The sequence below is a fragment of the Dermacentor variabilis genome, chromosome 5, assembly GCF_050947875.1.
Source record: "Dermacentor variabilis isolate Ectoservices chromosome 5, ASM5094787v1, whole genome shotgun sequence".
Lineage (NCBI taxonomy): Eukaryota > Metazoa > Arthropoda > Arachnida > Ixodida > Ixodidae > Dermacentor > Dermacentor variabilis.
The window spans coordinates 38,405,815-38,549,993 of NC_134572.1; the positions used below are offsets into that span (position 1 = coordinate 38,405,815).

Below are 144,179 nucleotides of genomic sequence, written 5' to 3' on the forward strand. Positions count from 1 at the left end.
GAACCGATGTCCGCACTCATCAAACCACCGCTCAAGCGGCAGTGTAACGTCGCTGGCGCTACAGCGCCCCTGGGGCAAAGCGGTGGCGTGGAAAACCAACGGCAACGAGGCATGGCCTCCGAGATCATCCGCAAAAGACAAGCAAACTTGTAATCTTGGAGGCCATGAACAAAGTAACATTGCTGGCGCTTACAACGCCGCCAGAGCAAAGCGGCGATCTGTCACACCATAAACCACGTGGTGTGTGTTTCTATGTGTATGTTCGTCGTCTCCTCCTTTTGAAGAAGAGGCGAAGAAGAGGCAGCTGCCGAGTCAGTTTCAAGCCCTATAACTCTAGCTGAGGTTGTAGGGTACATTGGAAAGTTCATTGTGTCTCAACAGCAAGCTGTGCCAGAACAAGTGTACAAAAACATTGACTCTTTGGAAAGTTTTGCTATTTCCTGTGCTTTAAAAGTACAAGTGCAGAAGAAGGTTACAGATTTTTTTAAGTGATAAAGGCAGCATTATAACTGTTATAAACCTTGTACTTGTTGATATGTACAAATTCCATTTCACACATTTCTAACACTATGGATGCCATGTCTCTTCCTCCATGAATTGCACTTCAAACTTTTAACTCTGTATGCCATGCCTTATGTTGGTGTAGTGACTATTCAGTTTAGTGAACTTTCAGTTAAGTGAACTATTTCCTTCGGCCCCTTGAAGTTCACTCAAGTGAGAGTTCACTGTATTAGCTTTTTGCGCACAAGAAACACAGGGTCAGTGTAGACAGACGTACACGAAGCGCTCACTCCCAACAATCATTTATTTTCGCAAGCGTCGCGCACACCTATATCGGAGACAGACAACCAGCTTGTGCAAGCGCACTTGTCCAATTTGAGAAATCAGGAGATGCATGAAGCACGAAATATATGAAAATAACAAATGATGATAGAACCATTCTTTGTCTGCTGTCTCACTGGACACATCATGGATTACCAACAAGCCCAGTCTCACATGTTGCTTTAAGGTACGTATATCTAAGTGGAAATGACGCCTCACTGAAAAAAGAAGTAAAAACTGAAGCAAGGAAACTTTTTCGGAAACGTAACCTCAACGAACTTGTTCGTGAAATGAAAATTATAAGAGATGGTATCCGTGAAAAGCTCTTTTCAGTGAAAAACAAAAAGCCAGGGTGGCCGTTATGCATTATTGTGCCAGAATTACCTACACGACAACAGTCGTTAGGCTTCTAAATTCACCAAAAGTTGGATTGGCGCTCTTTGGCCATTATTGGCCCCTGCACCATAAAACCCCACAATCATCGAAGTTACTGGGTATTAATGATGCGTTTTTGACAAAGAATTCAGAAGTGATAAATAATCTGATAAATCAGTCAGGCAATCACTTAGATGCGTTCTCGATAGACGTAAAATATCTGTATCATTCTTTACCACAATTAATCGGCTCTTAGCATGAGAGGACGCATTCATGTTTACAATGAACTGAAGATTACGAATACACATAGGTAGCAGGTTTTCTCGAGCTGCTATCTTTTTATTTGGAAGCCATGTTTTCTGAATGGAATGGGAACATTATTTCTTCTTCAAAAAAGGACTTTGTATTGGTTCTTCTATTATGGCTATATTAAGTTACCTGTATATTGCCCATGATAAAAGAAAATTGGAAATCCAGCTAGAGAATCCAAATGTTCGAAATAGTTTTTCCGGTCACCAGTGAATGGTGTCGCCTGGTGGTGGAATCTGAACTACTCGGAAGATGGCTGCTGTGGTACCTCCAACTTAAGGCACCTGAAAACGCGCCCTCTCCCGCACACCAAATTTTAAATAGCCGAACTTCACATACAGTCTATATTTGCGAGCCACATGCAATGCAAATAACCATTCTGAGAATAATTCTGCTGGCCATCGCAGCACCTTTGCATTTGTCCCTTTCTTGTACAGCTTTGCCTCTATGGTTATAGTACTAACTGTATGATTAGAAACACTAGGATATTACATTATTAAAGTGTACTATAATATATTCTAGTGCGCACTGCGCATGATCTTGGCGGCCGGTTTCTTGCCCGACGAAGCAGCTCAATCCAGCACTGCTGACTTTTAATTGAAATGCCGCTTTGAAATACAATCAGTAGTGACACAGTTAATTTTTTTAATATATAACAGACGTCTTCGCCCCGCCAACAATGAAGGTAGGTTGGAAATAGTGGTACTGTGGAACCGCTAAAACACAGCATATGAACACAGTGCTCCATCTGTGTATTTCTTCGTCTGGTGTCCCGTCTTGTTGCACGTAACCGTTTTCTTTTTTTCACTTCGGGTTCGACACCCTGATTTTAACATTACAACCCTGCCTACACCTGTGACAGCACACAGTGGCGCTTTGTTAGTGATTTGTATCACCAAAGTACATACAAACCCCTGCTTTGATAGCTGGCGTCCTGTCTGTCGACATAAGTGATCACCTATCAATAATCTGCTTTTATTGCGATAGCAATTATATGGATACTCCAGGCGCATTTCTGCCATCGGCGTCGCCGTGAGGTTCCGTATGAGTGAAAGCTTATGATGGTTAGCCGGTGAACGCGGTTCAATCTCGCGTGCGCGAGCGAAGAACGTGGCCCGGATGCGTGCCCTGTCCTGTGGCGCGCTAGCCAGAGGAATCAGGCAAGGGAGGAGGGGGCGTTCTTCACCGGCAGCTGCTAGGGTGCGTCGATGTCCTATTCGCCCGCCGCTCCATACAGAGTGGAGACAACCGCGGCGTCTACTACGGCGTTGGCCACGCGAATCGCGGACGCTGCAGTAGATGCCTTTAGGCAGTTTCACATGGCGCAATTGGGGTGAAAAAAATTGTTCTGCCGCGCACGTCGCAGAGCAATTTTTGCTGACAGCTTTCACATGCGTTTGCGGCAGCGCGATTTCCGTCGCAGCGATGCGCAAGGTTGCCCCCTGCTCACGAAGTATCCGTGCTTGCATCGTTAAATAATAACAACATAGAAACTAGTCAAATATTCGAATTTTCCTATTCGGTAATAGCATAGTAAACCGTTTTTTAACGTTTAAAAGCGTTGAGACTTTACGGTAGCTTGCAGATACGGTGAGTGAGGCGCTGCACAAGTATGAGCGTGCGGCTTGTGCGGCGTCGGTGGGGTGGTTCCGTTTAGTACACTCTAATTTCGTTGTTACTATGGAAGCTACAACTTTTCTTCCTGGATGAGTATTTGATTTTGTAGAAGAACAAGCAACTATTGGGTGAGCACGTATAAGCAGCTGGCGCAATTCGTAGCGATGAAGAGGTTGACGACGGTGGCGATCAAGTGGGTACGTGCGTTATGTTGAAGCGGCGTCCTTCTCTCGACCTGGATATCGTGCAGCTTCTCCTTTTAAACGAATTGTGTAAGCGGAAGAAAAAAATGTTTATGAACCTCCTAAGCCGCAAGCTTGTGGGTATACGCCCTATTAAGACATTGCTAAAACTGGCGCACGACATTGCTCCACAGAGCTGCCAACGCGCGGTAAAACAGGAGAGCGCCTATTTTGACAGCGATTTGTTTCGTCACACATTGCCCCTCCCACATCGCGCCGATCGCTGCGATTCAGCGACGGCGCGACGAACTTGTTGGAATTGAAGGAAAGCTGAAAGCTTTTCCAGAAAAAATGAGTGAACAGCAGTACGCCGTGGTTTTCAACCCTCTGAATTCGAATATCGCATCGAAATTGAGCGAAAGAAAGCGCAAACATATTTTATTTCGACGAAAAGCGCAGCAGCAGACACGCCCAGCTCTCGCGCCTCGTTTCCGCCTGTGATTGGTCGGGCGCCTCGTGACGTCAACAATGGTGTTCGTTCGGACCGACTGCTGCCGCTACACACGAAGCACGGTGCAAGGTAGTTTGATGGTGTTTTGCTGAGACGGTCATGGAAAATATCGAGAGTTTGCGTTTCTCTGAGGAGTTCGGCTTTAAGTCCAAACTCCAAGAGAGCGATTTTGCGCGCGACGGTGACGGGTGACGGCTTCGAGCGACAAAACAGGCAGTCGCTTGAACAGATCGCTCGGTGTTGTCGATCACTTGTAAGGGGTTTATACTTTACTCCCTACATGTACGAGCCGATTGCGAAGAGCCGGCCTCTCCAAGAAGCAAAAAATGCTGGTGCAAGCACTGCTTTCCACGCGAACGAAGGCGAAGTGTTAGCATCTCCTTGTGTTAGAAATGTGCTTTGGCGAGTATGTTTTTCGCTAAGCTGCATTCAGCGTTCCAGTGAGTACGTTTCCGGGCAAACAACTGTAGTGTTATGTTCCTGCATGCCTCCTCGTAGAACGTGAGCGGTGATGCGATCTTCAGCATTTGTGCGCTGCCCCAAAGCTGTCGGCAATCTACACAGACGGTTTAAACGCGGGAAAAGTTTACCGGCTGTTGTAGCACGAGAAGTATAGAACCTTCATCAGCGCGCCAGCCGCACGCTACTCGTAACCGGCGAATTCCGTCGGCTACGTGAGATGGTCGGTTTCTCTATGTGTGCGAGAGAAGGGGGAGCGCAGCGTCCTGGCATGAGCAGGCTTTCCAACACATGCAAACTTTACGCTTGCACTGCGTTATGGTAGCTGCATGCGGGCTGTTTCACAACACACGTGCGAATAGAAAATTCGCGGCGCTTGGCGATGAAACCTGCGTCAAGGGTGGGAGATAAACATGCACCTTCTGTTCAGCGTGGAACATTTTTTTAGGAGAACCCCAAAGCACGCATTATTGATAAACTTCGGTAGTAGTCGTCACGGAAGTGGTTAGAGCACAACACTGTTGTTCTTGAGCGCTTGAAGTTGTTTCCCTTCACAGTAGCCTCCCACTTAGCTGAAAGCTTCTTGTCTTGCAGGAACTAATGGAACATGGGAACATCGTCGCGGCCGCTGGTGTTTGTGCAAGCGTAGGCTGCACAAAACGCCGGCATGATCGGCCTACAAGTTCAATTGATGCTGCGCACGTCAACTACCACTCCTATATACACACAAACAAAGGAATGTAGGGTCGAGCGAAGCAGATTAGGACGGCACGTACGCAGAAATGAGCCCGGTCAGGCACGGTCGCGAAGACTGCGAAGGAACGGAACACCAGTGCTGACGTCACTACGCTTTGGTTTCCGGTCTCCGCTCGCATCGTCAGCGTCAGCAGCAGCGCGCGGCGCTCGACGGGGGGCGGAGCTACAGCGCAATATTAACCGACGATTGCGCGCTCCTAAGTGAAAAATCCCCCCCAAAATTTTACCTTCATGGTTTATAAGGTTCCCGCATCCGTATATGAGCGTCTTATTGAATTCGACAGACTCTTAAGCTTCCCTCTACCTGGAATCCAGTCGTGGAGAGCCCACGACGTCGTGGCGGTCGCTGAGCTACGGAATTCTCTGTGTCACTGACTGAAAATCGCGCCATGTGAAACAGTCGTTTGGCGGAAGCCGGACACATTGCCGGCGCTCGTGTCTTGAAAGCGATCTGCGATGTGGCCAAAGTGCGCGCCCACGTGGGCCGCATCTTCAAAGTGATCTGCTATGTTTGTAAAGTGCGTGTAGTGTCAATAGCTTCGTATGCGCTGTGCTTTCGACGTTTCGTTCGCGTTGAAGCGAGGGATGCATGAAGGTAAATTCGCTTGCTGCTGCCGCGATTCCTCACTCCAGCGTTTTCACAGTTTCCGCTGTCATCGAGCGAGATGTGTTCATGTTTGCCTGTGCGCGCGTGACACCGTGCTGGTTAATTTTGTTAAAACGCGTTGGCGGGCTAATTGGTTTGAATCCATGATAAAATGTGTGAGTCCGAGTGACCAAGGACGTAGAAAGGAGCAAACACACAAAGACAGCGCTGTCTCTGTGTGCTTGTTTCTTTCTACGTCCTCGTTGAGTCATACTTACACATATCATCATCGTTAATTTAGTTAGTAAGCGAATGTTTAACAGTTTATACTGCCGATAATACTACTATCCTTACTTCGTACAGTTATCTGCTAATTTGCTATCGCAATCGGTGCTTCGCCTTTCGGGCGGAACTGCGTTGTTAAGCGTAATGCGCTCGAATATTCTAATTGTCTCCTTTACAGAACTGCTCTAGCACACTTTCGCTGTCTTATCAGTAAACTCAATTGCTAACTCCGTAGAGAGGGACCGTAGAGAGGTGTAAGTGTCCTCGTTGAGTCACACTTACACATACCATCATTGTTAATTTAGTTAGTAAGCGAATGTTTAACAGTTTATACTGCCGATAATACTACTATCCTTACTTCGTACAGTTTGCTAATTTGCTATCGCAATCGGTGCTTCGCCTTTCGGGCGGAACTGCGTTGTTAAGCGTAATGCGCTCGAACATTCTAATTGTCTCCTTTACAGAACTGATCTAGCACACTTTCGCTGTCTTATCAGTAAACTCAATTGCTAACTCCGTAGAGAGGGACCGTAGAGAGGTGTAAGTGTCCTCGTTGAGTCACACTTACACATACCATCATTGTTAATTTAGTTAGTAAGCGAATGTTTAACAGTTTATACTGCCGATAATACTACTATCCTTACTTCGCACAGTTATCTGCTAATTTGCAATCGCAATCGGTGCTTCGCCTTTCGGGCGGAACTGCGTTGTTAAGCGTAATGCGCTCGAACATTCTAATTGTCTCCTTTACATAACTGCTCTAGCACACTTTCGCTGTCTTATCAGTAAATTCAATTGCTCAACTGAACTCCGTAGAGAGGGACCGAAATAAGGCATATAATTCATTTGTTTGGTAAACCGGTTGCTTGCTACGATAAGGCATTCCCACAACGCAGTGGCACGAGAAGACATAAGAAAATAAGAAAGCCGTGGATATAAACGCTGTACTTTTCAAGAATATTGAAAAGAATAATAAATGAACCATACTTTTTTTAGAATGCAAAATTATGTTCAACTAGCTTAATTTAAGAAATATCGTAACCTAGTTAATTCAGAACTAAAAAAAAAGCGAAAGAAACCACACAAAAATATTCTCGCAGATTTACACGAATCCAAAGAAAATTTGGTAGGAAGTTAGGAACCCGACTTGAAAGAATGATCTCTGAGACTCTCCGAGAATATCTTCTCTTTAAATGACACCCTTGGGGAAGTTCACTTCGTTCAATTATGCTTAATGTTGCAGCAATTCCACTATCGGAGACCAAGATAACATTTAATATATGGATACTAAAACATCCTGTCCCAAATGCTTTAGTACTTTTTCTGACAACATCTGGTGAAGTAGAAAAGGTGATCGCTGTCTTTAAGAGCAATACTGCTTCGAGATGCGAGACTATATATTACATTTCCTATAAAATATGTATCTATCATTTCAAAAGTCTTAGCCCAAATTATCAATAGAATGTATTGATCTAATTTTTCCAAAGAAACTTAAAATTGCCAGAGTTTCCCCAGTCCACAAAGGCGGTGCTCACCACACTGTGGACAATTTCAGACAAGTGTCGATCTTACCACTTAGGAAACTTTTATCGCGATAGAATTATATGGACACTTCCGGGCGCATTTCCGCTGTCGTCGTTGCCGTGACGTTCCGTCTAAAGTGCAAGTGCGATAACATCGTGGCAGCGCCCCGTCTGCTTTGGATGCGAGTGAAAACGTGCGAGGGTGAGCCGAGGATGGCGGCTCGATCTCGCGCGCGCAAGGAAACGCACCATCTTCCATCGCGCGCAAGGCACAGCTGCAGGGGAGAGGCGTTCTACGGTTCTACTCAGGAGGCGGCTGCGTATGGCCACGCTTAGCGTGGCCTCCCGGGCTCTATCTTGAAAGCGATCTGCGGTTGGTACAGAGTCTAGGTGCGCCGACGGCTTTTGGTTTCGTTTGCGCCATGTTCTCGCCGCTTTGCGTTGAAGCCAGAGGCCGCAGGAAAGTTACTTCGCTTGCTGCTGCCGCTCTTCACGCCATCGTTTTGATAACGAGTGTCCGCGCTCATCGAGTGAGATGTGTTTATGTTTGCCTGTGACACCGTTAACAGACTTAGATGGGCATGCTGGTTGGCTTGATGAAGCACGGTTAAATCGCCGCGTATAGGAACGGGACAAAGCCTGTGTGTTTTTCTTTTCCGCAGTAAAGCTCAGTTGAAGTTCAGCGATTGTCCTCCGTGCACTCTTTCTTTGTACCGTCCTTACACGCGCCGATTTAAGCATGTTTCGTCAAGCATGACACCACGCTTGTTAACTTAGTTAGCGACAGGGTTATACGGTCGATAAGCCAACTATCCTTACTTCGTATTAATCATTTGCTATCGCAATCGATGTTTCGCCTTATCGGGCGAAACTGCGACTTTTTGCAACTGTTATATAAATACAATATTAGAAGATCTTGTGAGGACGTATGATATTATTAGTCAGGCGCGATATATGGCTTTCAAAAATATGTCGTGAACATGCACTTCCAAATGTCAAACATAAGATATTACAAAACACTGAGGACATGAGTAAAGCATTTGATAGTGTGAACTATGGTATGCTCCTGTATAAACTCTACGACTGTGGCATACGTGGAACGCCATTGGAGCTAATGAAAGGTTACTTGACTGACTTGTACGAGTTTCATTTAGTCAGTTCACCTTGTCACTCCTTAAAGCATAGGTCGGTGTTCTGCAGGATTTCATACTTGGTTCCTTATTAACCTCCATACAAACGACCTACCAAGCATTTCTTCCTCACCTGACATAATCATGTATGCAGACGACACAACTCTTCACGAACGCTTCCCTACAATACACCAATAAAGAAATTGAGCGCCTAAATCTACTGTCTTACTGGTTGTATACATAAACATCTGCAATTAGATGTTAATAATACAAAGCATATATTATTCAGACTGCCAAACAAGCAATGACATAGTAATGCAACTTTTATTTCAGAGGAAGTGCCTATAACAAGTAAGAACACTAAAATTCTCGGGGGTCTGGTTCCAAGATAACCTCTCTTGAGACGCTCATCTCATAAGCTAACCATTGATCTTAGTAAAGCAGTACGCTGTATGCATAAAATGTGTGGTCATGTTCCATTATGGCTAAAGAAAGCAAGTACTTCACTCTAAGGGGAACAGCGATTGTAAGAAAAAAAGACAGAAGCTTGTGCTTATACAGAAAAGGGTAATCTACATATTCGAAAAGTATCATGGTAGGCTGCAAGATCTGATATACAACCTCTTCAATAAGCACTCATTGCTCCAAGCCAGCCAGATATATCATTATAAATTACTTTTACATAAAAAAAAGCAATAGGCGTCATATCTTGAGCAAATCTTCTTCACCATTACTCTAACCAATATGCAAACAAATGAGGATACCACTTAGCCACAAAAATGGACGTCGAGACCTGAACTATCAAATACTTCGACTAGTAAATATTGTTCAGCAGGAAATTCATCTTTATGCACATCAATTTCAGCACTACATAAAAGCTTTTTTGTTTAAATCATGACATTTCCTTAAAGTAAATATGCTTCTTGTGCTGTAGCCTTGGTAAAAAAAAAAAAAAGCTATTTGGGTTTTGTAGTTTTTGTTGCATTCCAAATTTGCCAGATATGTTATTCATGTGTATGATTCTTATTGTGCAACATGCCTGAAAAAAGTATGTCATGAAATGTGCTTACAATGCATGTCAACATACCTTTATCAAGTGTAAAATGTACTTGTATGCCGGACGTCAACAAGAGCAAGAGCATCTGTCAGGCCACATGGCAGACAAAATTGCATGTTGGAGCAGCCTGGAGCAGACTAAATTGCAGCTTGGAGAAATTTGTAGCAGGCCAATCTGAATTTTGGTAGAATAATAGAATATGAAATAAGGCAGCACACTTCGAAACCACAACGAAACAAAATAAATCAACACGAGCGCTGCGCTGCGGCTGTCTTAAGCAACGTCTTAAGCTGAATTTTGAAGATTACCCTGATACTGCAACCGTCTAGTACATGCGAATATCGATAACAGTGCCTGTAGATCTTTCATTTGTGGTAGCAATCACAAAAATCATGCATTCTGCATCAGTGTTTCCGAAACTTCGAAAAGTAGCCCAAGACATTTTTTATAAATTAAATTTTCTTTAATGCCTCGACAGCGTGGGTAAAGTTCCTGGAAATGCGCTTCACCAACAGACCGTGGAGAAGCGAGTAATGAACTACGGTGGTTTACTATTGTGATAGGAAATATATGGACAGACTACGCGCATTCCTGCCGTCGTCGTCGCAGTGGTATTCTGTAATAAGTCGAAGGATGATAACATCGTTGCCCCGTGCCGTATGCTGTACGTGCGAGGGCGAGCCGAAGATGGCGGCTCAATCTCGCGCGCGCAAGAACGCGAGAAAGCGCGCCGTCTTCCGCCGCACACAACGCACCGGGGGAAGGGGAGTTCTACTCCGCCGGCTGTTGCGTATGGCGCGGCCGCACGGACCTTTCTTGAAAGCGATCTGCGGTGGGGACGGTGCATGCGTCGAGTTATGACAGCTTCGCGTGCGAAGTGTTTTCGTCGCTTAGTTCGCACTGAAGCAAGACGCAGCACGAAGGTCACTTCGATCGCTGCGGCTGTCGCGCTTCCGTACTCCAACGTTTTGACAGCCAGTGCGCGCGAAGATCGAGTGAAATGTGCTCACGTTTGCTTGCGCACGCGTCATACCATGTTTGTTAATCTAGTAAGCGAATGTTTATACGGCCGATAAAACTACTATCCTTACTTTGTATATCTGTCTAATAATTTGCTATCGCAATCGATGCTCCGCCTTTCGGGCGAAACTGCGACATTTTTTTTTTGGAAAGCCATTTCTACGCAATAGTCCAGGGCGATTCCAAATCACCCAATGCTTAACTTTCTGGTATAACGTAAAACTATTTCAATGTTTTATTTGAAATCCGCCACTACCGTAGTGGTAGGAGAAAATGGCGCAGGCCTCACCCATATGAGCGTAAAAATTTATTGGAATAGTAGAGAGTTTTAGTATAGCGTAAAGCAGCAAACGCAAAGAGTTAGCGTTAGCGTTAGCGTTGCGTGCACCACACTGCGCATGCGCTATACGTAAACGCTGCTGGAGCTGTTACGTACGTACGCTATTTTCGAGATTTAGCGGTGAACGCTAACGCACGCAAGGGGAGCCTTACGTACGGCAAGATGGCGGCGCCAGTCGAAGTGAGAGCAGCCCGCTTCGGATCTATCGAGTCGTCTGCCGGCACTGCTAGACTCATTCGTTCCCCACTAATGCTCGTGATTGCTTTAGATTTGTGTGATGATGCTTCGACAGTGGCGCACAGGTGACAAATGGGCGTTGTTTACGATATACGTTCTCGATTAGCGGCGCAGTAGGCTTAACGAGAGGGTTTGCTCATAGAGTTAGTAGAACAACTCTATGGGTTTGCTAAATGTGTTTGCTGTATCCGCCTCGAGATGGCGCCCAAGTGTGTTTCGCTCGTTCGCTTGGCGTAAAGCCGCATGTCAAGCCGATGCATGTCACGTTTTCCGTGGCAAAACACAGTAGTGCGGTCGGTGCTGTGATCACAATGCGTGTGCGTTTTATCCACGACGACGATATGAACCTCCTGACGGAGGTTTTCGCCTTGAACCCATTCGGGCGGACGTCAAGATGGGCGCCCGTTGCAAAAAAGTGGAAAGAAGTGGGAAATCCGCTTTCTGGAAGCGAAATTGCCGGCGAAACGTCCCCTCCGGAATAGCTTCGATGTTGAGTGGATCTTGAGGACACGTAGAACCTGCGCGGTCGCTCTCGTTCCCGAAGCATGAGGGCGTCTATGTCATCCCAACGTAAAAAGGACACGTAATATGGGTCCCACAGAACACTCGATCGCGGCATGCCAAGAATAATCGGTGTGTTTCGCGACTTTCGACAAAACAACACTCCAACCAAACACCTACATGCGTAATTAACGCAGCGACTGTAGCTTTCGATAAGCTTGACTTAGGGACACACTTGCGTATTCGGCATTGGATAAGCTCGACATTTCGTGTGGATTCGGCTTTCCAGTACTTTGTGTTTTTACATCTAGATTGCGCTGTATTTGCTTGCGTTAACGTTAGCGCTTTTCTTCGTTCCGCTATTCTAAAACACTACTTTGTGCCGCACAGTGCAGCCTTTCTTTGCGTTAGCGTTGCGTCGCACGCTAACGCTAACGCAAGCGTTTTACGCTATACTAAAACTCTCTAGTTTTACGCTATACCGGCTTTTGGACAGCGACGCCCGCCCGCTGAACCCGCGCCTCCCTAAATCTAGTTCGCTCGCAGCGACCTCAGTCTACTTTTTGTTGTTTTGCACCTCAGCTCGACCAGCCTCAACCGTATTCTCATCATCATCATCAGCCTGGTTACGCCCACTGCAGGGCAAAGGCCTCTCCCATACTTCTCCAACAACCCCGGTCATGTACTATTTGTGGCCATGCCGTCCCTGCAAACTTCTTAATCTCATCCGCCCACCTCACTTTCTGCCGCCCCCTGCTACGCTTCCCTTCCCTTGGGATCCAGTCCGTAACCCTTAATGACCATCGGTTATCTTCCCTCCTCCTTACATGTCCTGCCCATGCCCATTTCTTTTTCTTGATTTCAACTAAGATGTCATTAACTCGCGTTTGTTCCCTCACCCAATCTGCTCTTTTCTTATCCCTTAACGTTACACCTATCTTTCTTCTTTCCATAGCTCGTTGCGTCGTCCTCGATTTGAGTAGAACCCTTTTCGTAAGCCTCCAGGTTTCTGCCCCGTAGGTGAGTACTGGTAAGACGCAGCTATTATACACTTTTCTCTTGAGGGATAATGGCAACCTGCTGTTCATGATCTGAGAATGCCTGCCAAACGCACCCCATTCTTATTCTTCTGATTATTTCCGTGTCATGATCCGGATGCGCCGTCACTACCTGCCCTAAGTAGATGTATTCCCTTACGACTTCCAGTGCCTCGCTGCCTATTGTAAATTGCTGTTCTCTTCCGAGACTGTTAAACATTACTTTAGTTTTCTGCAGATTAATTTTTAGACCCACTCTTCTGCTTTGCCTCTCCAGGTCAGTGAGCATGCATTGCAATTGGGTCCCCTGAGTTACTAAGCAAGGCAATATCATCAGCGAATCGCAAGTTACTAAGGTATTCTCCATTAACTTTTATGCCCAATTCTTCCCAATGCAGGTCTCTGAATACCTCCTGTAAACACGCATTGGAGAGATCGTATGTCCCTGCCTGACGCCTTTCTTTATTGGGATTTTGTTGCTTTCTTTATGGAGGACTCCGGTGGCTGTGGAGCCGCTATAGATATCTTTCAGTATTTTTACATACGGCTCGTCTACACCCTGATCCCGCAATGCCTCCATGACTGCTGAGGTTTCAACAGAATCAAACGCTTTCTCGTAATCAATGAAAGCTATATATAAGGGTTGGTTATATTCCGCACATTTCTCTATCACCTGATTGATAGTGTGAATATGATCTGTTGTTGAGTAGCCTTTACGGAATCCTGCCTGGTCCTTTGCTTGACTGAAGTCTAAGGTGTTCCTGATTCTATTTGCGATTACCTTAGTAAATAGTTTGTAGGCGACGGACAGTAAGCTGATCGGTCTATAATTTTTCAAGTCTTTGGCTTCCCCTTTCTTATGGATTAGGATTATGTTAGCGTTCTTCCAAGATTCCGGTACGCTCGAGGTCATGAGGCATTGCGTATACAGGGTGGCCAGTTTCTCTAGAACAATGTGCCCCCCATCCTTCAACAAATCTGCTGTTACCTGATCCTCCCCAGCTGCCTTCCCCCTTTGCATATCTCCCAAGGCTTTCTTTACTTCCTCCGGCGTTACCTTTGGGATTTCGAATTCCTCTAGACTATTTTCTCTATTATCGTCATGGGTGCCACTGGTACTGTATAAATCTCTATAGAACTCCTCAGCCACTTGAACTATCTCATCCATATTAGTAATGATATTGCCGGCTTTGTCTCTTAACGCATACATCTGATTCCTGCCTATTCCTAGTGTCTTCTTCACTGTTTTTAGGCTTCCTCCGTTCCTGAGAGCATGTTCAATTCTATCCATATTATACTTCCTTATGTCAGCTGTCTTACGCTTGTTGATTAACTTCGAAAATTCTGCCAGTTCTATTCTAGCTGTAGGGTTAGAGGCTTTCATACATTGGCGTTTCTTGATCAGATCTTTCGTCTCCTGCGATAGTTTACTGGTATCCTGCCTAACAGAGTTACCACCGACTTCCATTGCACACTTCTTAATGATGCCCACAAGATTGTCGTTCATTGCTTCAACACTAAGGTCCTCTTCCTGAGTTAAAGCCGAATACCTGTTCTGTAGCTTGATCTGGAATTCCTCTATTTTCCCTCTTACCGCTAACTCATTGAACGGCTTCTTATGTACCAGTTTCTTCCGTTCCCTCCTCAGGTCTAGGCTAATTCGAGTTCTTACCATCCTGTGTTCACTGCAGCGCACCTTGCCGAGCACGTCCACATCTTGTATGATGCCAGGGTTAGCGCAGAGTATGAGGTCTATTTCATTTCTAGTCTCGCCGTTCGGGATCCTCCACGTCCACTTTGGGCTATCCCGCTTGCGGAAGACAGTATTCATTACCCTCATATTATTCTGTTCCGCAAACTCTACTAACTCTCCCCTGCTATTCCTAGTGCCTATGCCATATTCCCCCACTGCCTTGTTTCCAGCCTGCTTCTTGCCTACCTTGGCATTAAAGTCGCCCATTAGTATAGTGTATTTAGTTTTCACTCTACCCTTCGCCGATTCCACGTCTTCATAGAAGCTTTCGACTTCCTGGTCATCATGACTGGATGTAGGGGCGTAGACCTGTACAATCTTCATTTTGTACCTCTTATTAAGTTTAACAACAAGACCTGCCACCCTCTCGTTAATGCTATGGAATTCCTGTATGTTACCAGCTATATTCTTATTAATCAGGAATACGACTGCTAGTTCTCTTCTCTCCGCTAAGCCCGGGTAGCACAGGACGTGCCCGCTTTTTAGCACTGTATATGCTTCTTTTGGCCTCCTAACTTCACTGAGCCCGATTATATCCCATTTACTGCCCTCTAATTCCTCCAATAGCACTGCTAGACTCGCCTCACTCGATAACGTTCTAGCGTTAAACGTTGCCAGGTTCATATTCCAATGGCGGCCTGTCCGGAGCCAGTGATTCTTAGCACCCTCTGCTGCGTCGCAGTCCTGACCGCCGCCGTGGTCAGTTGCTTCGCAGCTGCTGGGGACTGAGGGCCGGGGTTTGATTGTTGTGTTCATTTAAGAGGTTGTGGCCAAGTACTGCACCAGGGTGGCCAATCGTGCTCTGGCGAGGGAGTGCGTTACCGGTTCTGGTCACCGGGATCAGGCCACACTCCAGGCCTGTTTGTGCAATTTTAGCAACACGCGGATTTTTTTTCTTTTCATCCAGTGGAAAATTGCCGGCACCAGGATTCGAACCACGGACCTCTTGCACGCGAGGCGGGTGTTCTACCTCTACGCCACCGCTGCACCTGCACCGTATTCTCGTACACTCTTAATTCTCTAGATACAGCCGCCCTGGCCATTCCGACAGCAGCCACGACACCCGGGAGTGACCACACAGCACCGGCCACTCACTGGAAGCGCCAAAAAGTCGTGTTATGAGCGCGAACATTACGAGAAACTATGCGGGAGGCGCCGTCGCGCGATGTGCGGAATGTGAATGGCTGCACATTTTTTTCAAGAAACGAATCCGCTCGCTGTTCGCGGCTACTGCCCGTGTACACATGCCGATGCCGTTCTGGTGCAGCGTGGAACAATTTCGGTCAATTTTCCGAGTTTGTCCCGGGAATTTGCGTTTGTATCAAATTTGCACAGGAGTCCCACTCTTACAGTTCATTTTCGTATGATTCACCGAGCAAGAAACGCTGTCAAAGCAAATTATGAATAAGGCAGCGCAATGACCTTTTACAAGCCCGCTACATGGTTCAAAACTCAATTTAAGAGGGCCCTGAACCACCCCTCGGGCTTGGTGAAATAACATAGTCCGCGGGTAGCATACGCTGTTGTGAACATCTCAGCCAAGTTCTGCTGTCGTACGCGGCGCTCGCAAACGGAGCGCGAAGTCACCTTTTAAAGCGACAGCGTTAAGGAACTTGTGTCGCAGAAAAGCCGGTGTCCTCGGTGGCGTTTGCTGTGAGCGATAAATCCCGGAAGGCAATTCACAAATAAACAACTTGCAAGATGGGCTGGGTGGGAATCGAACCAGGGCCTCCGGAGCGTGAGACGGAGACGCTACCATTAAGTCACAAGTTGGATAGTTCAAAGCGCGACAAAAGTGCCTCTAGTGAATGCGGTGTTGCCTTAGAAACGTGCCGTAGAAAGTTAAACTGCGGTGTATATCGGTAATTATGAGCATGTAAATTACAGAAGTCGCACTTACACGAGTAGCGAAGTACGTTTCCACTACATTTCTTCTGCGCTCTGCGTACACGCAGAGCCATCTTGCGGCAAACACAGAAGACCCCCTCCTCTCAATGTACGGCGCTGCCCCGACACGTGGCGCACCACTCGCCCGCTTCTCCCCTCCATCTCGTTTGAGCGCATTGCGGCCGTGCGGGGGCCGGTGCGAGGATGCCCCAATAACCTTGCGTTTAATAAGTTTTCCCGCTCTTTTCCTGTCCAACTTCCAGCGTGCGTCACTCGAACCCTCGTGTTTAGGCGACGCGGCTCCTCTTTCCGTTCACAGGGCGATTCCTAGGTGCAGCGTCCGATGCGGGACGCCTCCGACGTGATCGCTGCGCCGTAACGCGTCTGGTGGGAAAGCGTCCCTTGCGATGTTTGTCGTGCTGCTGGCGAGGAGTCATGCGTCTGCGTGGTGCTCCCAAGCGAGATAAGAGGACGATCCCATCAGGCGTCAGCCCTATGAACGCGTCCGCCTTCATGGCGCGTCGTGGCCCGGCTGTCCGTGCCGATCACGACGTTTGCCTCGCGTAGATCGTTTTGAGTGGGCGGTGCGAACAGGGTGCGATAACGCTATCGCGTTCCACTCTTGAAGACGAAGCTTAAGCGTCCAATTTTTTCTCAAACACTCTCGTTTCAAAAATCCCATGATCCTCGCTCTTCTGTGTGTGCTTTATTACGCCATAAAGCACACTCCAATACGCGGCTGCTATTGGTCGCTGCGCTAGGCTACACCGCGGCCGCCGCCATGAGTCCAGTGGCTAAGCGCACTGCGGCTCTCCGAGGACGCCAGCGTTTAGCGCGGCATAGGCACCAAATCGGAAATTTGAACTGCGCGCCACGGTGACGTCTCCGCCGTAGCCTTCGCAGTGCAAGGCATTGGAGGAGGAAGGGGAGCACAGCTGAGGCCGTGTTTGATTGCCGGTAACTCCGCTTCTGCTGAACGCATTGAAGTACTTTTTGCGGCAAAGTGGTTCTGAAATAGCCTATCTTCACTTCAGATGTTTTTCTCCACTTCAATAAAAAGTGGTTCAGGGCCCCTATAAGCACATTTACACAGCGATGACTGTACAATACCTTGTTAGCCAGAGACAGTTCAAAATGATGCATCCCATTATATTAAAATATATTACACGCTGTAGGTAGAACAAGCAGACAAGAAACGGGGCAAGGAGCAATTTGTACTTTAATACACGGCATCGCATGGGCACTGTGCTCTGTAGAGCACCCATGTATAATGTGCGCTTGTGCATGCGAAGATAGGATCACAGCAATGTTGTGTGTCCTGAACATGACAAAATGCACATGAAATACGGTAGACATGACATTCAGAGTGCAGGCTGAGTGAGCACAAATCAAACATACCAGGAAAAGAAGGAATGTGCCCGAATCTGCTAAAAAATATTGAAAGGTTTTTAAGATTTTTACCTAACTCTTAAAACCATAGTGATACAGGCAAATCATTAATAATGATTTCCCTCTTTTGAAATTCAAACTTCAAATCTCCACATGATGTATGAAAACAGAAGATACAAAAATTTCCATAGCTTCATAGCAACAGTAACAAATTCATTACCACGAGATCACGAGTATGTCTACCTTCCAACAAATGTATATCTATAGTACAAGAAACAATGATATATCAGTACATTGAAATTGTAATTCAATGACATATTCATATTATACTTTTTAAAACACTGCCAACGTGAGCAAGCTAAAGTCATAAAAGAAGCAGAATGTGCCATAGGTATTTCTTTCACATCACCATAATAAAGAGCTCTGCAAGTGGAGCTGCTCGGAAGTGTTTTTATATCCCTCCTTTGTAAATACACCCTGAATATTTTTTCGCTCACACCCATGAGTTAAGCTGGCTTGTCATAACAGCATTCATGCACAATTTTGCATGATTACACTGGCAAGAATGCACCATTCCAGGATTCACCAACAGAAACAACAGAAGCACGCTATCCTGCATACATCTTGCTTGCCAAGATATACAAGCCTAAAGTTGCTGCGATATTGCTGTGATGACTGTGCCCCCGAAAACTTGCCTCAGGATATATGTACTTAAACTTCTCGTAGGGAAATGCAAACTAGTAACAATTCATTGTGGAGTGCAGCTAATTAAGGCATGCATAAAATGCAAACACACATTTAATAGTTTGCATTACAATGCATTAACTGGCAGTACAGAAAAACCTCAACATAAATTACTGTACTTCCAGACTATACAAGTTTAAATGTTGAAATTTCCTGGGGTACAGACTGACTACGGGTGCAGACTATACATGATTTTATTTCTTAAGATCGGAAGTGCACTTGAGGAAAACGAGGCCATACTGGCCCTGTAGATTTTTGCCAGGATAAATCACATAGCAAAATGAGCTCAGCAATGATCGTCGCTGTCCATGACCAATGTTTCCAACTTGTACCGGCAGCTCATGCAATGCAATTGAATGCTGCTCGAGACAGTTAAAGTAGCTAGTTTTCAATGCTTGGATTTGGGAGTGCATGCACAAAACCTCATTGCAAAATATGCAATGCATTTATATGCAACTATATATGCTCAAGAGACAGGAACAGTCATGATGCCATCAAAAACAACTTTCACGGCATAGTCTGAGCTCAGTGTAGCTGAGCATGCGCAAGAACTAAACATCCTGAAGGCAATGAAGACACTTAAGAGCCGTTCATCAAACCGAAATACTTGACTTGTGTTCTGGCTGCCCCAACAAGAGCGATTGCGATAGCCTTTTAAAGCGACTCCTATATTCAGTTAAATATTAAAATGGACATGATTTTTCACTGGTTGGTAACTTTTGGCTCACCTACCGTTTACTGGTTGAAGAAAAGCTCAAAAACCTACCTTCAGTAGAAGTTGAGCCCTGTGAACTACACAGCAGCTGTGGACTATCTAAAAAAATTTATTTTATGCCAAAATTAGCTCATACAGCCTACTGGGTGAAAACTATAGTCCAGAAAATACTGTATACGAATATAAAGATTTATCAGATATAACGAAGAAAATCTGAAACTTCGTTGCCCATGCTTTATTTCAATGTGTGCTCAATAGCTATTTCAGCATGGAAAGCTGCTTACAGGCCATTAACAGAAGGCCCTTTGCTTGCTTGTTGGAGGTATCACGTACAGTTGTCTCTTTCGCATAGAATTGACTGCACCATTTTTTTTTATTGTTAGCATGTAAGCTTATATTGGAGTATCAGATATAACAAACATACTTTTATGTCCTATACGAGTACGCTAAAGCAAGCTTCCACTGCACATGCTATATCAGTTAAGCAGCTCTCCTGGTTCTAAACAAAGGGGTACTTGTATGCTAAGTGTGAAAAGGGCGGTTCAAATCACTGTGGACCAAAGCACTGTTTTACACTCAAAGCCATATGATCCACAGCATCAAAAAAAGACATTTGTTTTTCAAAGCCCCAACCTATACTCTAAGGTTTCCAAGCAGAAGTTGTAATGATTCTTATATGCCATATGACAAGCCAACTCCATGAAGACAACAAATGCTAAGAATGCTGTGACCCGATTGTCTGGTTCAGCTGTGACAGTATCTGAACCACCACATCCTTGAGTGTTTGGGGCTTGCAGTACTCTTCGAGCCAGCTGAACACACATGCTGACAGTTCAGCAAAATTGGAAACTGATATTGACGAGTTGAACGTCTGGAACAGGGAGTCTCCAATTGCCTGGAACTGAATACAGTAAAACAGAACAGGAAATGTGAATGAGGAAGCTTGAAGCATGACAATTTCAAAGCAAAACGAAAAAGAAAGAAGGCTAAGCAGCATCTCATTTCAACCATCGAAGTAATCTCAATTCAACCATCATAGTACAGATAGCTATTATTAAAGCAGAACAATAATTCATTTTAAATGTGCACTGCCTGTGTAAATAATTTGACAAACTTGAGCGAAGTTGCAGAATCACAGCCCTATATCCCAGCGATGCTGTTAGCACAACTAATACCCCTAAAGCCCTCCACTTTCTGCATGATCCCAACAGGATAAACATGCATATGAACATGCAGTTCATTGCAGCATAAAGTTCACTCCATATCCAATGAGCTTACCAGCTGCATTATGTCTATCAACTTCATGGCTATCAGCTGTGTTCAATAGGTGCTGCACTGCAAATTGGCAAAGTTTAGCTTTACTTGGAGATGCTCAGGCAGAGCAATTGCCAGTATGCCTTTGCAAGGTTAGATCCACCCATGGCTTGCACTATCTTCCTCACTACAGGATCACTATGATAGCATGAAGAATGCTATGGCTCGAGTGCTTTTCCAAGCACTTGTGTGATCTCCAAGATGCTTTTGGTCAAGAACTTTTCTCAAGACTGAAGTCATTCTTTGCAGAAATATCATTACGGCTTCACCAACCACATTGAAAGCTTTCTGCCTTTCCTCCATGCTGTTAACGCTGGCTGGGGACACGATTTTTCCTCGTGATGCTGCTGGTTTTTATCTCACTATAGTGATCTTGATGCTTTAGGGCAAGGAAGGTCTGATTGTCTTACGTGACAATTTCAAGGCAATTCGCTGCTCAAATAAGCGTCTGCAAATTCTGCAGCACTTTGTTCAATTTATCATGGCTCCACTATTACTAAACGACCTCAAGCATGTTTATCCTAGTACACAATTTACCCCTCAAAACTGTTGAAAAACACAGTTCTTCTATGTCAGAAGCTTTGAACTCCCTGCTATGAGGCATGCCACAACAGTTTAATTCTGGTATTGCATTTTGGCTCCTTCATTATCCCTACAACTTTCAGACTCTGCCGGCAAGTTCAGGAGGGTAAATACTGTAAGTTTTGTTCGCTATCCAACAAACCCAAAGGTTCACTCACAGCCATTCTAGAGACCTTTTCAATAGTATTGCCCAGGGTGCCATTATGTAGTTCCTGGGTTGTGGTAATAGGACGTGAAACCCCGCACAAAAGCACTGCAGGCAGTGATGCGGGTGCCTTTGTAATCCTGTGCCACAGTTCAGAGAGGTTCTTTCTCTCCCTGATGAAAATGTCTATACAGCCTCAAAATGGACTCAAGCAAGCAATTGCTGAAACTACTACCCACAATGCACCTAATCCACCTCCAGATCTGTAACTTTGCCTGCACATCACCCTTGTTACATCCAATATTGCTGCCTATATTTGGCGAACTGCAAAGCTTGAACTGATGTTGAACAGCGCCAAAAAACAAGGACACAAGGAAACATACCACAGCGCTTGTCTGTGGTATATGTTTTCTCGTGTCCTTTTTTTATCGCCGTTCAACCTCAGTTCTAAATATAAGCCAACTAGCCCTCATCAAGATCTTACTAATGCAAATCTTGGTTCTCCAGATAGGTGCTTATATTGCGCCTAAATATCTGTTTCACATCTCTTGTTTAAGCTTATGAATTTACATTTCAAGTGCTTCTAGTCGCAACAGCTTCACTGATAAACTCACTGCCATAGCTTGAAAGTCCATACACACGGCAGAGCCCAGTCCTGTTCAATTCCATGTTAAATTATTCCATACAATAGCAGAAGCATGGGCAGCCAGTTGCTAATCCACAGCATATGACCAGTACAGAAGACGAGGACACAACCTTTAAGGTGCACAAAGTGAGCAGAGGAAAGAATGGCCTATGAAACTGACCCCTCAGCCATTGTCATGCATTGACATGAAACACTTCGTCACTAGTCTTTACACAAACAGAATGCATGCAGCAGCACTACGATGAACACAATGAACTATGCACTTCCGCCACTACAAACTAAAGGATCTGCAAGCTTGCAATGCTACAATATTAAATTATGGGGTTTTACACCTGGGGTTCTTTAACGTGCACCTAAATCTAAGTACACGGGTGTTTTCGCATTTCGCCCCTATCGAAATTGAGCCACCGTGGCCGGGATTCGATCCCGCGACCTCAATTCAATTCAAGTTTATTTGCATCTATACATGTACAGATGACAGGAGTACAGACAAAAAGCCAAATTAATTCGGCTTGACGGGGTCTGTACCCCCTACAAAAATGGCACTGTGCACAATAGAGAGAACACAAACATACAATAATGAATAAATGAGAAAAAAAAAAGTGAACATTAGTGAACATTGTATAACAGAAATGCATACGGGTAAAAAAAATCAACGATAGAATGCTGCAAGAAATTGTATTACAGGAAGCGAATAGTATGAAATGACACAAATAATACAGCCTTGAAATTCACATCTATAAATGATAAGTTATTGACAAGCAGAGAAAATTGGTTAAGCGTTCATGGCGTCAGTGTATACCAGAGCAAAAAGAAAAAAAAAGGAATACACAGTGAGCCTATTAAAAGGAGAGATAGGTGTCTATTGAGTTTCCAATGAGTTTAACAAAGATGGCAGTGTGTGGCGTAACATTTGTTGACCGTAGTTAGTGCGCGCTTTAGGAACGTACCATGTTTCTCTGTGACGTGTGTTGTAAATGTTAGAATTCATTGTCAATAGAGATAAATGCTCGAAAAATTTCGTGTTCTGTTTTTTCGAAGTAGTGAAACGCTTGAGTAAAATACTACGATATATGGAGGTGACCGGTTGTAAATTAAGGGCGCTAAAAAGGGGCTGCGTATGAGCGTCATATGAAGAATTGGCGATAGCGGGCACTGCTTTCTTCTGCAAGAGAATAAGTTTTGTGATGTTAGACATCGTGGTGTTTCCCCAGACTAAATGACAGTAATTCAGATGGGACAGGAAGAGAGAGTTATAAAGCAATTTTTTGACGCTCAAGGGAAGAAAAAATCGAAGTTTCGTTAGTATTCCCACAACACGAGCGATTTTGTTAGCAACTGAGTCTGTATAAAGATTCCAAAGTAAGTGTTCTTGAAGTACGACCCCGAGGCATTTAATAGATGGCACAATGTTGATAATCGAGGAACCCATTAGAAAATGGCCGTCAATGTGGACATATTTGTTTTTAGGTTGAAAAAGTACAGCCTTTCTCTTGTTTTTATTTATAGACAGGGAATTCAATGAACTCCATCGATTAAGTTCACTTAAAGCAGCGTTCGCAAGAGCCAACAGGTCCCTTGCACAACCAGATGAAAAGAACAGACTAGTGTCATCAGCGTATATGATGAATCGGGCAGTGGTGTCAATATTAATTATGTCATTTATGTAAATGTTAAATAACAAAGGTCCAAGAATGCTTCCTTGAGGTACACCAGAATGAATGGGTAAGTTATCGGAAATACAGTTATTTATTGAAATCTTTTGACACCTGAACTGCAGATAGCTTTTGATTAAGCCAAGGAAGGGGCCCCTGAAACCGTAAATTTCAAGTTTTGTTAGCAGAGTGGTGTGGTTAATTGTGTCAAAGGCCTTTGAAAAATCGATGAAAACGCCAAGTGTCACTAAATTGTGCTCGAATGCTTGTAGTATTAGTTCCTTTTGTGTTAGGTTCAGCAACCCAACAGCCCAACAGCTCAGCAGCCCAACACCATAGCCACTGAGCAACCCCAGCGGGTAATGCTACAATATTGAAGATGTTTTATAAAACACAAATTTTTGTGAGTATCTTCACTCATGTTGCATCATTGATGTCAGAAGGCCAACCCAAGAACATTGAAGCTTAATTAAGTGTGTGTGAGATTTTATACCATATGATTTGTACTTCCTACTGTGATATTCAGATTTTGTGTGACAAGCTGGAATGGGCAATCAGAACAAGAATATACAACAAATATTACTTCTATTAAAGCACCTAAACTCGAGGTCACAAATCTTGAGGAGAAATCAAATGCACAAGTTTGCTGCAAACGACTTTTCACTGCTGCTTTCAGAAGTGCATCACAGAAAGAAGCTTGCAATTTAGACACAAAGGACACTTTCATCTCTTCAAAGGACAAGACCAAGATAACGAAAATCCACACACAAAACAATTGTTATCTTAGGTTTGTGATGTTCAAAGTCCACAAATGGCCATGGTAAAAGTTAGTGAGGCTTGCATATGCCGTGCAGCTGTGCTGTGCTTGCATGATTGCCCATGCATCAAACAACACAAGAGATGCATTCAGATTTCGTACGTCAAGACACACAGCCAAGAACATGACCACATTGTAATAAGGCCAAGACCTGCTAAAAACAATAAGATGGTCATATACTGCTGTCTCTAGAGGCACCGCAAAAGTGTGCCGCCAGTTTGAGTTATATTAATAAATTTCTTTAAGCTCAGACTAAATTGCACTCCAAGTTTTCTAATATCTATTTCACACTCACCTACTTTGCAAACAGTCAGTTGTGTGAATAGCAGCACTTTTAATGTTTCAAGCTCCATAAAGTTACCTAGCTGATGTAAACTGTCTAAAACCATGAAAGAAGACAGTGAATGCCCCAAGCACGCAGTATGTACTTCTCTACTGTAGTACCACCTGCCTTTTGTGGCATGGATGAGTTTTCCATTATTGGTGGTACTGTTGCTTCACTGTCCAGCACTATGCTGCTGCTACACAGTTCAACTTCAAGTTTATTGAAGTGTTACAAATTCTTTTCGTTTTTATTTTCTTACAAAATGTATATATAATACAGAAGCATCAATTATCAGCACAAAATTTGAAACGAAGCAGTAATGCAAACTATACATATTGTCAATGTAAGCAGAGGCGTACTTATTTGCATGTTATAACAATATCCTAGAAAGGCTCAGTCGAACCAGTGCCAATATGTTTCTGATGTTTCTGTCCCGCCATGTCACCGACACGCGCGTACTTTCTCCACTTTCTCCATTCACATGTGCACCGTAACACAAAGTTGGCAAGCGTCCAGGTGGTTCTGCTGTCTATTGTGCATTTTTTGAAGTATACTAATGCGATTAGCATTCTTTGCCTGCTTCAGCCATTTTGAGCCTATCCATGTATCAATCTAGCCTGTCACGATGGCACAGGGACCTAAAGTTGTCTACCAGCTTGGGCCAGTAGGTTTGTGCTCATGGTCATGATGCCATTGTGGTTGCTCCATCGCCATCATTCCAACTTCACGATATGTCTCTCGCCATGCTGTTGTCTTCATGCCTTCTGCACCGACCCATTGGCGCAAGCTGTCCAATAGCTGGGGTCACTAAGTATGTGCTTGCGGTCACTGCATGATCATCATTACAGCTTTGTAATCTAACCGTTGGTGCGCCGTCGTGTTCACGCCACTATCGTCACGCCATCGCTGCATGCATTTATTGTCACACCGTCATTGGGATGTTGCCATAGTCGTTCCATCGTTGTCACTCTATTCATCATCTGACTCTCGTCATGTCGTCATCGTCGCACAGGCTTCGTAATGCAGTCTTCATCGTGCCACTGTCCTCCTACACTTGTCGTCACCCCATGATACTCGTACCACTGTCGTGCCATTGTCGTCATACATTTGTTGCCATACTGTTGTCGTGATGTCGTTGCAGTCGCTCCATCGTCATCAATATAATTTTGCCATCTGATTCTAGTGATGCTGTCATCGTCACGCCATTATCGTCATCATACCACCTTTGTCATTCCACTGACATCAATCCTTTGCTATTCTACAGTAATCAAGAAGTCATCACTCAAACGTCATTATGCTGCCATTGTCGTGTGACTGAAGTCATTGGGTTATCGTCAGAGAGTCAGTATCACGTACCCATTGTCATATTGTCATCATGCCAGCATGGATCTGCTATTGTCATCATTCCAGCTTTGCCATCCATTTATCGTCACGCCATCGGCCTTACACACTTGTCGTCATCCCACTGTCCTCATGTTGTCCTCACGCTGTCATTATATCATCGTCATCTCATTTTTGCCATGCCGCTGTCATACTGTTGTTCCACTGACAATTTCTTTATCATTCCATTGTTGTCATCCCACCATGCACATGGGTGACCTTGACAAGCATACAAAATAGCAAAGTGGGACGATACTGAAGTATGTCGCACATAGCCGAAGTAATGGAAGGCTCAGAATAACCACTACACAAGTTAAGTGCGACTTCAGAGATATGGTGTGTCGCTACATACCTTGAATGCTAATTGCATTACCGTCGACAGTCATCATGAGATGAGTTCTGCAGTATTTTCTTTTCTCTCTGGGTTTGCTCAGTCTGGGTTTTTGTTAGCGGCTGCGAGACATGCCTCTTCGTTATGCCATGCAGAGCATGGGTGCCTGCAGGTAGGAAGAGTGGTGCCCATACTTTCTACACTACTATGGCAGCAATTCTCGGTTCAAATATTCACGCTGTAGCGTAAGGACACCACTCTGAAATGTTTATGCCATCTGTCATATGTCTATAAAAGCCTTTCTTTTATCTCTTTTGCCATCATCATTAAGGCACACCTCCTTTCCAGTGGTGAGGGTACTCCTTTAATCGGTGCTTTCTTCAGGATGGCTCTGCCCTCTATCATATCTCTGATCTGTTGCTTCGTTTCCTTTTCTGGTCACGTTACAATAAATGAAAGCACTCCTTTCTTGAGCCTGGCCATGTGATTGCTCTGAGATGGCTATTCAGACAGCACCTTCAACCGTTGACTGGAGCGATGGCAGCTCGTTGTCCAAGGAGGAGGAAACTTCAGCCGCATCAGGTTATGGCCCTGACACTATGAAAAAGTACTGAGAACGATGGTTGTAACTGCAGTATTTTTCCTATCATTTCCTGGTTCAACTAAAGCTGACAACTACACGTGCCATTCTGGCTACCTATCTGAGGTTTCCCTCACTCTGGTTCCCTTCTGCTCCTTCTTTAACCTGTCTTTATATTTACGTCGTGAACTGAAAATAAACGCCTATTCTTCCAGCTTGTCAGCTTGCGTCTACCTCGCCTTCGTCCAGCGCAGTGTCCAACTAACAATGTAACAGTGGCGACGAGGAAAGGAAACAAAACCCTGCCAAGAACTTTCAAGCACAGGACAGCAGCTTTGATACACTATGGGGCGACGAATCGGTGATGGTGCAGCAGCAACTGCCCGACTTCGACTGCGAAACAAACAACTGGAAGGCGTATGTCATTAAGGCAGAGGCATACTTTGAGGCAACAGGTGTGATGGAGCCAGCAAAGAAACAGGCGCTTTTGGTGGCAGCTTTAATCACGCGCACCGCTCAAATATTAGCAGGAAGAGTAGCATCAAAGAAGCTGAACTGTTTGGAATACGAAAACGTCTTGAAAGTCTTGGGTAAGTTTTTTTATCCCCAAGCACTACGAGATTACAGAAAGCTTCTGCTTTTTCAACTGCTGCCAGCTTGACGGCGAGTCTGTTCAAGAATTCATTACTGAAATTTGTCGAATTGCGGACAACTGCAATTTTGGTACCATGCTCGACCGAATGCTACAGGATGGAATTGTGCGCTGTATAAGATCGAGCGCACTGCAGAAACAACTTTTGACAAAAAAAAGATCTGTCCTTGGAGGATGCTGAAACAATGGCACTGTCAGCTGAAGTTGCAGATAATGATGCTAATAAAATGGCCGCAGACACGTCAGCGGTGCTTCAAATTAAGGCGCAGTCAACCACAACGAAATAGTTATTGGCCGCATGTGGGTGTTGTGGCAGCATAAAAGAAAACAGAAATGCCTGCCGTAGGAGTAATGCTCGTTGTTATCATTGCGGCCGACGTGGTCACCTAGCATGAAAACGCAGGAGCGAAGAAAGTGCAAGGTCTTGAACTCTAGAAGGAGCCGCAAGGTCTTGAACTCTAGAAGGAGCCCAGGGAATATGCGGCTGAGTACTGGCTGTTAAGGAAGGGAACAGATGAACATGTAGAGGACAGCCTGCACATTTGGATGCTAAAATCGACATGGGAGGTAACTGTGAAGCCTCCAATGTGATGCACCTTTATATGGGGAGGTGTTGATGTACCAATGTTTATCGATACGGGTTCCCCGGTTTGCGTTGTGTCCCGACAGCTATTTGAGCAGCACAAGAACACTTGGCCTCCGCTGCAGCCTTCCCGTACGAAACTGTCATGCTGCCTGGGAAAATTGCCAGTTTTTGGAGAGTTCCTGCTGGCGGTGTCATACGACAGTGTAACTGTAGAATGCCCATTGGTGGTGCTGGATTGCCCCGGTCCGCGTTTATATGGCCGAGACCTAATTTCCATTCTGGGTGACGCAGGTTTCCCAGCCCTCAGCCTCCCAGCCAAGCCGCTGACTGCACAGCCATCTGCCATCACACAGGTCACTGCTGACGTGTTTGCCGAGTTTCCAGATGCCTTCAGCTCGGATCTAGGCCTCATCAAACAACCCGTGGCACACCTAGAGCTGAAGGAGGGAGCAACACCCAAGTTCTGTAAGGCCCGATGTATTCCTTTCGCTCTATGCGACAAGGTATCTGAAGAGCTGGATAGGCTCGTGGCCCTAGGCACCTTGTCGCCAGTGCCGCACTCAGACTGGTCCACACCCATTGTACCCGTGCTTAAGGACGACACCGTTAGGATTTGTGGCGACCTTAAAGTCACTTTGAATTCGGCATGTGAGCTGGAACAGTAGCCGTTGCAAGTAATCAGTGACATGTTTGTGTTCATAAGCGGCGGAAAACATTTCAGTGCACTGGATTTACGTGATGCATATAACCAAGTTCCTTTCGATGAGGAATCGCCCCAGATATGTGTGATTAATACACATAAAGGTATTTTCTCCTACAACAGATTACCTTTCGGTATTGCATCTGCACCAGCCATTTTTTAACGAAGGATGGAAACAGTTCTAGAAGGCTTATCAGGCGCACAAGCTTATATGGGCGATGTCTCGGTGTCTGAAAGAGCCAGAGGCGATGACGTGCTAAAAGCAGTTCTGCAGCGTTTCCGCGAGAGTGGTGTCAAACTGCATATTGACAAATGGAAATTTTGGCAAGCGTCCGTTACATATCTTGGCCATCGAATCGATCAGCAAGGCTTGCACCCGATAGAAAAGAATATCGAAGCAATCGCAGAAGCCCCTAGCCTGAAAAATGTAACTGAGCTTCATTCCTTTCTGGGCATGATTAATTTCTACTCAAAATTTTTGCCGAACATATCATCTCTGTTCGCTCCATTGTGTTGTCTTCTGGAAAAGAACAGACGGTTTTGGGGAGACAACAACCAGCAGCGTACGATTAAGCAAAACGGCGTTTGCTGCAAGCAGGGGAGCAATTCATTTCGACCCCTCACAACTGCTTAAACTAGAGTGCAATGCATCGCAAAAAGGTATCGGCGCAGTGCTGTTTCACACAAAAGGGAACGTCAACAAGCCGATCGGGTTTCATTCGAGAACACTGTCAAAAGCAGAAAAAAATTACTCACAATTTGAACGTGAAGCATTAGCCCTCGTATTTGGAGTAATAAAGTTTTGAGATTATCTTCAAGGCCGAGAAGTCATCCTGGTCACAGATCACCAGCCACTTCTGGGCCTGCTGGGACTGGATCGGCCCGCTCTGCCTCTTGCTGCTGCTCGCATACAGCGCTAGGCGCTGTATTTGGAAGGATTCTGCCACAAGCAACAGTATTCACCAGGCAAGCAGCTCCTGAGCTCCGACGCGCTTAGGTTGCCAAAAGAAACTTCGCAGCCAACCACAGAAGGGGAGCCAGCCGACTACGTTTTGGCACTTGCATGTGCCCAGGAGAGGGCAATCTCGGCAGAAGAACTGCATGCTCTAACCGCAGGCGACCCAGTACTTTCAAAGGTAGTGCAGTACACAAGAGAAGGATGGCCTCCAAGTGCTAAAGCACTAGAACGAAGCCTACTCCCCTTTTATGACCGCAAACTGGAGGCCCACTGTTTGCTATACTGTGGCCCGTTGGCCCACTGTTTGCTATACTGGAGTCATTGTTGTCAGAGTTGTCATTGGCAGAGTTGTCATTCGAGTCAATGCGCAACATAGAATGCTGCACATGTTGCACGAGACACAGCAAGGGTTATCGGCAATGAAATCAATCGCTCAGTCAGCTTTCTGGTGGCCAGGAATGGACCGCGACATAGAACAACTGTCAGCGGGCTGCACAAGTTGCATCCGAAGTCGACCAATGCGGGTATGTGCTCCGCCAGTTAACTGGCCGATCTGCCAGGAAAACTGGTTGAGAGTACATATAGATTTCATGGGGAAAATTAAAGGAAGCATGATCCTTGTTCTCGTAGATGCTCAGAGCAAATGGATTGAGGCCGTACCAGTGAAGCAGGCGACCACGCCTTCGACTCTCACTTGCCTGCGCAGCTTCGGCATTCCTCGCACTATTGTTTCAGATAATGGAACACAGTTCACTAGCCATGAATTTGCCGATAGTGCGAACAAAAACAACATAACCCACCTGCGCATGGTTCCATCCCCAGTCGAATGGCCTAGCACAGAGAGCTGTTTGCACCATTAAAGATGGTGTGAAGAATATGAGCCAGGGCAGATTTGAAGATTGTTTTTGCAGACTACTTTTCAACTACCGGAGAACACCCCTTGCCTTAGGCAAATCTCCTTCTGAACTTCTTCTTGGCTACCAAATCTGGTCTCGTCTCGACATGTTCTCCTCCTTTAGTTGCAGGAAGATCGGGAACATCGGACGACTGAACCCTGGTGCCGGATACAAATTTTTACGTCCGTAATTTCGGTAAAGGTGAAAAGTGGAAGACGGGCACAAGTGGAGCGAGGATGGTGACAGTAGAAATGCCTGAGAGCCTCGTTTGGCAACACGTTGATCAAGTTCACACAAGGAAGCACCCAACAGCTGCCCAAGGCTACAGGGAATGTGAAAGCTCATCTATCCCAAGAGCTCCGCAAGCAACTCCTGGAGCAGGGCCAAAGGCAACAGCAGAAACCCGTGAAACGTCACCACCCCAGCGTCAGTTATCACCCCAACCCCAGGATGCACCACAGCAGAGAAACGGTGAACCTACAGTGACCACGGAACTACGACGCTCAACACGAGAGTGGAGACCTGTGAAGCGTCTTCAGTATTATTGATGGAGAAATGTAACTGCAGTATTCTTCCTATAATTTCTTGGCTCAACTGAAGCCGACAACCACACATGCCGTTCTGGCTGCCTATCTGATGTTTCCCTCACCTTGGTTCCCTTTTCCTGCTTTCTTAACCTGTCTTTATATTTTATGATGTGAAATGAAAATAAATGCCCTTTCCTCCAGCTTGTCAGCTTGTGTCTACCTCGCCTTTGTCCACTGCAGTGTCTGACTAACAATGTAACATATGGCGTTTTTTAAGTCTGCTGCATGTTTTACTCCTTTTGACAGATAGCAATGTGAGGATTATACTGCACTAAGAGAGAATTAGTTATTATTTGTGTTATCTTTCCCCTCTGCATAAGCAGAAATAAATCCGTTTGTTTTATAGCGTCAGACAAAAAAAAAAAAAAACGATGCTGTGGGTACATCAGCTCTGCAAAAACCTGACGCTGAAAGGGTTAAAACTTGTTCTGTGTGTCTAAAACAGATGGAGGTGGTGTCATGCTCAGAGTCTATGAGAAAAAATAAAAAGATGTGAGAAAGGTTGCAGTGTGGTGCTAATATGGACAAATGAGATATAATGGTGAAAATAAGAAGCTAAGTTATAGTGCTAGGCATTACACAAGAACCCATTTAGGATAACTTGGGTTTAGCTCAGTTCAATGATAAGCTGAATAGTCCAGACGATTCACTTCCTCTGATTCGGTGCACTTAACCTTTAACATTTATGCCTTCAGGTAGCATGTGTAGGTGTATTGACCAGTCGCCTTCACGCAAAAAGATCACGTTCTCGTGATGCCTGCGGCAAAAAGGACGTTCCATGTCCGCCGCCAAGTGGTGGCACTGGCTAACACTCCCAGGATTCTATTAGGAAACATAAATACCCAAGAAAGTGGATGGGGAAACGGCGCTGCAGTAATTCAATTGGTAGAGCATTGCACGCGAAATGCAAAGGTTGTGGGTTCGGTCCCCACCTGCGGCAAGTTGTTTTTTCATCCACTTTCATTTCCATTAATTCATCGTTTCTTTATTTCATTTATTAAGCACAAGTAATTTCCCCTATGTTGTCCTTGGTGTCAGTGTTTGTTGGCTTCTTATGGTATGACTAATAAAAAAATCGGGCCCCTCGGTTAATCCCCTTCCTTCTCGTTTGTAATGCCTAATGCATCATATACAGTTAAATTTCAATTTATAACTAATTTCAGTATAGTGAAATTCTAGATATAACTTTGTATTTACATGTTTTATGCTCCTTGTTTATAGAACACCATGTTTGTATTTACATGTTTTATGCTCCTTGTCCATAGAACACCATGTATTTTTAACTTAAATATAAGTAAGTGTGCCATACACAACTTCAATATGAAGAGATATTACTGCCACTGCTGAGGAATACCGAGGCCATTATTTAGAACTGCCGCAGGTGAAGATGGCCAAATGGTTTAATTACATGTGGTTTCTTGCGAATGCACCTTTGAAATTGCACGCCGCATGACAGAAGAATGGTATTGGGCCTATAAAGAATTTAAAAATAATAATGTCCCACTGCGTGTGAAGTTAGCGGCCACTGAAACTGAGCAATGTCTTCGCTGGTGGTGGCGAATTCAGCTGGGAATGGCCTCCCAAACCTCATGGCATGTTCCGCCTATTTACCGAGGTCATAACTGGAGAATGTGGTGCCAGCACAGCATATTATACATTCATATTGATGAATTTTATGCTCTGTATAGTTATGTGTTCTGAGCGTGAGCAGCACGAGCACTCGATTCGGTGTTTTTGTTGTGGCCAATTATCCCTGCCTCGTGTGGCAATAACAGTGTGGCAATAATACAAGTAACAGTACTAGTACTAAATGCCCCTCTCGCTGTCATGTTCCATTTTAAAGTCCAAGTGCGATAAGATGCTATCGGTCCATGCACATGCTATGTTGTGGGTGCAAGGGAAAGCATGCGTGAGTGAGCTGATAAGGATTGTGCCTTGATGAGAACTGCCTTCCTGTGCTTGCAAGAAAAGGGGGGGGGGGAGGCGTAAGGGGAGGATGCTAAAAAAAAAAAGGACTTTCCATGACCAACAGGTGGTTTTGACACTGCATTGGTTGGACTGTGCGGAGAGCAACTCACTGATAGCATCATGCCACTGCGGGCGACACTATCAGCAGCAATGGCAGAGTGAGTACAAAAACTTCGCAGGCTGAGAGGGTCTTGAATAGATGATATATGAAACTGCAGTTTCGATTGCAGACCCAAATTCAACAAATTAATTTTTCTCATTGAAATTCCTTCTCTCCAATTGCCTGATAATTTGGAAATTCGTGAGGCTCGTTTTGTGTAAAACGATCTGTTGGTGACTGTACCCTAATTGCATAAAAGGTCAAATTACAATACAGGAAAATTCCGACATAATGAAGTAAAGTGCCAATTTTACCGACTTTGTTTCATGGAGGTTTATGTGTAGTCTGCTACACCGATTTTTATACCTAAAGTTCCGACTCAACATGGAAACTTAATGCATACTCTATAGTTGCATTTTTTATACGCTGGAGCAAGTTCTCCCCTCAGTTGTGGACAGTTCAGCAAACCAAATACTAATTAATTACAGGGGTAGGCTACATTTCCGATAAGATGTAAATGTTTCTGAGGTCTTGTATTGATTGCACAGAAGTGTAGCGTAAAAGAAAATCGAGCATAATTTAGGCAACACAAAGCCCTTACAATAAATATCGAAGTGGAGAGCCTACTCTTCAAAGTTAAAATTAAAAATCAGACTATATTAAAAAGCCATGAAACAGGTAAATTGCATAATGTTCTTACATACCACTTGAAACTTGACTTCATCACTGATATGATTGTTGTTTTGACCGGGTTGACTTTGGTGAACTTTGACGATTTGCTCATAGTTACTGTGGATGGAAAAAAAAAAAGATTTAACTGAAACATCCCCAATGGTAAAACCCCAGCAACACTTTTCACAGTGACAACCTTAAATGAGAATCTTACACTTTCATAATCTGCAGAGCAACAACTTCTTTCCTTAGGGCTGTAAGTTCTTCTTCATGCTTTTTTTTCTGTTGTAGCAGAAACGTGATGTAATCTATGGCTGCAGAAAAAGAAAGGTACAACTGTGTGAGAAAAGATTCATGAATATGACACATCTGCACAGAGGTGCTGCCTTAGCCATCAATATGGAGGGTGAACTTTAGCCTAAGAAGACACCAAAGTAATAGCATTAAACATACACTAGAGGCAAGTAGGGAGGCAGGCTAAGGAAATTAATGTTTAAGGTATTTACAGAATCACTTTTACCCTACTATTATCCCTCACCCTACTATTTTCTGATTTCAAAACACAGTCAAATTAAGAATGCAGGCCGAATGAATGGAGGCCAACTGCACCGACCGAGCAACTACACTTCAATGAGGACCTATGGACACTTACATTTCTGAAGCACTGTCGCCTTGCTCATCTTGAATGAGTTTGTGCTGTCTTGTTGGCATGTGGGCACGAGCATCTGTAGGTCATCGTAACCCTTTTTGATGGCATCCCTACGTTTCTGCTCAGCCTGTGTGTGGGCTTCCCTCCTGCGTTCCTTGTAGCTAATGGTGGACTTGTGGTCACTGTCCTCGTCATCTGCACAGACGGGAGACCTTACATGATCAGCTGCCACTAAACTTGCACCGCGTCACCAAAACAGATTCTATTGAAAAAAGTGCCATCTCATGAAGCTATACAGTCTAAGGGAAGCTGTAATTTTTAAAGTGCAGCAGAGTATTATTAGATGAATATTAAGAAATTTGCAGGTACTGGGCTGGTTCGGTTGATACACGACAGGGCTAATTTGTTAGGAGAGCTCTTGTAAGGGCATTTGTCTAACAGAAAACTTAAAGGGGGATAATGAGAATGACATAATAACCTGCTGTGATGACGTGCTCACTCCCAATGCAACCACAAAGGTGGCACTACTTGTGTCCCAAGGATGTTTCGAGATAAACATAGGATACACTTGTTCAGACAAAACGCACTCATGGTCGACGAAGAGGTGGAGAGCAAGAGAGAAGCACAAGCTGGCCAGTACACCACTGCCAAGCTGAGAACAGGCTGTGCTAGACGCTAATGTCTTGAGGAGAAGTGATACTAATAATTGTATTTTGACATTGTCACATAGAAATTAAAATACTTGTTTGTTTGAATACATGATCGCGTTTCTACAGTCTACCATTTTCCGTGCTACCCTCAGTGGCATTTTTCATTCACATTGTAAGCTGTCTGCCTAAGGCCTGGCACCTGCTATCAAACAATATTGCACTTCTTTTCAGAAAGAGTCATATCACGTGGTAAAAAAGGGACATAAGTTGGCAGAAATTACTTTCAAGAATACACCACTTCTGTTTCAACAATACCTTCTTTATATAATGCAACATTTATGGCTTCTTTGCGCCCTCTGGTTGAGTGAGGCATATTACACTTTGTTTAACAATGGCCATGTAAATTTTTCAAGCTTTGTTTCTCATCTCTGCATACAGTCCTAAAATATTATTTTGTGAGTAGCATTCAACTCTTTCTAGCTCGCTTAGGCTTTGTTACGTCTCAACATGGCTGGAGGCGTTAATTAGACGTTTGCCACAACGCAACCCCCACCTATTCATCAGCGCCTGCCAAGAAGTCAACACAGCATTGACACTGACTGCTGACGGCTCCACAAAAGGCACCCACCCCCACCACTACCTGACAGCCCGAACTAATGATGAAAAGGCCCAACGTCAAATGCTACTGAAGCCTGGCGCCAATCGTGGATTCCAAGGTTGCTATCCTATCCCCTATTCTATGCTTCGGTTGTGCGGAGGCTTTGGAGGTGTGGGTGCTGCAGAGCGTTGCAATAGCATGGGCGTGGTATCGCAACCGATTCAACAATTGTGATTGGCTACGACACAGTAATCAGATTCCCTAGTGGAGACTTTTCGTGCAGTGGGGCCGACGTGTTCTGATGTGAACTCAGTCGTTTAACTTGCTCCTGCATGGAGTGGGCTTCCGTAACTGGAGCAGGGTAATTCATGTCAGATAAACCCTTTTTCCTTCTTTCCTACTACTGGATGTATTCTTCAATGGGCTTGGTGGAACTTAACGCCACCTCAAGCCACAACAACCTGTACAGCCAATGGACAAAAGTGAGAATGGAGGCACTGGCTGCCATCTATGTATTTCAGTGTGCGATACATTTTACGAAGCAAGACAGATGCTCCATTTCCATGAACAGCACAGGGTGTGCATATGACAGCATCACCAGCTGTATAGCACACCACCATTCAAAGGCTTCCATTTATCCTATAGCTACATATAGCAAATTCTGCTGCCAATGTGAACCACTGATTCTGGATTTCCAGCTCAAGGGGAGATCCGGATTTTTTCCTGAAGGGAGAGTACATGAGCAGGGAATGATGATGACGGGATCTTACGTCAGCAAAAATGCCCATGCAATTCTTATGGCCTTTGTTGAACAACTTAAATTAAAGAAAAGTTGTTGATCATTGTTTTTCAGCATAAACAGCAAGTACTGCTACAAACCATTTCAGTAATTGTCAGTATCTAACAATATAGCTGTATGCACTCTTTAGTCATAATATTCTATTCAGTACACAGTTCAGTATTGCATCAGCACCCACTGCAGTGGCTCCAGCTATAAAGCTCTGCTGAAGCTGAGGGTTGTGGACTTGATTCACAGCTTCTATGGAGGTGGAATAAAAAAATATGCTCATCGACTGTGCTTTAGGTATACGGTAAAGAATCCCATGTGGTGAAAATTAATCCGGAGCCTTTCCACTACAGCATTCCTCATAGATCACTGTGCAGCTTCAGAACACTGAACCCCACAACTTAACCCTTCCTCTACCATCGATGAGTACTGCCATAACTGAAATTTGTACCAATATAGCCAATGACGAGTACAGTTGCCATGAAGCCATGCTTCTGGAAATTTCTGGGAAATTTGGTGCACTTTTTCTCATCTCATGTAGTATAAAAAGTGTCAACTAGTACTGTATCAGTGATTGATTCCCCGAAATTTTTTGTATTTTAACGTCACGAAAGATCTCTTCGGCGTTATCCAAGGAATCTAAAGAACTGCAACTACAAAGCACGAAACTTGCGATTGGAGGAAGTTTTGGCAATTTCACTAGCTACTATAAGTGAATGCACTCCATGGTGTCAAATTTACTAGATTTTCTGCCTAAATTATGTCTTTGGCTACACTGACAAAGTGCACGTGGGCACATTAGATGTTAGTATTAGCACTGTGCAGCACTTTCTGTGGACACCATATGAGCAAAGTGTTGTGGTCACTGAAATATAGTCCAAATTGAAAAAAAAAAAGTTTTATTTGTAGATGGCAAGGCAGGAGAAAGGAGTGGTGTTGCTTTCACCATGGATGACGAACAGATTAGTGGGGAGGGGCTGTCGGTGTTGCAGCTTAGGGTGGTGTTAGGGCAAGGCATTCACCAAGTCTATCGACTGCTACGTCAGGGTTGTGAAAAATGAAGAAAAAAAGGGTTTATTAGCTTAGTCACACTGCTCCAGTTACAGAAGCACACACTCCACGCGGGAGCATGTTAAACGTCCGAGTTCATATCAGGACCTTCTGTTACTTGCTCAAAAAGTCTCTGCTTTTAGTACCATCTTCTTCCCTAGGTGCGTCGACTACAGAATCTGAAGACTGTCCAGCAGCCAATCACAATCATTGACTCCGTTGCGATACCACGCCCATGCTCGCAACACTCCGCAGTAACTCTGCCTCCAAAGCCTGATGGTTTGGAATATGTGACAAGAAAGCAACTTGCAATTGCAAGGTTGCCGTCATTGTTTCTCCCTTGTCTTCCAGGTACTGGTAGGGTGATGGCCTTTCATGGGACCCATCAAGAGTCAGTGTTCACGCTGTGCCGACCTCTGGATAGGCATTGATGGATTGGTGGTGATTTGTCTCATGGAAAACGTCTAATTAACTGAGACTCCCAGGCGGCTGTTGCTGTTTCCCCCTTTTCTTCCTTAGCTCAAGCTGCCAGGTACTGGTGGGGTGATAGCCTTTCATGGGACCTGTGCTGCATTGACTACTGGATAGGCGCTGATCGATTGGTGGTGGTTTACCTTGTGGCAAATGTCTAATTAACTGCGACTCCCAGGTGGCCATTGTTGTTTCCCCCTTTTCTTCCTTATCTCAGGCTGCTGGTAATAATGGGGTGATTGCCTTTTTTGGGACTCCTTGAGAGTTGGTGGCCATGCCGCGTTGACCTCAGGATAGGCGCTGATGGATGGGCGGGTGTTTGCCTTGTGGCAAACATCCAAGTAACGCCTTTGTGGCGTTGAGACAGAACACAGGACATGCATGCAACTCCACAAGTCTTACAAAACATGATTGCTTATATTAAGGGCATTTCAACAGCACCTTCTGTCGCCAAAACTAAAGGCCCCCTCCAACATCTTTTAAGAAGGGATGCAAGGCTAAAAAATTAGCTTTTGAACTGTTGTGCAGTTATATATAACAATTTGTAGGTTTAAGTACCTTTTTAATACATATTCTAAATTTCATTAATAGAGATCAAATAGAAAAGAAGTTATGGCTGTCACACGGAATGAATGAGGAATGTCACCTTAGGAAAACTATCATTTCAGAATTAATGAAGATGCACTGATTATTTCTGTTAGATACCTTCTAGGGCAGTGACAGTTCAGGATCAGGCCAGTCGTGTTTTGCATTACATTTCTGTAACAATGTCATCACTTTAAGGATAAATTCAATTATTCTCGTGGTCATTATATGTTGGATATGAATCAACTTGTAGTTTTAATAAAAATTTAGAATAAAATGGTGCCTCACCTTGGTTCTGACAAAATTTCAGCCCAGAAACTACTTTGAAAGCAGGTTCTGGTGTAGCGGTTTAGAAATTAGTTTTCCTAAAGGTTTTCTTTGGTCAAGAACTCATTACAGGTAGACCTCAACAAACTCGCATTTTGGTGTTGCCAGTGGCAAATGGAAATTAACATTTCTAAAACTAAGGCCATGACGTTCACGAGAACACATAATCCAGAATTAAGCTATTACACAATTCAGGGAATCCTTGTTGAGAAAGTATCCACATTTAAATATCTCGGAGTTCATTTATCCTCTGATTTATCTTGGAACGAGCACATTAATACCATAACCAGTAAATCATCCAAAACACTCGGCTTCATTAAACGCAACTTATACTTGGCGAACTCTGCTACTAAGTTATTGGCATACACTATGCTTGTTCGTTCAAAGGTAGAGTACGCATCCATTATTTGGAATCCGCATCAGACCTATCTGATCGATCAGCTTGAAGCATTACAAAATAAAGCAACAAGATATATCACAAAAAAATACTTGCGAGACTACAGTGTTACGGACATCAAGGAATCACTTTCATTGCCCTCTCTTCAAAACCGCTGACTAATAACATTGTTATCACATTTTCACGCGCTTTATCATAGTAGATCCCCGTTCCGCGAATCTTACATCAATGCAGCTTATACTATTTTTCAGCGTTTTGATCACCCATTTAAAGTGCAACCCCTTTTTACTCGCACTAATCTGTACCGTCATTCGCCATTACTTTTGGCAATATATCATTGGAATAGACTACCGAGGGACATTGTATCTGCCATTAACCATGATGTTTTTGTTAACAAGTTGAAGGTTTTCCTAAATGTGTGATTATCTCTGTGTTGAGTGCCTACTTGCGTATGTTATTCTTTCTGTATATAGTTATGTCACTGTCACTGTATCTTACCAATGTTCTTTTTCTACACGTTTCTAATTGTAACTGGCTCCCCCCCCCCCTATGTAATGCCCGAATGGGCCCTTAGGGTATATGAATAAATAAATAAAAGAATGCAAACTGATAAGAAAAAGGCTCAAACATTTCAGGGCAGGCTATTTTAAGATCAAAAATAATTCACCAATGTGCCCCGCTCCATAGGTAGGACCCTCCGCTTCAATTAGAACCAGTGCTGCAGCAACTACTTCAAGTCATCATCACATTTTGTGACTTTAGAGCAGTTCAGCACACTTGTCTGCGATCACATGCAAGAGCCCCACAGCCATAATTATGCTAGTCATATTAGTTTTTATTTTTTGATCCACTGTACTTTTGATATAAGGCCTACCACAATTAAAACGCGTGAAAATCAAACTTTTTATGCAAAGCATTCCTTCCGTGTTCCGTTTCTTGCCCATCCATGAATACAGTTTTCATGGGCGCTCTCAACGGCGAGCTTGCGCCAACGTCAAGAGAGAATTCATTTTTCTTCTTTCCTAGGCACATATTGCAACCAAACTTCGTGATAAGCTTCTTTACATGTCTAGAAATCCAAAAGACAAAAATTTAGAAAATGCGTATTTCTGACAAAAATTGCAGTTTTAGTCCAGCTTTGTCCCTTAAGAAAAGTGAGATGTACCTCACCATGATCAGAGCAAGCTGAGCATTCGCAATGCTGCTGGACAGAGGCGCGTCTTCTTACTGGCATTAAAGGACGTTTCCTTGTGAAAGTATTTCAACCAAAGTTATCTTAATATGTATAACACGAACAGTTATCGCCAATCAAATACTGCAAATGCCATGTTTTACATAGCATACCCCTCCTTTTACCATCTCAATGGCACTTCCATGGCCACATAGAACAGTTCCCACTCTGCTCCACCTATCACACAAACATTTGTACCGAGATGACCTCAAGACTGTGTGCCACAGCCCCCGTCAGACTGTCCAATCTTGTAGGTGACTGTATTGGTTCAATGATATCATCCTTCGCTACCAGAGACCACCCCTGCCCCGTTAGTGAAGAGACTTGTACAATTTTCCTTCTGGCAGAGATACTTTGTTTCAGAAAATCCACCCAGTAGCCACTCTGTAAGCTCCTGTGTAAGAATAAAGAAAAGGAAATGGTGGGTGGTTTTTAAAGCTGAAGGGCAGACAGCTCTTTTAAACAATATATTTGGGCTTCGAAACTGTATACACTGGAATATTCCAACATATAGACTGATGACGGTATTGTGTAGCAACTTAGCACATTTTATAATGTTAGAAAATTGTCTCAGGTCATAATTGTCTTCAAGCCAATAACATGGACAGAACAGCTAGTTGTATACAGCCAACAAAAAATAGTGCACGAATGGTAGTGAGGTAAACTGATACTTAGATGTTTCAATCATTTTCAAATAAAAAAGTTAACCTCAAATTCCCGAAGCAGCTGACTATCTTTCTGTGGCAATTGACTTTTTATTTTCTGTATCGGCACATTATGTATGTACTCCCTTAAGGAAATTAATGAAATGTTATATTAAGCTGTACTCATTATCATACAAGCTCAGGACACCAATATGCAAAATGCAAATATGCAAAATAACCAACCCATATATAACAGAACAATGTATACAGCATAGTACATGCACAGGCTGGTTAAAGTGCTGGCAAAATCCATTGGCAATCTAACTGTGTCACTCGAGACAGACAGTTCAACTACGCTGCAGCAGAAATGAAGTTGCCACTAGTTGACGTTAATACTGAAACTACCTATCTTCTAAAATGTGACCAAATGTTGCTTACAAATTCAGTGAACTGGCGAAAAGATATGGCGCTTCTAGAAAGTGAAGCCATATGTTCATGAATCTAAACTGTAACACCTATGAAAATTACTTCGACAGACGTTTAGAAATAAAAAGAAGAGGCGAACACGCAGCGTCGTGAAGTGAAAGACCAGTTATCGCACCAAACGCTTACTAAGCAGCCCGCCATTTCTCTGGAAAGGAAAATTCTTAAAACAACGAATCGTCTTTGTTAGCCACTTAATTCTTTATTTATTGTTATTATTATTATTTTCATAAAGCTCGAAAACAGTAATTGTTCGACTTTACTGCAGATCTTGCAACGGAAAATTTTTTCGCATTGTGGAACAGCACCTAACCTGTGTTGTGGGCCGAAGACGACGTCAGGATGTTGTCTATGGATCCTGTCGATGACGTCCGCGAGAAGCAAAACTTGTCCGGTAATGTTGGACTCGAGAGGCCCGCCTTTGGGTCCCAATCTGAAAGAGTGAACACATACATGAGAACACCTTTGCAGAGGGTGGGACAGCATAGGAATGTAGCATACAGCAGAAAACGAAAATACGAGTGGTCAACTTACCAGAATCGTGTTTCGAGTCGTTGCTCATGGCTTCAGCCATTTCTGGTGAGCATCCCCGGTTTTCTGAAAGGAGGACGTCCCGTTATGATTGCTATGCCGCAACTTATGCAACCACGCTTACGACGATGAGTGGCATTTTCGTTTAAAACAGGAGACATACGCAAGCTTTTTCAATGATGTGGCACTGTTAGGCAAACTAAAGCTCGATCACGTAGACAGTGAAGGCGCAACAAGCCAATAGACGCAATAAAATACATGCATTATACGTTATCACACGAGGTAAACAACTGTAAACAGCCACATAGCTGCGGTGCCGTGCCGGCACTTTCTATTTAAACCGTGCTTGCGAAGCGAGTGCCAGCGGACATTACACTTGCCAATCCAAAGAAGCAAGGTAGCCGAGTCTTGGCAGTTACCGCTCGAGGGAAAGAACTCTCGCACAGCTGCACACATCAACAAACACCGAACTCGAAGCCATCATTACTACGCCATATCTAGAACACGTTTCGTGGTAGACGCATGTAGACGTAAGTTCCATAACATCTAGATTAGGGGAGTATACATACACATATCCTTCCATGCCTTCGAGTATTAGTATGATAGACAGCGCCAATAATAATAAATACGGTTACATTATATTTCAAAGTGCACGAAAGTTTTCTGCAACAAAAGAAACTGCAAATATGTAAGATTATAAATATTTCAATTTTATTAAAAATTCTCAGGGAGTATGAAATGTGGACACCACAATGCAACCTTAGTAATCGTTTCTTTAGTTCTAATTACATAAATTTGTAAAAGTTATATTTTAAGTTTAGTATGACTAAAAAAAAGCAAGTATAACTGGGCTAGCTTTATCGATTGCTACCAAATGACTTGACGCTTGACTGGCTTGACTCTCGAGTGGTTTTGAGGGAAAGTACGGGAGTTAGCCGCCAGGGACATATGTACTCTGATGTAGCTGATGTTCGACTGGGCGTACCCAACTAAACTAAAGCTTACTGGCGAAGACTGTTGTAATATTTGCATACAACCTACCGATTTGGTGAGTTCATTTTGACGAGACGCCCACTGCAATAAAGGTTTACGTAGTCCGCGAGCGTGCAGCGTGGCTTGCTTGTCCGTTTATGTGCTGTAAGCCTAACTGATTTGAAGGGACGTGACACTGTCACTCCAGTCCCTTTCGTGCCGGAATCGTCATAGCGTTCCTTATTTATTCACACATTGTCAGGCATTGTGTAGTTTCTGGCCTTGCTATTTTCTGGCATGCGTAGGTGAGGCATGACGTAGATAAAGCGCCGTATGCCGGCATGAGTAACGGAGCCTTCTAATCTCGCGAAATGAATGCCGAATGCTGCACCTTGTTGGTGCATCGGGTCGGTAAATGCTTCGTTGAAATCACCTGAAATTTTCTAAGCTACAACTGATGTCATCAGACTACGAAGGCGTCCTAGGGCGTTCCCAGTCTGCGGTGCAGCATCATGTCTTTAAATTTTCCTTTTCAGTCGGCCTCAACATGCCTTCCGTCATGGCTGATCTTATGACGCTCATCCAGCACGAAATTCCCGATGGACGGCAAAACATCCATGACAGCCACACCAATCTTGAAAAGGTTGCGGAGTACTGCGAGGCCAACTACTTTCAGGTACTGGCACCCGATACTTGGCTCGTCGTTCTCGAGTGCGCGGTTAGGTTGTTTGGAACGCGTGGTGAATGATCATATGCATACGGTGTTACAAGTTCTTCAACGTGGTTGTTCGTGTCAGTGGAACTTAATCAGGCAAACAGATCAGGACACACGGACAGAAAAAGCACTGAATCGAAAATTAGCATTAACACCCTTTGCACATGAGACCTGTTGTGTAACTGCGATGTCAGATTTCACTATCAAGATCGAAATGGTGCATGAAGTCTGTAGAAGTAGCAAAAAAAAAAGAAGAATAACAGCCAGGATTTCTAGCTACTCTGAAAACCTGGAAAAGTCATGGGATTGTCAGGGAATTCTTCGATTTGTTGAGTAAAGTCATGAAAAATTACTTATAAACTGCACAAGTTGCAAACTGTATAGTTGGTTCGCCGCAATGTTATTAGACATATTGCAGCACAGCAAATTATCTTTCCTGCACAATACTGTTTCAATCATAAGAATAAAGAAATTGTTGCATAAATTATGTGCAGCATGAGCTTGCAAAACAGCACGGCCTTCTACCACAATGCCATTGTTTACATGTAGGACTTGCCTTACGCAAAGCATCTTGTATGTTGCTGTGAAGGATGTTGATAGTGGCAGGGGTGGACCTGGCACATCGGGTATATTGCAACGACGAACTGAAGGCCTTACTTTGCCGAAGAGCAGTATTCTTTTTCAGATGAGTTGATACTGAATAGTGGCTGCATTGCAGCCGATAGAAAAACTCGGTTATTAGTTTTTATCAGTGTTACAAATCCAGTAGGTAGCGCTGTTACTTTATGCTGGTCACACACGTGGGGAACATGTGGAGACATTTATGGAGGAATGTGTTGCACACAGCATAAACCTAAATCGCAGAGGTGCCATGACTGCTGAATTAATGCGTTTTGTTACTGTTGAAAACCGGTTATAATGTGTCTTCGTTGGCTACTATAGGGCAGCCATGCGACATAAACCAAATCTGCCGCAATGAAGTAAGCTTCTGCTGCAGCGCTGAAAAAGGTCCATTCTCTTGAAAGAAATGCCCGTACAGAGCAGAAATTTCAACTCCCTAGTGTGCAGTGCTTAGCAGGAAAATGCAATAGGAAGGACAACGTGGCATTGTGGTTAAAGCCACATGTTCAGCACTCCTTCAGCGCTTTCACATAGGAAAAAAACGCTGTTAGCAATCGCAGTAAACTTCTGAGACTCAATGACAGTGAGTGGAGCAGTGACACAACTTTAACATTCTTTTCCTGCAAAAAAAAAAAAAAAAAAAAAATTGGTCACTGGTCTATGACTAGTCACTGGTCTGTAACTTTTTCGAAGAATCCCTTTTGCACAATTTCACTTGATATGTTTGCTTGATGAGTGGTCTTTGTCTACAGTCTTTATATATTTATTCAGATTTTATCACGGCAGCATTACACACCTCATAGAGCCAGATCAAAGCAGTCGTTGAAATTTTGGATACCGTGTTAGGTATCACTTGATCTCATTGGCCATGGTGCTTATATGGTGTTGCAAGTGATAATACAGCCACGTAATCCTAAGTGCATTTGCCCACAGAAGTTTCAGAATTTAGAAACAATTGGTGCCTGGCACAGGTGCACAGGCTAAAAATAGGCGTTTAAGATGTGAGATGACATATGTTCGATGCTTTCTCCCAAAGTACTGCCGATACAGATGCTGCCACTATGGGAGCCATCAATGGGATCACCATTGGAGTTAGGCGCGTGCGTGCTGACCAGCCAAGTTGGAATTATTGAGTGCAGGGCAATTTTAGGATCAAAATAAAACTAGCTTGGTCCATTAGAATTGTATGGGTGCTAAGCTAGGCCCTTCAATTGGGATGGCATTAACCAAAAAGTTTAATTATCCATAGTCAAATCCACACAAGTATACTGCATTTAGATTTTTTCTGGTGCTAGTGTAAGGTGAAAATTTCCCCAAGTTTTGTTTCTTCTGGATTGCCCAATTTTTGGATGTGAGAAAAAGTGTGGTGAAAAAAGCAGTTGGTCTTTTGATGTCTTTTTTTTTTGGCATGGAATATATACTGTGCAAGGAATTCGCTAGACATCCGGAATAAACAACATAAGGGGACATATTTCAGCCACTTGACTGCAGTAAAGCTTAGACTTTCCACACGCTTGTGCAAGCTTGGGAGTGTTGCTGCATGGCAGTTCAAGCTGCCCTTGTAACAAACATTTAATGTAGTAGCAGTCAATCTGGCTGATGGGCTGATTCACCATAAGTTTGAAGGCCTTGTTAAATGAAAGCACCTGTGTGATGCAGACACTGCACGTTTTTCTGTCTCCTGCTATTTAGTCTGAGAACAAGCATGCAGCATTGGAGGAGACCAAGAAATTTGCAACACAGTCTCTGGCCAGCGTTGCCTACCAGATCAACACACTGGCGTACAACCTGTTGCACTTACTGGACCTGCAGACAGCTCAGCTCTCCGAGATGGAATCTCACATCAACCACATAGGTGGGGTTCTTGGTGTTGTGTGAACTTTATTTTTGCTAATTTTTTTGTACCTTACTGGGTTGCTTATCTGGAAAGGGAATTTCTCATTATATTTAATAAATGTAATTTATTCACAAGAAAGCTTCTTGGCTTCATTAGCTTACGGTTTGTCTGGATTTTGGAAGGGCTCTCAGTTAATACTTGCCAAATATGTTTAAATATTGACTATGTCAACCGTGCCTTCATTCAACAAGTACATGTATATTAACGTTCTTCATACATTTATGTGTGCTATACATGTTTTAGTTCAACCACAAATAATTAGACAATTTGGCATGCCTGTACCGAGCCAGAAAGTGGAAGGAGAGTTCGGTACTTTTTGTCCTGATTGCAACCAACTTAATTCTAAGGCCTATTTAAGTACCCTTGCTTTATTACTGCAATTACTCACTTCTATCACTTGGATAAATTTATGTACCCGTTAGAAATAATACAAAGTGAAATGTTACAATTCGTGAAGTGTTTCCTAGAGACAGGAGCCATGGTAATGTAAGGATTCTATTCCTCTTAGTATTTTCCTTGGGCTTTGTGAACGATCTGAAAGGCACTTAGCTTACATTATCATCGTAATAGGCAAGTCAAGAGCGGTGAATAATGAGGAAGAGGAATAGAATTGAGCATAAGAAATCCTACAATATACCGGCTGAGTGTCCACCTCATGTGTATAGATATTTGCTGCAGCAATGCTGCCTGCAACTTTTACAGTCATTCAGCAGAAATGTGACCCACCCTGGCGGCGCAACGGCTTCGGCATTGCACTGCTTAGCCCGAGGTCACGTGAACAAATCCCGGCTGCAGTGACCGCATTTCAATGGGGACGACATGCAAAAAACACCTGTGTACAATGCATCGGGTGCATGTTTAAGAACCCCAGGTGGCCAAATTAATCCACAGTCCCTTGCTACAATGTGCCTTATAGTTATATTGCAGTTCCGGCATGTAATACCCCAGAATTTAGTTAATTTTATGCACAGGTGTTGCATGGCTCAATGGGTACAACATATGCAACTATATACAACATATACAACTTCTGCAGCTGCATGTCTGCTCATTTCTCACATGTGACTCCCTTGTTCACTAGAACGAAGTGGGTCAATTGCGTTAATGAAAAATTTGGAGTTCCGCGTGAAGGGGAAGCATTGAAAGCAGTCGCAAAGTTTAGAGTTACACTCAAGCTTCTCGCACAATGTTCTTGCAATACGCAGAGGCAACATGTTGCAATGCGGCAAGGGAGATGACTGCTGCAGCGCTGCAGGAAGAGTGTCCTGGCAGATACTAGACATGTCGCAATGCTGGCACGATGAGGCATGCTGACAGCAGTGTTATTGGCATCACATATTGATGGTGCACGAGATGAGGCTGATGGAAAACCATCGGCATTTTTCAAAGCCCAGTGAAAGGATTGGATAGATTTAGCTTGACATTTGCTTGTTCGTTCGAATCGCACCAGTTTATGCACAGCTGCGCAGCATGAATGCTAATTGCGCACACAAGATGTTCATGCAAGCGGTGGAAAACAGAGCACTGCCCTAGCTCTGGCAGAGCCAATTGAGCAGAGCATGCTAGTGCCTCCACTTGACTGTCACCTTTGCAGTCAAACGTGCTGCACATCTCTGGATACCTTCTAAGTTTCCAACTGCTGGGCTGCTCCTACGTGACAGCATGGCGGCGGCAGCATCTACGGCAGTGGAGCCTAATACGCTTTGATTGTCTATATAATTGATGTCATGAGTGTCTGTATAGTTGATGGCAGAATAAAATGCCACAATTGGTTACGTAGGTAGCAGATCTGAGTGGTGTGCTAGCCCTGTTGGGGCATGTTGGCAGGGCCTTGCATCAGATTGGATTCCTAATATGTGCAGGAAGGAAGATGATTGGTGAGCTAGTGCTGAGGGTTGCGTGTTTCTAATTACAGTAGACTCTCGTTAATTCAAACTCGAAGGGACCCCAGGATTTTGTTTGAATTATCAGGAAGTTTGAATTATCGGAAGTTCTCGCATATATGACTCTGAGCAAGATTACAGTGCACATTACAATTAATTATCCACTTAAATCATATTTTAAACATTTCACTCTTTAATTACACAGTAAGAACAGAGCAGAGGTGAAGGATCCAGAACAAGTTTAATGGAAATCTATGGCTGACTAGACCGTTTGAAGAAATCATGAATTGTTGATTGTTTTTTCTTTACATGTGCATTAAGAACAAAGTTCTCTATTCCATTAAGAGCAGCCAGTTGTTCTTGAGAATTTTCTTCTACAGTCAGAAATTTGCGGACCTCGGCAAGGTAGTGGAAGGCCTGTGCTGCTGTCACAGAGGATTGCTCTTCTGATTCCTCTTCACTTTCGCTGCTGTACTGTGCTGGCAGCACCTCAGCCACCAAGTCGTCCAGGGTGTCTTCCCTGCACACGCAGAGGTTATCATCGGCAGCCGCAAATTCACTGAGGTCAGCAGCTGTGTTGTGTGCTTGGAGTGCAGAAAGCACTAGCCTTGCTTCATTGCTCTCCATTTGGAGGCAGTCTTCACCTTCATTTCGAGCGCAGTCAGGCAAGGTATCACTGGTGTGTGGCCTGGTATGCGGAAGGCATGCTGGAAGCAGTTCCGTATCGTTGCCGATGTTACTGCACTCCTTGCGTCAGCTAGCATTCCCACAGACGACAGCAGTGTTACGCTGTACGACATGGAATTATCCATGCATATTAGCATCCTCTTAAGGAGTAGCTTTCTGTAGTTTATCTTCAGACATTTGATTACCCCCTGATCCAGAGGCTGGAGGACAGCTGTTGTGTTTGGAGGGAGGAATTCAAGACGAATTGCCTCGAGCCCCTCCACGTCACCGTGAGCGGGACAATTATCCACTATCATCAGCACTTTTCTTTTATCGCGCTTAAACCGCACGTCAAGTTTCCGCAGCCAATCCTCAAACAAAGATTGCGTCATCCATGCACGTGTATTTGCTGCATAAGAAACGGGAAGTGTTCGGACGCCTTTAAAGCATCTCGGACGCTTCGATTTGCCAACAACGATAAGTTTGGGCTTGTGACTACCATCCATATTGGCACAAACCATGACTGTGAGCCGCTCCTTGCTCAGCTTTCCGCCGGTGCAACGTTCCCCCTTGCGACACAATGTTTGCTGAGGAAGGCACTTGAAGAACAGTCCCATTTCGTCAGCATTATAAATGTCAGCCGGGGAGTATTCAAGCAGTAGGCTCTGAAGACGCGTCTGCTGCCAGTCGGTAGTAACCGCCTCATCGACCGCTGCCGCTTCTCCACTTACTGTTTTGAAAGTGAGGCCATGTCGCTCCTTGAATCGCGACACCCATCCATCACTACACTTGAAGTCTTCAATTACAAAGCGCAAAGACAGTTGTTCGGCCTTCTCTCGCAGGATTGGTCCACTTACTGGTAGACTGCAGCTCCGAGTGCGCTTCAGCCAAAGAAAAACTGCCTTCTCAAGCTCCGGATGCGCCGCCTCCCTAAGCCTTTTTCTGTCGGGAGTGAAATGGCCTGCGTTGTTTCGCAGCTTGTCTTTCGCTTTCACAATCGTCAGCGTACTTTTTGTGATTCCATACTTCAATGCCACAGAAGTCTTCTTCGCTCCTACCTCAACTTCTTCTATGGCTGCCAATTTTTCTTTCACAGAAAGGGTTCGGTACTTCCCCCGCGGAGACATGATGCTACCAACGCGGGCGGGCGACCAGGGAAAGAAAAGCGCGAGCGGTCACGCGATTCGGAATCGGCCGATGCTACTCGCGTCACTTTCGCACCTTTTTTTCCTTTTCTCGTGCTCTTTGTTTTTATGTCAGGTTTTACGTCAGTTTCGAGCGCTTTGACAAACGCAGGTGGACAGTCATCATTTCCACAAGTTTTGAGGGTTATGTGTTTTCATTTCGAACTTCCTGCTTTGAACTGGCTAGCAAGCATGCTAGCAAGCCACGGAAATTTGAGCAACAGTGTGCCCTTCGGGAGGCTTTTGTTTTGAACGTTTGTTTGTTAGGCTCTTGTTCGCTTTCTTTTATTTTTTTAGGCCATAGTGCGCTTATGTTAACATTTTCCGCTGTTGTGGTGATATAAGAAGTCAGATTTTTCACCAGTGGTGGCAACAATAGCCGATAATTTTCCGGTATGGACAAGCAAAAAGTATGAATTAACCGAATTGCGGTGTTTGAATTAAGCGGCCTTAAAATACATTGAAAACATGGCGAACCAACCAAAAATTTGATTTTTGTTCGAATTAACCGAAAGTACGAATTATCAGAGTGAATTATCGCGAGTCTACTGTAATACTTAGATAGGCTGGTTGGTTCCTGGCTTGATGAAGCATAAATTGGCACATGGAAGGACGGGACAAAGAAAAAATGCATTGAGGACATTTCCCGAACTTCAACTGAGGTTTACTGCGGGAAAAGTACATGGGCAGCAGTTGATGCACGAAAACACTGGAAACAAAACATAACCATTGCACGCATTGTCAGTGGAATCACAACATAAGATCATCCATGTCATGCATCACTATGGAGCGGCCTGATATGCGAAAAGGTTAAAGACAATTTGTCACAAAAGATAACAAAGACACAAAAGACAACATTTCTTGCTCTTCATTCCCGTGAACTTCGAAGCTTTTTGTGCAAGTAAACCTCTTCTCTTTTTTGACAAATTAAGTGATGCTGCACTAATGTAACCTTCTCTTTCCCTTTTTTATGTGAAATGCCCCAGACAATTTTTTCTTTCTGAGCTTAAATTTTATTTTCCAAGTATGCAAGTGTCAGTGAACCCTGGAGTGCACACCCCTCTTGCAAAGGTCAGCCAAGTGACCCCACACTACGAAGGCCTGCCTGGATGCCCGGTGCTCCCTCAAGTGGTCATTAACGCATCTGCCAGTTTGGCTGACGTCACACTTGCCACAGGAGAGTGGGATTTGGTAAACCTCCTCCATCTGTAGTGTACAAGGTGCCTAGCGTGCTTTTTCGCACTTATGTAATGTTTGTGCATAGTTAACTCCTTGGCACATTTGCGCCAGTTTCTCCGGGGGCAGAGAACATTATGGGAATGCCGCACTTTCTGGCCACGTTCTTCAAGCGGTGGGAAAGGTTGTGCAGGTAAGGCTGACCATTACAAAAGGTCCAGCGTTCACTGACACTTTTATACTCTGAAGTTTTAAGGCTCAGAAAGAGGGAGAATTGTTTGAGGCATGCCTCATATAAAGAGGAAGGAGAAGCTTGCTTTAGCACAGCATCACTTAATTTGTCAAAAAAAGAAGAGGTATACTTGCACAAAAAGCTCCGAATTTCGCAAGCATGAAGAGCGAAAAATGTCAGTGTGTTTGCAAATTGTCTTTAATCTTGTACATATCAGGCTGCTCTGTAGTGAGGTATGACACGGATGATCTTCTGTTGTGATTGCACTGACAGTGTGCACCGTGGCTGTCTCTTTTTTTTTTTTTCAGTGTTTCCATGCAGCAACTGCTGCCTGTGTATATGTTCCGTAGTAAAGCTGAGTTGAAGTGCGGCAGTTGTCCGTCATGCATTCTTTTTGTACCGTCCTTCCACGTGCCGATTTAATCATGATGCATGTTTCTACTCTTCCCGCTTTCTTCTTTCATTTTCTGGCTTGTTGAGAAGTCATTGGCTGCACAGAAATACACAGGTGCATGTGAAAACATTTGCTTGACTGAGACCAATGCACATGACTCACATGTAAATATTTTGACACTATTAATAATTATTATTCATGATTTGCTCATGACATCCAAAAAGAGGTGTTTATACTGACAAATTAAAGGTTATGTGATATGGCTAAGGAACTAAAGTGTGTGTGCATGTGTTTCTTTTTCCTGTCATGGAATTTGCTTTAAAATAAAATAGAAACTAGACCAGTTGTTCTTGCAATATGGTTGAATCACAGCAAATTAGACAAAGGATGTCTTCAGAAACAAGACAGTGTGTGTCTGTGTTCTTGTTTTTATGGGCATCCCCTGTTGGATGCATTGTGAATCACCTGTCATGCATTAAAAGGGAGTAAACAGGCTGTAAACAAAAGTAAATGAAATTAACAAATGTTTAATTTGGTAACTACTACCTTAACAGTGCCAGCTTATGTTAGTGCACTTGGTGAAATTTCAGAATGCGTCAAGTCCGGAATATATTTTAATGCTGAGCTCTTTCATATAATGCAACAAGCTCTAATCTATTCCTTTTTTATCAACATCTGCTCACACCACTGACAAAGCCGAAGAATTGGAAAATAATTGCAATAGAATCGTTACAGTATCCTGACCCTCTTTCATTTTCCTTTTCCATCACTTAGTATCCTTGAAAACTGAATTTTGCCAGAGTTAACCACCTTGCACATATGTAGGCCAGACGGTAATGATCCACAAGGAGAAAGTGGCCCGGCGGGAGATTGGCGTGCTGACGGCCAACAAGAGCACGCTTCGTCAGCACAAGATCCTGGCCCCAGCCAGTCAGGAGCGTCCTGTCAAGTACATTCGCCGCCCCATCGATTACACAGTGCTGGATGAGGTTGGACACGGGCTGCGCACATCCTCAGCGGGGAATGGCGGTGCAAACAAAGCTCGCCGCATCCCATCTTCTCAGGTGAGTGCCCCAAGGCTGGGATGTTGTTCCGCTGGGATTATGTTCCATTGAACAACGTGGGTCTAATGTGCCCCCCCCCCCATCCATTCCCAGCTACACCACTGGCCAGTGGCAAGTGGCGAATTTTCGTCATGGACACACTGCCTAGGCCTAATCCTAATAGATAAAGCAGTGCCTAATCGGCACTGTTTTATCGGGCATTGGCGACTAAAGTTGTGGTTTGGTGCCAAATTGACGCAGATATATTTGCAGCAGCCGTGTGACACTCAGGAAGCCAACAGACTGCCTCACAAACAAAAGCAAGTGCACAAGATGGCAACAGAGTTCTTCACTGCTGCCATGTTTGTGACACCATACAGCGGCCTCTCGTTCCCAGTGCCGTTTGTAAATGCACATGGGCTACTCTTTGTAGCTTTGACCAACCTGTCGCAAGACGAGCTTTGGATTTACATGGCAGGTGACCCAGTTGCATGGACAGCAAATGAACGAATGGAGGGGAGGGAGCATCGTGTGAACTTGCAGTAATCCTCCAGATTTCAGAATTTTTTGCAGGTGGCATATAATGCCGAACCTGACAATGAAATGGTGCGGACAGTGCCTGCTTTTTACCGTTGGCATCGGCTTTGTGCGAAGCATTGATTGCGTGACGTGATGTGTGATCCATTTGTCTGTTGCATAAATTGGCCTTGCATTAACAGCTCCCCTGCCGGAAAGTCGCAATAGCCATTATTTTTTTGAAGAAAGACTGGAAAGCAAAACTTTATATGCAATAAATAAGACTGCCACAAAGCACAGGTTTACTATTAAGCTGAGAAACTCATTGATATTCAGTACAACAGAATGTCACTTATTCATTAGTGTCAAGGGAAATAAAGCACTTGATTTGATGCAACAAAGTTAATGAATAAAAAATTTACCAGACCTTCATATACTATAACAGCTGTTCTCATTGTTGGCAAACTAATTTGGAGTTCCATTTTATAAGAGTAGACTGTACTGTATATCTTCGTTTCTATGTACCTAAGTTACTGATAGCTTGCAACATCCTAGTTATGCAATGCTAGGAGGCTCCTGAGCATATGCAGCACCATATGTTCTTGCCCAAAATTTGTAAGCTGTAAATTTTGTGAAAATCTTTCTGATATTCCATTCGTTATTTGCAATTTTTTTCCTCATTAAATTCAATATTCGATTTGAAATTGCCTACAGTAGACTTCCGTTAGTTCAACACTGGTTAATTAGATATTTGGGTTAATTCGAACCCGGCCGAAGGTCCTGGCCAGTGCCCATGCATTTCTAAGGGTCAACATTTTCGCTATTTCACTCCTACAATTGGCTTTCGCCAGATAATTCAGACTTGACCAGTTTGCAAGCACACACCTCACCTCTATGATGACCCCAATACTGACCCCTTCAGTAGCAGTGTCTCGGTGGACCTTAGGAGACAGTGAATACACTGAACGCACATCTCTAGTCGAAAGCGCTTATTTTCGGCCTGCCCTAGGAAAATTCTTAAGCAATAACTGTAGCTCACAATGTTTGCGCGATTTCTTTTTTTTAGGAAACTTGGCCGAAAATTGCCTGTGCAGTGCAATCGGACATGAAACCAAAACATCCTTCGCAAAGGTTGCATGCTTTTCTGCATAACGCGGATGTATTGCGGCAAAGCGGACTTTAAAAGGGCTGCGTGACGAAGCGGACTGTAGAAAACTGGCTGCCATTGTGCAACAATCTTTTTTGCAAGATGGTTGGGTGCGCACAAAATTTCTATATCGTTTCAGAGCTTTAATGTCATGTCAAAGTTTGCTGCATTGGAGACACAGAACGTGGCCGCATTAGATTTGGAGATGCGTTAGAATCTGGCAAATACTGGCTAAATGAATCAGCAGTGTGTTTTGGCATTTTTACTGTATCTTGTTTAATTCGACCCGCCGAATAATGCAGTCACTTTCGTTGGTCCAATCAGGGTCGAATTAACGGAAATTGACTGTATTGGGCAGTGGCAGGTTTCACCTTGCTGTGAAGGGAAATGTAATGTCTCTCCTTACGACTCTTAACAGGTCTGTTCTGTCGACCTTCCCCACTAGTCATCCAGCTTTTCCTTGGTTATCTCTACCTTTTACACATTAATCTCCCATTAGCCCTTTTCAAATCTCAACGCTTGCTTGATTTTTGTACAATGATTTGCACCAACACTTGTGCCCCTTAGTGTCATTGTGCAGCACCACACTGTGCCAGCTATGCGCACTGGCATCCTGGTAGATTGCAGAGCTGGTGACCTGCAGGCTTTTCGAGAGGCACGTACAGTGCATCTTATGAAATTACTTCCCTTGACTAATTGCAGTGGCAGTGAACATCCGTCTGATGCCTCAATCTTGTCTCAATGTAGAAACAAAATTTCATAATGATTAAACTGATGAAATTCACTTCTACAAAGTGAAAATAGGGGGTGTTCTCGGCACTGAAATTGTGAAAAGTGATGCATTTCATTATATAGGAAATTTGGCTACATTAAAGTGTGCTATATTGAAGTTTAAATGCGTTTTCAGTGTACTACTAGGTATTATTCTTGTTTGTCGCTGCTAGCTGTTACCAGCATGCTCTTGTTTTGCCAAAAGCAGGTACCAATCTGCTAAGAATGTCTCCTGACAGTGCTACACATGTTTGCAACATTATTCAATGGTCCATCTGTTGCTGCGACAGGCTCTGATGAATGCCGGACCAGCGCCAACAACAAAGCCACCGACGCCGCCTCAAGCAAACCGAGGGGTCACCGTAGGGTCTCTGACCCGTGGCTCTCGAGAGTACCGTACACCTGCACCACCGATTGCCCCACCACAGGTGCCTAGCAACTATGCCGCCAACTACCCCCTCGGCCATCCTCGGAGAGGTTGGTATACTGAGCGCGCCAGGTGGCTTCATTTCCATTATCACTTACCCCTGCAGTTGTGGCATCTTACTGCCGACCACATTCAATTCCCAGTCGTAGTGGCCTCATTCCGATGAGGGTAGAATGCAAAAACACTTGCAAATTTGCCACATTTTTCTGCGTATAACCCACCACCGCATATGATCCACAACCCCAATTACAGCAGCCTGGAAAGAAAGAAGAAAAATCCACCCGTATAACTCTCTGAAATAACTGCATACAACGATGCTAAAATCCCTGCAAAAGCTCTCAGTTTACAAATGCACAACTCGTACAATCTTTGGCTAACGCAAAGATAGGAGAATGAGCGACCATGAAGGGCAGAGTGGAGGCTTGGCGTACAAGGGTGGGGTTTCTTAGGAGGCATAGTTTCATGTTAGTATAACTAGAAGGAAATCTGGCGCTGCGATCATTCAACCACCGTGGGAATGATGGGAAGTACAGGCTACAGATTGGCATTCTGTTGACTGGCAAACTAGTCTACAAGTATTTTTGGCAGTTTTGGTTTCACACCAAGTGCTATTGCTATAACCTGCAGTGGGACAGTGCAACGCCAAGCTCTCTGCCTTTGTTCTGTTGCTCGAAGTGGCGATTTCATTTCATCATTTTCATCATTCAGCATTTCAATTTCATCATTCCACCTAGTTTTCTGCTGTGCTTGACTGTACTTCCTTTCCCTTGGAGTCCATTCTGTAGCTCTAATGGTCTATCAGTTATCTACTCTACGCATTACATGGCCTGCCCAGCTCCATTTTTTTCTCTTAATGTCAACTAGAATATTGGTTATTCCCGTTTGCTCTCTTATTCACACCGCTCTCTTCCTCTCTCTTAACATTGCACCTAACATAACTAATTCCAACAATCTTTACACGGTCCTTAGCTTGTGCTCGAGTATGTTTGTTAACCTCCGAGTACCTTTCCCATATGCTAGCACCTGTAAAATGCAATGATTGCACACTTTTCTTTTTAATGACAATGGTAAGCTCCCAGTCAGGATTTGATCACTGGGCTAATGGTTATGTACCCTGTGCATTACATTGGAGGCTAGCAGAGACGCTCAAGAACAAGTTAAGCACCACGCAAAGGGCAATGGATAGAAAAATGTTAAGAGATAGGAGATAGAAGAGAGTGGTGTGGATCAGCGAGCAAGTGTGCATAGCCGATATTGTAGTTGACATCAAAAGAAAAAAAAATTAAGCTGGGCAGGCCATGTAATGCATAGGGGGAAAATAACGTGAACAAGCTCTGAAAACAGGCAAGAACATCATAGAAAGTTTATATCTGTGCCAGATGGCAAATTTCTCACTCAAACCAACTGAAACTTGATGGGGATGTAGCCTAACATATTTACGAGGGACATCATCTCGCTGTAATTGTCTCCAGTAGACCAAGTATACCACAAAACTTCAACAGCTGATCATGTCTGACATCAGCTGCGCGTGGAGTGAACAGTGCTTTTCGCAAAACTGTTCCACAAACACTTGCTGAACTTTTGTGAGTTAGTCAGTAGGGCCAGCAGCAGCAGCTGCGTGACGCAACTTGTTCGCAGAAGAAATAACTGCCGCAGGGCACCAACCGTTCATAAACTTTAGCTTGAGTAGGAAAGTAAGGCCTTCTTGCACTTGCTCATAGGTCTAATGGCAAGCTCACACTTTTCTCACGTCGCACACATTGCTCCACTCACAAGTTGTGTTAGGGTGTTTATTTCACAGACTACTGCACTTGCATCATTTTCATCACTGGTCGACTCGTTAGCTTGCCATGCTAGCAGCTTATTCTCCTATGAGCTCAAAAAATCTATAGCATTGTTGATAAAATCTGACCCTTTCGGTTGAGCAGCAATTGCATGGCTGGAAGGTCGGCATGGCGTACTTGCAACTTCAGTCGAGTTTGTCATACTCCTTTGTTTCTGTTTGTATTTTCCCTTGAACGGTTCGCCACTCCATTTTTTTCCAAAGGCCAAAGTCACATTTTTCTTCAGCGCTCATCATAGTAAACTGTAGATAACAAAACAGAAAAGTCAGTTCACTTTGAGATGATGTGCAACATGTTCAGAACAAAGCCTCACTAAGCAAACACAATTCTGAGATGGCAGTAGCTAACGGCAGTCCCACATTCAGGTCACATAATTTAAAAGGCCAGTGAGGGCTCTTGAAAGACTCGGGAAAAAGTATTTTCTATATATTTTCCTGTGGATATACGTAATGATGGATGCTCCTATCAAGAGAAGAGGGCTGAGGCTACCTCCTGCAAGTGGCAGCACTGGCGTTCAACCATGCTGGTGTGACAGCCACTAGAAGATGAGCAAAAATGTCTGAAATTTGCGATTTCTTAAGCCATCGCAGCTCATTCGGATACATTTTTCACTTCTCACTCCTATATTACTTTCATTCTTGCTGCGCAAAAGTAGGATGTTCAAGCATGATAAAATAAGCTATAACAGAAAAAAACAAAGTAATGTGATTTTTCACCTTGTGTCACCCATAGAGGACATTTGTGCGGCACTCATTGAAGTCCTGTCCATTCCCGAATGTTCACTGGCTCTTCCAGGGAGTGGCTACTCCACGCTGCCAGCGCATGGCCATCATGGGTCGAGCCACCAGAGTTCATTGCCGCCATCCCAGATGACGCCTCCTCCAGCACTGGCCAGTCAGCCTCAAGTGGGTATGGTGCACCCAATGAGTCAGCATACCATGGGTAGGTTTGGCATGTCTGTAGGTGCGCCTACATTTTTGTTTTTGCACTTGTCACATTGCCTTATTAACTAAACGCAACAGGGATGGAAGTGCTGTGTCAATAACGCCATCTTGAACTAAACCATTGAGCTGTGCTAAAATGTTCCAAAACGCTCATTTTGAATTTACCTGCCAAATTTAGTGGGATCTGCATGTTCAGTGGCAACCACACAGCTGTTATCATGTGTTGGCTAGTGTTTAGCCCTGGAATCCAAGCCTAAGCAGTCCATTTCATCGTCGGCACCTTTGGAGTGTGGGTGTGTTTGGTGGTGCATTGTAACTTGGTTGCAAGAAAATGAATGCCCTTCTGTACTCTACAATGCATTATGAATGTTCTATATGAGTCTTACATGTGTGCATACTAATATACAGGCCAGCTAAAGGACAATTTTAACTGGCATTTGTTTGTGGGGCAGTCAGGAAGAAAAGTCATGTTCTCAGCTGAATATACAGTTTGTTCAGCTTGTAGCGCATCAGTTTGGTTATACATTTTAGCACTCGCTTGTGCTCCCTATTGGAAAATCTTGGTCAGTTATTGACAAATGCCATGTGTGTGAGGTTCCAAATCTATTTTGCATGTGCACCACATCTGGTTGAAGGGATGATAGTGCAGCACACCGTCAAACGACCTGCTTGCTTTCAAGAAACTTTGGCCACAAGTACCCAATGGCAACTGTAATTTTCTCACTCAAATTTGGACCCTGGCTGCACTATTTTCTGCCTGACCACACCACATAAAATCAGGCTTTTGCCGCCGTAGAACGGGAGCCTAGGATGTAAAGTTTCGATTTTTTTGAACCTCAACAGCCAAATGGCGGTCGTAAATGTTCCACGAAAATGCAAACAACTGAAAATGCTTTCATGACAACAATGTTCATAATGCGACTCATGCACATCAAGTCCAAAATTTTAATAAACCGTCGTTTACCGTCAAAAATAGGAGTCGCTGTTTAATGTTGGCTTTATGGAGCCTGTGGTGAAGCCGTGAATAAAGCCTGATAATCGAGCTTCTGCAAAATATTGGTAGATGTCGCAGATCGGAAAGCCACTGAACGTTTTCATCTCCTTATTGTTTTCAAAAATATCAGTTTTTCTTTTTTTTTTTCTCAACAAATGGTGGGAAATACTGGCAAACATGCCGGGGAAGTAACTTTACGTGTATTCGGCATTATTTTGCTATCCCAATTGAATGTCATCAAGAATTTAAGAGAGAGCACTACGTGAAAGGCGTTCACTGTTTGTGTTGTTTTCATAGTGGTTACCATATTTCTTGTTCACTGTGCACGAATATGTGTAAAGGGGCCCTGAAGCACCCCTCGGGCTTGGTGAAAAAACAGTTTGCGGATGGTCTACACTACTATGAGTATCTCAGCCAAGTTTTGCAGGCGTTCGTGGCACGAACTCCAGTCACTTTTCTCTCACACTCTCATTTCAACACAAGCCTGCCCCTCGCTCCCTTCTGTATGCTTATTTCATCACATAGCGGATTCCCATACAAGGCTGCTATTGGCCAACAGCTGACGTCAACCAAAAAAGGTGTTTGGATCAGTGTACTTCTTCCTAACGTTGCTGTGTATGTTTATTGATGGAGTTCAATAAACAGGCTGAAGTAAGTGAAAACGTGCTTTCAAATTTCGGTAATATAGTTACGTACTTCCGGAAGAAGCCCGCTATCATCTCCTCATGCTGGGTCACAGCAGCTCGTGTAGGAAATAAACTGTGGCCGCCCTGCTTATCGGTGTCATAGTTGTCAGGTCTCGTCAATTTTGACTAGTTTTGAACTCTCAACTAGCCCCGAACCACACGAAGCTTAACGTCGGGCCATACTCATGCTTGCCAGTGTGGGCTCTCAGGGCCGCTCCAGGTAGATGCCTTGGCAGACTAATTGATAGCGCTTCAAAAATGTGCAAGTTGGATGCGGCTAATATCTATCGGTCAATCTGGTGAAGGACTACACCGGTCCACACTACGTAGCAAGGTCAGACTGCTGCATGTGAGGGCAAACACGCACGAGCCTTGTTGTGCACACAGCAAATGCTGCACATATACACTACGGTTGCATGTAGGTGCGGTCTGCTACGTAGCATAGATACCGTGTCCATCCACTGCAGAGTGTCGCAACAAGTCCACTGGCTAAGCGCACTCCGGCTTGCTGAGAACAGCTGCGTTTGGCTTACGGTTGGCGCATCGTAGGTGCCAAATTCTGAAGTGGCGTCTACGTTAACATCCAAAACCAAGTTTTAACTGCCCACCACAGGGACATTTAGAAGGCGAAGCATTGTGGACACGCCCCGCTCCGCTGTGACCTTCGCAGCGCAAGGAATTGGGAGGAGTGAAAGCATAGCGGAGTCCGTGTTTGATTGCCAATAACTCCGCTTATGCTGAACGCACTGAAGTACGTTAGTAGCAGAGTATTTCCAAAATATCCCATTTTCACTTCAAACGCCTCCTTCTACTTAGATAAAAGGTGGTTCAGGGCCCCTTTAATTGGCGAACTTTATAAAGTTGCCTAATCGATGAAATGTCAATGAAAAGTTGTGGAGGATGTTGAGAATTGAGTGATAACAGCGTTCACATGTGGAATTGAGCCTTCTCAGGCCTTTGCATCTGCATAGAGCGACAGTACAAAACTGGCAGAAATACGGGCATACTTAGTACCATGTAAACGGAAGTGCATCCAGTATTGAATCGACCACTTATTCATTGTACACTGGCCTTAAGATGTCAATAAAATTATCTTCTTTGGATACATTAGTTTTTCAGACATTTGATTGTTCGGACTTATTTTGTACCCCGTGGAGTCCGAATTGTCAGTCGTCATCTGTATAAGCGATAATTCAATAAAAGCAACTACACCATCAGAGCTAAAAAAGTAGAGGGGAAAGAGCACAACTCTGCGAAAGTCTAATACGGGTGTCATGCGGTGCATTTATATCGCGATCGAGCCAGATCGAGATAGAATTTCTTTGTCATGATGGTTTTGTTTGTGGAAGCTGTGGGAGGGAACCAATAGAGTCTTGGTATAGGGCCAGGCATGTGGAAGGCGGCACGGAGTAACATTTACTGGCTTTGTTGCATATTGTGCCATCGCTACTCGCCACTGGTAACCTGCGAGCGCAGCATGTAGGAAAAGGGTGCGCTGACGGAGAGGGTCGCTCGCTCCATTGGTGTGAATGAACTCCTTGAATTAAACTAAAGGTAGTGACATTGTTTTATCTTGCTGCTCTAGCAAGTAAGCCAGGGCAGGTGAATAGGTCCGGGGTTTATCCGCATCTCCCTGTTAGTGGAGCAGAGTTTCACGAGGGTTGCGCTCACGCCATTTAAACAAGCGCATGAGGGTCCACGCGCTGCCGGCCGTGCCTTTTGTTCCCTTGATTTTTTTTTTACCTCCTTGTCTTTCTGTATATTCCTGCTTCCTCCTCCTTTGTTTTAACTTGCGCTTGCACCATGACAGTTGCTCTTTACCATCGTGATTGTAGATCCGGTGATCGCAACGATCGGCAGGCTGCGCAGCGTAAGCATTGTGGACATGCCCCGCTCCACTGTAGCCTTCGCAGCGCAAGGCATTGAAGGAGTGGAAGTGCAGTGGAGGTCGTATTTAGTTGCCAATAACTCTGCTTCTGCTGAACGCATTGAAGTGCTTTTCATGGCAAAGAATTTCTGAAATACCCCGTTTTCAATTCAAGTGCCTTTCTCTACTTCCATGAAAAATTGTTCAAGGTCCCTTTAATTGGCTAACTTCATAAGGTTACCTAATTGATGAGATGTCAATGAAAATGTGGAAGATGTAGAAAATTGAGCGATAACAGCATTTGAAGCAACCTAGGATTTGTACCGGCCTTTATTTTTAATAAATAAAGCTTAGAAGCTAAAAAAAAAAAGTGCTGTGACTGTGACATAGCTTTTCCATGCCAAATATCGCACTAATCTCTACGCAGACCTCATCAGAGATCAGCATTTGGAACAAGCAGCCGCATTTTTTTCTCAATGTGTCAGCAACTTTTGGTGCTTATCTTTGCCCTTTCTGAACCATTACAAGACCACACCCTTGGTTCAGACTTGCACTAATACTCAGCATATCCCACAATGACACTTGCATCTGAGACCACTGATATTACTGGCATGGGGACATGTCACATGGAATTCATTAATTTTTTACTTTAATTTCGCACGCTTTGTTTTGTTTTGGTGTTTTCTTTTTCTTTTTGCTTTGTCAGAAAAGAACGGACTGCACAAGTCTGGCCGCACGTAAACCATATGGAGCCTTTCTGAAATGTCTCCAGTATTATTCTTGGTCACTTACGCATGCATCATCTCCGAACATGCAGGCATATACAGGCAACGGTGTTAGTTGCACTGTGCCAAGAGCAGCATGCTTGCCAGAGAGTCAAGGTGGTTGATCCTGATGCAATATTTGAAGCCAGTCGTCCGAGCTTAACGATGGTTCCAAACAATAAGAGCTGACGCTACTACTTTCTGCGTCCTAATGAAATCCGGACAATTTCACTTCGAAAAACTGAAACTGAACTGCGGAAAAGTGCAATTGTCATGCCTTTAGCAGATGCCCACGGGTGGTGTGGAATTTATGCCTCACTGTTGCGCAAGCATGAAGCAAGTGTTCTTATTAAGCCACAATCTCATTGAAACACCGTGGGCTAGCATGTTGGCTTCTTTGGAATGCAGCATGTGAACTGATCATGCCTGCTCAAGAGTGCCGATCATCTCATTCAAGGTCATGATTGACACACTGTGACCACATTAATGCATCACTGACAGCATCCTAAATGAGAGGGGAAAAAAAATTATGGGGATCCCACGCAGTGTGGGAATCGATGTAAGTGAAGCTTTCTGTACTGCTTGCTTCGATTGATGATAATTAGCAGCGATGTTGACGGCAAATGTTTTTCTTCAATGTATAGCCCAACGCAAGAGGGGTGAGTTGATGTTAAACGTGACCTTGCGTGTACAGCTGCTGTTTGCATAGTACACAGAACACACAAGGCAAGGTGTTTGCTTGCGGCGTTGTTGTGCACTATATTTTGTAACCTCTAAGATGGTTGAGCATAGTCATTCCCTCACCTGGCACATCGCATCGTGGCAAAGTATTAAACTTTGAATTATGGGGTTGTACATGCCAAAAACACAATTGGATCATGAGGCACACCGTACTGGTGGACTCTGGATTAATTTTGACACATTAGTGTTCTTTACTGTGTCCCACATCTAAGTGCGTGAGTGTACAGTATTTATTTCGCTGGCGTCAAAATCTGTGGCCGGGATCAAATTCGGGACCTCGAGCAATGCCATATCCACAAAGCTACTACGGCAGGCACAAAAGTGTTGATTTGGCATGTGACCGCTTCCATAGTCCTACGGTGCTGCTTTAACGTGGCTCTGCTTCTGCACGCCCTGCGTAAGTTGTCGGCTTGACTAATTTACATGGTGTTTATTTTTCAGAAATAACAGAAACGTAGCGTACCATACTGTGAACTTAAATTTATCCTGTTTGCCCGCAACCGTTGTCGTTTCCTTGCCTTCTCAGTCACTTTCCCCCTATGCTCCCTCCCACCTTTCCCCCCTTGTACGGGAACTGTGAGCAAACAGTGGCAAGGCTGTTATTCACTCGTTTCATGACTGCGTCAGTTCTACCCATTCTTGGCCTCCTCTCCCCTCCTCCTCCCCAATTCTATTTAGCTTCCCTCTGAACTTGCATGTAAGTAGAAGGGCAAGCGCTGCAGCTTCTGCAATACTTTTGCCGTATTTACCCGCGTATAACCCGCCCCTGCGTATAACCCGCACCCCTAACTTTGAACTCGGCGGAAAAAAAAAAAAAAAACTCGCGTATAACCCGCACGTTTACCTGAAAAAAAAAAAAAATGAGCGCTAGAAAGATGCAACTCACACTCAGTGATCATTTCGTTTTCAGAACATTTATTCAAACGACCGCCACCACGTCACTGGTTATCCGATTCTTAATCGACGCCGCTCTCACTACTGCCATCCGAGGCTTCATCGCCACTCTCAAAGACGTAGTCGTCCTCGGAACCATCCAGACTATTACTGATCGCACATTTTTTAAAGCTTTTGCGCACCAAATCGGCCGGTATCGCTTTCCACGCATCCACGATCCACTGGCACAGCAATGGAATATCAGGCCTTCGCACGCGTCCCGTCGGTGTGAGGGCGTACATGCCGTCGGCCATCCACTGGGCATACAGCCGCTTCACGTGTGCCTTGAACGGCTTGTTCAGGCACACGTCGAGTGGCTGTAGCATGGACGTCATGCCGCCAGGTATTATGACGAGGTCGGTGCTGGTCTCGGCAAGGCGAGCCTTCACCGCATCAGTGCAGTGGCCTCTGAAGGAATCTAGTACGAGCATCGACCGGCGTGCCAGCAAGGCACCTGGTCTTCGCTCCCAGATTACTCGAAGCCAGTCACCGACTAGGCCACTGTTCATCCACGAATTTTCTTCCGCACGCACAACGATTCCTGGGGGCAGTGGAATGCTAGGTAGCGTCTTGCGTTTGAAAATCACATACGGGCGCAGTTTCGTGCCGTCAGCCAAAGCGCATAGCATGACTGTGCAGCGCAGCTTGGCATTTCCGCCGGTCAGCACGCTGACTGATTTGGAGCCCTTTTTTTCCATGGTCGTGTCCATCGGCATCTCAAAGTACACAGGTGTTTGATCAGCATTTCCCACCTGAGACAGCAAATAGCTGTGCTCCTTCCGAAGTGCGATCACATATCGTTGAAAGTTCAACAACTTTTCCTCGTAGGCTTCAGGAAGCCGCTGGCACATGGTTGTTCGCCGCCGCATAGAAAATCCATGTCTTCGCATGAAGCGCTGAAGCCATCCACGGCTTGCACGAAACTCACGTGGAATGTTCAATTCCCGGGCCAACTTCAGGGCTTCCATTTGCGCCATCTCAGTCGAAACAGCGTGGCCACGACTTCTCTGCTCCTCAATGAACTTCGCAAGCTGCGTCTCGAGGTGGGGGTACGCGCCAGTCTTCGGACCCCGAAACGCTCGCCTGTTCCGGTTCGTTGCTTCGAGACTCTTTTTTCTTCCTCCAGTCGCGAATGCACGACTCGTCGACGTCATGCTGTCTTGCAGCAGCTCTGTTGCCGATTTCTTCGGCAGCGGCTATAATCTTTAGCTTCTCTTTCGCTGTGAAACACTGCCGTCGAGTCGCACTCATGATGCCAAAACAAAGCAGGCAAACAGTGCAAACTGGGGTAAGTACACTAAACAGCGCCTAACGCGAGGTTCAACAATGCTGGCCTTTCGTTGGCCCTTCATCGGCTTGACAAGCGTCGATGACGATGGGGATGGCGGACTACACGGGGAGGCCGCCGCACATTGCGGTGAAGCCGACCCCCCCCCTCCCAAGGAAAAAATTCGCAGATAACCCGCACCCCCACTTTTTAAACGCGTTTTTTCACATTTTGGTGCGGGTTATACGCGAATAAATACGGTAGCTTCCCTCTGAACTTGCATGTAAGTAGAAGGGCAAGCGCTGCAGCTTCTGCAATACTTTTGCGGGGCGTCACAGATAATTACAGCTATCAAAAGGCTAAAGTGGCAACGCCCAGGGAGTACGGAGGGCATTGCACACATTTGATGTGGTGCAAAGGTCTAAACGAGTTTCTCGCCTTGCCTTTCCTCTCTGCTGCGCACCTGTCATGTATACACAAGCTGTGAACCACCCCTCGACGCGGTGTGCCAGACGGCAGCAGCAGTGGGAAAGTCGAAGGAAGAAGCGAAGAGAGCTTTGCTTTAAAAGAAAGGACATTGGCTCCCAGCTCAGTGCTGCTGCATGAGGCCACAACAAAGTGGCAGCGAGCAGCCGAGAAAGCTTGTACTAGGGGTGATAGACATATGTTATTTTGGGGTTAAAAGAAAAATATAAATGAAAAGATACCCTGGCTCGTGCCACTAACCATAACAGAAAGAAGGGGGAAAAATAAGTGGGAATTGCAGCCCAGCGCAGCGTCTGGCTTAGCTAGCAAGTGCAAGCAGCGCTGTCAATGCTGCCTTGTTGCCTTTTTCCTGCTATATTCAAACTCAAGATTTCAAGATATCCGGAGTCAGGCTCTACAACTTTTCAGGTTAAGGCGTGGAAAACACTTTGGTTGACTCTATGTCCGGAAAAAAATTTCGACTTAAGCAATATTGCGAGATACAGTAAAAGCTTTTAATTTGTATCTCACGAGACCGGAAGTAATGTCCGAATTATTCAAATGCCAAAGGAATGAACAACAAAGAGCATTAAAATCAAGCTGTAGCAGCATACCTTTATTTGCTGAAGTGCCTTGTTATAGATATCTGCTTTCTTGCTCAAATCCCAACTGACATTACAAATTTTCCATGTCCTTTTAAGGGGTCAGCAGCACACAAGCTGTTCGGAAGTGTTTGAACAAGAATTATCTTAAATTAAAAGCAGCTCAGTGGCCTCTCTTGAGGTTGTTACGATCAGTCAGCGGGGACAGCAACCTTCGAATCTATTCTGCTTTCCTGAATCAAATCATTTCAGCTTGACGAAGCTCATAATGAATCCTGCCAGCATCGCCCAGATGGCGACAAGGCCTGTGACGGATCAACAGAGAAGCTCCCTTCAAGGTAGTAATGACCACCAGCCCACTAATTGTTGCAAGGGGCCAGCGTCTTCCGTGGAACAGTGTCGACATCAGGTTCCCAGATTGCCACGAGGTTGCACCATATGTGGAAGTGATTGTGTAACATTGGAGATGGAGTGTGGTGGAAGGGTGTGACATCAACGATTCGACAATTATGATTGGCCGAGACACAGTCATCAGATTCCCTAGTTTAGTCCCCTAGAGAAATGAACTGTTTTGAATGTGGACACTTTCGGTGTGCTGGTGTGTGCTGACGTGTCCTGCCAAAAAGATGTAGTCTGCTCTGACATGTAGCTCATGCTATGAGAACGATGTACTGTGCTTTGTGCTACAGCCAGTACGAATATCCCTTGTTCTGTAAATAAGTTTGCGTCTCCTATCTAAATAAATCCCCTGTTCCATTTCTTCATCCTCGTGACCTCATACTCTTCACAATAGAAGCAACCCTCGTCAAGAAGGCTCGGATGATCGCATGGGCCCACTTAGCCTCTGTGTCATGCCTGGTAGCGTAAGCCAGCTACCCGTTACGAGACACACCGGTGACGTAGGCTAGCAAGCGACCCTCAGTTGGCGCCAGACTCTAAGGCCATGGCCCCGAAATCCCACAAGGTGTGGTGTGGTCGCGTCTGGTCGTCCTCACATGTCCTTTCCTCATCAGAATTGTGGTTGTCTGGGGTGTGCATAACTTATATAACTTCTTTGGTTAGCTAGCGAGCTGTGACGACACCATAGTCAATTGTGTATTCTGTAATTGTCGCATCAGTTGGCAAAACAGCTTAAAAGCCCAGGCAGTCATCACAGCTGGGCTCTGCCGACGCCTCTTTTGCTACTGCCACACCCTCGGGCTCAGGCCTTACAAAACCGCTGTGCTGAGAACAGTTGGCAGTAACAGATGGAAGTGTGTTCTTCATATGCGTGCATCGTGCTGAAGGTCCACTTCATATTGCCTCCTAACTTCAGAGCGCAAAAGCACCCACTCTAGCACTTCTCTTCGGTATTTAGATTTCACATACTGAATGATACCCTGGTCCGTGGGTTGAATAGCAAATTAGTATTAGGTGACAAAAAAAAAAAAAAAACTTTCATGCTTTTCACTTCGATCATGCAGTTATGTGCACTGCAGTCGTCGACAACCATTATCATTTTTGCACCCCTTGGAAGAGAATGTTCGGTCCAGCTGCTGCAGCCAGCATCGAAAAATATCTGAGGTCATGCAAGCCTTCCCGTTGGCCCTGTATTCATCAGGAAGGCTTTCGATATTTCCAAAACAGCATGGATTTGGAGCCTTCTAAATAACCATAAGGGGCAACCTCTTCGTCCCAGTCATGTTGGCTGCAAGAAGCACAGTTATTCTTTGCTTGCACTTTTTGCCACCAATGTGTGGGTCTGCTTTGATGGTCACCATCTTATCTGGGAGAGCCTTGAAAAAGAGTGCTGTCCTGTCAGCGTTGAACAAATTTGGGTGACATGCAGCAATGTGCTGAAGCGGCTGCACATATCTGCATTTGGTTGTCATGTTTTCATCAACACTGTCCTTTTTCTTGCACACACTTTGAAAACGAGCTCGTGTGTCTCGGAACCTCGTGAACCAGCCTTCGGAAGCCTTGAGTGAATCAGTGTTCATCATTGTTGGGTACTTCCCCATTTGTGCCATTATCAGAGGTACATTCAAAGGCAGGTGCACATTGTGACAGTCAGTCACCCACCGGAACAAAGCTTCTTCAGCCACTTTCTTGAAGCAAGGAACATTTCACCTTTTTTTGGCCTGCAGGATTTGTTGTTTGTTTTTCACATACGTTTCCAACGTGCTTCTCTTCGAGTCTTGCATTTTAATGTGACGTCTTGTCCTGATGCACCATCCTTCAACACTTGCAACATTTCAACTTTGATCACTAAGTCCTTGGCCACGTACTTCTGTAGTTTTGCCAGCATTGCCATCAGTGTAGCACGCAGTGGCACGACTTGCACAACATGGCAAACAATGAAAAAATTAAAGCCAGTTCCACGCTTGTGAAATCTGAGGAAACAGCGGAGCTGTGGTTCTCCTGTTTTCCTTGTGATTTTCTTTTGTATCTACAGTGAAATCTCGGTATAAAGAACTTCAGGGGACTGCGGGAAAATGTTTGTTATTCTGAAAGGTCGTTATAGTGAAAGCCCGAAAATTAGCCATGACAATAGCATTTCAGTAAAGCAAACGTCCTACCTTTGAAACGGTACCTCCTTGAACTCGTTTATCATACAATGCACATGTGATCGTCAAACAAGGCACATTTATTTGAAATAGTCCGTGATCGTCTTCTGACGGGTGCAGCACATACTCTGCAGCACGAACGATTCCAGACCGTCCGCATTCTTATGCACGCCTTCGGTCGCTGTGCTGCTTTTGGCTATAAATATGAGGAGTTTTTGCAAGTAGTCCAACGCATCTGTGACCGGCACGGACTCGTCGCGGTCTTCGGGTGCTGCCGTAATGTCATCGTCCATCATCGTCCATCTTTGAGAATCGTGCCAATCGTCGACCGCGCCACTCCACGTTCTTTAGCCACGACGGATTCTTTCTTCCCGTCTTCTATCTCACGAAGAATGTCTACTTTCCCGCTCAAAGAAAACTGCTTTCGCTTGTTCACCGTGGTTAGAGTTGTTGAGCTCATGGCAACGCGAACGCCGGCACGCACTTCTAACAATATAATATAACCAGAAGAAAAACAAGATAGACAGGCCTGATACGGGTGATAGCATGCGAGCAACTGAGAAAACAAGCAAGAAAAACGTGATGTGTTGTCGCCTCCGCAACAGGAAAAAAAGAAAAGGCCCACGTCAGTGTTAATTACTTTTTTTTTTTCCTTCTGCCGCACCGTCTCAGGTTTTATGTGCCCATGCTCCCCACCTCTCTACTCACAAAACCTGGTGCGTCGTTGCCTCCGCAACAAAGAAGGGGGAAAAAAAAGTCCCCACCCGCATCTTTTTCCTCCCGCGCCATCTCGGGTTTTTGCGGGAAGCAAGTTGCAAGGCACCCGCTCTTTGCGCTGTGTCGTCTGCTAGCTTAGAGCTCCGACTGCCGTGACGGATACACTGAAATCTAAAAATCCTCGCATTTTGGGATATGAGTTCGTAGTACTGAGGTGTTGTTAAGATGACACGGAAATTAAATAACGATCGTTATTCTGAAATGTTCGTTATCCTGTAGTTCATAGTAGTGAAATATTTTTACATTGAAACTATAAGCAGTCGGCATGGGATTTCTTAAAAGTTCGTTAATCAAAAATTTTCATTAATGTGGTGTTCATTGTAACGGGGTTTGACTGTGTTCTTTTCTTGTGATTATCTGTTCCTGTCTGTTCTTGTGATTGTCTGTTCTTTTCTGTTCTTTTCGTGTGATCACATATTCTTTTCTTATTATTATCTATTGTTATTGAGTAATTATTGGTTTTGTGATTATTCTCTCAGTTTATTACTCCGATCTTGTCATTTATCATCTTTATCGTTGCTTTGAGCTAGGTTCTGCGGTTCATGTTTCTTGGGGAAGCACAGGAGAACCCAATGCTTTGATAAGCGCATGGTGACATTCTAGCCGTTCGGCGTCCGCTGTTTTCGGAGGGGGGTATGGGCTGGAGTTCACTGGTGAGCGCACTAGGGACTTCCTAACTGTTCTGCGTCCATGGTGCAAAAGGCCGTCTGATGGGCGCATTCTCTCTTGTATACCCCTTTCCACTCACCTCCTCCTCTCCCACCACCTGGTGAACGCTGATAATCTGTCGGCCCAGTAGGGAACCTTCGCCATGCAGACGTTTGCAGTGGCAGTTCCCCGCTGGACAGAGAGATGGCGCACTTGTCGGCCCAGCCGGGACCTTTGCTTGGCATGACAGAGGTGCGCTGACAACCACGCTCAGTGGAGATTGCAAGCTCCTAAACAGTTCCACTGTTAAAAGGGAAAAACTTTATGAGAACGGACAATGACAACAGGTCCCAGATATTGCATATTGTCCCAGATGTTGCTTTTGCATTATAGCAGTAGAATACTCATTGAATTGAACCATGACCAACGAATTTTTTAGATTTACTTGATTTATGTTCGTGTTTGTTATGTTTAATATCGACTTGGACATATGATGAAAGAGCATGTGCTGTGCTAGTTTGGGCTGGACTGACAACTTAGCTTAATCTCTTCCCTTCAGGCCATCACCACCACTCAATGCCCCACCACACCTTGAACCACCCAAGTCACATGGGACAGCAACAGCAGCCGTCAGGTGTTGCACAGAACCCGGCAATGCAAGCTGGTGTTGCCCAGAACTCAATGGTGGCCATAGCACCAGGGAGTGTCGTTCACCCAATGACCCAAAATCCAGCGGCACCAGGTGCAATGTCGGTGGGTGGAATGGGCCACCAAATGCCCAAGGTGCCTACATCCATGGTTCCAAGCTCAATGCTACAGAGTCAGCACTATGGTAGCATGGCCCCTGCTCACCAGCCGCCACCACCAAGCGACCCCATGACCTCGAGCCTCACAGACAGGCTTCCGGAGCCTCCTCCACCACACATAATGACTGGAGGCATTGTACCTGCTGCAGAGTATGAACGGCACGGGAATGGTAAGTGTGAAAGGACAGTAAGAGTTCATCTGTTTACTTCGTAAAAGTTTCTTGCTTTGGATGAATGAGGCAATAAAAGTGATGTCGCATGCTGACACATTGAAAGAAATTACTTCAGAAAGCTCTAAAGGAACAAGGCGGACCCCACAGTAGTTGTTCACAATATCTGCCAAAATTCCTAAGTATTAAATAGCATATACAGTCGCCGACCGTTTATTCGGACCTCACGGGAACTGCGGAAATGTCCGAATAAGCAAATGTCCGAAAAAGCAGATTAATAAAAAAAAAAATCCTTTATTTCTATGCACTTATTCGGGCGCGGCAGTAGTCTTGAAGAAATTGTGAATGTGCCGTTGCACGCTGTTCCGTTTAGGCGCAATCAGATAAGCCTGAATCTCGGAGAGGGTCGTACGGCCACTATAGGCGGCCGAAAGCACAGTCACTGCTTGTACACGCTCCTCATGCGATGGCAGCGTAGCACATGGTGTGTAATCTTCCGACTCGGAGTCGTCGTCCAGCGGCGCAGCAGAAACCTGACAAATGATCTCGCTGTCATCGAGTTCTGTGCATGTCAGTACAGCAGTATCAGCACCTGTGAAACTGTCAAGTGAGACAGTGTCCAGAATCTCAATGCAACCACTGTGCAGGTCTCGGCAGAACATTTTCGGCGTCAGTAGGGAGCACATCGGAAGGCGACAAATCCTAGGCCTCCTGGCACCCGCTTGCAGGCATTCCCCAGCGCAGTCTGCACGGGCACTGTCGGCGCCACGTTGCATCACCGCAACCTCAACACAGCACCCAAAACCAACATCACCACGCCGTCATGCCGACACCAGTCGCACAAACGAAAAAGGTGGCCTACTCGCAGCGTCGTGCACAAAGAAACGAATCAAGTGCTGGATTGTCTTGACATGGCTTACTAAGCTGAGACCGGATCTGCTGTAGCTACGAACCAGGCAGAAACGATGATCAGCGGGGATTTGCAGTAGCGCCACTTCTTGGGGCAGCAAGGAGGCTCCATTCAAATCAAAAATGGCGTTCAAGTCGAACCATCCACCAGTCAGAGTTGGTGCATGGTGCTCTCGATCTAGTTGGCTCAAGGAGTGTCCGAAAAATCAGACAAGAGGTTGCAAGGTGTCCGAACTTTCGGCAGTTGTTATGCATTATGATTTATGGGGAGAATGGCAGTGCCACGAAGCAGACCGAATAATCGAGCATGTCCGAATTTTCGGAGTCCGAAAATTCAGTAGGCGACGGTATACTACAGTCGAACCTCGATATATCGAACAGCGCGGTGATCACAAAATAGTTCGATATAGCCAGAATTCGATATATAAAATCACGTAGAAAACGCGTCAGAAACTAGCACAAATCTATCAATGAACCAATCATGGCACAATGGATACTCGCATGAAGCTTCAAACAAAGTATTTATTTCGTTCGCTGAAAGTACTGAAGCAGCGTAGCCTGCTTTGTATTGGCAACCGCGTGCTTGACCACGGCGTCCTCAATATAGTCCAAACGGTCCACAAGAGATGGTTCAGTGCCTTCTATCGCGCCGCAGTAGCGGCGTACGGCGGCCAAAGCAGCTACAGCCTCAGTTGCAGTCGGGAGCGGGGCAACATCAGCGCTTGCTGGATCAGCCTCGGCAGCGTCTTCGTTTGGCCGCTCAGCAGTCACTTCTGCCGCGATCTCACGTCTGTTAACTCCGTTACTGTTCCGGTGCTGTCGTCACCGTCAACGAAGTCCTCAATCCACATGCTGTGTGGCTCAGCACTGACAAAGCGCTCCAACTGGCTCCACGGCCGCCTCGATCACGCGCACACGGCGCGGGCAAACCCCGCCGTGCGCGCGTGATCGAGGCGGCCGTGCTGGCTCGAAGCCACCGCGTGTGTACACCACTACGTTCAAATGGCGCCCTCGGCACAACCGATGTGGGCAGCTGTCGTACGCAGCAGTCTGGAACGCCCATCGCGCCGCCGCTATCTTCGAGAGGGTTGCGGGAAAGCTCGCCTCCTGTCAACAGAGCACACTTGGTCTGGGGCGGCGGAGTTCGATATATCCGTTTTACATCCGGCCCCGTTCGAAATAAAAAATTAAAAATGCATGCGATTTTCCACGCGATATAGAAAGTGTTTGATATACGCAATAATTTGATATATCCATGTTCCATATATCGAAGTTTGACTGTAATACAGCTGGCCCCCTCTTAGACGAGAGCAGCACTTCGGCGGCATGCGCATTGTTGGGGTGATAATCCAGCCTACACAGCCCAGCCATCTGGTCATTGAGCCAGGCGTGATGAGCCACAGCTCGGCTGTCAAGAAAAATAAAAGCTTTCTCAAATTGTAAATGCATAGGTACGGTAAACCCTCTTTATGACGAAGTGAACGGTAGAGCGAAAAAATTAGATACAGTCACCGACCGATAAATTGGACACCAATAATCTGGACATGCTCGGTAATTTGGACAGCTTCACGGTACCGCCAACGGACCCATAGACAATGTCTAAAGACAGCCAATATTTCGGACAGCCACCAGCTCTACATTCGGTTATTCGGGCTCTGTCCGTGTCTTTAGCATATGCAGACTCTGCCGCCATTATCTCCTCTGGCAACCTTGATGAGTCATCAAGTACGGCCTCACAGATTACACGTTAGATCGTAATTCCTGAGGCCCTGCCTTGGTCGCAGCGCTATGCTTCAGAGAGTCACCTGCAAATGCCGATCTTGGAGGCTTTGCCTGAATTATAGGTTGCATCAATATCACGATCATCACATCCTTTTCTGTCAACCCCGCGCATGGCCTGCTCATGCCATTCTGTTTGTTGAGTTTGCATTCCAGACAGCGCTCTGTTGGCTCCAAGAAGTATTTCTCGTGAACTTATCAACAGGCCATGTCAAATCGCACCAACGGTGCCCTCACAGTCCGACTTGGAGTCATTCGGACTGGGACTCGACACTCATTCCATATTGGACTGTGATTACTCCACAACTAAAGAGCCTGAACCTCCTGTCCACCACAATGTGCTAAAATGGGGATATCATTGGCCACCCGCTAAGCTGCGGTGTGCCGATTTCTGCCGTCGTTACATTTGAAGACATTGCAGATATCTGCAGCACGGTGTTGTCGTGTGCCACACTTAACAGTGACGAATTGAGCAAGTTCTCCCACCATCAAACAGCTACTCTAACTCAGATGATGATGAATGTGCCATGTGCCCCAGAGCCTTCACTTGCGGGCTTGAGCCTTTGCAGTCCTTGTATCGGCGTACATCGACAGCACAAAACTGGCCGAAATACAGGCATACTTGGTTGCACGTAAGCGGAAGTGCGTGTGGCAATGAATTGAGCAGTTATTCATTGTATAGGGGCCTTAAAACATAAATATATTTATCTTTTTGGGATGCATTCATTTTTTCGGACATGCGATAGTTTGAACTTATTTATGTTCCTCGTGGAGTCTGAATTATCGGTCATCGACTGTACAAGTGATAATTCGGTAAAAGCAATTATACACCATTAAAACTAAAGAAGTAGAGATGAAATAGCACAACTCTGTGCAAGTCTAATATAGGTGTCATGAGGTGCATTTCTACCGCGATCAAGCCAGATTGAGATAGAATTTCTCACTCAGGATTGTATCCTTTGCAGAAGCTGTGGGGAGCCAATAGGGTCTCGGTTTAGGGCCAGGCATGTGGAAGGCGGCACGAAGTAACATTTATCGGCTCTGTTACGCATTACTTGCACAGTGCCGCAGCCACTATGCCATCGCCACTCTCCGCTCATAACACGTCGGTGCAGCATGTAGGAAAAGGGTGTGCTGACGGAGAGGGTCGCTCGCTCCATTGGCGCGAATAAGCTCCTTGAATTAAGCTAAAGGTAGGGACATTTATGACATTAAGCTAAAGGCTGACAATTATGGAACTATGGTATCACTTTATATTTTTTTGTATGTGCTTACCTTCTTTGTGGCCATTCTCTTCATGCAGTTTCTCTTGACAAGGTTGCTGTTCGCAGAACCTTTATTTATGCATGTTTTTTGCCCTTATTTTAGTAGTTAATGCACGTTATGCACGGATTACGCTGCACTCCACTTCTGCCATTTGCAGCTGCATGGCAGTCTTCTCTGCTGGTGAGCCAGACAACAGTATATACTAGTATCAACATGCACCATTCGTTTTGACCACAATGTGTAGCAGAAATCTTTTTTTTTTTTTTTTTTCATTTTATATTGAAAATGGAGCTTGCTTTTCGAGTCCTTTACGTGCCAGTATGCAAGAATTTATGAAGAAGCAGGTTGAAGGGCACCGGTAGTTATCATTTTTGACATTACCTGTAGATCAACTGTAACAGGCACAAATATTAATAGTGCCGATTTCCTGTTAACATGAAACATGTATCTTGTTCCTATATATTTATTAGTTTTCTCTTCAATTAAAATGGTCATGCTGTTGAATGAACTACTTAGATTTTTTTGGTTATGTGCAATGAATTTGTTTCTTAGCTTCATAGATATTGCAAAATGTCTGCAGCAATGTCGGACCTTGTTTTTTTGTTTTGTTGTTTAACTTTGTTGGTTTTTTAGTCTTGGTGCTGAAGAGTACCTAGCAGGCCTTTAAAGTAGGGGTGTGCAAATATCGAATATCACCGAATAGCATAGTGAACATTTGAATCATTTGATTTGCGAATATAATGTCCATTGATTTTTCAAGTACTCAACGTATTTGGTATGTAGAGACATGCGTAATGCCACATGTCACATGCACCGCGATTCCCTTGTGCTTGGATGTCACCCGAGCAAGAGTTTCACTTAGTTTTGACCGTAAAAAGGACCGCTGAGTACACTGCAGACGGACTGCCCCAGCTGACACGGTGGTGTACTTTGTTGCTGCAACCGCTTCCCAACGTCTGGTCGGTGCAGGGATCATACACACATCGCCCGAACGCTGCAATTCGCAGAAGGGTACCACGTCAGGCGGCGCCATCTCTGCCGGTACAAGGTTCATCAGGGTCATCAGGAGCAGTTGAAATGATAACGCAACACAGAGGGAATGGCAACATAAGCAGCACACAAGTCTAATACAAATTTCTAACTCATTCTTAAGTCGATACGCAAGTTGGACATCAAAGTATCTATTTAAAATATTCACTGTTTCTCTTCAAACATCAGTGCTACCAGACGATTGGCGCAAGGCTGCAATAATTCCAATGCATAAATCGGGCTCGAAATTAGATTTAAATAACTACCGCCCAGTGTCATTAACAAGCTCATGCTGCAAAATAATGGAACACGTAATATTTAAGGCCATAATAACTCTCCTAGAAACAAACGAACTGCTATATAAACAACATGGTTTCAGATCAAGCCTGTCAACCATAACCCAACTAGCAGAGTTAACTCATGACATAGCTAACGTACTTAATAATGATGGCCAATTAGATGCAGTTTTTTAGACTTTATTCTAAAGCGTTTGACGCAGTTCCGCACTAGGATTTAATCACAAAATTATCGGCTTTTGGGTATTAGTAATAAAATAATATCCTGGATCAACAGTTTTCTAACCAATCGTAAACAGAGCATTTCAATCGATAATAATCTTTCACAACCACTTGATGTCTACTCCGGAGTACCTCAAGGATCAGTTCTGGCACCACTTTTGTTCTTGATGTACATAAACGACATCCAGTTTTGCATTAAAAACTCAATTCAGATGCGCCTGTTTGCTGATGACTGTGTCGTGTACACAGTCGTACACAACCAAGAAGACCAGATAGAACTTCATAATTCACTTCAAACAATTTACTCTTGGTGCAACACTTGGGGAATGAAACTCAACACATCAAAAACACATTACATGTCTTTCACAAATAAGAAACTCCCACTTAACTTTTCATATTCGATCGGAAGGTCAACAATCAACAAAAGCAACCATGTAAAATACCTAGGCATTAAACTCACGCCTAACCTTAACTGGGAGCCTCATATTTCGACCATGTGTCAAAAAGCCATAGGCAAACTGTCCTTTTTAAAAAGGAGACTGCACGCAGCACCACCACACCTCAAACTAAATGCGTACGAAACACTAATAAGACCATGCCTAGAATACGCCGATCTAATCTGCAGCCCTCATCAAAAATGCCTTATAAATAAAATAGAACGCATACAAAAATGAGCAATTAGGTTTGTATATTCGGACTACAAAAGGCAGTCCAATGTCTCGGGTCTGCTAGCAAGGGCAAACCTAAAACCTCTCTCGCAGAGAAGAGCAATTTCGCGACTAAAATTCATCTATCAATTATACCATGGTCATTTCCAAATAGCACGTTCTCATTACCTGCAAGATCCTCCAAAACGTTCAACCAGACTTAATCACTCCAAAACAATCTACCGTATTTACTCGCGTAATCCTCACACTTTTTTTCCCTGAAAATCAACGCGAAGTTTTGGGGTGCGATAATTATGCGGGGAAAATTTTCAAGCAAATGTTTCGGAGTGTTAAATGCAAAGATGAATTGGTGCAACATCAGGATTGTCAGGTCCGCAATTGTAAATATAACGAAAACATTACTTTCAAGCGTAACTTACCTTCGTTATGAAACTGCAGGGTGAACGTAAGCTCAAGCTGCTAAAGCACTTTATTTGCCGCGCGCAACCTCCCCGTCACTACTCGCGTTGCGTACATCCTGCAGGCAATTGTACTCTTCATCAGAGTCCGTGTCAACACTGGAATCGATGGCCGTCTCCAATACCGGCCGCAAAACTCGTTGACGCCGAAGTGTCTGCTGGCGGCGCGGTTGCCATGTTCCAACGCGTACTCAATAGCTTTTAGCTTAAAAGCAGCTGTGTAGCTTGCATAACGTCCCATGGCGAAGTGGCACAAAGAGCACGGTGCAACACGTGAACAAGGCAAACGAGGCCTACGAGACACCGGAGAGCTGGAGACACCTTCGCAAAATGACGTAGCGGTGGTGAGTGGATGAGCGGTAGCGGCGGTGGCAGCGGACAATAGCACAGTACCGCCGCCTAGTAGCACGCGCGCCCAACCATGGCAGTTGTGGCCGCAGTCAATAGATGGCGATCACTATGACAAGCAGACGGCTCGCGGCAGTAATTTTGGGGGTGCGATGATTATGCGGGGGAAAAAAAATTTTCCAATTTTTGATAGCCAATGTGGGGGGTGCGAGCATTACGCGAGTGCGAGCATTATGCGAGTAAATACGGTATCTTCCCCCAAGTCGTGTTAATGTTCACAAGCATTCCCTTTTTCCATCTGCCATTTCCCAGTGGAACAAGTTAACTAACGATATTGTGTGTTGCAATAACATCGACTCTTTTATTAACTGCATTCAGTGTATTGACTTGTAATCATGATTTTTTTTTTCATTGCATCTCTGTACCACTCCTGCACGGGCCGTGAAGGGCCTGCAGTATATTCAAATAAAAAAAAAGTGTGAGAGAGAAAAAAAGCTTTATTTCATGTTGGGTGGTGTGGTGGAAAGGCCCTCAGTCCAGAGCCTCGCTTGCGGCATTCTTCAGTGCAGCACTGATAAACGCCGCAAGGTACCGTTGGTCGTCGGCGCTGGCTGCTTCTGTCAGCCATCTGGCATGGGGTTTAGGGAAAAGATTTGTAGGGGCAGGCAGTCGGGAGGTGGGGGTGGTCCAAAGGACCAGAGGATATGGGATGGGTTCAGGTGGTCGCCACAGTATCGGCAGGGTGGGGGATCTTCAGGTAAGAGGCCGCGGAGGAGGTGCATTCGTGCTGGTGTAGGGAGTCTTTCAGTCTGGGCCTGGCGAATCAGTACACCCTGTTCACGGGTGAGCACTTTGCTGAGCTTGGGGAACTTGCGCCTTGCCTCTTGATATGGCCGCAGAAGCAGGGGAGCTCACCTTTTCGTCTGGGCTGGTCGCGGAATGCAGGGTGCTCGGTTCAAAGTTTCACAGGCGAGCTGATTAGCTCTTTCATTTCCCGGCAGCCCATCATGACCAGGTATCCAGATGATTTCCAAAGGACCCTGAAGGTGCTCTTGAATAGATGTCGAAATGTGGGCCGGCAGATCGTTGTGCAACAATTTCCTGCAAGCCGCCACAAGTGTGAAGATCAGGCTGATTAGCCACCAACAAACATGCAGATCATGTTGGATATGTAGCGACGAACTTCACGCCACTTCAACGGCTGTCAGTCTAACCTGCACATGTGACCTTGGGACCAATCGCATAATGAGCCACCCGTATAACATACAAATAGCAGTCCAGGGAAAGCACGGGGAAGGTGGGAGATGGAAGTTCAAGACTGTGAGCAAAACGAGAACAAGGTGAAAGTAGGAGCCAACATTTCGACTAATTTTGACACCACTTGTCAAAACGTTGGCTCCTGCTTTCACCTTGTTCTTGTTTTGCTCATACTAGTAGTAAGCATTTCGCGGCGGCTCGTAGCATGTTACCACAATGGCCAGCGGCAGATTTTCATCACAGCCACACTGCCTAGGCCATTAGGTTCCTAGATGCACGTCGGGCTTCTTTCGTTTTTCTTTTTTTGGTTTGTAGCTATACACCATGAAAACTAGCTTTGAATTTACCTGGCGGGCGCGAAAATATCATGACTTGGTTGCATGCATTGGTGCGGATGGCAGAAGAACAAGGGGGGAACGTCACCATAACCCTGCAGATTTTAGAATTTTTGCACAGCTGGCAAATCATACCGAACCTGACAATGAGATGGCATGGATGATGCCTTCTCTTTTCTGCTGGTGCTGGCAGCGTTGTTGGTTCCAGCAAAGCAAAACTTTCTGTGTAGTAAATAAAAGATTGCCGCAATACACAAGTCCACTATTTAACTGAGAGCTTTATTGGTATTGGCTAGTACAGCAGAGCATCGCTAATTCATTAGGTTCAGAGGAAGAAAGCACTTAATTCTATAAAATAGAAATTTTGTTGATAAAGTATTTTCCGGAACTTCATATACTATAACTGAGTTGTAATTAACACTTGCATGCTAATTAAGTATTACTTTTAATTCGAAGAGTAGATCATACTATATTTCTTGATTTATGTGTACCTATGTTTAGTATCTTGCTACATTCTTATTATGCAATGCTAGGAGACTCCTGAGCATGTGCAGCCCCAGATTTTCTTGCCCAAAATTCGTAAGCATTAAATTTTGTTAATTTTCTTAAATTTGATATTCAATTCAATATTCAGCTTTACTTTCTTTGTTCAATTTGAAATCTATTATTCAGTATTTGCACAATCCTACTTTAAGGAACACACAGAACAAAGGCTGTGGTTACTGAATGCAAAAGGGATGTCTGTGCTGCTTTCTTTTTTGCAATTTGGCATCATGTTTTCCACGAGTTCATAGCGTGTGTGGTAAATTCAACTCAAACTCATATGTGTATATATTACCACAGCTCTCTGGCGCTTTAATAGCATGTGAAAATGCCTGCGGCTTTATGCAAGGGGTGATGCCGGCACACATTTGCTGTGGTATCCTGAGTGACATTTGGATGTGATCTGGTTTTTTTATTATGCTAACATGATGCCAACCCTTAAACTGCTGCAAGTCCTAACTTCCACTAAACAAGCTGGAAATATTGTTTTTTGGTTGTGCACTAAAAGGCTGCTGTAAAGGTTGTTGCATTTACTAAATAGCCAATGCTAACTTGCCTACTTAGCGTAAGATTTTGAATGCAAGTAGACTGAAACTTGCCTTTGCACTGCACAATCACTAACTCTTGCGATCGTTGATTAGGGTGATGCATGGTTACTGCTGGTCTGTCAGAGGACTACACTCTTGCAAAAGACGCACGGCTTGCTTCTGAATGCAGTGCTTAAGGCATGTGACCATGATCAGCAGATTTAGGTAGTATTATGTAGAACCATTGGCCTGACTCGTGTTTCCATAAGATTTGCAGTTTTGCAGATTCCCCTGTCCTTGACCCGCATGACCTGAGGAAGGCAGTGGAACAGTGTGTGTTCAGTGCATGCTGCCTGGACGACCTTGATCAAGCCTGGAATGTTCTTTGTGTATGTGTGTGTGTGTGCGCAGTGTCACCTCCGCTCCCCCCTCCACCACCTCCCGAGCCCCTGTACCCTGGTAATTACGTTCCGCCTTCCCCACCAGCCTACGGGCACCAGCGGCCGGACGCCCAGCGGGACTCTGTACCCAAGACCTACCTGGAGAAAGGTACACTTCCCATGTTTGGGGCTCCACTCATTTTTACTGTAGTATTTGTACAGGGTGCGACACAATTGCTGTCACACAGTTTGCATAAGCAGTCGGCTTTCTTTTGATTTTGAAATCTAGGGTGGGGTGTACCTACCGGTAAAACTGGGAATTCTCAAGGATTTTGAGTAGTCTGGAAAAACTCGGGGAAAACTTGGAGAATTTGTGCCTCTATCAGGGAAAATTGGCAGTAATTTTGTTGAAAGGGTCGGAAGTCGCAGTAATACTGGCTCGAGTGATAGACAGGAATCGTAATGAATCGTCTTTGACACCCGGTCGTCGGCTGGAGGAGTTTCCAGTGTACAGTCAACGACCGACTTTCCGGATGCCCGATAATTTGGATGGCTTCACGGCACCACCTCGTACCCCATATGGTCAATGTATCTGAATGTCTGAAATTTCAGACGCAAGAACCCTTCACCGTCCGATTTTCCGGACTCTTTGCCGTGATCGCAGGTCCGAAACGGCATTAAGAAGCCACCACCGCTGCCGTTTTGATTACCTCGCCGCCTCGAACCGACACTCTCGCAAGCAGTTCCGCTGGCAGCCATAGCCACCACTGTGGCAACGCTAGACGTAGCTGCTTCAACGTTAGCTATTAAGCATCTTTTCGTTGGGTGCCGTGTTTTTCAATGAAAGAAATCGCTGCTGTCAGCGCAATTCCTACTCGCAATTGGTTTCGAAGCTCGGAAAGCATAATGCTTTAGATAACGCCGGTTCCTGTAAGTCAGCTTCGCCTCAGTACAGGAATGTTACGTGGTGAAGCATACGCAAACATTGCGGTGAAGCATTACAAGCGTCGGAAGGGGCAATTGTCACGGGTCACAATATGTATTCCTTAATTATACACGCGTGCATCCGGGATATCCTGTTACAGTATGAGCACCGATATGCCTAATGCGTGTACTGACAGGCCTTCAGAGCGTTTTCGAATGTGCCTGTGGTGTTTCAGCCGTTAAGGGCAGTAAATGACATGCATTTTTTTTACAGCTGGCCGATTTTTCGGACGTTTTCGCGGCCCCTAGGGAGTACAAAAAATCAAACGTGGACTGTGCAACGGACCAAGAAAATGCTTCAAATGGTCCGTGGGGCAAACGAGTTGCATAAGGAGGACAAGAACAGAAAGAACCTATGCATTGAGGAATGAATGGGAAAGGAAGCATGCTGCCGCCATTTTGAAGGAGCTTGAGCTCAAAAAAAGTGTTGGCTGATGCCGGGATGCAGGTGTCCATCATCCACATCAAAATAAACTCTTTAAAGCAGTGAAACACAACACTGAGGCGTCGTGCGCGGGCGGAGAGTATGTCAGGACAGCTGAGGTTGACTTGCGAGCTCTTGAAAGAGAATCTTAATTGTGACAAAGTTCGGGCCTCATACCACTGAGCTTGCTATCAGTTGAGAGGAATAGCTCATATTCAAAAATATTTGCTTCTGTATGCATCTCCTTTTTATTCGTATTTGAGGACGTCCGACTTGATTTGCAATTTTTTTGAAGACATTTTATTTGCTGTGCATTTTATCCTCCTTTTTATTCTCTTTTTGAATAACATAAACACTACTCCTTACTATTCAAACTGGATTAAGTCGTCCTTTTTTTTTTTTCATATACTTACTAGAGGGACAGCATCAGGCGATGTGGTTTCAGCCCGTCTTGACATAAAACATAGTTCTGCGTCAATCAGGGAATTTCGCAAAGGCACTCAGGGAAAACCTGGAAAACTCTGGGAATTTGGAAATGTCAACTTGGTAGACACCCTGGAAATCTTTTATATATTAAACTGGCCATTTCAAGCATGTGGATTGAATTTCACATGTTTCAGTGGGTGCCACTCATGGCCATGAATGGTGATGGCTAGCGCTAGTCTGGCTAGCGCATGGCCAGGCCTAATCTTGTATTTATGCACAATACCTGAGAAAGTTGACAAGAGAAAGGCCGACACGGTAGCTCAATGGTTGAGGATTGCATGTGTAATGTGGAAGATGTGGGTTTGGCTCCCGTTGTTGCCAAGTTGTTTCTTTTTCGCCCACTGTCACATTCATTTTCGTTACTGTTTTAAATTACAATTAGTAAAAATAATGGTCAGTTCCCCCTCTGCTATTCCTTACTTCATTAAGTCATTTGGCTTCACATAATAGGAACTAAAAAAAATCCAGCCCTTAGCTTTCCGTTATTCTGCTTGCTCATGTGTATTTATAGACTTTTATAGAAATGGTATTCAAGTCCACAATCCTGTTTCTCATCGAAGCATGACATGCTGTTCCTGAGACCACAGTAAGCTTTAGAACACCTGCAAGATTGCATGTTGGGCTCTCAAGTGTGGAACACTCAAGGACCAGCCCTGCAGCAACTTGCCTTGAACTCACCTGACCTTCAGAAGACTGCAAGAAAGAGACTGTTCAATACCAGTGAATGAAGAGTGTGACAGCAGTCACTTTTGGAGCTCAGTATGGCTTCAATGACAGCTAGAAAGATCATGTGACAGGACCTCGAAATGCTGTCTTACATGTTGCAAGAAGGCATGGACTCCGAGAGTTTTAGAAAAAAGGAAGATGAGAAAAGTGTTCACTGTTTTTCGGCACGGGCCATATAATGAGAGCACATGACCACATGACGACCATCTTTTCTGGCAAGAATATTTTTCGTAGCACAAGCCAACTACAACTCTCATACCTCTCACGTGCCTGCACTGATGTCAGTCACAGCTTTCCAACAAAGCCAGTCTCTTGTCTTTCTGGGACACTAGTACAGAAACTGTCATGATTTGGGCTGAGATAGCCACCATGAACCAAACTCCCATCTTTCTATGCAAATTGGGCCAATGTCGACATTGGAATTCTATTTTGACGGGGAATGCTACAGCCTCATTTGCTTCCCTTGTCACAGTCCCACTTCGGCGAGCAGTCCTGGACCTTTCACCGGGATGGAGCCCCTACAGGCAAATCCAAGCAGAGCCAGCAGTGGTGTCGTGCTCTTACCCCTCTTCATTCGAGCTGAAGAGTGGCTGGCAAACTCCCCCATGTTGAAGTCAGTGAACTTTCCGTGTGGATCAGTCTAGGGGAGAAGGCAAACAAAACAGTGCAGTACTAGCGAGGCTCTGAATTCGCTGGAGAGGATTTTTCGCTGGCTAAGGCAAAAGCATACCCAAAGCATTTAAATGATGAGAGCCAAGCAAATGTGGCTCTACAGTTGGTGGCCTTTAATTTGACTCCGGTTAATTCAATCCTGATTGAAGGTTCTGGCTGGTGCTCATGCATTTTTCTATAGTTCCAAACTTTCATTATTTCTATCCTAAAATTGGCATTCGCCAGATAATTCGAACTTGACCAGTAAGAATGCATGCACGTGACCCCCTATGGTAACCCAAAAAGCAGCCCCTTTAGTGGCAGTGTCTGTCTCTGCAGAGCTTAGGGGACAGCGAATGTGTTGAACACATCATTTCCTGTCGGAAACTCCTATTTTCAGCCTCCCAGGTTGCAAGCAATAACCATAGCTCACAATGTCTCATTACAATATTCACCTGATTTCTAACGGCGACTTTTTTTTTCTTTTTTTTCCCCAACAATCGACGGTGCCGTGCAGTCAGGCAAGAAACCAAAACCGCCTATGTGGCATTTGTACGCTTTACTGCATAACCGGGAGTACTGCGGCAAAGCTGACTGTTATTTAAGAACCATACAGTGAAGCTGACTTGGGGAAATGGCTACCATTGTGCGCACTAGGTTCAACATTGCTTAGGAGCTTTAATATCGTTTCTGTGTTAGTTTTCTGCTTTTGACATATAGAAAGTCTGAACACATTTGATTTGGGGGCATGTTAGAATCGGACAAATGCTGCCAAATTAAGCAGCGGTGTGTTTTGCAATTTTTTCTTTATCTTGTTTAATTCAACCTGCTGGATAATTGGATCAGTTTCGTCGTTCCCATCATGTTTGAGTTAATGGAAGTTGACTGCACTTTCTAAAGTGTTGGATAAAAATCGGTTCCTGGCCTAGCTAGTGTTTACTTAAAAGCATGTTTACCACTGAAACTATCAACCATAGAGAGGAACAAGAATGACAGCAAGGGTGGTGTCTTAATTCATGTGCCTCTCTGTGTTCCATTTCTTTTTTAGGGATAAACATGTCCGTTCTTGCACAAGTATTGCACAAAACGTTCAGACTGTTTTACTCCTTGTCTAAACATGGCATAGGAACTGTGTGACAGCATTTATGGCAAGCCCTGTATTTGTTATGAGTTGCTTAGAAATGCAAAAATGTGCATTGTGGCATTGGAGCAGAAGGCTTGTAAAGTAAAATCATGCCTTTCCATAATTGGTTAAAGTTGGTAGATAGGTGGGAAATTCATGCTTGCTTAGTATGTTTGTTAAAAGCAAATTTTGATACTTTCGTTCATATTCTACAAGGGGCAGCTGACTTCAATAAGTCCTGTATAGTATTGCACAATGTTAACTAGACAGTTATTTGTCCAAAATCACCTTCACAGTGTCATCATGAAGAATGTTGTCTAAAGCGAACTAGTAATTCATTGTTTAGTTAGAAGACTTCATTAAGTGCACTGATGTGCTACTCTTGTACATGCTACTCAGTATTGCTACTGCTTGCAAAGTACCATTGTCCTGTGACAAATATAACCATGTTTGCCATGTCCCAAACTGAAAACGTAGCCACAATATCACATTATTTCCTAAAGTACACTCAACCCCTGTTAGTTCGATCCTGAAGGGACCACTGAAATTGATAGAATTATTTGGCAAGTTTAATTAAGCAAGATGCAGAAAAAAAAATTTAAAACGCATTGCTGATTTATTTGGCAATACTTGCCCTATTCTGACATGCCCCCCCTCCCCGAATCTAATGCGCGCCCATTTCTATGTGTTTAAAGTAGAAAACTAACATAGAAAGGACATGCTCACCCAATTTTTTTTAGCAAGAGAAATGAGCAAGGGCCTAATATATGTGCATAATGGAGGCTGGTTTTCTAAAGTGAGCTTCGCCACAATATACTTTTGTTATGTGACAAAGCATATGAGTGCCTAATACGGTTTTTGTTTCTTATCGGATTGCACTGTGCAGGCAATTTTCGATTCAATTTTTCTGAAAAGGAAAAGGTGTGCGTTACGTTTTATTTATTTATTTATTTATTTATTTATTTAAAGATACCTTACAGGCCCAAAGGGCATTGAGTAAGAGGGATGTAGTTATTACAATGAAAGCACAAGCAAACTCGTAAGAAACAGTTACAAAGCAAGTGAACAAGAAAAATGAAACGCAACGAAATAAATTGCAAGATACAAAAGAATTTCAACACAAGTGAACAAAAAAACACACAACAGGATACGATTGTAAAATAAGCACTGAAAGGGGGTTTGACTACAAGTGAAGAAGGCGACACAACACATCGGAATATAAAGAAAGCAAAAATAAAGATGAAACCATGTTAGAGTGCTATTGCAAAAAATGTACTTCAAGCTTGTGGCAAAATGTTTTCAGGTTATCAGAGGCGATATTATTGGGAAGATCATTCCACATGCAGATAGCTTGTGGAAGTGTGGATGTGTTAAATGCATTCATTACCAAAGATGCGCATGAAGTGGAAGTGATTATGTAGCCTGCATGACATGTGAAGGGGGTCATAAAAGGTGTAATGTTGATATTTTATTGCTGTAGATGTAATGTGAAAACACCAGTGTACTTAGATTTAGGTGCACCTTGAAGAACCCCAGGTAGTCCATATTTCAGGAGTCCCCCCCACTCATAATCTGATTGTGGTTTTGGCTCGTAAAAACCTTATAATTTAATTTAATCTTTTAATTTAACCTGTGAAACAGGTGTAGGAGAGACATTCGATGGCAAATGGGCCAATGGATGAAGGGAATTATTGAGTTTAAGCTGAGTCATCCTTGGGGTAAATACTGTAATCGGACACTGGTGAGTTACGGTTACTGCCTGAATTTTGAAGATCTTCCTCAGGCAGGACAAAAATAGGTGTTTTCAACGAGAGATCATGTGTGTTCAACACAATTAACTGTCCCCTAACTAAGCTCCACTGAGACTGCCCCCTAAGCTCCACTGCTAATCTCGAGCAGTCACTTTCCCAAGATATTGCGTGACCCGGCGAGAGAGGTATGCTGCCGACAGCGTTCTTGTCACTTTTCAAGATGACGCTTGTGTGCAGTGTCAGGAATGCTGTCAGCCATCTGCTTGGACATGCCCAGTGTAGCGTCACATGAAATCTCCTCAAAGGGATTGTATCCCTGAAAGTGATCATTTGAGAAAACCACCCCAGGTTGCAGGTATGTGTATATGTGCACAGCAACATGTTGACAAGCTGTTCTGGCCACCTCAGACATGCAGTAATATTTTCTGGGTTATCTTAAGACTCGCGATTTTAAAGACTTTTTTGGCAGTTACTGTAAAGTCCAAATTATCAGTCAGCGACACTGTGTATCCGAAGGTTATGACTTGACGGGTACCTCTTTTTATAGCTGCCATACTTGCAACATTAAGTGCATACTTCACATTCAAAAGATGGAGCAAGGAGTCACATGGTGACTAAAGTTTCAGATGTTGATCTTACGGGATTTGTGGAAGTGCCACATAAATGTGCAATCAAGCAGGTTCAAGAAAATTGGCAAGCTATTGTGTTACATTAGTGCTAATGTGGGTAGTCTTTGACTGTGTTAAACACTCCCGTTTTTCTTTGTCTACTTACAGTGGTTGCTATATACGACTACGAAGCTGACAAGGACGATGAGCTTTCCTTTTCTGAGAACTCTGTAATCTACGTTATCAAGAAGAATGACGACGGCTGGTATGAAGGTGTCATGAATGGTGTGACAGGCCTGTTTCCAGGAAATTACGTGGAACCTTGCATGTGAACAAATGCAGCGGTGCAATGTGCCACCAGAATTTGTCACCTTTGTGTGTAGGCTTGGACAGCTTTATGCAACTGCTTGTTCCTGCAATCCAGGATGAACTTCAATTTCAGTGTGCTGTATTTAGTCTTGAGAAACTCTCCCATTTTCTGTTCATCGGCCAGCTGTAACATACTGAATTTGGTCACTCCAATGGTATGAGACATCTCGCGTTCAAGGCACAACAGGATGTTTAAAGAATTGTATTTAAGTTGAATTGCATATGCTTTCCTTGTCTGAAAATGAGTTATTGGTAATTTATGATGAACAAACATGTCTAATGGATTTTATGTACATACTAAGTTATCAATTACAATTTATCCTCTGCAATGAATTACTCCTTTTTTTTCCCTTGGTTGCCTGGAGAGCACAATCCTCAGGAAGTGTTTGGTCCATTAATCTGGATGCATAATGGTGATTGTCTGGCATCATTTTTGTTATCTCCCACTTTGGTTAGTGCTAATGAATTCACAAATGAACAGTTTGTAGAATTGAACACTAATGAACTGTTCCGAGTGCCAAGTTGTGACCGTCAGTTGTTTTTACAAAGTAGCCAAATGAAATGTATTCGTTTATGGTATTGCACATATTGTGCAGCTTTCTGATTTTTGTTGTATGCTTTTACGGGGAGCGCAACATGCACTGCAAGCTTACATGGACTTTGGCCATTTTTATTAAATGCAAGCCATTTAACTGTAGTCGTAAACCTGTGCTTGCTGACTAGGCTGTAACCCAGTACACAAGTTTGTTGAAGAGTTTTAGCAGTCCACTTTTGTCTGCCTGTTTTGGAATATTTTAGTATTACTTATTTTGAGTGTGCTTTCACCATTGCCATATTTAAGCAAGAAATCAAATTTCTAATCCTTCTGATTGTTCTGTGAGTTGGGAACAAATTATTTGTGTGAGTAACGAAGGAAGGAAAGGGTTGCAAGAGTCTGGCTCCTACAGCCGGATATTTATTGCACTTGCTTAACCCGATGCAAATGTAGTGTTCTATTTCTCTGTTACTACAATAAAATTGTTTTTTTTTTTTCGTAATGTGCAGACTTTGCTCTGTGCTCTGCTTAGAGCTTCGGCGACATTTTGCTCTGGAAATGCTAGCAATGCACAAACAATACCTCTTTCATCAGAATCCACACCATGGCACTGACAGCAATGCAAATGTTGCACCATGACTTCCAAGAAGGAATGCGAGAGAATCAGATGCAATTTGCTGGCATATGTGTGCTTGCCTTCTTACACTTGGCATGTGCTGCTGCATGTTTTGTATATCTACAGTTGTACAGGGAAATATGTTGTGCTCAAGCCCGGTAGTTCCCTTCGCTAATGCCAAGGCTACAATGTGTGCTGGTGTGCCAGCTGCATTGGGTGGCACTGTACCATCGGCAAGGCATATATAGGATACGTCTAAAACATTCCATCTATGATGCGTTTCCATCTCCCACAATTGCTTGTGGCACATAAAATTAGCAAAAGCCAAACCTTCAACACTTGTTTTTTGTTACCAAGAGCTGCTGCTAGGGTGAGGATTTGTACGCCACCTATTTACTTATACAGCCTATATGTGAACAGTGACTGGAATATTGCCGTTTGGAAGCACTTTTCTGTGCTGAATCCATATGGTCTTAACCACTTGTGGCGAGCAGCTTCCATATATTACTTGTCAAGGTGCAGTAACACTGAAAAGATGCGAAGCTCCTTGTTTCTATAAAGTTATGTATTGGCCAGTTGATTTTTTTATCATGAGTGCTTTACACACTCATGATATCATGATCATATCATGATCATATGATGATCTGTCAAAAAATGTTGCAAACCCACTGTGGAGAATAAGTCAAGACTTGGGTGGTATTAAGAGAACAGAAAAGATAAGTGATAATCGAAAGAAACAAAATTCTAATAAAGGAATGCATAATGAGTGGTCAGCCTTACGAAAGAGAAACTGGAAAGTTCTAAAAAATCGGGGAAAGCAAATGAGTGGTATAAAAGAAGGTATACCACACAATTACTGGAATCAGTTTTTCAAGATTACTTGAATTTTATAACATAGCATTTATGAGATACATAGATAACTTACATATATGGTGTCCCACATAACGAGCCAAATGCAAAGTGCCTCAAACAGCTGATCGCATGGCAAATTCGCATGTATTCGAGGGCTTCTTTCATGTAGCACTTATTTGAGCAATATAAAGCTGTATTAGGAGTTTCTCATGTTGCTCTACAATTTTCTCAGTGGCACTTCTTATCTAATTATAATATTTGAGAAGTTGATAAATTAATGAAGACTAATGACATATTTAGGCAAAATTTTAAAAAAATCTGAGTATCTCCAAGCAACAGCAAACAATGTTACCTTGGTTTTGTCCAGCTACGAGTCTACTGGAATACTAGTTCTAGTACACTCCAGCTATGCGGCATTTACATATTTTTTGTTTGGCTCAAATTACGTGGGACACCCTATATAAAAGCTATCTTACATGCATCATAAGAAGTTAAACCAGCAATCACGCCATGCAACAATGCATAGAAATGTTCTCACCGTCTCAGTTCTAATTCCAGATTGCACAACTATTGTTCAGGCGGAACCCTTATAGCAATAGTTTTAGATTTGCAAAAGTTTAAATTCTACCTCGTCCACAAATTCGACACAAATTTTATTCATTAGCCAGATGCGACCGCTGGGGGTGTTGTAATTTGCTTACATCACGGTGCAGCGTGCCTGACAGAAAGTCTTTCGCATCACTGTGCATAAAGCACTGGTTGTTATTGCCCATCGCAAAACAAACTACTAAATATAGTAAAATAGTACGTGCAGAATACCTGCTTTCTTTTACTTTTTGTGCGTGTGTGAGGGACTTCCTGGCATTTTAGAACACAGCTCTTAGGTGCCCGTTCCTGCGTCAGCGTCGTACCTCATAACCGAGCAAACAAGTGCAGCAAAGATGAAAGTGAATGCGGAACGCAGCGGGAGATGAAAGTCGGCGAAGGAGGCGGGTATGGTGAAAGCGTGAGAAAAGCGCAGTGCCATAGCACCGCGCAAGAGTGAGTGTGCGGCGACGATGGCTACAAGATGGTGCCAGAGTGGCGCGCATCGTCTGTGTGAAGACAGCACTGCATGAGCGGAGGTCTGTTTGCGGCGGTTGCTGTGAATCGCACCCACGCGCTGCCTCTCGTGATTTCCCGATTAGCGAGGCAATCGCACCACACCTCGCTGTGTTTGCAACGTGCCACACGAGACATTGCCCCCACCAGCCAATACATTGCGAAGCGTGAACACGTATAGAGCTGCATTCAAATTTCACATTAAAAAGTATAATTGTCGGTGAAATTTTTTCTTGACAGTGTTTATAACACGAAAGTTGAAAAGAACCAATACACATGTTACAGTGTGAGCCTTTCGTACAATGTTTTCGTCAGTCTTCTTTGCTTGCGTGTCCGGTCTCTTGGTGTTTCCTTTGGCTTAGTGTTCTCTACCTGCTCTTCAGTCAATACATTTATTGTAAAATCACAAACTAAACACGCGCAACATCGCTGCTAAGCAATGCAACCGCCCCGTCCTAATGAGTGGACGACTAAGTTGTGTTCAGTGGCAAAACAGCCTAAGGTGAAAATACAAGTAGCCATTAAGTAGCATATGTCACCCACTAGCCTGAGAAAGATTTTTGTTGACTGCATCGCTTTTTCCCCATTCAACAAATAGCGCTACTGATAAAAAGACCGAGCAGTGCCGATATTTGTTATGAGGTCATTAGGTAAATTGAGACGAGTAGCACACCCGTCATGCACACGGTGTGCTGTCAAATATTGAAACAAATAATACCTCTGCAGAAAGCTGTTGTTGTCGGAGTACTTGTTTACCACTTCAAGCAGTTTGTTGTATAGTGCAAATATCCGTCAAACCAGCCACTCGGTTTCGACAGCCAGTTATCCGGATTTCAAGAAACGGATATTCAGGATATCCAGTTTAAATAACAGGTTAGCCGGATATTAGAATATTTGGATGCAAAATTTGGTGTTTAAAAAAAAGGAAGGTAATTAAGCAGGTTAACCAGAGCAGCTATCGGGTTTGTACGAGCGGTTACAAAAATTACAAATACAAGAGAGACAGGTTATCTCATCACAAGTACAGAAGAACAAATACCCGGCTACCCGAATATCTGGATACTATTAACTGAATAAGCAGCCACTCCAGTTGTCCGGTTTCAAAATTCGAATAACTGGTGAATCGAATAACCGGATAACCAGTTTTTCCGCGAAACCGGTTTTATGTTACTACATTATATATAGTTTGTTGTGACGTGTGCCGTAACACACTCTGTGTATTACGAAGGTTGACATGAAAGACTGGCGTTCGTACATCATGATACAAGCAAAACCATGGTACGACTATCTGGTGAGGCTTTGCGCACATTCTGCTGAGGGAGGTATGAAGAGGCAATCAAGTACAAATTGTATGGGAACACCAATAATGCAATGACGTGGTGGAAATTCACCAAAGACTGAAGCAAGGATGTCCTGTGTCTCCATTGTTCACGCTTTATGTGAAGGGCATAAGAAGACGATTGGAAAACAGTGAATTTAGATTTGATTTACCTTGCATTTGTAATTGCCGAAGGGTGCGACATAAAGTCCCTGGACTGATGTATGCGGACGACCTAGTACTACAGTGCTACTAGCGGTCAATGCAAGACGTTTACAGATACTTGCGAATATTCGTGGCAATGATGCGAAAAATCTAAGCCTCAAGTTTAGCACAGAGAAATCGGGAATGATGTTTCTTAATGAAGAGACAAGTAATTACGTGATACCCATAGACAAGCAATATAAATACGAAGGAAAGACTAACTTAAACGGCACCCACCAATATAATGTTAAAGTAAACGGGATGCAGAATGCAGCAATAATGAAAGAACACTTTGGGGCTACTATAGATGTGAGGTGGTGCGTGAAATCTGGAAAGGAGAAATGGTGCCACCGCTAACGTTCGCAAACGCCATTCTGGTCTTAATATTAGGTATCTGGTTGGGATGTCATGTAGTATGGATGGATGGAAACAACTTTATTTTGAATCCGGCAAATTTGACGACCCGGGCTCAGGTCTCCCATGAGGGGACTTCGAGGCCTTGCCTCGTCGCCGCCTCTCGGGCTTGCTGGACAGCCCACTCTTGTGTCTTGAGGTTGGAGCTGCGCAGATCGGCGGCCCACTTCGACGCAAGAGCCTCCGGAGCTACTGCCATTGTAGCTGATGTAACCCGACACTCCCACAACATGTGTGACAGCGTCGCTCTGGTTTCCTGACATAATTTGCAAAGAGCAGTCGGGAATTGTGCGGGGAAAATGTGCTGCAATCGCGCCGGACTGTGGAATGTTTGTGTTTGCAATTGTCGCCAGATGACTGCCTGGCGACGTTTCAGCATGGGGTGAGGTGGGGGCATCAACCGCCTGCCTAGCTGGTAGTGCTTGGTGATGTCATTGTACCTGACCAGGCGTTCTCGCGTGTTTTGAACCAGGAGTTCCGAACTCGAAGAGGCGGTCTCCGATTCTGCGCGGCGGGTCAGTTCATGTAGTAGCACTCTCTCCTGTTAACCTGCGATGCTATTGGCCAAACTGCATTTTCTTTCATGTTCATATCTGACGCACTCTGGGGTTTTACGTGTCAAAACCACGACATGATTCTTAGGCACGCCGTAGTGGAGGACTCCGGATTAATTTTGATCACCTGAAATTATTGTACGTGCACACAATGTACGGTACACGGCTGTTTTCGCATTGCGCTCCCATCGAAATGCGGTCGCTGCGGCCGGGATCGGATCCCGCGCCCTCGGGCTCGCTAGCGCAACACCAATTAAGGCTCATATAACGGAAGCTGTTCCTGTATTTTCCAGGGCTGCGCGAACGTTCGGCTATTTTGAAAAAGTTCAAGATACGGACCGTCTGTGACTGCCGCTTGTTATTTCATTTCGGATTCAAATTTGGAGCTGGATTTATGGAGCGCAGCAGTCTCCGCCGGTGCCCACAGTGTGGCATCACCGCACAGCATGGTGTTCACTGCATATATCGCCTGATTGCGGCAGGCAGCCTGGGTGTAGGGAGACCCATCTGAATGTAGGGTTGACTCATCTATAAATAGCGGATGGACTTGGCTCGTGAGATCAGATTTCGACGACCAGCGACTGGGCTCGCTGAATGGGCAGGTCAATTTTGTAAGCGCGCAAGTTGCCGGCATGCTTCGGAAAAGGTGACAGGATGTTCCCGGAGAACTTGTTTACCACTTCAAGCAGGTTGGTAGTGGATGGGAAACCCCTTGTAACCTAATGAGCACCACAAATGGAGCGCGTGGAAACTGCTTCTTCATGGATTTCCTACGCACGTGTTGAAGCACGCACGTTTGCCGGTTCAAATTTGCCGGTTCAAATTTGCCGCCACATTGATAGCATGCTGCGACTCGCAGCGCGCAAAGGGGGGCGCACAATTTAAAATTTACATAAAGGGAAAGTAAGGAAATAAAGAGTATGCTGCTCAAGAAACGTAGCTGTGCATTAAAGTTCTTTTAAAGTGAAAATATGTAAGCATGAGAAAAGGCTAGCTTTATTCAAGCACAGTGCCGTTAGCGCGGGTGGTGCCACAAAGCCGCTTCGCGCTCTTTTTGGGCGGTTTTGAAACTTTCGGCAGCTATGGCGGCGGTTCGTTCGTGATGTTCGCTTAAATAAAGTTCTACGATTTTTCGAGTTCTGAACTTCGGATCGTGTTTACAAGAACGGCAGCAACACAACCAGTCACGTACCCAGGATATTTCTTCGGGGGGGGGGGGGGGGGGTGTGTGCAAACCCAAGGTAACTTTTCTATGCAAATGAGGGGGGGAAGGTACCTTTACTAGTACAAATGTGAATAATGCCCACAACGCGCCATAAAGACTAGTAAACCCGCAAAAGAGAATTGAAATAACGTGTATCTCACAGGTACGCCTCTGAGATACACCTCTCCTTTATGTGGCACACAAAAAACCACGTCAAATGAACTCGCGCATGAAAGATGCGCAGGAAGAACACTGCCAAGAACAAGTAAACAAGCGGAAGTGTAAAATAAAGATTTCTGGTAGCGTTTTTTGAATTGGCGCTGGAGGAATTACAGATAAATATATATTTGCGGAACAATCGCAGTTCTTTTGGATTCCTCGTTTACTGCTCTACCAAGTGCCAAAACCGACTCGTGTTGTTATTCAGGTGGTTGCGTAACGATGCATGGTCAGCAGTCCGGTACAACCGCGTAGAGCACAGGCCGCAGCGGTCCTAGACGTACTGTGCCCACCGCGGAAGGTTAGAAAAACACCCACATTAGCACAGTAGTGAAGTGGCTACGTCAGGCGCCTCGACTGATAACTGTAGAAGCGTCATTCAAAACACACTGAATTATTCTCCGCTTCCGGTGGCGTTTTCTCTACTTCCTCTTTAAATAAAAAGATGTTGATACATAAATATTGTCACAAACAACAGTAGATTTGCTAATTTTCGCTTTTCCTTCCTGTTTGGCTGTTGCCTTGGCTCTCTCCCTTAGTAGATCGCTTAATTTCTCAACTCTTTGCGACAATTCTTTCCAGTTGCCAATTTTGCACGAAAAGTACTGTACAATGAGGGAAAAGCCAGACGAGGTAATGGGTGACAAAATATTGTTACGTTATTGTTACGAGATTGTCGTCGTTGGGGCGAAGACGAACGAGAATAGGGGCAGTTCGGCGCAGGGCAATCAGTGGCGGCATTATCAGAGCGTGCGGCATAGGGACGAGAAGGGCCACCTGAGGGGCGCGAGTATGCAGTATAAGTAGACCGGGTCGGCGAACTCCAGCGACTGCGACAGTGCCGAGAAATGTGCCCGATTCAATGGCAGTGAAAACAAATGGGCTTATCGTCAGCAGTATGCCATTCAGATGGGTTGCGGAAACGTGGTGGGTAAGGAGATGCGCGACGGGGCGGAATCGAAGAAGCCGGGTCGGTATCAGGGCGATGGGCCGAGCAGATGGTGTGAAGACCCATCTTTTCGAAATCAACTGCCTGGATCAGGGAAACCATGACTGCAGGTGCGTTGGTGGGGCTGGAGTCGAAGGCGGCCGGTTAGGCGGCCTCGGTCTCACGCCGGACGATCCTGGTAACATCGCCAGTGTTGTTGGGACGAGGAGCGTCGGCACAGGAAGATGTCGCTGGGGTGTTGGGCAGACGGGCAAACTGCTGGTAAATACGTCGGCTTTTAGCGAGTTCCAGGCGGCGGCACTCTTTTATAACTGCATCCACCGTCACTACGTTGTTGAAAACGAGCAAGTTGAAGGCGCCATCAGCAATGCCTTTGAGGATGTGGGAAACCTTGTCTGACTCAGTCATGTGTGCGTCAGCGTTGCGGCACAGAGCCAAGACGTCCTGAATGTACGTGATATAGGGCTCTGTTGACGTCTGCACACGGCCGGAAAGCGCTTTTGCGCGGCAAGTTGGTGACCGTAGGGGTTGCCGAACAAGTCTCGGAGCTTTTATTTTGCTTAAGCGAATCCCAACTGGTGAGCTCATCTTCGTGCGTCCGAAACCAAACTCGAGGTGTGCCACCGAGGTAAAAGACTGCGTTGGCGAGCATGATAGTAGGGTCCCAGCGCTTATTGCGGCTGACGTGGTCGTACAGGCTGATCCAGTCTTCGACGTCTTCCCCATCTTCGCCCGAGAATACGCCAGGATCACGGGGAGCGGGGTGAGTGATGTAGGTCGTCGAAGTGGCAGCAGGTGTCGGAGCCGGCGGAGTCGAGTTGTCGTCGCCGGGAGCCATGAAGGAAGGCTCGACGTACCGTCCACTGCGAAGCTCCGTGACGAGGTACAGGGAACGTCCACCTCCACCAGATATGTTACGTAGGAAGACGCAGACGAAAAGCTGTATACAAGTATATTTAAACCCTCCCTGTAAGAACCCTCAGCAGAGGGTTGACAGTATGAAGAAATAAATAAAATAAATAAATTTACAGGGAAATACGCCGCACTTAGCCAAGTGGCCAAGAGGCCCGCGCTAGCCTCTAATCGTCGTCGTCGTCTTCGCACTGCTCGCCCCTCGTGATGGCAAATACTGTTCGGTAGCAATATTTTTTATGGTTTTACCGGTTATTGCAGGGTCTGATAATGGACGCTGTTAGTACTTGTTTTATTTTCCACCTTATCTAACCCATATCGTGGGTATATGGTTCCGAGGATCTGCCAGTGTCGCGGCGAGCCCGGCTCGAGGGAATAATGAAGCAAAAGGAAAAGTTTAACGCAACTGGCGTTTTCTCCGGCCGCAACTCGTTCTTCGAGCATACAGACCAGCTGACTACGAACCGAATCCCTTTCCTGGTTCCTGAATCAGTCTAAACAAAGAAGATTGAACTAACAAAGCAATAGCGATGCGTGTGATCGTTGAATAGATGGTGACAACCGAACTCATCTCGAGTTAATCGCGTGGGCACCGAATCGATGAGAAAACTGGTCTTCACACCCCAGGAGATGTCGATAACTACCGCCATCCAAAAAGAGTGAAAAGATTGACAACCATTCCACTCTGTGAAGATAGAATGGCAGCGAAAGCTGACGACAGTCAAAGCTCTCAAACGAAAAGCAAAGTGTTTCACCTCCGCCGCGGGTCGGGCTGAAGATAGCGTATAAAACCGGACCAACCACGGCGGAGGTGAAGCACTCCCCATACGTGGGCCGATCCCGACAGTGGTGCAATGCCGGGCCAAACCGCGGCAAAGGTGAAGCAGGCGTTAAGCACTCCCCATACGTGGGCCGATCCCGAAGATTGTGAAATGCCGGTACGACCCGCGTCGGAGGTGAAGCAGGCGTTAAGCACCCCCCATACGTGGGCCGACCCGATGGTAGTGTAGTGCCGGGCTGACCCGCGGCGGAGGTGAAGCAGGTATTAAGCGCTCCCCATACGTGGTCCCATTCCGAAGATCGCGAAGGACGCGTTACATGTTCCCGAGGCCACAGGAGTATGTGCCATTGAGCTTGGACCCTTTCTGCACTATCACCAGGATCTGCCACATGATGATTTCTTCTGGTGACGGACGCCACAAAAACTACGGAAGTTAGTCATATACTGCTTTCGCTGTAAAAGGCAGCAAAATGTTGACCGCTGAGCAGATTGATTTGTCGGCGCTTTAGGAATGTGTGTGAGGAGTGGTGGCGTGGGCGGACGGGTGGGGGGGGGGGGAGGGTATGCCGCTTAATTTCGGGGGGGGGGGGGGCACCCCCCCCCCCCGTTTGGGTACGTGCCTCAACAACACCGCTTCATTTCGGTCCCGTTAGTGATTTTATCGTACGACAGAAAGGTTCCAACTTTGCTGGAAATTATGTTGCACCATTTGAACGGCACGAACGTCAGTTAGCGTTTCGGATTGTCGCTTTCATGCAGTTACTGACGGAGCCTGTTTGATACTGCAAATTTTTTGCAACTTTGTTAGCAGCAATTTTTTTCCCTTTTGTTTCCTTGCAACTTTAATATGATGATATCTTTAAGACTGCGACGGGAGCTGTGTAATTATGTTACCGATTCGATTTGCGGTTACGGTACTATATTCATCACTGTGCACTGTGATTAAACATGATCGCGAAATAACACTCGCAGGCAACGACTACCGACGAAAAATAAGCGAAACCACGAAAATATCGCATGAAAGTCGCCTCAGCACCGTTCGTTGACCGGGCAGGAGAGGTCTACCCTCCAGCACGGCCGTGGGCTCGGTGCTAAGTGCGCGTAAGCTCACGGCCAGAGAGGCCGCGGCCTCCAGCCGTGACAAAGTTTTGCTCATTTCACTCTGGCGGCATCGCATTCCGGCATGGCGTGCTGCCGCATCTACACCATGCGCGCCGCATCGCGTTCCCCTTCGTGACAAATGCAGCGTGCGGTTCCTGCTCACAGCGTTTCTGGCGCTGAGTCGGAAACGTTTTCGTTCTACTTTTACGCGTCCGACGTAGAGATGCGCGAAATGTCTCAACGATGATATACTACCGGGAATGATTGCTCGAGAATATCGCCCTTAATACAAATTGCCTTTGGTTTTCGTGCGCCATCGCGGCTCATAGTACTTATAGTCGTCCCGAGAAAACGTTTGCCGAGCAGATCTTGCATGGGTAAGTGGCTGCTGTTGAAATGTAGCTTGTGCAGCCTTGTCAACTGTAGTTTACACGCTTTGTGCGTGTTGGCTGGTCCGCGTCGCACTTGCCTGCTGCGCCGGGGTGCACGCTTGCGCTCTGAAAGCTGGGACAAGAAAGATGTGTTCGGCATTTCTCTGCTCAGCATTGCGTACTGCACAGCCATCGCTTGTGCTCGAGTACGTGTTCGAGCACCGGACGGACACGCAACGCGCCCGCATTCTTGCGACAGCTCAAATCACGTGCGCAACGAGAAAGCGCGCCCAGAGAGACACCCGTCAACTTGCGCACGTTGAGCGAGCGACGCGCCTGGCTGGGCGCGCAACTGAGAGATCAGCAATTGGGCTACTCGTACTCGCTCGCTGTATGCGCAGCAGTCCCTTTGCTTTTGTGTGCGTCCGTGGCAACCGCTGCAACCGAAGGGAGAATAAGCCTTAATTGGCAAAGGATGGCGCCGTTCGTTGCCTGTCGCTGTTCGAACGATGTCTCGCGACTCTCACCGATCGCGCAGCGTGCGCTGGTGCAACACTTCGAAGACGAAGGTGAATGTACAGTTTACGTCCCGGCCTTTATTTGTGCTAATTAGTGTAGTCATGAAAATGTCGCCCCTGTCATCCACTCCTGTGCATACTCCGAGCTTACATCATTAGCACGTCAATAAAACGAGGGCACAGATCTGTTGTGTTGTAATGCGACTTCATTTTTTTTTGTCCTGGCGCATGATGGCATGATCGCCAGTATCGCGCGAGTGCTCAAGAAGAAAAAAAAGAAAAAGAAACGAAAGGTACATGCAGATGGGAAGGTGGGGGCGAGCTGGCATAAAAAGAAAAGAAAACGAGACGGGCAGAGACGCCGCGCGGCATAACACAGGTTACAAATTTAAGTGAACTGGCAAGCCGTTCAAATGAACCGGTTCATTTCAGTGAGCTGACATGTTCCGAGCCGCTCACTGAAGTGAGCCGTTTTGCCCATCTCTAGTCGTGTGTGGTTCTCCAAAGTTCGCCATTTCCGCATCGATACCGTTTTGCCGCCAGGTGCACGCGTCGTCTTCTTAGGTGCTATATCAAAGCATCTAATGAGAAAATTAGATAATTACCAGCCCCGCGGATTCGCCAAAATTACATTGATAGTAAAAGCTAAGATTTTATAGGCAATTTAGCCCAAGTGATATTTCGTTGCACTTGGCCTTTACCTGCTAAATTGCACTGAAATTTGGTTGAGTAGTCAGGCGCCGCGATGCCTATAAATACTCCAGCACCAGCATTTCACTTTGAGAAACTGAGGCCACTGCGACCCTTTAGGTTCATTCTCAACTGACGCTGTTCTTGACATATGCTAATGAATTATGAGTTTGTACGGTTCAGCAGAAGTTCTTCTTAAAATGTCACTCGTTACAAAGCATGAGATATATACGAGATAGCTCATAGCACCAGTTAACTAATGATCCAAATGATCGCGTGATCATTGGCACGAACAGAGTCGTTTATCTCCACAGCGTGAGCAGGCGAGACCGACAGGTAATTTTGCAACAGCGCCATAGTCTTGCTGACGAGTGCAGCGCCACTGCATGCGTCACGATGGCTTGCTTTACACCGTGGACGGCATTGCTCCCGCCTGCGTTGAGGCGGCTTAACACCCCCGTATACCTCCGCCATGCTTTACATTTCCCGAGAAAATGTGCCTCATCGGGGCACCTCAGCGATGGTCATGCGCTGTCTGGCCAATAGGATTGCCAGGCTGGTGAAGAATCGTCATCTTTAGACCGTGACCGGAGACTACCGGCGTCTCCTCGGAGCAGCGACAGCTACCGACAGCCGGACGTCCCCTGGGCTTTTAATGCATACTCGATGCAGGGGCGTAGAGGGGGTGTCACGCACGCATGTCCATCATAGCTTGACAGACCCTGTTGTTACGCCCTTAAGCTTTTGGGGCACGTGGGACAAGACACCAACCCTATTGACTGGTTACGCCCGCGTTTGCGTTGGAGACGGAGCCGATCACGAAGCACCTCATTTCGCTGTACACATGAGAAATAAGCTGTTCTTGATGGTGGGCGCCACGCCGGAGCTATATTGCAATGAGACTGGCTTGGTGCGATCGATGAAACTGTTTGCGCAGACGTCTGCTCCATCAGTGTCACCGACACGGCAGGCGCGATCTGCGCCTGTGTATACCGTCAGCTACGCGGCACGAAAAGATAAACGGGTTTCCTTCGGCGAACCTGTCGCGCGTTGACGGTCGAGGAAAGATGAGTACACCCAGGTGTTCGGCAACTTTTGTGCCGATGCTCTCCGCTGCATGACTGCCTGATTTTCTACAGTTGTTCAGAAGTGAGCTAGATTTACACATGTCAGAAACAGACAACATCAACAAGACAACAGTATAAAACACGGCACCATTGCCAATAACACTAACGAGCGCCGACAGTGAGCGCTTCAGTAGTCTGAGCGTAGCGGAGGCTCCAACGCGGTGTAGCCTGGTGCAGGTGGTGTAGGCCTTCTGCTGAGGTGAGGGCGCAGTTTCCGCACATGGTTTGTCTCTCGCGTCCGATTAGCCTGTGACGCCTCGTCGCCTACGGAATGTAGCCAGCGCAGCTTCAACATGCATCAGCAGTGCTGACAGGCCGCCTACCGCTTCGCTTCCGATGGTACCAACTAAGAAAACTGCTGCGCTAAGCGGCGCAAAAAGGCAACGACGTCGACGAGCTAATCTCGCTTTTGTCTGGCGAGAGACACGCCAGCGTACGCGGCGAACTCTGCCACTGACATTCATGGAGCTGAGCGCGTCGAAACTCAACTGGCTGCCCGAGATACGGAGCCGGATCAAAACTCTCGTATATATATACCTGCAACACGGTCGCCGAACTGTAAATCGTGCGCGTTTCGCTGCAGCAGACCCTGAGTTCACGAAGCAAAGATACGACAGCTTCTGTGAATACACTTTTCACTTTCGTGTTCCAGCGATTCCTTTGAAAGAGGGATCAAGCATAATTTTTTCATTCTCCACGACTCTTCAGCACACGTGATACCAAATGATAACTTTAAACAACATTCGAGAGAAGTTTGACCAGCTTAACTCCTCTAGAACAACGCTGTGTCAGATACAGGTAATGAGTGCATAAAGCGGGCACTGTTTGGGATCGGACCGCTGGTACGATCTGTTGGGAACTCGGCGCTGACGCCCGTGGTTGTACCTGGGTCGCAAGCCCCAAGGGTAGCGTTGGCCTGGCGGCCTGGGGTACAACTGGAAGCATCCGAAGGTCCCGGCAAAGCATGAGTCGACTGGTAACAACGAAACAACTTGTTTATTTTAACATCGCAAAGAGTTGGCGGTCAGGTTTGACCGAAGTAGAGAGACGGGAGAGCACTTCACTCAACAGAAGAAATCGGAGCCCTCCTTTTGGCGTCCGGGGGCAGCTGTTTTTATACTCTCGCAGTTGAGGGCAAGAAGGAACCCCTCAAAAGACGAGCACGTGAATGTACAATGGGCTAATGGTGACGCACACTGTCGTAGCGATGCCGTAGCACCATGTCGAGCACGATCTCGTAGCACCCTGTCGTGGCGCTGCCGGTCGGACACAATGACTGTAATGAGAGGATGGTCCCTGCTTTGGCATCGCCTGTTTCGGGCACAATGACTGGAATGAGATCCCTGCTTTGGCATCGCCTGTTTCGGGCACAATGACTGGAATGAGATCCCTGCTTTGGCATCGCCTGTTTCGGGCACAATGACTGGAATGCGAGGATGATCCCTAGGCGGTCGCATCGCCGCAGTCGCGCCTGGAAACACCTGGCGATGAGTGTTGCGGCGACGACGATCGGGCCAAAATGTCTGCCGCCCCGCCGCAGTCGCGCCGGCAAAACCACGTGTCGCAGGCGAAACGCAACAGACCGCCCCGCCGGGGGAAGGAGATCCCGATGGACAGGGGACTGCATCCGCTGTCCGGAGGGATGTCGCTCGATGATGCTCATAACCGAAGTCGGGCGTCCCTCGACGTTTCTTGAGCGCAGCGCACAGAGAAGGCCTCGTTCTCTTGTTCAGGTTCGCACGGGACACTGCAAAGTGACTTCGGGAGAGTTCACATTTTTGTTCTCGTTCCCGGCAAGCGTTAGAACTACGCTGAAACTCAACCGCTCAGTCAGCAAGCACGGCACAACCCTCACTAAGCCCTGCCAGGCTCTTTCCCCTTTTTATACCACTGCCTAGTTCCTTACAGTAGTCTAGCATCACTCAGAACGCGTCCACAAATTGAAAAATTGCACTAGAAAGCATATCATCACTTTGAAACACTAAACAAAAGCAATATGTTAAAAAAAAAATCCTGCCTCAGGAAGAAAACATCAGTAACAAACAATTTTGAGGCTGATTCCTACGTTAGGGGCTTCGACTTAAGCCATCGGCGTTACCGTTGAGACTCCCCTTTTTGTAACGCACCTCAAAGGAATATTGTTGTAAAGCGAGGCTCCAGCGCAGGAGGCGGCCATTTTTGGGAGAGATGGTCTGCAGCCATTGGAGAGGGCAGTGATCCGTCTCAATGATAAACCTCGAGCCGGCTAGATAGCATGACAATTTCTGAACGGCCCACACGAGACATGCACACTCTTTCTCGGTGGCGCTATACGCCTGCTCACGACTGGTCAGCTTACGACTAGCATACAGGACGGGGTGTTCTACTTCTCCATTTTCCCGTTGGCACAGTACAACGCCCATGCCTCGCTCACTAGCATCGCACTGAACAATGAACCCTTTTGTATAGTCTGGCGATCGTAGCACAGGCTGGCTTGTTAGGGCACTCTTTAGGGCGCTAAAAGCTCTTTCCTTGGTCTCGTCCCAGACGACTGTTTGAGGCTCTGTCTTTCTTAGAGCATCCGTCAGGGGAGCCGCGATATCAGAGTACCTAGGGATGTACCTCTGATAGTAGCCGGCGACACCCAAGAACGACCGAATATCGGTCTTGGTGCGCGGTTGCGGAAAGTCTCGCACAGCGGCCACTTTTATTTCAGAGGGGCGGCGACGACCCTGACCAATCACGTGACCGAGGTAGACAACCTCGGCCTGTGCTATCTGGCACTTAGGAGCCTTGACTGTCAAGCCCGCTTCGCGCAGGCGGGTTAGCACTGCCCGCAAGTGTGCCATATGCTCAGACCAGGATGCGGAGAATATCGCTACGTCGTCTAGATACGGTAAAGCGAATTCTTGCTGTCCCCGCAACACTTTATCCATGAGACTTGAAAAACAGTATGGCGCGTTCTTCAAACCAAAACTCAACACTTTAGGACGGAATGTTCCCATTGGTGAAATGAACGCCGCATACCTACTAGCCTCTTCTGTAAGTGGAACCTGCCAATAACCCCTGACAAGATCTAGGGTGGAAATAAACTGAGCGCTACTAACTTTCTCAAGGCGCTCCTCGATGTTAGGGATCGGATAAATTTGATCCTTAGTGATGGAATTAAGCCTGCGGTAGTCGACGCAAGGACGAGGTTCCTTGCCCGGTACCTCAACTAAAATCAAAGGGGAGGTATAATCACTCTCACCTGCCTCAATAACACCGAGCTGTAGCATTTTCTTTACCTCAGCCTCCATAATATCGCTCTGGCGGGGTGACACCCGATACGCCTTGGATCGTACTGGCTCTGGGGAGGTAAGTTCTATATCATGAGTAAGTACCGAAGTCCTACCAGGCCTCTCAGAGAACAGACCTTGAAACTCTTGTAATAGCTGGTGTAGTTCGGTTTTCTGCTCAGGCGACAGCGGTGCTTTACTGATAAGGTCACTAATGACTTGACCGGTGTCTTCCCTGTTCGTCACTGAGCCTAGTCCCGGAAGCTCGACCGGAAGCTCTTCAGGAACGTTTACCATCAGGCACACCACTGCTTCCCTTTGTCTATAAGGTTTGAGCAGATTACAGTGGTAAACTTGCTGTGCTTTCCGCTTTCCTGGCAGACTTACCACGTAGTTAACGTCCGACAGTTTCTGAACAATTCGCGCTGGGCCCTCCCACTGCACGTCTAGTTTGTTGTTTAGCGATGTGCGCAATATCATGACCTCATCGCCAACCTCAAAACGACGGGCCCTGGCTGTCCGATCATAATAAACCTTGGCCCTCTGCTGGGCCTTTGCCATTGCTTCACCTGACAACTCCTGTGCCCTTCTTAAGCGTTCGAGGAGCTTAAGCACGTACTCCACCACGACTGGGTCGTCGCCCCTACCTTCCCATGATTCTCGAAGCATGCGAAGCGGAGACCGAAGCGAGCGACCGTACACCAGTTCAGCTGGCGAAAACCCCGTAGCCGCATGCGGCGCGGTCCTTAAAGCAAACATCACCCCAGGCAGACACAGCTCCCAGTCAGTTTGATGTTCAAAACACAAGGCTCTCAACACGCGCTTCATGACGGAGTGGAGCTTCTCAACGGAATTCGACTGTGGGTGGTACACTGAGCTGTGTAACAGCTTTACCCCACACCTTTCGAGAAAAGTTGTCGTCAAAGCGCTAGTAAACACTGTGCCCTGATCTGATTGGATTTCCGCAGGAAAACCAACTCGCGCAAATATGGACAGTAGTGCATTAACTATCTCAACTGAGCTGAGTTCTTTAAGCGGCACTGCTTCAGGGAACTTTGTCGCTGGGCAGATCACAGTCAAAATGTGTCTGTACCCCGTGGCTGTTACCGGCAGAGGTCCCACTGTATCAATAACGAGCCGTCTAAAAGGCTCCGTAATGATAGGTACCAATTTCAACGGCGCCCTTGATTTGTCCCCTGGTTTGCCCACCCGCTGACAAGTGTCACATGTCCTCACGAAATGGTCTGCGTCCCGAAAACACCCTGGCCAATAGTACTCTTGCAAGAGACGGTCCTTAGTTTTCTTAACTCCTAGGTGTCCGGACCACGAACCCCCATGTGACAAGCGCAACAGATCCTGACGATAGCATTGAGGCACGACCAGCTGATCGAACTCCACTCCTCGGCGGTCTAGATACTTCCGGTACAGGACTCCACCTCTTTCCACAAAACGCGCAGTTTTCCTGGCGATACCTTCTTTGACATTGCAGCGCACGTTTTCCAGGCTGCCATCCTTTTTTTGCTCGGCTATCAAAGCCGTCCGGCTGACTTTTAGCAACCTATCAAGTCCGTCTGACGTAGGCGCGATGAGCAAATCAGTAGATAGCTCTTCTAACTTTCCCGCGTCGGGCGTTTCCTCTCCAGTATCTGGCGCCTTTAACGTTACAGACTCAAGTTTATTCAGTTCGGGCGTGCTCGGAATATCAGCTTGCTGCGCCTCTGACCCTTTTTCGTTGTTTGATAACGTCGGCCCCGCAACTACCGCCTTTGCAGCGAGCTCCCGAACCTTCGATCTGGTTAAGGCCTGAACACTAGCTTCACCAAACAAAAGCCCCTTCTCGCGCAGGAGGTGATCGGACCTGTTTGAAAATAGGTACGGGTACTGGGGTGGCAGCATAGATGACACTGCCGCCTCCGTCTCAAGCGCTCCGAAAGGTCCTTCAATAAGCACCTTTGCTACTGGCAGACACACGCTATGAGCTTCCACGGCTTGCTTGATCCACGCGCACTCGCCCGTGAACATATGGGGTTCTACGTAAGACGGGTGAACTGCATCCATCGTAGCTGCGGAATCGCGAAGCACTCGGCACTCTTTCCCGTTTACGAGGAGGTCTCGCATGTAAGGCTCGAGAAGCTTCATGTTCTCGTCAGTGCTGCCTATTGAAAAAAACACAACTTTTGGTGTTGTTTCCGGACACTGCGCCGAAAAGTGACCCGGCTTCTGGCACGTATAACAAACGCCCGCTCGCCTCATCTCGAACCGCTTTCTGCGTTCGGCTTCGGCTGCCGCCGTCTCCTTAGGTTCGGTCGCACTGCTTCCACTCGCATCCGCACTACGCGTGTTCCCCTTTGCTCTCATGGGTGTGAACTTCGGCCTCTCAAACTTCGAGCCAAATTCACCCTTTTGACCGTCCTTAGCTCCGCGAGCTCGACGCGTCACAAACTCCTCGGCTAGCTCAGCGGCTCTAGCCACCGTACTCACGTCTGGCCTATCCAAGACCCAGTATCGCACGTTCTCAGGTAACCGACTATAAAACTGTTCTAGCCCGAAACACTGCAGAACTTTATCGTGGTCACCAAATGCTTTCTCTTCTTTGAGCCACTCCTGCATGTTCGACATAAGCCTATACGCAAACTCTGTATATGACTCACTTCTGCCTTTCTCATTTTCCCGAAACTTCCGACGGAACGCCTCCGCAGACAGCCGGTACTTTTTTAGCAGACTCGATTTTACTTTGTCGAAATCCTCTGCTTCCTCTCTATCCAAGCGAGCGACTACGTCGGCCGCCTCGCCGGGTAACAAAGTGAGCAAGCGCTGTGGCCACGTTTCCCGAGAGAACCCCTGCTTCTCGCGCGTTCGCTCAAAGTTAACCAGGAACAAACCAATGTCCTCTCCAAGCTTAAACGGCCGCATCAGGTCAGTCATTTTGAACAATACGCGTTCTCCTGCACCGTGTGCCTGACTTCCATTACGAGCGCGTTCCATCTCTACCTCAAGGCGCTTCATTTCCAAAGCGTGTTGACGGTCACGCTCTTGTTGCTCTCGCTCTTTCTGTTCTTTACGTTCACGCTCTTCTTTTTCTTTCTGTTCTTTACGTTCACGCTCTTCTTTTTCTTTTTGCTCTTTAAGTTCGCGCTCCTGTCTTTTTGCAGTCTCTCTCTCTTCAATGGTCTCAAGGCATTCCGACAGCTCGTCATCCTCAGCCTCTAACTCAAGAATAGCCTTTATCAGTTCCGGTTTTCTTAGTTTGTCTGAGACATCCAGACCCAACTCTCTTGCAAGCTCCAACAATTTCGGTTTGCGCAACGACTTCAAATCCATGGCTGCTCTGAATGCTGCTTTCTCTACTGCCTATTATTGTCTTGCCGCAACTAACCCGGCAGCAACGACAACCACAATTACCAGCTCTGTTTCTAACACTAACAAAAGCCTGGCAAAGCTCAGAAGAAGAAAGTCCCGCACTCACCAAACCTCGCAGGCAGGAATTCCGCGCAGTCGTTCCGCTGCAGGCAACCAGTCGTCACACAGGGCTCGTTGCACTGCTCCCGGATCGTCGTTGAGCTGCTCAGCATACAGTCAACTGCATCTCTTCGCTGCTGGCCTCCGTTGTCGCGATCTCACCGCTGGCAGACAGTTGTTTGAAGTCGGAGGCGATCTCACCGCTGGCAACCAGATGTTTGGATCTGACCGCTGGTACGATCTGTTGGGAACTCGGCGCTGACGCCCGTGGTTGTACCTGGGTCGCAAGCCCCAAGGGTAGCGTTGGCCTGGCGGCCTGGGGTACAACTGGAAGCATCCGAAGGTCCCGGCAAAGCATGAGTCGACTGGTAACAACGAAACAACTTGTTTATTTTAACATCGCAAAGAGTTGGCGGTCAGGTTTGACCGAAGTAGAGAGACGGGAGAGCACTTCACTCAACAGAAGAAATCGGAGCCCTCCTTTTGGCGTCCGGGGGCAGCTGTTTTTATACTCTCGCAGTTGAGGGCAAGAAGGAACCCCTCAAAAGACGAGCACGTGAATGTACAATGGGCTAATGGTGACGCACACTGTCGTAGCGATGCCGTAGCACCATGTCGAGCACGATCTCGTAGCACCCTGTCGTGGCGCTGCCGGTCGGACACAATGACTGTAATGAGAGGATGGTCCCTGCTTTGGCATCGCCTGTTTCGGGCACAATGACTGGAATGAGATCCCTGCTTTGGCATCGCCTGTTTCGGGCACAATGACTGGAATGAGATCCCTGCTTTGGCATCGCCTGTTTCGGGCACAATGACTGGAATGCGAGGATGATCCCTAGGCGGTCGCATCGCCGCAGTCGCGCCTGGAAACACCTGGCGATGAGTGTTGCGGCGACGACGATCGGGCCAAAATGTCTGCCGCCCCGCCGCAGTCGCGCCGGCAAAACCACGTGTCGCAGGCGAAACGCAACAGCACTTAGCGGGCACTCATATCGTGCCGCATGAGGAACATGCTGCGCTAAATTGGAAAGCTTCCGAGACGCTCAGTGGAATATTATAGGATGAACGTGAGTTTCCATAATACATTCAATTCAATTTCTGACAAAGCCAGGCGAAAATACAGCAGACCTTAAGAAACCAATGCACCTAAACGTGTGAAGACGCATCTCGCTGTGTTTATATTTTCTTGCATTTCCTTGCGTTTCCTTTAGTGCTCATTGATTTCGCTCAATTTTCCTCAATGATAATAAAGATATCAGCACTTTTTTGTTTATGTATGCCAAAATTCAGAAATGTGAACACTAAACGAATAGTCTGTAGTAGTAGTATTCGGTTCGTACTCGATTCAACCATGCACTATTCGAAATTGTCGAGATTCTTTTTTTGTTGTTGTTCGAATTTAGGAAATAACAGCGCTTACTAGAGTCTCGAGGGAGGAAAATCTATGCAAGTGTTGACTGGTTTGAATGATTCTGTTTAGAAAGGAGTCATGGTTACTGCCCAGATGCACCAGCTTCTAAGTTAACGCACGTGGCACATTATGCTTGCTCAATAATTTCTAGTCGTGCAACCAAAATGCCTCGGTTTCGGACAGCTAATATACGAATTTCATGTCTCATTCTAAGCGAAGCAAAGAATTATTTGACCAGTCTCGCCATTTTTCACAACTTTAAAACAATAGGCGGTGCTGTATTACCACAGTTCTCTCCTTATACGAACAAAACAGTCTGCGTGCTCGCGCTGTTTCCTTGTTTTATTGCTGTCATTGTTTCGCTGCAACATAAAATTGGAAGCAGTTGTTCCTCATTTACGAGCTCTTCAATTGACAGGTTCCCCAAATGGGAGCGGAAATACAAGCATGTAAAAAATAACGTAAATAAGCGTCTGCTTTCTTTTGCAACCAAAGGGACTGCACCATGGGGACTTCATACTTCACATTGTTTAGAAGTGAGAAAAAAATATTCTATATTTGATTCAATATTCAGTTGTCTTTCCCGAATACTCATATTTCATTCGATTTGGAAATTTCGTCATTAGAGCTCCCTTACTTTTTGTGAACGACTATTTCTGAGCGACCAGGAATGATTGGCCAGAAGATTTGATGTGTCGGGATTAATGACAACAGCAGACATGACCATCGATATCTAAATCGCAAATGTCTTCAGCGCTGTTGTTCATATATATTTGTGATCGCGAAGAACGCCTACAGAAAGCGGCACAAGGTTTCGTTGTTGGTAGCCAATGCTTATGCTCGGCAGTGTGAACATTTGCTGTTGTACGCAAGTTTCTAGTGGCTTGCTTATGCCATCGAGTTTTTTGACTAGACCAGTGAATCGTCAGTGCGTCCGAACCAAAGGATGAAGAAGTTGTAGTTATTTGTCAATGGTCGGATGGATGAATGAAGGAGGCGACACTAGGAGGACGTCTGTTTTGTTGTTCATCGCAATGAATTATTTGTTAAGGAGCCAGTGAACCTCTGATAGCTAAATGTGATAAAATTATGAGCACTACACCGACGATTGTACTTTTTTAGCCATGATGTCAGTGGCAATACATGCTTTCATCACACCTATAGCGTCCCATGCGGTTTACGCACTTTCGGCGCGCGACACAGGCACGTAAATATTATTGTATAATAAACCAAGCGGACATTGTGTATCTTTACTGTAAGTACCTTATGTAATTTTTCGTTTAAATTGTTGCACTTTTGTTAGCTAAGTAATGATTTCCACGCGTTGTATTATTTGAAAATATATACAATATAACGGACCATTATTACCCTTTAAACCACGCAACGCCAATGGATCTGTTTTCATTTGTGTGTGTTATATGCGTATGTATACTAGTGGCAATGACTAAGGTAAGCAGCAAACTCGGTAATTTTTGTATCTATATTTTCCATAGTGAAGGCAAGAATGGCGCTGCTCTATATGGTTTGTCAATTCAGACCTTATTGTTAAGCCAAAAGACAGACAGCAATATGTTGTTGAACTTCCTACAAATAAAAAAGGCGACTCCATTTTCTTAAGGATCTGTCTGAACGCATTGAATTCACTCCCGTAGGTAAACACCAGTATACGCACCAACGACGGAAAAATGGATGCCTTACTTCGCAGGAACAGGCGACCCATTATTTGAAAGCAGAATTGTCCACTTCGCTGAAAGGAACGTGATACACAGGATTTGGCTTCAAGGGCTGAAAATTCGTCTCTAACTCGCGCGATGAATAACAATCCTCACAGCGATGCTTTTTTTTTTTTTTACTTGAGCCACAGTCATCTGCGAAATTCGCCCCCGAAATGCGTCAGGACCTGCGGGGTCGCTCAGAGTGAAAATGTCTGGATGCGGAGGTTGCGAAATCCGGCCTAAAAAGTTCAGCGGTGCGTGACAGCGAGACGTGTAATAAATCGTCCCGAAAGAAGACGAACGGCTGGGAATTATCCCCCACTATGCCACAGGATGGGATGCCCTCGAAGCTTCTAGGGCGCGCATTATCATGCGAGCTTAAAACTCGGATGCACCCCATTTACACTGGCGCGAATACGTGGACCTCATAGAATTGCCGTGATTGTCACCGATTCCTAGAATCTCGCTGCTACTAGCACTTCATACTGTGCTCGCGCGTAGACACAATGTCCACGGGAGTACTGTACTTTCTGCTACGCGAGATGTATTCTATGCATTAAATGCCACGTACTGGCTGGATTGAATCCTTAATGCAAGAGTAATTACATGTTCAAGAGAGCTTGCTGCTGAGTTATCAGGTACATGGTATTCGAATCTGAAAGTGCGCACAGAAATGGAAAAGGAAGTGTTCGTATTGCGTGGCGGGGTTGCTTCAACGTCCTGTAACCTATCAGACTAAAGCTGTTCAGTTGGGATGCGTGAGAACTCTTGAAAATGAGAATAAACAGATTGTACAAGTAGTCCCACAAAACGGGTTGCCAGAACTTCTTTTTTTTTGTTCATAAAATGTAGCTGCGATGCACTGGAAGTGGTCCAAGAGCATAAAATGCGGAATACATTTGCGACTAAATTATAAGTTCCACTGACGCTAGTTGTTGTTATGGCCTCAAATTATGTGAGCTGTGTTTATCTTCCGTCGTCGTGTCCTTTCATCTGGCTTGATCGAAATACTTTCAATATGGTTGAAATTATCCATTGGCTAGTGACCTGCCGCGGTATCTTAACGGCTACGCGTTGCAGTGCTGATCTCGAGGTCATGGGTTCGACCTCGGCCGCGCGATGGGGCGTAATGCAAACACGCTCGTGTACTTAGATTTGTGTGCACCGGAAAAAGCCCAGGTGGTCAAAATCTATCCAGAGTCCTCCACTACGGCGTGCCTCATAATATTATCATAGTTATGGCTCGTGAAACCGTACAATTTACATATTAAAAAAAATTATTAGCAAAGTGGCGCTTTCTATGGGGTACGCGGGAGAAATCTGGTGGCTAAAAACAGGTACGGCTCTAGCGAAGAAATTCTATTGAATCACTGATTTCATTCACCCTATCGGATGCGACACTGCAACAAGCTGCGCCGCGTACGCGCGATAAATACAGTTAAAAACATTACTACCTTTTCATGACATTTTTTTTTCGCTTTCAGATGCTCTTCAGTGAAAATAAACGTGGGCCACAAAAGTTTATTTATTACAAAAATCTGCAAGAAATGCATGTGCTGTTCCTCGCTTCAGCGCCTACCATTATGGGCATAATCATAGAAACGCGGTCACGTCAAATAAAAGGCTCATTACATTTTTCAACTTTCTTCAGCAAGTGTGAGATTTACATCATTCATTAGTACGCAATCAATAATAGTCGTACGAGGTATGTTTGTGTTGATCATAGCGTTGATCGCCAAGTCTCGCGTCTTCCTGTGCTCTTCTGTGCTGTTCTGATTCCTTGGTACTGCGCTTTGAGCCTATAGGGCCCATTTACATGTCAATTATAACGTCATGTCTAACAAAATTAAAAGAAAATTCTAACAGGTACGTGGTACATTATATTTATGTGATCATGTTCAACTCTACGCTTATGGTGACTTAGAAAAGCGTTTTCAAAGGTGTTCGCACTGCTGGCAATTCTCTGTCCCTCCCCAGTTGCCCTCGGCCTCAAAATACATTCCACGAAGCCTTACGCGATAAGCAATACTTGCAGCGCTCACTGCCACGTCCAAGTATTTCCGCATTTGCCTTTATGAAATATCCTTTCAGTAGGTCTCGGTTACTTGAGCATCCTCACAAATTCAGGCAGCAACAGAAACATTTCCTCCAAAACAAGAGCTGTCAGGGTGTCACAGCCGGAATGTCGAGGCCATTTCAAAAGCTGTCAGCTAAAGCCAGAATGCGGCCATCATGGGAGACCATAAGCGATGCGCGAAACAAAGCTTACATCGCAAAAAGAAAAGGCAGAAACAAAAGGTGGTCGTATGAAATAAAAGCAGCGAAAAAGTGACAAAACAGTTGTGAGACAGCGCCCGTCCTGTGTCCGTCTTTACTCTCGGCCGTGTCTTAACTTTTCGCTGTAATTTCTAGGCCATGAAAACAACGGGAGGCGTCCTTGGTAATAAACATTTGAAAGCAAACCAACTAGAAGACAAGAGTCCAATACCTTGAATTTTCTATTTTCTGCCCAGCTGTCACGTTCAACCTCGATACTGAACGATTTCAAAGCAGTGGTACACCGCCAGAAATTTCACCATTTGCACAACGTGTCCAGGCGACAGAGAATAAATGAAAACAGTGACACAAACGCGTTGACGGAAAATATTGGTCGCCTGGTTTGCGGGAAAGCCTTCCTTGGGGCAGGAGGAATAAAAACGGCCTGACCGCTGTTCTTGCGACGACGGGTCGCGTCTATATAATGCCAGTGTCAGAACCTATAGAAGTAGCCACTGTAGTTGCAAATAGAAGTTTCGTTGCTGACGATGAGCGTTGTTTCGTTTTTGTGTCAGTGCTTAAGCGTCAGGGTGAAATGCGGCAGCTGAGCAAGATAAAAGCACAATGAAGGTTGTCACATTTAGCTTTGCACGACAGCTAGCCCCACACAAGCCGTACTCAACAAATCAGAGGCAGTTCGACAGCCACTTCTGCGCTGTTTCTCACAATTTCTTGATGATGTGTCGTAACAGAGCACGTGTTGGCTATATACAAGAAAAGGGTGCCATAAACGAAGGTAAAAAACCTCCACTGCAGTAATCAACCTCCAATAATAATGAAGCTGTGCAATTAGTGACAAACGTTATTGTAGAATCCACAGCCATCGATTGCAATTGCCAGTGAAAGAGTAGTCCTTTTGTTTTCTTTTTAACAGCAGAAGAAGCTATGTTTCAGGTGACATGGCAGAAAAATGCAGTGCAGTCGCTAACAGCCTGAGCTGTAAGACAAGCATTAGAGAGAGAGAGAGAAAAAACATTTATTCGGACCATCGAGGTGGTTGCTCTTGAAGTCAAGCATTGGATATTTTTTCGTGTAAGCAAATGAGGGTGTTTAGAGAAAAAGAAATGATGTTTACTGCACCACTTTAAACCTTACTCGATATCTTCTTTCTCGGTATTTGTTTCAATCGTCCACTTATATAATTGTATATTCTAACTTCACGTGGCTGAAGTTAGGTGATTGTGTAACGATTTGCATGCACAGTGCTGTAATGTTTGGAGAGAGAAATAGGTAATCATCTCGCAGACCGTCGTGCTATGTGTGAATGCGTACTATAACAAAATTCTATGCAGTACTTGTACAAACGAGCCAGAGTTCAAGACAAAGGCTGCGGGAAGGAAGAAAGTCATTGTTGAAGCTTCAACGAAAATTCAGACTGGCATCGCGGATGTCTGGAGCTACATTTCCCACGTCGGAGTGAGATATACTTCTAGTAGACGGAATATTTCAAAACATGTCAAGAGGACTCATTTCGAATACAGTTTTGGCATTATTGCTTTTCCTTGTGCGTGGTCTTATTAGTTTTTTTGAATTGGGTAATTTCTACGTGCTTCTGGTGCTGAACTCTACGGAGGACCCTTTATTTTTAAAGAAATTACGTGATTTATGAATTCAGTGATTATTACCTTCGTCAGGTCCTTCTTCAGGGCCTTGCGAAGACAGGCTTGCTTTTCGAAACATTGGCTCTGAAGATATCCCTAGTTCGACCACTGTTTTTGGTTTTAATACATGTGTCACGAGGTACGACTGTGCCTTGGGCAAAAAACAACTAGTCTTGAATGAATGGCTCGTCCTGTCCTGATGTGGTGATGTGGTGTGGCAGGCAAAACTCAAAACTGCAATGGCGCACTTAAGGAAGCAGATTTCACTAATAAATCTTGCTTAACTAAAATGTGATAAAACGTTTGCTGTTCTTTTGTGTGAGATTTTTAATAAATGAAAGAAAACTAGTCAATTACTATTTAAAGGCTAAAAATCAGCAAATCAAAAATAGAAGCAAGCTCAAAGCATGAAGAAAAAACATGTTTTCGTCACCGCCACGGAGCCTTGGCAGAACACGTCCGTTCACCACAAACGTCACCGCAAGAATTCCAGGGCGCCACTTCCAGCATGCTTCAGCACTAGGCCGATAAAGTCCGCAAGGAATCGTTGGTTGTAAAGGGTGGTTTCGGCGGTCAGCCATTCGGCGGAAGGGGTGGGCTGGAGAGATGAGAGTTTTGGTAAGGGGAGTAGTGCTGTATGGCATTGCCATAGGAAGGGCAATGTGTTGGGACGATAAACACCTCAGTGGCTACAGCGAGGGTGAGGGTGGCCATCAGTGAGTAGACCTTGGAGGAGGTGCTTCCATGCATGCTGTAGTGAGAAGGGTGTTTGTCTGAGCTCGTCGGATTAGTGTGCCCTGTTGCCTCGTAATTTCTTTGTGTAGCTTAAGATATGCCCTGCTCTCGTCCCATATGGGTGCACTTGGGGTGAAGCCGTTGGTGAAACGGATAGAGTTGGCAGGGGGATGTTGAGAACCACGTACTAAAATAATGTTTCTCGTGCGTCACGATGGCTTGAGCGACACTGGCTAGCACTTCCAGGGTTACAGAAACATAACTACCAAAAAATGTGGATGTTAGAACGTCCTCCGGGTATCACCATTGGAAGTGCATTGTACGCGTAAAGCGGGTGTTGTGGATTCGGTTTTCAACTGTGAAAAGATTTTTTCGTCCACTTTTATTTCCCTTTAAGTTAGCATTTCTACATTTCAGTTGAAACGATGAACTACTTCCCCTATGCTTTCCTTGGCTTCATTATGTCTTGGATACGTAAGGTTGAGAATATGAGAGGTGGGGCCCCTCGATTCCCCTTCTCGTTCATTGCACAGCGAGGGTCTCGATTTTGGCAGGCTTGATGCCTTCAGGTAGAAAACAAGGGCTTTCAGTCAGCTGTGTGCTCCTAAAATTCGCGTACTACGTGGCGCTATTGGTCAAAAAGAATGTCCCACATATGCCTTGATGTCCTGAGTGGCACTGGCTAACACTCTCAGGTACTAGCTAATACTAGGTATACGCTAGGTATGCGCTCATGATGCCAGTTGTACTCATTAGAAGGGACCAACTGACAGATTCTCCTGATAATTTCCGTGGCCGTTCACACAAAATTTAGTGTGAGTGCATAATATTCCTTGCGGGCCATCAAAACATTTGCGCAATGCTGAACTCAATACAAAAATACGCAAGAGATGCGAGAGTAAAAAAAATTTCCAAACCGCGATTGAGCATCACTTGACTGTATAATTACAGTAAATTTTTGTTTGATACATAGTCAAACGCCTGAAGAACATCCTCAAGCACAAACAAACATGACATGTGTGTTATCTGATCCAAAAATAGAGGAAGAATTGAAGGTTGGATTCGATACAAAGATACAGTGCATTGAGATGCAGAAATGCTCCAAAGAGTTCTAGACACAATCATTGAGTTAGTTGGCACAAGCCTGAAAGTTACACATCGGATAAAACCCCGGTTATAGACGAAGCAGTGAATCAAAGCTAAAGCGTTACTACTCCTGAAAGTTGGGTGAGATTGTTCCTGAGATTATGAGCCTTGGTCACACAGCTAAAGAAGACAACTGCACAGGACGGACGCAGGTGATGATGATAGTGATGATGTAGATGATTCCTTCAATCACTCAAACCCACTATGAGGGATAACCTAAGAACTCGGCGACAATACGATTAAAATAATGTTAGGGAAAATGCCAATGAAACCGACCATAAATCAAATAATGCGTAATTGAGTATTCGACCGTGCATAAAAAAGAAGAAATATATAGAACCTACGTAATAATAATAATTAGGTAAAAGACAGGTTTGACGTAAAAGGTAACTCATAGATTTAGAACGCAAATAATTTTTTTTCATGCAACCTTCTTGTGTATTCTGTGGAAAGTGCTCCGTCTTGCTTAGCGTTGTAGCAATTTTTCATACGCTAAAACGTCATTTTCTTCAAATTAGTTGGCATAGACAAATGTCATTGTTATCTACAAATATTTTAGGAAACGCGAAGAATTATTTGTGATTTCTGCTTTGGATATAATGCAGCCAGGATTCGAAGAGCTATTGGCAAGGCAAGGCTATCCGACTGGACCAAATTTCGTGAAAAACAGAAAACAATCGGCAGCATAACAGACGTAGGAGAATGGGCCGAGCAGATCCGAGTTATTCACTCTAGGGTCACCAAAACAATTGAAACGACAACGGAGGCTCCAGCCGTGGATCGTCACCTTTTGCATCTCTGGGAAGCCCGGAGAGGCCTCACAAAAAGGTGGAAAAGGCAGAAGCTTAATCGTAAACTCAGGATACGGATAGCTCAGCTAGCGCAGGAAGCTAACGAATACGCACAAAAGTTAAGCGACAGCAATTGGCGTCAGTTCAGCGACTCGCTTCGGGGCACGTTGACTACAAAGAAAACATGGCGCATCCTTCGAAGTATGATTGACCCGGGAGGAACAAAAACAGTCGCGAATCGCACACTTAAGCTGCTTGAAAACGAGTTTGAAGGTCGGGAAGCTGACATGATAGACAAAATTAAAGAGATATACGTAGGAACTGTACCGACCGGGCAATCCACCAAACCCGTTTACGAAGGTCAGGACCAACCGGAACTGGACGCCCCCATAACCTTTGAAGAGGTTTACGCAGCGGCACACTCCTTTAAGAAAAACACGACCCCAGGGGTAGATCAGGTCACGAACGCAATGATTCGCAATCTAAGTGACGACACGCTAAAGAGCTTGACCAAATTCTTTAACGACACGGTCTGGACAGAGGACGGCGTCCTTCCAAAAGAATGGAAGGAAGCAAAAATAATTCTTATTCCAAAACCAGGTAAGCCTCGTAACATCAACAACCTTCGACCCATCTCCCTAACGTCGTGCGCGGGGAAACTCTTTGAAAAGGTTGTGCAGGTCCGGCTCTCGAACCACATAGAGCTGAACAACATGTTCCCCTCCAACATGTTCGGTTTCCGACCCCACGTGTCAGCGCAGGACGTTTTCCTACTACTAAAGCACGAGGTCCTGCACCCCAACAGAGGGTCGGAAGATAAATTTGTACTGGCATTGGACATCAAAAAGGCCTTCGACAGCATCTCCCACCACGCTATTCTGGAGGGACTGGAAGCGGTGAACTGCGGAACGCGAATTTATAACTACGTGCGCTCGTTCCTCAGCCACCGCACGGCCACAATCGGATTAGGCTCCACGAGGTCCGACACCTTCAACTGTCCCGACAGAGGTACCCCTCAGGGAGCTATACTCTCTCCACTGCTATTTAATGTAGGGATGAGAAAGCTAGCCCTGGAGCTAGATAAACACCCGAATCTCGGTTGTGCGATATATGCCGATGATATCACGTTCTGGGCTCACAAGGGGTCCTACGGGGACAAGCAAGAAACCCTTCAAAAGGCCATAGACGCAGTCGTGGAATACGCGAGGGCGGCGGACATGGCATGCGCACCTGAAAAATCGGAATTCATTCGGGTGCGTGCGAAGTACGCAAGAAAGAAGGACTGGGTGCCGCTCACTCTGACTCTCGACGGGGTGCCAATTCGTGAAGTGGAGACACTCAGAATATTGGGGATGTGGATACAGCAGAATGCTGGAACATCTCACACCCTACAAAAACTAAAGGCGGTCACAGGAAACGTGGCTAGAATGATAAGGAGAGTGGCAAGAAGCAGAGACGGCCTAACTGAGGGAGAGACCATCAGCCTGGTTCACGCATTCGTGATTAGCCGACTCACATACGCCCTTCCGTATCAGGCCTTGACAAACCAAGAGATTAAACAGGCAAACGCAATAATAAGAAAAGCCTTCAAAGCCGCCCTTGGTCTTCCCGAATGCACTAGCACAGAGAGATTCGAGGGACTGGGCCTGCACAATACTTTTGACGAGTACGCAGTCGCGACGTTATATTCCCAGAAAGAACGACTTTGTTCTTCAACTCAGGGCAGGGAAGTATTGGCGAGGTTAGGCTTTCCCCTGAGACCCCAGTATTGCGGAGAGGAAACGGCACAGATAGACCGCAATGTTCGATCGCACATCGCGGTGGCCCCAATTCCCAAAAACATGCACCCCAAGTACCATCCCGGACGACGCAGAGCAAGGGCAAAGACCCTTCACAAACGTTTCGGCATGGGACCGGGGGTGTATTATACGGATGCCAGTCGAGCCAGCTCAGACACTTTCACCATAGTCTCTACATGCAACAACAACGTAACAACGGCATCCTTCAAAACCGCCTCGGCATGCGTGGCAGAGGCTGCAGCCATTGCCTTGGCCATTCAGGACGCCGAGCGCCAAACCAATTCGGCTGTCATATTATCCGACTCACAAGCGGCTTGCCGCCTGTTTTTACAAGGAACGGCACCCAAATCAATAATCAAAATTTTAGGCACTCAACTAGAGGGGCACCACACTATCGTCTGGTGTCCGGCACACGAGCGACTGGCAGGAAACGCTAGGGCAGACCGTATTGCTCGAGGTTTGAACGTCCGAGCAACGGCATGGCCTAGCGACGTCCTTCCACCGAATTCTCGTGACATCCTCCTACAGCAAAGGCAGGAGCGGAGACGTTTTGGACATCCTCACTCCGATTTAAACAGCGAACAGGAGAGGGACTGGCGTCGTATCCAGACGAATACATACCCCAACCTGCACCACCTACACAGAATACACCCCACGAGGTTCTCTGACGAGTGCCCGTGGTGCACAGACACACCCACACTAAAACACATCACATGGGAGTGCCCCAGGAGGCCTCCGCACATAGACAGTCCCATATTACACCAACATCCACTAATGAGGAATAGGCAGTGGGAGGCATGGCTTGCGGACGAGGGTCGGGAGAGCCAGTTGGCTCTTCTGGACCAAGCCCAGCGAGCCGCTCGTGCCAGTGGGGCCCTGGAATAGGGGCTCCAACCATCGTGCCTTATTTTATTTCCATTGAATAAAGTTTTATTCTCTCTCTCTCTCTCTCTGCTTTGGATTGTCCGACAAAGCTGTATGTGTAAACTCGGAACTATATTTTATGCTCATAGCGGGTGTGGCTTTTCATTTTCTTTTTCCGAGGTTGTACCCCCTATTTCAGTCCGCGGATTTTCACTAAAACTGCGCCAGGTACGCCACTTTATTGTATACTATTTCGTCACGTCTTGACTATAAGTCTCAGCACCTCCATGAAGGTTCTTCCAAAAGTGGTGCGGCCTGAGAACCAATGATTCAATGCATTGTAACGCGCATGACAACGTTGAGGCGTTCAGTCGTATAGAGTAAACAAATACATACCCTTAAAGCTAAAAACCGTTGCCCGAGTACTGTACCACGATTTTTCAGTGTATTTCCTGTGTGTGTGGTTACTACTAAAAACGTTTCTACTACGGTATATGATGGTGGATTACGAACATGCATGTATAGATACTGAGCGCGGTGTAAAAGGAACGACCCCTGCAATTATCTCTTGCGCGACAAGGAGCATTCTTCCTTCTACTCCAAAGGTGAATTTGCGGAAATAGTCTTATCCTCATTTGCTGGGTTCCCGTTCAGCTTCTTGGTTATTTTGTGTGTTGCACAGCAGACACACAGAGGAGCAACGATAAAGGTAGGCAGAAACACAGTGTTTAACCAACGCAAACACAGAAAAGAAAGATATATACATCGGCGGTACGCACCGCTCATGTGTGTAGGTCGCTTAAGCGCTATGTCTCCCGTGTAAGACCATCTAGCCCAAAAACTTGACCTTCTAGGAAAAATGCAGGTGCCCATAACCCTCGTTTTGTACTCCGCCAAACCTTTAGTTATGGTGTGACTAGCGGTGCAATAACGTAAAACTATTCCAATATCTTTCTGTTCCACTTCTGCTAGCCCTCCACGACTGGTCAACACTTTTCGGGCTGCGCCCACTTCGGCTATTTGTCATGCGACGTTAATTAATATGTCGAACAAAACTGAAATAAATTTCGGAATAGCTGGAGCGTGCCCCGTTCCGAAAGGAATATAAGATGGCTGCTCGCCCATCGCCCTGATGCAGGATACTCGGAGCTACCGGGGAGACTTCATTTCCCTGCGTTCAATAATTTTTCTTTTTTTGCGTGGCAGTATAATGTCGTCGTATGCGACAACGTTCTGCCATCAGTTTTCGATGAGGATTCGTTTTACCGTCATTTTTATCCTTCCATTGCACGCCGCCGCGGTTTTCGACCAGGGACCGCAAGCTAAGCAAGTGAAAACTCTACTTTCACTGCGTTAGATTGAACCTACCAAGACCTTCCCCACTTTTGCGCTGTGCTCGCCTCTTGTAAGCTAATTAGATAAGAAAGACCTGTCAAGGAGGCAGTGACATGTGCTTTCAAATCTCACATAAGTGACCTTCTTTGAAGGAGGAGAGCGTCTGATTGGGACGTACAAAAAATGCTGAGGGTCACCACTCCATGATTGCGTTGGCCGTTACGTATAGATTTGACGTCAAGAGATTGGAAGAAAATCAGAGGGGAATAGTTTTGCATTATACAGCCCTAAGAGACATACGGCGTCATATGCGATTGTTTTTGTCCATCCGGCTAGATCCTATACACTTGATGCAAGGAAGAGTTGGCGAACTCTCCTAACATGCACTATTGCGCCTGTTAGCTATCATGATTGTTAATATAACAATGACCTGGAGAAGGCATTCATGATTGGGCAATAACCAATTGTGAAAGCCTTCCTTGGCTAAACATTTGCATATCTCGAGCTTTTGGTATCTGATTTCATCGAATATGTGCGTAAACCAGTTGAAAATTTCTCACCAGTTGTAGCTGGTTCTAGGGGAGTGTAGCACACCCCCGCTATTGAGCCATTGAGGAGGAAGAAGAAGAAGAAGAAGAAGAGCAATATCCTCTATGGTGTCCTTAGCCCCGGTAATCTCAAGTGCTCCATTACAGACTACATGTCCCCTTCCTTCGAGTGTGACATACTGCACCGTGTTGGCTACCCACAGCTGAAGGAAGAGATGATCATTTAAGAGATCGCAACTCCGGAGCCGCGCCATTTGGTGTAGCAGCGAGGAGCAGCCTTCGTCCTAATGAATCCCTGCTCCTTGGGTATGGAATGCGCCGCGCCAGAGCCTTACAGGGATGAAGGTTCAACATCGCATCAGCCGGTCGGGGATACTGTCTTCAACAGTCAAGGTTCGAGCCTGTCCTTGTGGAAAAATATCATCCCCAAGCGGAGCCGCGATCCGCAACAGCCATCTTCCAGCAACACCAGCAACACCAGCGGCGGCGACGGACCACGGGTTCTTCTTGAGCGGCGGCTCTCCCTAACCGATGCATCACAACTTTACAGCATGGGCGAGTCTTCAAATACGAACACGTCTTTCAGCGTCACGGACTTCGGAGGAAAGGCCAATATCAAATGTACGTCACCCGTAGGCGACGATAATACCTCGTGCACACGCCTCTTCCGGTTTCGCAAAGACAAGAAACTCAAGCGCCATCACAAGTCTGGTCAGAGGGCCACGTCCGACGGCGAGGCTAGTGAGATAAACGAGGAAAGAAGCGCCCACTGCTCCTCTTCGCAGCTGAACGTAGGCAAGCTTGCAAAGGCGAATCGGACCGACCGCGCTGTGCGACGGCGACATCGCTGTAACGTCACCGACGTTGCAAATACCAACGAATTTCCAGCTGAAGAGGAGGTCAGTTTTACTTTTCGCAAATCTGTCAGCACAGCTGTCCCAACCACAGAAGCACCATTGTTGCCAACAGAACTTGACCCACCTGGCGAGGCCGTCGGAGGACAAAGTGCCCAATATTACGGCAACACTGCGGTAACGCAGTTTAGAAGCCTCGTCTGCTTTGTTCAGTGGACAGGAACTGGTGATTCTAACCATCTTGAAGAAACGGAAGATTTGCACGCACAGGACGTCTGCGGCGAGAAATGTCACAAGTATCCAGATATCAGCTTGATTAAGAAATACAAGCGGAGCGTGAGAGGTGAAATAACTGTGTTAGAAAACGAGGTCGCGGCTGGCATGTCAATTTGTAGCTACATTGAGCAAGAGCGAATAAGTATCGATGACGGGGACGTATTAGCTACGCGGCCTGCTTCACCGCCATCAGAAGATACGAACAGTGCCACTAAGGAGCACTATGATCACAAGAAAATGCCGGAAGCGAACAAGTCACAGATTTCAAGTGGTTGTTTCCATCGTGCTGTATATCGACGCAGTCGCTGCTGAACCTTTGCGGATCAAACATGATAAACACCAGCCTTGTACTCACAGTGAAAGTTCGCGCTTTTAGTGGAACCTAATGCGATTAAGTTAAACCCAACGCATTGCTTCGCCCGTCTAGAAAAGCTCTGATGCATCCGTGATAGCCAGTCATCCCCGCACTAGTGAAAAAATCCTCCGTAAACCACTCTCAAGAAAAAACTGCACCTCCCACGCTGATCTCATGAGACCGCTACCGACAGCGATAGCTGGTGTCCCGGTGCCCTGCCGGTATGAATGCGCCTTCGCGAAATGAAGAAAATCGCCACAAATGCAGCGAGAAACATGCCAGAAAATAAACACAACGAAAGTCAAAGAACTCCGCTTGTGAAAGAGACTCGAAACAGCTCTCGCGCTCTGAGGCGCTTGCTCTGCTTGTATCGCAGGAGCCGGCAGTCACGTATTCGTGTTCTTTAGGAGCTCCCGAAGCTTAGTTCCAGCGGTCACCCGACTTAAAGGAACAGCGCCAGCAAAGATTCGTGCAGGATTGGTGCAAATCAGAGCAGTATCGCTGCGATCAGTGAATAATTTTACACTAATTTATTTTGTGATATAATAATTATAAGTTATTGTATATGTGATATACTTATGTGACAATGTTTATGTTAACGTATATTTTTGTTTTGTATTTGTATACATGCAAGACTATACGTTTATCGAGAATTTACAATAATGGGAATTTTAATGCGTATTATTGTGTGTTTTTTTTGTCTTTTTTATGGGTGTACTTTATTCTTTATTCTAGAAGAAGATAACGGTGTCAGATAACTGATAGGTCGTCGACCAACAACCACTGTATGCTTATTGGATGGCGAACTACAGGTTGTATGAGAAAATCAATTTGTGTGTGTTTGTGTGCGTGCGTGTGTCTTTGTCTGTGTATGCGTGCGCGTGCTCCAATGTGAATAAAATGATATTAACGCCCAGAAGTCAGCAGCATCGACCCTTGTAGAGGACTTCGCGATGGTGCACGATCCTGTCATGGAATCCGCGGGACCTTCGACGCGAATCCTAGCGCTTCAAATGGCCGCACAGTCGTCGTCTTCCTCTTCTCTCCTCACCACCGCATCTGCTTTCGTGCGTAGCTTTGTCACACATGGACGCGGAAATTTATTTTCTGATCGTCCTTAAAGCCGTTAAGCAAGTGCCACCGTTTTTTTAACACTCTGCCTCCTGCGTCAGTTTAGACGTTAACATTGGGAACATGCACAATTATAGCATGTCAAAATTTTGGTTTCAATTTATTGAAATTGCTCGTTTACATGCGCTAGCCTTAGCGTGGGAAACTTTCTGACCTGTGTGCATAGGTCTGTCTGTTCACAGTTCTGTCCGCCCTTAACCGAATGAGACATTATGCAGACCTGTATCACCTGTCTGGAACAGAGCCTTGCAAGTAACTGCAAAGGAGACCATATATGTCGTTTCCACGCATCACACATGCGGAGCATCGCAACAGAAATAAATTTAATCATTTTCAAGTGGTCGTGTAGTGCACGTTGTGCAATTAATTTCTGCATAGTCGTTTTGTCGTCCTCAGTGGCTGTTGTAGTTCGACGACTCCGAGTCTTCAATTACGTTAGCGTCGCCGGTAGCCTAGTTTAGCAGGATCTGCTGCCGAATGCCGACGCCCCAATCTAGTCAAACAATCGCTTCCGTCACAGACACATTGTCATTGTCATGTTTTCCTCTCTTAGAGTCTATTAACAATAAAAGTACGCAGTTCAAGAGGCATCTGGGTGCTTCGGACAAAATTGGTTATAGACCACCAAAATGTACTTTGTAAGGTGAACAGAATGTTTGTCATAAAGTAAAACAATACGACTGATTTTCATTGGTTCGGCTCGACACGCGAGGGACAGTAGCCACTCCGGCATCAAAGTGGGCTTGAAAGCATTCGTAAAGTAAAGAGTGCAGAAAAATAAGAAATACGCTTTGCGTTTTTGTAATATAATGGCATTGCAAACGCTTCTCTGCGTAAAGGCAGAGAAGCGTTCTCTTCGGCCCAACGTGCTGCAAATAAAAGCATCATCCTGCAAGAAGCCGCGTATCTGGAGCAAGCCATTATTAAATATGGAAAGCAAGGGACGTTGTCGTGCGCGAACTATCTAACAAGGCACGTTTATTCTTTTTATACTTATACTATTAATAAGTCTCACGAAACAAAGACAAGCGCTAAGTGCGTTTCTCTGCGTCGCTGCTGCCGCTGTTGCGAGAACCGCACTGCAAGCACCGCTCAGCGCTGTCGAGAAGTGCGTCTGAGGAAAACGTGGACCGCCTCCGTGTCAACGAGCAGGCGTGTAACGCATGTGCAGAGCACCGTGCATCTTCTTCGCTCTCAGTGGAGCGAACAAGAGGAGCGAACCGTCCTAACTTGCGTGGTTCAGTGGCCCGGCTATCAAGGCAAGCCGGATCCTCGGCCACCGAAAATCAGCCGGCGAAACAACTTCTGACAACCGGTGTACTCACGCGAAATGCACTCGTAATAGGTTGCTTCGTGAATGGCGTCAGGGTGTCCGGAGGGATGCTGGAAGAAAGAAGTGAAGACGAAGCAAACATTTGGCTGCTCCTTGGCGTACCCTTGGCTGAGGAATAGAAACAGAATAACGAATTAGCGAGCTAGGTGCGTAGCTAGGACGCGAAAAAACAAAAGCCCGCAAATAAAAAAAGAGAGGATTATTAGAAGCGCAATACTACTGTAAGCCATAGTGGATCACCGGAGACACTGAAGCGTTCGAAATGAAACAGCATCAACGGTGGCTTAGCACCGATGAGAATGTTGTCAAAAGGGAAAGCAAGTGCAGTGCCGATTTCACTTGAGAACGTTGGAGACACGCGGCAATTCCATGCTATTTCATGTAATTTCGTGCATGCTATGCTTGCTTATCCTTTTAGTTTTATGAAAGGCACAAGAAATCCAAGTGTCACTAACCGTCGACAAGTGAGTCTGCAATGGAAAACTAAATGAAGACGTTTCCTCTAAAGATCATTATTTAACCCATCATTGATAACCACCACATTTAGTTCGTTTATACTAAGGACAACTCATAATTTTCCCACCACAGTACTTGTTCTCAGTTACCACGTGGAACGAAAGTCGCGCCCGTCGCTCCGACTGGCGTTTTCCCAGGTCACTACTCGGGCGACGTTCTCGAATGTCGATAAATATCGTCTTCCCTGTGAAGTCGAGACGAACTGATGAAGCCACATCGATAATTTCACCTTTAAGGTCTTCAGCTGATCACGATTATAAATTCGTTTCTCTCCGTCTCTCTCACTCGTGCCAACTAGCACTTTGAGAAGCTATATGTGGTATTTCCCCGCCCTCGTTATCGACCAAGGTCGGCCCAGACGCAATACTCAGCAGGTGCTGTCTACATGAGTATTTCAGTGACTCATTGTACGTGAGCGTCTCCTCACGACTTATTGTGCTTTGTGTTTCATGTGGCGCTATGCGCTCTCTCGCTCAGTAGCCTCCGCGACGGGCTTGCACAACATGCTCTAGGCAGATGTTTCAGAGTGGCGCCAAGCGTTTTCTCTTTCTTCCTTTCACGTACACAGCAGACGATGCGTCAAGTTAAGCTTCGCCTGCGTGCGCGGGAGTGGCTCTTCCTTTACGTTGCCCTGATCTGTAGCGAGTCCCAACCTAGATGGCGGTTGATGTTATACTAAACATATCATTAGGGATGTTAAACTCACAGTCGTGTTGTAATGACCGAGTGCTTAGAGTCTATGCACCGGTCTCTTCCCGAAGACGTCTTAGAGAGTCTGAAAAGGGAAAGTGAAATACATTACTATGCACACGTTGTGCGGCAAATGTTTCGTATTACCATAAGTTGTCACAGTTCGCGAAATGTGTGTTTCTTAATTTGTTTTGTCCTTTCCTTCTGTAACTTTTATTTTTAGTTAAGCTGTTAAAGAACCCCTCACCAGGCCACTTGGGAAATTTCGAATATATTGCAGGTGATATGAGAAACAGAAATGTCGCATTGACATAGTTCCAAGAGAGAGAGAGATTAGGGGGGCGGGGAGGGGGGGGGGAGACGGGTGCTGTTTTCTGCAACATTTTAGGGAGCGCGGATCAGCGCATGTTATAGTTTCAGGAAGCGAGCTTCACTGGTAACATAGAAACTCTCGATTTGCCTCGACTAGCGTCTACAAGCGTCCTTCAGTCTCTGCCTTCTACTACGCCGGTTCCAAGGATCCGCGTCACGCTTACGTCAGTTACAAGCTCGGCTCCTTTTTTTCGGTTCATTTTCTTCTTTTGTCACGTTCTTTTTTTTGGGGCGTATATATAATGGCAGTTTGGCGCGTACTCCACTGGGCCATTTACAAAAGCCCCCTTGTCTAATCAGTGACGTTGCAGGCAGTGGATCTGACCTAGAGGCGTTTACGACTTGATCCTTCCGCACATCCGGCTGAAGAGGAAGAACAGGCGGGCTTTCGTGTGAAACTTTGGCTGTTGGCTGTTTTCGCGGCCGTGCAGTGGTTTGATATTATGTAGCCACGACCACCAGTGCTTTATCTGTGTTCTGTTCTGCGTTATCTGTTCGCAATGCCGATAATGCGTGAGGGGTCCTCTAAAATTATGTTTTCTGTCGATAACGAAACTACAGTGCCAACACAGGTAGTCCATCAATCCAATGCGCATTCGCGAAGGCGAATTTCACCTCGTAAAGTGACTTGTTCGAAGATATCAAACGGACTCCGTCAACAACTGTCACTACTTAAAGTTATTAACATCTTTTAGTTCGGTCCACTGCTAAGCTGATCTTTAAAGGTTACATGCTGGAGGAATTCGCTGGTTTAGAAATTGCCTCAAAAATATGGCGCTTTTTTAGATGATCGCGGGGATGAATTTCTATGCTTCTCGAAAATTCTATTGTTGCTTGAAATGCGCGTTTGATATACTGAATTATTTCTTCAAATACCACAACGAACACAAGAGAAAGAGTACTGTTATCGTTCCGCGAATGGCCGCCTCTTGCTACGCATATATCAATTACTTCTACGTGTAGAATTCGTAGTGTCCAAAATTCGCGTCCGAAAGCAAAGCGAACTTGCGCGAACGTTTTACCGCAGCAGTGGTCTTTCTCAAGGTTTCGCGAAGCTACGTCACCGGTCGACATGCTAGAACCCGGCCTGCCCAGTTCAGGTCGAAGGTGTAGCCGTTTCTAACCCTTTCTTACTACTTCAAAACATTTCAGGACATACGCATGTAACTCATGAGTAATTTTGACCCTACGGCTCTCATTTGCTCGCGGGATCACGCTTTTTTGAGACGACTTAAAGGATAGTTTGTTCACAAACGAACGAACGTGTCGGACGCGGACCATCTCGTTACTGGCTAGGGTTCGCGCTGCTTAAGGTGGCACTCGCCAATATGTATGCTCTTCTTGCTCGTGCATCGAAACTCGGACGCGCAAATAGCTTTTATAAATACTCATGACTCGTTAACGCGTAGTTTGTCCCTGCTATGCAGTAGCGCCCCTGAGCATTTTCAGTGAACAAATAATTACCATATCCTTCTTGGCGTAAAGAAATATTTTCTTGTCTTCTGGTCCACGCACTCGCAATGTACGCTAGCTGCGTCCACGGGTATATACATTTCAATGGCACAGACGGGCAGCCCTATTGCAACCCAGCTCCTGCGGTAACATATAGATTGGTCCGGAAATCAAATAGTCCCAAATTCTTTGAGAAAATAAAATGCAAGAACATCAGCAGTACATTTATTTTTAAGGTTGCTGTCACTACATTTCTGACGAATTGCCACAATGAACGCCACCGGCAATGCGGCCCGCAACGGTGACAAGTGGGGGAAGCAACTTTGTGGTGCTCTTTCTTTTCCTAGAAATTTCCCACTTCCCACAACTTTTCATCGGCAGTCCCACTTGACATTTGGGGTGATCATTGACATTTAGGCGTGATCATTGACATTTTGGGGATGGTCATTGACAGAAATCTCTCCTGAACCCCTCACGTGAATTATGTGAGAACACGCCTGACAGAAATTTGCCATATGTTTAAGTTCCTTGCAGGAAAGACCAAGGGAGTGCCAATACAATCTATGCTGCAACTTTACGGGGTCCCCTTTAGTAGATTCCTGAGGTTCAGCCTACCGGTCACGTCCAACACCTGGAGAACTAACCTGAATGTAATCCAAAGCATCCAAGCCCAAGGCCTCAAGATATGCCTTGTTCTACCGCCGAGTGCGTCAACGACGGAAGTTATTGCAGTAGCTCAAGATTCCACTTTTAGAACACACATTACCATTGATACAATGCGTGTGCACATGAGACACTTCGCCCAGACCCCTACTCACCACCTCGCAAGTCTCCCAGTAGGTAGGTTTTACACGACATGGGCAGTCTTCTGCCGATGTCGGCAGAAGACTGCCCATGGGCAATCTTCTGCGATTTAAGGCCGGCCTTGCAATGTGTGCAGTCATTTCTCCGACATAGAACTCAGGATCAGCTCACATGCGATATTGGGGAACTTGTCCATCACTTACGAGAAAAAGGCAATGATAGCTCTTTTCAATGGATTCCAGGCCATTGCGGTATCATAGGAAAAGATGACGCAGATAAGGCAGCTCGGACGTGCAACCAAGAAGACCACTGCGTTCGCATTCCTCTCTCAAGGACCGACGCCGCAAAACAACTTCACAGTCTAGCTCTCGCAATGTCCTTAGCAGAGTGGAATACCGCACATACAAGGCGCACAAGACTGCACAGACTAAACCCGTCGCTGCAACTCAGACCTCCGGCCGGTCTCCACCGACGCGAAGCGTCTCTTCTGTGTCGGTTGTGGCTTGGAGGTGCCTTCACGAATGCCTACTCAGCACTAGTTGGAATGGCTGGTAATCCTTCATGTGATGTTTGCGCATGCGAGGAGAACATCGACCACTTATTGTGCCATTGTCCTCAATTTCAAGCACAAAGACAATCTTTGTCCAACACATTGAGGAAATTAGATGATCGTCCTCTGAGTGAGCAGACAGTACTAGAGCACCGTCCCCATCGATCATGGCCTCAGAAGGCAGTGAAGGCACGTTTGTGCTTTCTCAGAACGTCTGGTTTGCGCGAGCGGCTTTAACTCAAGTACTGTCCGTACACGTCTCTACACGTTCTTTCTTCCTTCTCTCTTTTCCCCTTCTCCCTTCTGCCAGCGTAGTGTAGCCAACCAGACCCTTGAGTGGTTAACATGCCTGCCTTCCTATATGCCCCCCCCCCCCATCTCTCTCTCTCTCTCTCTCTCCACTTGACATACTGCTACTTTACTCTTTATGTATGCAGAATAAAATTGTTGGTTTTCTTTTGCCCACGTCATCCGCTAGCTCGACACGCAGTGGGGACTTGTTAACTAGGAGTGAAGATTTTTTCCCTTTTTTTATTTCTGTTAGCACAGTTCTCTTTCGAAACAACTTGTATGAGCTCCAGTGTAAACGGCTGGTTGCCTGGGAGACCGGGCGCTTAGCGACCAACTGAATTTCCTCCAGTCGACGTGATTAGCCTTCTGCTCGCCAGTTTTTATAATCTGGCTAGGCAGCACTGCTTTTTAAAGTTTTCATAGGTACGCTACGCAGCAATAAGAACACTCTACAGAAATTTGCAAGTCATAGAAGTTGACTATACAAACAACAAACTACGGATAACATCACTGTCTCATTAACCCGAAGGTACACCGCGGAACTCTTATAACACACATCCACAAATGCAGCGGGACGGTACACACACAGTGACCCAGCAATAGCTACCCTTAAGGTATGTTCCTACGACTTCTGGGGGATATATTTTTAATAATGAGCATGTCAGCTTACTAGAACCACAAACAGAAATATGGCATTATTTAAGCTTAAGATGGTACTGGTTAAGATCGACCGATACATTTCGCAGCAGTTCATGTCGTCCTTCTGAGTACCGCAACTTACTTATATGGTTCCCAAACGACCCACGGAAGCATTTCGTCGTCACTGACGAGACGAAGGGGCGCGCGAGGTCCCTGGAACTTGGTCTGGCCAAAAAAGAAAAAAGAAATATGCTTGACCTCTTTGTTGTCAGCGTAATTTTGGCAAATGTGGTCTTTACAAGGCTGCCATGCAAAAACCAGGTAGTATATTATTTTCCTTGCAATCCTATGCGCAGAAGCTGCACAATATCGACGACGACGTTGGATTACAGCTATCTGCGACAAAATAAACCAGCCAAGCTTTCCGTTAGTAGGTTATGTACGAAAGATTCAACAGTGCAGTCCATGCAGCGCACAATTCGGGATGTTGTTTCTTTATTGAAGCTGCAACAATTTTTTTTATTACAGCGGCGTAAATTACGGGGACGTTATGTTTGAATTCGAGGGTCCAGATTGGGAGCCGTTTTATAAGAAAATTTGCAGAGTCGACACACTGCAATGACTCAGTGGCTAAGCCGTTCTGCTGTAGAGTAAAAATGCGTAACCACTGATCAATAGTTCGTTTCCTTGGCTATAATGTGCGCCATCTATAGAGACAACTATTCACTCAATAGACTTATTACAGTGAGTGAGGTATACTGAACATTCTCTTTTCAGGTTAAAGTTGCTGTATCATGTCGGACTTCATATTTTAGGGCGTACTGTATAGTGATTGATTACAGTGACAAAAAAGAAAGAAAGAACCAACACACTAGAATTAGAAAGCTTGAAAGTTTACAAATGGTGACGTAAATTTTCTTCGCTAAATGGAGTTTATATGTTTATGTCCTCAAACTGACCTCAAGAAGGACCCTAAGAAGGGCAGAAGCGCCTTTTTAGTCCAAAAATCGGATAGGCGCCACAGGGTGCAGTCAATTTGCATCCTTTATATGGCTAACTAAGGGGCCAATAGATTTATTGGCATGCCGGAAGCTTCTAAATGATGATAATCAGATTGCCTTTACTGGAACCCGACGCTTGTGCAAGGCGTATCTGGAACCTTCTTTATCCGAATGATAGCCAATTACTCGCGTTACCAAGCTAAATTTTCAAGTTTTGAAACTTTGAACTTTAAGTAAGGAGTTCCGATTTCATGCGGAGGGCTCTCAATTTTCACCTCTTTTGACGCTGAGGAGCTGGCAAAGAACGATGACTTGGAGCCACAAGCAGCCGCGTCTCCAAAAAGACTCGATAAACTGGGCAGCATGAACCCGCGTTTTGAAGGTGAAATGCGCAAAACATAATGGACAGAGAATTCCAATAAAATAGTGTGTGAGCCACACAGCCTCCATCCACTTTTTCTGAATTTATTTTCTTTCCGACAAGCGAGTTTGCGTTCGTGATAGGAAAAGCTCTCCCCCACATAAATAACGCGCTTGCAGGGAGCTAAAGCGGCGCTCCGTCTGAACTATATTTATATAGATGTTCTTGTTCTGTTTGTTTAGCTACTTTACTATATTTTATTTAGAAATCAAACCTCGAGCAAGAAAGAGGTTATGTTTGTTGATTCCCGTATTCTCGTCGAGAGATAAGTAGTTTTTTTCGTTCAATGTGGTGCATTATATTCAAACAAAAGCAACAAGAAAGAAAAACTCCCGAAGTGCTGCAGGTGGCGGCCACCTCGAGATAGAAAAAGAAACAGTAAATACAACTTTCTCTTTATGTACAGAAAAAAAGACTATGCACGACCGTCTTACGCTTCCTGGAGCAAATACTGTTTTTCTATTAGAAGCCTGCCCCCCCCCCCCCCCACACACACACCTTGTATTTCACACCTTCTTTAAGTTAAAGACGACGTGAGCAACCTATGCGTTGCACCATTATGCGCGCAAGCTTATGCCCCACACACACACACACACACACACACACACACACACACACACACACACACACACACACACACACACACACACACACACACACACACACACACACACACACACACACACACACACACACACACACACACACACACACATATATATATATATATATATATATATATATATATATATATATATATATATATATATCTTCAGCCTATTTTATGTCCACTGCCGGACGAAGTCCCCCTCTCTGAGATCTCCAATTAGCCCTGCCCTGCGCCAACCGATTCTAACTTGCGCCTGCGAATTTCTCCATTTCATCACCCCCTCTATTCTTCTGCCGTCGTCGACTACGCTAGCCTTCTCTTGCACCCATTCTGTAACCCTAATGGTCCACCGGTTATCTAATCTACGCATTACCATGACCTGCCCAGCTCCATTTCCTTATCTTATTGTCAAATACAATGTCGGCTAACCCCGTTTGCTCGCTGATTCACAGCGCTCTCTTCCTGTCTCCGTAACGCTGCGCCTCAGGTGCTTCGTTCTATCGCCCTTTGTGCGGTCCTTAACTTGTTCTTGAGCTTTTAATATATATATATATATATATATATATATATATATATATATATATATATATATATATATATATATATATATATATAATGAGGATGAGGAGAGCACGACGTACGTTGAATTTGTACAGTACACTTCACTGACGTTTCGGCTGGGGGACCAGCCTTTGTCAAAGTTCGCTCCCTATCTTATCGTTCCCCACCTGCGGCAATTTTTGCATCCACCTTCATTTCCATTTTTTCATTTGTTTATTTCATTTATTAAGCACAAGTAATTTCCCTTATGTTGTCCTTGGTGTCAGTGTTTGTTCGCTGCTTATGATATGACTAATAAAAATCGAGCCCCTCGGTTAACCCCCTTTCGTCTCGTTTATATATATATATATATATATATATATATATATATATATATATATATATATATATATATATATATATATATATATATATATATATATATATATATATATATATATATATACACACGCGGGTAATTCTCTCGCGCGGTCTTATATAGTAGCAAGTGATGTTCGTTATGTACATGACTGCTTCAAGCGTATATAACGCGTATTAAGCGAACATTGCATATTTTGAAAAGTAACAGGGCTAAACGGACAAGGACTCAGGCAAAGAAGAACACGATATTGGCGCAACCAGTGTTGTGTTGTTCTCTGCCTTAGGCCTTGCCCATTTGGCGCTCGTATACTCTGTACTAACCAGTGACCACTTTATACTAACACGCAAAAGTTTACAACGCCGCCGTTGACAGTGATTGGTATAGGGAACGAAACGTGCCTGTCTGAGGCGTCTTATTCTGGTTCTTCCAATTTTCGTTACGCAGTTATCAGTCGTGAGGCCCTCGTGTTTTATTAAATAATATATCCGCCATAAACAATCATGACGTCCTACGAGGGCAAGATTATACAATATATCATTCGACATCCCGCTTTGGCCAGCGGGAGTCCACGGAAGGTGCAATGGTCACAGTCCTGGCGTCGTCGGCAAGCAACGAGAAACACCTCTTGGTTTTCCTGGTGTTAAGAAATGTAGAAACAAAAACAACTGTTCAGCAAACAACTTTTGGTGTTTTTTGTGTATAAGGCAGTGGGCAAGCAAACACTTCCCTTTTGCGACTCACTGTAGAGACATTGTGTTCACAATCGCAAGTCATCCACTCTTGCATTAATTGACAGCCACATAGTATCTTCTGCACCTAAGAATGGAGTCCGAACGCGAATGCTGCAAATAAGTCGTGCATCGGTTATGCCGACAAAGGCGGCGGCTGCCTGATATCTCCCTAGCGGTGGGAAGGGCGCAGCCTCGAATAGACACGTGGGAGATCAATGCGATTCAGCGTCATCCCACGGGCTGCGGTGCCGATCGTCGAATGTAGACATGGTCGAAATAGCGCCGTATCACGTCGACCTATACCAGAGTGTCGGCGTTGGTCTATCGCGTAATAGAAGACGGAAGTTTGTTACTTTCTAATTTGTCACCTAGCTCTTGAATATGAACGCAACAAACGGCTTTTCTAAATAAAACGAATATTGTGTTTGCATTTTCGTGTTTTCAGCTGCGCGCTACAACCTCTCGCGGTGGCGCTTTTTTCGCGTATTTACAAATATACAACCTTCCACGAGTTGGTTTGTAATTTTTGCGCTGCACCTAACCTTGCGGTAAGTTATGCTGAAAACTTCGGTTGTGGTTGTGTTCCTGTCGTTGGTAAGAACACTCTTCGCTTTATGGTAAAAATGCATTTACTCGCAAAACAAGCTTCCGTTTAACTTGTAGATATTCATTCACTGCTTTTGGACACGTCGTATTGGTTCTTCTTTCAGCAAATTTTCGAACGTAACTCATAAGTCGTGACTCTAAGAGGTCCAAAGTATTGATGGTGCAGTGATATTTTTTGCCTGTACATATGCTAGCTTTTTAAAAAGGAAGCTGCAAGTATATATGTACACTATGTTCGTGCGTTCGATCCTGCTTGTTTCAGTGCAATACGAGGTGTTCGTGTCTTAAACACACTTAATTCCGATGCTGAACATAGCGGCTTTCCTTCTTGAAAACATCGACGTTATCTGCGTTTCCGTGTCTGCAAGTTAGGCATGGTTCCACAAGGCTCAAGATGTGGTTTGTTCTCCATCCTGGGTACTTCTAATAGCGATCGCGATTGCTTAACGTATTCGCATCATTCATTAAATTGTGGAAGAATCATCGTAAGTACGGCACGAAAAACTACCTATAATTTCTTGCAAGTAGTGTGTCGAGCATAGAAAGAGCGACCTTGATGGTAGTTTTTTCCAATAAAATGCATTTTGACATCATCATCATCATCATCATGGTTACGCCCACTGCAGGGAAAAGGCCTCTCCGATACTTCTCCAACTATCCCGGTCATGTACTAATTGTGGCCATGTTGTCCGTGCAAACTTAATCTCATCCGCCCACCTAACTTTCTGCCGCCCCCTACTACGCTACCCTTCCCTTGGAATCCATTTCGTAACCCTTAATGACCATCGGTTATCTTCCCTCCTCATTACATGTCCTGCCCATGCCCATTTATTTTTCTTGATTTCAACTAGGATGTCATTAACTCGCGTTTGTTCCGTTACCCCATCTGATCTTTTCTTATCCCTTAACGTTACACCCATCATTCTTCTTTCCATAGGTCGTTGCGTCGTCCTCGATTTAAATAGAACCCTTTTCGTAAGCCTCCAGGTTTCTGCCCCGTACGTGAGTACTGGTAAGACACAGCTGACATAAACTTTTCTCTTGAGGGATAATGGCAACTTTTTGACATGTTGATAATTAAATAAACGGCGCATAAAATTGTATTTGACAACGTAACTGACCCAGCGGGTGTTGATAAGGCATGTGAGGCTGTTGAGGTTTCTTCCATAAATTGCTTTCCATTTTTTCAATAGAACGTAAACCGCTAAATGTAGAAAGAACGCGCTTTGCAGCGTATATGCTATTTATAGAAGCCAGTCATAGTAGTCGTGGTAATTTATCGTAATTCAAGCAGCTGCAGTGTTGCTTTCAACGAGCATCGTTTTACTTACACTCCGGGAGCGGGAGGGAGCAAGAAAGATCGTTTCATATTGCGTATCCGACGAGTTATAAGCAATACTTTTTGGATACCGCTCAGCGTCTCCGTTGAAGTTATCAAGCACCACAAATTGGGTCAGATACAAGTAATGTGGTGAGATTCGGAATAAACTTCAGTTAAGTCTACGTGGACTTCAGCGCTTTTCTTTGGGTCGCGAACTCACATTGCTTCTGTCGATCTATATTGCCTTTCCTTATACTTAAGCAGTAATATTTAGATGTAATATTTCAATTTGCGTTACTTCCAGTTGGCACCATTAAATAGCTGTGGGCATTTTTCTTTTAATCCCTTTGTTACGATCATAAATAGATTCGATAAATTCATACTTTGATCTGTCGTCAGTTCTCATGTTTCTCTTATTCATCACCTGTACTGTATTGTTATGCTGTTAATGCACTAGTTCGACTTTATAGATATCTTCATTTATACATTTAAACGTAAAGGATGCAACTATTGACTTACTTTATATGACTAGCTTGTATTAACCTGTTACAGCGTTTAGGTGTCAAAGTTGTCGAATTTTGTTACAGTAACCTGATCAATAGCAGCTACTGTAAATACGGTTTTTTTTTCTTAGCGACTTTATGCTGTATTTCGCATGAGATTGGCGGTATTTATAAATAAATAATAAAGAAATCCACCTTTGTCACCAATTTATTTTATTTTCTTAGTATGAATTTGCTTCATGAGAGGCTAATGCAATTCTTTTTCTAGCTTTCTGCTCTCTGCTCTACAGAGAGTAATTCCTTCTTCGTTGAATACAAACTGAAGCAACAGCAGCAAGAAAAATAAAAAGAGAGAATGACAGGGCTTTCTAGTTGCAGAGTTCCTGGGACAACGGAACCATCAAGACCGATTCGAAGAGCTCTGTGACGGGGTTCTGAAATCCGCCCGTCGGTAAACCAGAAAAAGAAAAGTTCCGCGCGTTCAGAACAAACACTCATTTTCGATGTCTTCTGTCCACAATCGCTAGAAGGCGCCGTACAGCCATTGCAGTAGGTGCTGCCCCATCAAAAGACATATGGCACTGGCACAGCTTGATTTAGGGCCCCATTAGTACAGCGCAGTCGTTAGTTCAAACTGCGGGGACCGTAACGCGCTGCCTGTTTCTTTTTTGTGCAAGGGCGTGAGCTGGGGACACTTAGGTCTGGTATCTCGGAGCAAAAGTGCACCACTGTCAAGAACGAAACTTCGAGAACCGTCAAAGAAAGGATTTTGGTGGGCACTGTGCTGTGTCCATCTTTCTTTGTGTTCAAAGTGACGGTTCTGTGGTGCTTGCTTCTTGCTGATGTTTGTTGCTTGTTACGGTTCCCAATCGCGTAGTGGACCCCGTGCACCTTTGTTGCTTTTTTCTTTCTTTATGCTGTTTGCGCCGGCCCTTCTGTATTGATTACACCAACACATTCCCGTTGTGACTCATGCGCCAAAGATATTGAGAAGTGTTTCTCATTAAGTCGGATGCATTTCTTTTAGTTTCTCCCTGTTGTTTCCTTTTTCTGTCTCATATTTTGATTTCCCTTCGCCCCACTCTATGCCTTCTATAGCTCTTATCAATTTTATGCACTTATTATTTTGAAACGTATAGTTACGAACACTTTTGGAAAAATACGCGGAAGGTGCTGATCATTTCTTTGTACAACTAAACGAAAGTAAGCACCAGGACTACCTGCCTTCGCATCAGAACCACCAAGTGTGTGAGGCAGTCAGTTTTTATTCCCCGCCAAAGCCGCCAGGATTTCGCACCTTTAGCTAAAAGTTGACTTAATTCGAGACGCCTTTGGGTGTGAAGCCGGTTCTGCATAAAATTTTCGGCTGTCATACCAAAATCTGTGAGATCAGCTGGTTATTATATGGCTCGTTCACGATTATCCTTAATTTTTGTACCGCCATCTGATGCCCTAAAAAGCTTTGTTGAGGATACAGTGTGTACCACCAGTCTTTTCCACGTCTTCATGGAACTCACGATCAGCTCGCGTGTGAAATCGCGGACGTTGTCCACCACTTCAGAAAAAAAGGCCATGATATATTATTTCAATTCATACTAAGTCATTGCGGTATCATTGGAAATGATGACGCAGATAAGGCAGCTCGGACGTATAACAAAGAAGACTTCTGCGTCCCCATTGCTCTCTTAAGGACCAACGCTGCGAGAAAACTTCGAATTCTAGCACACACTCTCTCCTTAGCAGAATGGAATACCGCACATACAAGGCGCACCAGACTGCACAGACTAAACCCTTCACTGCAACTCAGACCCCTGGCCGGACTGCACCGATGCGAAGCGTCTCTTCTGTGTCGGTTGTGGCTGGCAGTTGCCTTCACGAAAGCTTACTCAGCACTAATTTGAATGTCTGGTAGCCTTGCAGGTGATGGTTGTGGATGCGAGGCGAACACCTATTGTGCCACTGTCCTCGATTTCAAGCACAAAGACAATTTTTGTCCAACACATTGAGCAGACTAAATGATCGTCCTCTGAGTGAAACGACAGTGCTAGAGCACTGTGCTCACCTATCATCGGCTCAAAAGGCAGTGAAAGCACTTTTGTGCTTTCTGAGAACGTCTGATTTGCACGAGCGGCTTTGACTCGAATGACTGCTTGTGCACGTCTCTATACCCTCTCTCTATCCCTTCTCTCTCTTCCCCTTCTTCCTTGCCCCAGCGCAGGGTAGCAAACCAGGCTCCTGACTGGTTAACATCCCTGCCTTCCTTATATCCCTCCCTCTCCTCTCTCTCTCTCTCCATGTCTTAATTTTGCTCGCGGGCTGAGCTTTGCATGTATGTTTGTGGTGTTACACTCGTCAGTGTTTTTCAGTGCTTTCTCGGCTTTACTTTTTTGTTGGCTCTGTGATCAGAAGCAGTCGAGCTCACGTGAGTCCTACAACATCAAATTAATATTATTAAAAAACAGCTACTTGCGTGTTCAAGCTTGGGCGACTATCCCTTTCCTGTTGCTGTTCAATACTTTTACTTTTTTGCATAGGTCATTCCCGTCTGAAACTTGTATATGTTCTCAGGAAAGAAACAGCAAATGCATTCGCTATTAGTAACGAGGACGCTTGCGAGGTTGAGGTTGAGGTTGCGAGCTAAGGTTGAGTGTTAAGCCCCACTGCCGTTCCCACATGTTTCAGCAAGCCTGTGGGCACAGTGCCCTGGTCTTTCCGCAGAAGGTACTGCAACGTGGTCTTCAGGATATCAAGAATTTGTATCCCCATTCAGTCGAAGGTCATTTTCTAGTTGAAAAATTTTTCGTTTATCCGGGCTCACAAAGAAAATTTCGTACGGTGTCAAAAGAGCGCAGCGGAATTTTGTGTCACGAAGCCAGCTGAGCGTATCTGAAAGCGTGAGCTTACTCCTAAAGTTATAGGTGAGTAGCAAATGGCTTCAAATGGCATTGTTGTTGACGTCGTCTGCTAAGACTGCAGAGCAAGTTTCCAGCTTTCTGTAGTCTATGATGAAGTTTATATTATGCAAATGATGCATTTATCAAACTTATATACGAACATAACGTGTACGCTCATTTTTCGGAAATCCCCGTCAACATATGTGCATCCAAATCAATCAAGGATCACAATCATTTCAGTTTAAAATTGTGGCTTGTCTTCTAAATGCACATACGTATTGTTGTGTCTTTTACCAAATACTGCGATGTCAAACATTTTTTTGAAGTGGTACCATAAATACAAAGGGTCGGCTCATAATCATAGTTCATGTGGCTTACTCGTTTAAAACATAAGCTACATTTCTTTCATTCTTTCGGGCTAAATGCACTCTTTCTTTGTGGCTTTCATAAAAAAGATAATTTAATGTGCTCAGTAATATCTTTCTTCTAAACGTCGGGTATAAGTAGTTACGCTAACACTATTTCTGTGCAAGCTGACGTACTAACTTGAGTACTTGTCTCTGCTATCTTACCATTCAGCACTGGAAACCCCCCCCCCCCCCCCCAAAAAAAAAATAAATATCATAACGGAATTGTATTTATGCGGGTATTTTTCCATCAGAGCAGAACTGCACACTGGCGTATGACATCCAATCGTCGGGGCCAACCGACTGTGAAAGCGAGTCACCAGGCGCGTTTCATCTCTGCTAGCAGATGCGTCTGTTCAGACTGAGCGAATGTATACGACATGGGCAGCTGACTGCTTTACTTTCCATGCAGGACACCATTCAACAAAGGAATAGCTTCAATGGCTTGCAATCATTCCACTACAGGTTACCTTACAACGTCGTTTTACACTGAATATAATAATAGTAAAAACACTTGCATAATTGACGATGCAAAAAATATCACTCAGATCTTTACCCTTCGCTAGTTTTACACAGACGTAAGTATTCGTAACGTTAACGTCACGTGTCTTGCCAGCAGCCCGCGTCTTTTGCCATATCGTAAGTTGCATGAAACAGTCACAATCGTCACAAAATTAACATAGACTGCGAAATAACAATGGGAAGGTGTAAAAAAAAAAAATCCCGGAGGTGAAAAGGCTGAACTCATGGCGAACAAATACTCATGTCACAGGAAAGATGCTCATGAGGAGTAAAATCCAGTGATGTTTGCGCGGCTGGTGCTGCCTGAAGCAACATCATCACCACTCCCACAAGAACCTGTCTGAAAAGAGTGAAAAATAAATTAAACTGTGCTCGTAGTGGGCTATGTATTCAAAGTGAGCTGATTTTTTTGCGACAGTTCACTTTTCATATCTTCACGAAGTTATGTCCTTCAAGATTCCGGCAGAAATCGCCGACGGGACGAAAGAACTTTTCAGAAGCAGCTTCCGACAAAAATTCTAGGCTGTAGTGACGTGAGTCGAGGAAAAACGGCTTGCTAAAAGGTTACACGAAGCCTAAAATAAGTTTAACGGAATGCTGAAGTCAGCTGTATCCGATCGATTTTGTGGTTGTCTGAGTATTGGTTTTCTGTGAAATAGTACTCACTTAAATTTTTCTTCAGTTGATAAGTATAGCGCGAAGAAGATGTGAAAATAAATTAAACTTTCGTGACTTGTACGTTCTTCAAGTGTTTCTGTTTTCAAGAGAAAACATTTAGTTCTGAAGCATTATTCAGCAGTTTTATTTCTAGATACCGTGTTTCGATTGTGCGGAAGTCAACGCTCGCTACAATGAGAATACTACACATCCTAGTGGCAAGGGAGGACATGCTTTGTTAAGAAGTGCAAATTTAGTTTGTCTAGAGTAGAAACAAAGCAACGAGCGAATATAGGAATAACCCAAGCGAATAAGAAAACAACGGCTGATTAGGTCCAGAAGTGTTGGGTTGACATCGACATTTGCTTGCAAGCATCGCGAGCTACGGGAAATATATACCTTATCTTGACTATTTCATATTACCGTTGTTAACTCATATGAAATGTTAAACTTCGGCTATTGCTTTTGATTGCTTAAGCGACACTTTACTGCTTGTGTAAGCTGATTTTGCG

General features: G+C 45.2%; 2 protein-coding genes across 9 annotated transcripts; one reads left to right on the forward strand and one right to left on the reverse strand.

The window, feature by feature from the left end:
• Nucleotides 1–17,588: 17,588 nt before the first annotated feature.
• bigmax (helix-loop-helix-leucine zipper transcription factor bigmax) lies at nt 17,589–43,076 on the reverse strand. Of its 3 annotated transcripts, none has more exons than XM_075692158.1 (7): nt 42,952–43,076; nt 42,536–42,598; nt 42,315–42,434; nt 34,782–34,973; nt 34,344–34,443; nt 34,162–34,246; nt 17,589–20,136 (listed from the first exon to the last, which is right to left on the reverse strand). In XM_075692158.1, the coding sequence occupies exons 1-7, from the start codon at nt 42,986–42,988 to the stop codon at nt 19,951–19,953; spliced, it is 783 nt and encodes a 260-aa protein (XP_075548273.1). In that variant the 5' UTR covers nt 42,989–43,076; the 3' UTR covers nt 17,589–19,950. The 3 variants fall into 3 exon arrangements, with proteins under 3 accessions (XP_075548273.1, XP_075548271.1, XP_075548274.1); XM_075692156.1 differs by having other exon boundaries at nt 42,913–43,068; XM_075692159.1 differs by having other exon boundaries at nt 42,907–43,062.
• Nucleotides 43,077–43,445: 369 nt separating this feature from the next.
• On the forward strand, nt 43,446–90,403 carry Abi (tyrosine kinase Abl). 6 transcript variants are annotated; one of them, XM_075692155.1, is made up of 10 exons: nt 43,755–43,911; nt 44,041–44,180; nt 46,533–46,695; nt 53,095–53,333; nt 56,037–56,223; nt 58,750–58,959; nt 71,811–72,227; nt 82,351–82,413; nt 85,337–85,477; nt 89,166–89,294. In XM_075692155.1, exons 1-9 carry the CDS (start codon nt 43,887–43,889, stop codon nt 85,474–85,476), a joined length of 1,584 nt encoding a protein of 527 aa, XP_075548270.1. In that variant the 5' UTR covers nt 43,755–43,886; the 3' UTR covers nt 85,477; nt 89,166–89,294. The 6 variants fall into 6 exon arrangements, with proteins under 6 accessions (XP_075548267.1, XP_075548270.1, XP_075548266.1 ...); XM_075692151.1 differs by having other exon boundaries at nt 43,758–43,911; nt 82,276–82,413; XM_075692152.1 differs by lacking the exons at nt 43,755–43,911; nt 85,337–85,477 and adding an exon at nt 43,446–43,580 and having other exon boundaries at nt 82,276–82,413; nt 89,166–90,403.
• The last annotated feature ends 53,776 nt before the right edge of the window (nt 90,404–144,179 follow it).

Excerpts from the sequence above, each read along its gene's own strand:
- bigmax (XM_075692156.1), bottom strand. The coding sequence starts at position 42,988 with ATGTGTGCAGCTGTGCGAGAGTTCTTTCCCTCGAGCGGTAACTGCCAA. Across the intron at positions 34,444-34,781 it reads GGCGACAGTGCTTCAGAAAT|CCATAGATTACATCACGTTT; the intron begins GTAAGTGTCCAT and ends CTTTTTCTGCAG. Across the intron at positions 20,137-34,161 it reads ATGAAGTCAAGTTTCAAGTG|TTCCAGGCAATTGGAGACTC; the intron begins GTATGTAAGAAC and ends TACTGTATTCAG.
- Abi (XM_075692150.1), top strand. The coding sequence starts at position 43,887 with ATGCTGCACCTTGTTGGTGCATCGG. Across the intron at positions 58,960-71,810 it reads AATGAGTCAGCATACCATGG|GCCATCACCACCACTCAATG; the intron begins GTAGGTTTGGCA and ends TCTTCCCTTCAG. Across the intron at positions 72,228-82,275 it reads GTATGAACGGCACGGGAATG|TGTCACCTCCGCTCCCCCCT; the intron begins GTAAGTGTGAAA and ends GTGTGTGCGCAG.